This window comes from Geotrypetes seraphini, chromosome 6, assembly GCF_902459505.1.
Source record: "Geotrypetes seraphini chromosome 6, aGeoSer1.1, whole genome shotgun sequence".
Lineage (NCBI taxonomy): Eukaryota > Metazoa > Chordata > Amphibia > Gymnophiona > Dermophiidae > Geotrypetes > Geotrypetes seraphini.
This window is the reverse complement of record NC_047089.1, coordinates 221,278,081-221,401,375: the sequence shown is the minus strand read 5'-3', so window position 1 is coordinate 221,401,375 and position 123,295 is coordinate 221,278,081. Positions and strand designations below refer to the sequence as shown.

Genomic DNA, 123,295 nt, shown 5'->3' with positions numbered 1-123,295 from the left:
AAGGATCTAGTGATATTCCCCACCCCCTCCCAGTGCAGTGTAAATTCTTAACTAGCCCATGAAACGAAACCAGAGGCTGGAGGCGGTGACAGGGATGGTATTACTCACACAAATATTTTAAATGGAGGAAACTTTTGGGCTAACTTGCCACACAACCCTCCTGAAAGCTCTGCAAGCAGCTACCTTTTTCATACCTGACAGTTTTAACTACACCTACATTATCTTGCAGTGGGCTTTTCTTACAATTGCTTAGGCAGCACATGCTTCCATCTGCTTAGAAGACAAACTGACAGCAGAGGGCGATTCAACAGAAATCCTCTCTTTCAAATCTTTACTGTTATCCCCGAGCTGGCGGTAAGTTTTTTTCTGCAGTAAGGGCAGAGTTTACTTCTGCGCTGTTCTTTGAACATTGGGGTAGGATACAAGATGAGCTCATTGGGTATATTTACATGCAATCTGTGGCCATCTTTGGCGCAGGTATTATTTCCTATGCTAATGCCCTCTAACATTCTGCAAACTCTAACCCAGCCTATCACTATGTTTAGCATCCATTAATACAGCACTAATAGAAATCTCTCTTGAAACATTTCCAACAATAACATATAAAAGTGGAACTATAGATTCAGTAACACCTCATAGCAGTTTAATTCAGTAAGTTTCACTGATCTTGGTCTCATTTCTTTACTCTGCATTCAATGAAGAGTGACTATGCCCAGACTTCCTGTCAAACAGCCTGGACATTTTCTCATATTAGTTTTCCTGTTTTGTACATTCCCTGTAATAAAACTGAACTATTTTACAGTTAGTACAATGCTGTTCAATCATTTTGATTCTGCATTCAGTAGTCAGTTTCTTGTAGTAGATTTTTTGGGTTTTTTTTAAGATCTTTGTGTAAGATCTTCAGGTTTGATTTCTGTTTTGATGCCGAGTCAAATGTCCCACATCACTATTCTAGACAGAGAATCAGGCTTCCTTTAGTGTTCATGTTCCTCTTGGATGTTCTAGAAATTTTATTGGGATTTATTAACTGCCTTTATGAAGAGATTTACCCAAGGTGGTCTACAGCAGGTACAGTTTAGCTTAAAACTTACAATTTTGTTAACAGCATAACAATAGTAAAATGATAGCAATGTCAAGCAAATTTTTGGAACATATTCTGCCCTTGTAATCTATATTATAATGCTTGCTAGGTGTTGTGTTCTCGCACTTCTAAAAAGTTTAGTGCATGCTAATGGAATTAGAGTGTGCTAAATGCTATGAAGCCCAAAGGTATAGAATTGTCATTTTAGCATATAGCATGTGTTAATTCTATTAGCATATGCTAAGCTTTAGTAAAAGAGTTCCTATGTTTAGTTGTGTTTTGGAAAATCAAGGAAATGTATTGATATTGTACTGCCTGGTCTGGCTGCAGGAAAAATAAAAATGGCTTTCTAGGAATGTACTAGTGCAAAGCCAGACTGAGGAGAGGTCTTGGCTTGTTTTAATATTTTTCTGACCGATCCAAAATATAAATTGAACAAAAGTACTTTACAAAAATTCACAAAATATAAAATAAATTTCCTTATAAAATGGACTATGGGGTCCTTTTACTAGGCTGTGCTAAGCACTAGCAAATGCTTACAGCAGCTTAAAAGGATGTGATTGGGCATCCTGCAATAAGTCCCAAATGGGTGCACATCTATTTTCTTGGCCAAGGGGTGTGTGTGGGGGCAGAGTGTGGGTGTTTATGTACTAATCAATGAGTGTGCAGAAATATAGATGCACTAACTAGCACAAAACAGGTGGCAGAAAGGGCTCACACACTAAAGTGGATAGGACAATGGGTTTTCCAAAAGAAAAGACGATCAATGTGGTCATGCAAAGCATAAATTTTTATCTTCAGACAAGGTGGCAGCATATTCTCGGTGATTTCTTATAGATCCATTTGGGGTCAAGTGAATAAAATATTGGAAAATCCAGTGACATTGACATACGATACTGTGCTATTTGGCACGTTAATGAGGACTAAAAGCCAAATATTTTTTCATAATAACAAACTGCTCTTTATAATGACAGGGGTTGCCATACAACTTATTTTTAAAGAACTGGAAAAATTGGGATCAGTTAAATTAGACTTTCTGGTGGGAATCTCTATGCCACACTTTTAAAATGGAATGTATGATGGCCATACAACAGGGACATTATAGGAAATTTATGGATATTTGGGAACCATTGACAAAATTCTGTAAGGAATTATAATTGATATTATTTTTGGCCCTTTCAACATCCAGGGTGGGCGGGTGGAGGGGGAAATTGCACTATTATTTCAAATTGGGAAAGGTTATTGAAAGATTCTATGGCTTTGTATTTTCTTGTTAATTATTGGGGGGGAGGATTAAAATGATTGCTCATGTATGTCTGTAAGATGAATGTGCTTTTCTTGGTATTATATGTATATATATATATATATATATATATATATATATATGTGTTTTGCACTATTGTTGTTTGGAAAATCAATAAAGATTAAAAAAAAAAAAAAAAAGAGGAAGGAAAGAACATTTTATTTCTTTTCTCCCCTCTCCCTATGGAGACTGTATATCGACTGTTGCTTAGCCAGTTAACGGTTTTCCTTTAAAAATTGAGTTCTACCTAGCACAACATAATTTCTATTTATGTAGAAACCAACAGATTTTAAAAAGTGTTACTGGTGTCAGAGATATATTTCTATTACTGATCTGCATAGCTGGTGCATCCAGTGTTTGGGACCTGAGCACCAAGTGGATTCCTGCATCCGGTGGCTCTATCCTCCAAAAGCAATTTCTGAAAGTGCGGAAGATTCAACAGGAAAAATTGTTTGGTTCAACTATGCTAGATAGATCTTAGACATTGGCATCGACTTTGAATGTCGCATCCACAAAATTTGCTAAGAAACCTTCCATCTGCAAACCAGTGTTGCAGGCCTCTTCAGCATCGAGTCCCTCAATGCGAGCCAAACATCAGCATTGACGCTCACCTCAGTGCCAGAGTTGTCTCCTATGGGGCGTGCATCCTCTTTGAGGTCTCCCACCCCCAGACAAGCAGCAGTACCATTAATACTCGCTTAGCCTCAGGTATCAGTAGTCAATGAGTTTTTGCAAAGAAAGCTTGACAGTATGTTCAAGTTATTATTTGCACCACTCTCAGCACTGACCCCATCGATACCTGCAGAGCCTGAGTGTAGTTCGCATATGGCACAAGGTACTGTCTCAGAGCCAGCTTCCAAACGTCGCTGTTTCTCATCAACGTTCTCTAAGCCACCGTCGACATTTCTCTTCAGAATGTAGATCCACTGCCAGGAGTCATCGACATTCTCATTCAAAATGTCAACAATGTTCAAGTTCTTCAGAGCATCAAAATGTCAAGATTCTACATCGAAGCATCGACATGCGTCCAGTCATCAAGAATCTACTTGCATCAATGATCCAGATGCACAGGTTCTACATCGATACATCGTCGTTCAAAATGTAGGCATCGAGATTCACCGTTAATGAGGCATCATCATTCAAAGTCTAAGCATCAAGATTCTGCTTCGATGCATGGATGGTCGGTCATCTTCTATTAATCGGGAAAATTCTTTGAAGTGTCAACGTTCTTTATCTAACCATCAACAATCCCCATCTAAATGTTGACGTTCCCATACAAAATATTCATCTAAATACCGACGCTCTGGCTCCTCCATATCTTCAAATCGATACCATCGTCATAAAGATACCATGGATATGGATCAAGACTCAGATTTAATGTCAAACCAATCTGGTTTAAAATGGGACGGTAGTTATCAACTCCTGAATCATATGGTATTCCTTCCGAGCCCTCACCATTGCCATCTAGGAGATCTACCCCAGAAAGCTTGTCTTTCACTAAATACATAAGACAATTGGGGAAAGAACTTCCAGTAAAATTAGAAGCAGACTTGGAACCAAGAGCTGAGCTTTTAGAAGCTTTAGATTTTGATGAACCACCACAAGAACTTTTGAAGCTGCCTCTTCATCCATTATTAAAAGAATCCTTGTTATAAAATTGGGAGACTCCAATGACAGTAGTCATCACTCTTAGAAAGTTGGATTCTTTGTATAGAATTATTTCATGTCTAGGCTTTGATAAAGTACAACTTCAACATCAATCGTTGTTGGTAGAATCTACCCTAAAGAAAACATCTAGTGCTAGGGTCTATGCATCAGCTCCTCAAGATAGAACCATTGATAGATTTGGACATCGTTTAAATCAGAGCTCTATGTTGGCCAACAGGGTTTTAAATTATAATTTTTCATGTTCTTTTATTTAAAACAATTGGCAGACAAAGTTTTTGAGTTTGAACAATATATTCCACCAGCTCAATTATCAGATTTTAAACTTGTAGCACTTGCTCTAATACAAACAAGAAAATATTTGGCTCGCACCTCATTTGATGCCTTTGACCTAACATCTAGGGCTTCATCGATGGCTATAGCTATAAGACGCTTGGCTTGGTTGCAGCCTCCGATATGGATCTTAACCTTCAGGATTGTCTAGCAAACATTCCATGTGTTGGGAAAGAGCTATTTGGTGAAAAAGTAGAGTCTGCTACACAAAAATTAATCCTCTATGAGCAGAGCTGGAACACACTCAATAAAACCAAGAGACCTCAATTCAAAAAACCATCTAAGAAATCATCTTTTACCACTTATAAGAGAAGATATTCTGCTTCTTCAACATCAGAAACACAACCTCAAAAGAGGAAGAGACAACAAAAACCTCAAACGTCAACACACATCATCTCAAAAACCAGCAGAGTCTTGACATGTTTCTAGAGAGCACAGTCAAATTAACAACCTTAAAGCCTCTTCCTCTTCCCATTGGAGGTCTACCGGCATTTTTTCTACATTGGATTCTTATCACCACAGATATGTAGGTCTTAAAAATCATAAAGGAAGGTTATTCTCTTCATTTTATTTCTATCCCACCAAATTTCCCTCCAAGAGTGTCCTCTCTTACATCTCAACAGATGTCCCCTTCTTCTTCAGTAAATAGAAGCTTTACTTCAACTAAATGCCATAGAGGAAGTTCCTCATACCCAAAAAAAAAAAAAAAAATCTGGGTTTTTACTCAAGATATTTTCTAATTCCAAAGACGGGAGGTATACGTCTGATTCTCGACCTAACAAAATCTCAACAAATATCTTGTCAAAGAAAAGTTTTGAATGTTATTCCTAGCAATATTATATCCCCTTATAGATCAAAATGAATAGCTATGCTCTCTAGATCTCAAAGAAACTTATACTCACATTGCAATTCGTACAAAGTACAGAAAGTTTCGTAGATTCAGAATAGCTCATCAACATTACTAATACAAAGTTCTTCCTTTCGGCCTGGCATCATCTCCAAGAGTTTTCATAAAATACCTGATTCTAGTTGCTATGGCACTTCGTTCCTAGGGTCTTCAGTTATTTCCATACCTGGACGATTGGCTAATCAAAGCCATGTCTCCTCAAGCAGTTTGCGTGGCAACAAAAAAGAGCATAGATTTTCTTCAAGAACTGGGATTCAAGGTCAATTTTCCAAAGTCTCAATTAAACCCTTCTCAACATCTCCAATTTATAGGAGTAATTTTAGATACAAATCAACAGAGAGCTTATTTTCCTCAACAAAGACAAGACAATAAAGTTCAACTTTCTAGACAAGTGCTACTATGCAAACGCTTCTAGCCAGACAGATGATGCAACTCATGTGATTCCATTTGCTCATCTACATCTCAGGATACCACAGTGGTCTCAAGCCATCGATCCTCTAACAAAAAGATCAAAGTCACTTCAATTTTCAGTGGTGGATAAATCCAGACAATCTTTCCAAAGGCCTTTTGTTTCAGATTCCCCCACATCAAAAGGTTCTTACAACAGATGCATCCATGTATGCTTGGAGAGCTCACTTGGAAGGTCTCAAGATGCAAGGTCTTTGGAATTTTCAAGAGAAAAAGTTACACATCAATCTACTGGAATTAAAAGCCATTCAGAATGCACTTATTGCATTCCAGAGTATTTTGTCCAACAAAATTGTTCTAATCCATACAGACAATCAAGTATAATCATGTATTACATCAACAAACAGGGAGGTACTGGCTCCCTTCTACTTTGTCGAGACGCTCAATGCATCTGGAATTGGGCAATTCCTCGCAATATTTATCTGAAAGCTGTATATGTACAGGGAGATCAGAATGTGTTGGCAGACAAACTAAGCAGATTTTTTCACCCTCACAAATGGTCTCTAAACTCCAAAGTACTCCATCATATTTTCAAAGTATGGGGAACACCTCAAACAGACCTTTTTGCTTCTCCCCTTAATCACAAATTACCTCAATTTTGCTCCAGACAATATTCTCCGCAACATCTAGAAGATGCATTTCTATTAGACTGGATGAACAAATTCCTTTATGCGTTTCCACCAATCCCACTCATTCTAAAGACAGTGGTCAAACTCAAAACAGAAGTAGCCATGATGATCCTGATAGTTCCTCGGGGGCCGAGACAACCTTGATTCTCCCTTCTACTTCAGCTGTCTGTCAGGGATCCAATTCCAATACAGATATTTCCATCTCTGGTAACTCAAAGTCATGAGTTCATTCTGCATTCCAATCTACAGTCCCTATACTTGACAGCATGGTTCTTTTCGGTGTAGATTCATATGATTTTAATTTATCTGATGAAGTTCAGGCTATTATTGCTACATCCAGAAAACCTTCAACACAGCAATGCTATCAACAAAAGTGGTCAAGATTTTCTTCTTGGTGTTCTCTTCACCATCAAGAACCCATATCTGCTTCACTTCCTTCCATTTTGGATTATCTTCTCCATCTTTCCACATCTGATCTTAAAACAACTTCAGTCAGAGTACACCTCAGTGCTATTAGTGCTTTTAATACCCCTATTAACGGAAAACTTCTAGCAACTCAACCAATGGTTTCCAGATTTATGAAAGGACTGTTTAACTACAGACCTCCTTGTGAAGCCACCTTCAATCATTTGGGATCTGAATATTGTTCTTGTCAAATTAATGAAACCTCCATTTGAACCTTTAGTGTCTATTCATTTAAAGTTTCTTTCCTGAAAAGTTATTTTTTTTAATCGCTATTACTTCTACTCGTCAAGTCAGTTAAATTCAAGCATTCGTTTCTGACCCATGTTTCATCATGACAAAGTAGTCCTTCATACTCATCCTAAATTCCTTCCAAAAGTTGTTACGGCATTTCATCTTAATCAATCCATCGTACTTCCAATTTTCTTCCCAAAACTTCATTCACAGCAGCTCTGAAAACTTTGGACTGTAAACGTGCTCTGGCATATTATCTTCAAAGAACTAAACCACACAGAACTTCACCACAACTGTTTGTCTCCTTTGATCCTAATAGGCTTGGGCGTCCTTTTGACAAGAGAACAATTTCATTGTGGTTAGTGGCTTGCATTTCCTTCTGCTATACTCAGGCTGGGTTGCACCTTGGGGAACGTGTTACAGCTCACAAAGTTCAAGCAATGGCAACTTCAGTGGCTTTTCCTCATTCTACTATTGAGATTTGTAAAGCAGCTACTTGGTCCTCAATTCACACATTCACATCTCACTATTATCTAGAATCTTATTCCAGATGAGATGCTCATTTCGGCCAAGCAGTTTTACAGAATTTATTTTCTTCCTAATGGCCAACTCTCCCTCCATCTCATTATATTCAGCTAGGGAGTCCCACATGTGAGAATATGCTGCCTGCTTGTCTGAGGATAAAGCACAGTTACTTACCATAACAGGTGTTATCTGGAGACAGCAGTAAGATATTCTCACATCCATCCCAACCTCCCCTAGTTGGTTTCTTAGCTTGTTTATGGAACTGGGGTACCGTGAGGTCACGGGAGAGAAGGCACTTGCACATGCGTGGTAGTGGGCAGTTTAGAAGCTTTGGAGTTCTTAAGTGTTGTTGCACTATTAAGAACTCCAAAGCTTCTAAACTGCCCACTACCGCGCATGTGCGAGTGTCTTCTCTCCCGTGAGCTCACGGTACCCCAGTTCCGTAAACAAGCTAAGAAGCCAACCAGGGGAGGTTAGGAGGGATGTCGTTGCACTATTTACTGTCCGTGACACAGGCTCCGTGGGTGACTTCACCCTACATGTGAGAATATCTACCTGCTGTCTCCAGATAATACCTGTTACAATAAGTAACTATGCTATTCAGTCCATCCATAAAGGTGTAGACCCCCCTTTGTTGATGGATTGAATAAATTTATGCTTTGCATGATTGCATTGATAGTCTTTTCTTTTGGAATACCGATTGTTCTATCCCAATTTCAGTTTGATTTGTGTTGTTTTCATGGGATTGCCTTCTGGTGGACTCTCCTTCAGTTTGTTCTTCTTAACCTTTAGAACATGGCCATTAAATCAGAAAATGAAAAATTGGCCATTTTTAAGTAGCAAGACAAAGGGCCTTAGCATATGGGAAAACCCCATGTAACAGCATGCTAAGGCCACTTCTTACCACAACTCTGTAAAAACACTGCTATGTATAGATTTTACAACACTTTAATCTGTGTAAAAACTTTCATTTTTCTTCATCTTTTTATAATCATGTCAAGTGCTTGTGTTCTGACTAAAGAGTTTTACTTATTATTTTTTTATCTTTATATAGATGTGCTATAAATGCAATTATACAAGACTTTTTCTTGGCTAAATGTTGAGTCAGTAGGTCACAAACATGTGATAAAATTATAAGAAGGTTAAAGAAGAAAAATGTAAATTTATATAACAATTTTCTTTTATTGGTTTAAAATCTATCACTTTTTATATAGTAGCATAAGGCTACTAAGGTCTTTTTCAAAAGCAAACATTTTTTGGAAAATTTTGGGGGGGGAAAAAATCTAGAAAGTTTATACTGTTATATTTTTGAAGATTTTGGGGTGAGACACAGACTACTTGTATTTGCTCTGATCTGTTGCAATACAGCAGTGTTCCTTCACCCTGTCCTTGAGGCATACCTAATCTGTTAAGATAGATTTGCATATGGGAATCTCCAAGTATCAAGGCAGTTCTACTCACTCCTTGTGTAAGCTTAATTGTGTCCTCAGGGTTGCATCTTTGAAGAATCTGGCAAATATTCTACCTCAAACTGTGGTGAGGTGCTTACCATTATAAATGGGTATCTGAAAGCACACAATTGCTCTCAAGTATTTAACTTTTGTAGATGGGCTAAGATATGTGGCCGGGCATTTAATGCCCACAAGCAAAATGGGGTAATTTATATAACAACACTCAGGCTAGGGGCAAAGGGATAATTATTTTTTATTTTAAAATCTACAACAATAGAACAAAAAATATCCATTTGATGAGAAATAAAATGTAAAAATAAGTTTTATGATGGTGTAAAATTCACAGGAAAGAAACATACAACTAAGGAACTGTTGTTTTGCTGTACCTTCCTATCTTATCTTCCTCATAGCTGCAGCCCTCTGCTTCATACTTTAATTAGGAGCCTCCCCCCCACCCCACCCCTACCCACAACAGATAAAGCACTGCAAATGCTGTAACTGAGGGTCCCAGTCGCCTGGAGTGATTAATAGAAAGATACCAGAAGGACTTGGAAATAACAGTGTTTAATACCACTGTGAATACAGTCTGGCCTCCCTTGTAGAGGGGGACTGTTTAGGCACCAAACCACAGCAGCCACACCTCCCATATGGCTGCATGCTTCTTTCTGAAGGGTTAACCTTTTAAGGGTGGATACTAGATAAGTGGAAATTTAATTTCTCTAGGTGGCAGTTCTGACTACTGCTTCTTCCATCCACACTATCCCATCTGTGGTTTGGCCTCACTCACATGTAAAGTCCATTGCAGGTTTGCTCTGGGAACCTGTAGCAACAGCTCAGTTAGTAGACAACTCTTCCTTCTGTTCTAAGCAGCTATTAGTCTGAAAAAAATAAGCAAGGGAGAAACAGTTAGAGGGTAGCAGATTGTGCCCTTCTCATCTTACCAAGAAATGCAAGCAGGCTTCTTCTAGAACCTCACCTTCTCAATTATTTTCTGGATCTCCTGCTGCAGAGGGGTCAAACGTTTGCCATTCTCCTGCAGCTGCTTCTGGAAGTAGGATTTCTGCTTCTCAGCAGTTTTAACCTGTTGCTCCATCTCAGCTACTTGCTTCTGCATGCTCTGGAAGTCAGTAGTCATGGTCTTGTTAGTGGCTTCCACTGTAGCCACCCGGCCATGGGCTTCCACTGGCAGCGAAAAGAAAGGGAAAGAAATGAATATCAACTCATGATAAGAAAGCAAAGTTACCTACCTGTAACAGATGTTCGCAATAGAGAGCAAGACATTGGCAGTTGATAAGTGCCAGCTCAGATCTGCTCTTCAATAGCCCAGAACTCTAGAAGGTTTTCTAGGATGCTCATGCATTCCTTTCTAGTGTTACTCATTCCCCTCGGTTTACAGTAGACTGTTTCAACTGGTCAGAGAGAAAGGAAGGAGGATTGTGTAGTTGCCCTATCCTGCTGTTCCCTACAGAACCTCTGTTTCAGTTAGGCAACTTCAATTTCTCAGTTATCAAGCCAGTCAAAAATAAACTTTCAAACTAATAGTGCAAGGGTTCTAGCCATCTCTTCCAATCTGAATGACACTGTTGAAGCAGATTAAATGTCATTATAAATAAATATTAAATGATTATTCATGAAAAGCATATTAATGTGAGCAAGAAAACAGGAGCCTGAACCATAGTTACATGATACAGGGTTCCACATTAGGAGTCACAGCCCAGGAAAAAGATCTAGGTGTCACAATTGAGTACACATTGAAGCCCTCAGCTCAATGGCAAAGAAAGCAAATAGAATGTTAGGAATTATCAGGAAAGGAATGGAAAACAAAGATGAAAATGCTATAATGCCTTTATCACTCTACAGTGCATCTGCACCTTGAATACTGTGTGCAGTTTTGGTCGCCGCATCTAAAAAAAATAGCGGAATTAGAAAAGATACAAAGAAGGGTGTCGAAAATGATAAAAGGGATGGAATGATTTCACTATGAGGAAAGGCTAAAGTGGCTAGTGCTCTGCAGCCTGGAGAAGAGACGGCTCAGAGGAGATATGATAAAAGGTCTATAAAACACTGAGTGAAGTGGAAAGGGTAGGTGTGACCCACTTGTTTACTCTTTCCAAAAATACTAGGACTAGGGGGAATGCGATGAAACTACCAAGCAGACTTAAAACAAAACAGAGAAAATATTTCTTCACTCAGTGGGTAACTAAACTATGGAAGTCATCGTTAGAGAATGTAGTGAAAAGGATTAGCTTAGCAGGGTTTTTAAAAAGGTTTGGATAATTTCCTAAGAGAGAAGTCCATAGGTCATTATTAAAATGGCTTGGGGAAATCCACTGCTTTATTTCTTGGATAAACGGTATAAAATCTGGTTTGTTTGTTTTTTGTTTTTTTTGGGGGGGGGATCTTGCCAGGTACTTGTGACCTGGGTTGGCCACTGTTGGAAACAAGATACTGGGCTTGATGGACCTTCGGTCTGTCCCAGTATGGCAACTCTTATGTTCTTATGTAAAACCTGCAACAAGAGGTTTACTCTAAGTAGACCCCACTGATTAGACCTCTGTGTAAAGTTCTGAATTAACATCTACACTGAAATTTTGAATAGACATTCTGAGATAAAAATTGGCTCCCAAAGTGAACAGACCTAGTTAATAAGAAGCAAATAAAGGGCTTAAACTCTGCAGTATCACTTCTGGATGACTGATCCAGACAGTAGTGGTTTATAAATGTATGGGTGGAAGACTGTTGCAGTTCTGCAAATGTCAATAACAGAGGAAGAGTGAAGGTTGGCTAGGGTTGCCATCAGAGCTCACAGTTGGTGTGCTGTTATTTTTTTTTTTAGCAGATGAAGCTTGCCAGTTGGTAATAGAAGCCAATGCAGTCTGAATTCCAAGTAGAGAATGTTCTTTTCATGACTGGAAGGCCTGCACAGTGGTTGTCATGGCAGAAAGTGCTGTAATGGAGTCCAAACTGAAGGGCTCATAGGAGTTCTTCCTCTTCCCTTGCATGTTTACAGTTTATTTTAAAATTTGATATCGCATAGTCCAACGAGCAAGTCAAGACGGTTTACAAAAAACAAATAAAATATTAGAGAAGAAATGCACAAAAATGATGTTTGGTCTGACACACCAAAAAAACAACCTCAACATCCAACTTGCATAAATGCAAGCAAGTAGCCTTCCTGATTGGGTGCATTGGTACATCTCTGAACACATTATAGAAAAAATATGGGTTTTTAGGGCTGTTTTGAATTTTGCAAATGATTGTACCTTAAAGTTATCTGGAGGAAGATTATTCCAAAGCTTTGAAGCCAAAAAGTTGATTATTGAGTTGATTTGGGGCTAGGCAACACTAGGCAATTGGAATCTATAAATCTTAAAGCCCTTGTTGGGCTATAGGGAAGAGTCAAGGATTAGAGATAGACCCAATATTATTACTGAGAAGCATTACAAGCATAGATAGCCCAGTAGGACTATTGTAAGGTTATCAGCAATGCCCATATAAGGGTATGAAATGCAGAAAAGTGGCGAGAGAGGAAGACATTCGAACCGTCAAAACACTGTTTGAGTTGCAAGTCATTTAAAAATCTGACTGCAAGTGAAACTTTGAATTTTGATGGTTACTGACTGATTGATTCAAGAGAGCTGCGGCCTAAGTGTTGCCTTATTGAGACGATTTTTAGGCTCAGAAGATTTAACAACTCTTATTTACTTAGGACCAGGGATTTGGGATTTAAGAATTATCTGTGCACTTTATATTTATTATTCTCTATCCTGTTAGGGAGTTGATATTGGGGATGCATGCACTTTATGCTCATTGATTAATATGGTTAATGTATTTATATGATGGTATTTTAGTAATAATGTTGGTATGAGATATATATAAAACAATACAGAAAAGAAAAATTGTATATATACAAAAACAGGTTAAGATATTTAGTTTCATTATTCAGTGTATATACTTGATTCAGTTCTTTTGTCACCAGTCAAAGAAACAGATCAACTTTGAAATTGTTTGGAAAAGCCATATTGCCTCAGATCTTTTGACTCAAAGCTGACTAACCTTTCCTTGGAAATCAGTTATTAGAGAAACTCCAAAGAACTCCAGTAATGGAGATGATTTAGGAATAATGATGATAAATCCTAATCTATGGCATACAAGAGCCAACGGAGTCAAAAACATGGAGAATTTGCTGATACACTGCTGAGCCAGCCAGTAAAGTATGGAAAAAGCACATATCCTGGTTCAATGTTCTTCCCTGAACCTTCTGAATGGGCCACTCAGGTAATTTTACTGACCACACAACTAATTTAATAGGAAATTTTATAATACTGCACAGTACTCCTCCTGGCTACTCTTTCATGCTGCCCAACTAGCAAAAATATCTGTGGCGAACACTATGGTTCCTTGGAGATGAGTCACTGCCTGAACAATGCACTTAGGGGCTGATTCTGAAAGGAAAGCAGCCGGCGAGGGAGGAGATGGGACCTCTGGATGAGGGAGACAAGGAGTGGTGAGGTGGCTGACAAGACTAAACATGTTCTTCTTGTCGGTCTTTACAAGAGAAGACACATCCAACATGCCGGAACCGGAAAAAATCTTCAAGGGGGATCAAGAGGGAAAATTATCATGCATGGAGGTAAGCCCCATAGATGTACTCAAACAGATAGATAGATTAAAGACTGACAAATCTCCGGGCCCATACGGAATCCACCCGAGAATACTGAAAGAGCTCAGAGATGAAACAGCGGAGTTATTGCGGCAGATTTGTAACCTATCCTTGAAAACAGGGGTAATCCCGGAGGACTGGAGGATAGCGAATGTTACACCTATCTTCAAAAAAGGGTTGAGAGGCGACCCAGGGAACTACAGACCGGTGAGCTTAATCTCAGTTCCGGGGAAGATGGCCGAATCATTGATCAAGGAAAGTATCAATGCGCATATAGAAAAAAATAATCTGATGAGAACAAGCCAGCATGGTTTCTGTAAAGGGAAATCGTGCCAAATGAACCTATTGCATTTCTTTGAGGGGATAAGCGAACAATTGGACAAAGGTGACCCCATAGACATCGTATGACAGACAGATAGACAGACTAAAGAGCGACAAATCACCAGGCCCGGACGGCATCCACCCAAGGGTACTAAAAGAACTGAAAAACGAAATAGCAGAGACACTTCGCCAAATATGTAACCTCTCCCTAAAAACTGGGGAGATCCCAGAGGACTGGAAAATAGCAAATGTCACGCCCATCTTTAAGAAGGGATCAAGGGGTGACCCGGGAAACTACAGGCCTGTGAGCTTGACCTCGGTTCCTGGAAAGATGATGGAAGCAATGGTAAAGGACACAATCTGCGAACACATAGAAAACAATGGACAACTGAAGGCGAGCCAGCATGGCTTCTGCAAGGGAAGGTCGTGCCTCACGAACTTGCTGTACTTCTTTGAGGGAATAAACAGTCAGATGGATAAGGGTGAATCCATAGACATCATTTACCTTGACTTCCAAAAAGCCTTCGACAAGGTACCTCACGAACGGCTACTTAAAAAACTGTGGAACAACGGGGTGCAAGGGGATATCTACCGATGGATCAAACACTGGCTAGCGGGCAGGAAACAGAGGGTTGGAGTCAAGGGCCAATACTCAGATTGGCAATGGGTCACGAGCGGAGTTCCGCAGGGGTCGGTGCTGGGACCTCTACTATTCAATATATTTATTAACGATCTGGAGACGGGGACAAAATGTGAGGTTATCAAATTTGCTGATGACACCAAACTCTGCAGCAGGGTTAGAAACACGGAAGACTGCGAAGACCTACAAAGGGACCTAACGAGACTGGAAGACTGGGCAAAAAAGTGGCAAATGAGTTTTAACGTAGAGAAATGCAAGGTCATGCATGTAGGGAAAAAGAACCCGATGTTCAACTACAAAATGGGGGGAACACTGCTAGGGGTGAGTAACCTGGAAAGGGACCTGGGGGTGATGGTCGACTCATCACTGAAACCATCGGTGCAATGTGCGACAGCCTCAAAGAAAGCAAACAGAATGCTGGGCATCATCAAAAAGGGTATCACGACCCGGACGAAGGAAGTCATCATGCCGCTGTATCGCGCAATGGTGCGCCCGCACCTGGAGTACTGTGTTCAATACTGGTCGCCGTACCTCAAGAAGGACATGGCGGTACTCGAGGGAGTGCAGAGGAGGGCGACTAAGCTGATAAAAGGTATGGAAAATTTTCCATACGCTGACAGGTTAAAAATGCTGGGGATGTTCTCCCTGGAGAAGAGGAGACTTAGAGGGGACATGATAGAAACCTTCAAAATCCTTAGGGGCATAGAGAGAGTAAATAAGGACAGATTCTTCAAACTGAGAGGAGCCACAAGCACTAGGGGTCACTCGGAGAAATTGAAAGGGGACAGGTTTAGAACAAATGCTAGAAAATTCTTTTTTACACAGAGGGTGGTAGACACATGGAACGCGCTTCCGGAGGAAGTGATAGGCCAGAACTCTGTACAAGGATTCAAGAAGGGTTTGGATAGGTTCCTGGAGGATAAGGGGATAGAGGGGTACAGATAGAACTTGAGGTAGGTTATAGAAGTGGTCAGAAACCACTTCACAGGTCGCAGACCTGATGGGCCGCCGCGGGAGCGGACCGCTGGGCGAGATGGACCTCGGTCTGACCCAGTGGAGGCAACTTCTTATGTTCTTATGTATATCTGGATTTCCAAAAAGCCTTCGACAAGGTACCCCATGTGCGACTACTAAGGAAACTGTTGAGCCATGGGGTGGAAGGGGACATGCACAGATGGATCAAGAATTGGCTGGCAGACAGGAAACCGAGGGAAGGGGTAAAGGGACCCTACTCTGACTGGAAAGGGGTCACGAGTGGTGTCTCACAGGGGTCAGTGCTGGGACCGCTGCTGTTCAATATATTCATTAATGACCTAGAAACAGGGACGAAGTGCAAAGTTATAAAATTCGCAGATGACACAAAACTCTCCAGTAGGGTCAGAACTGTCGAGGAATGCAAAGAACTATAGAGACCTGAACAAACTGAGTGAGTGGGCAAAAAGATGGCAGATGAGCTTCAATGTAGAGAAATGTAAAGTTTTGCACATAGGGAAAAGGAACCCGATGTATAGCTATACGATGGGAGGGATGGTACTGGGGGAAGGCAACCTAGAAAAGGACTTGGGGGTATTGGTGGATAGAACAATAAAGTCGGCGGCACAATGTGCAGCGGCCTCAAAGAAAGCGAACAGAATGTTGGGCATTATCAAAAAAGGTATCACTACCAGAACGAAGGAAGTTATCCTGCCACTGTATTGGGCGATGGTGTGCCCGCATCTGGAGTACTGCGTCCAATACTGGTCGCCGTACCTTAAGAAGGATATGGCAATACTCGAGAGGGTCCAGAGAAGAGCAACAAGGATGACAAAGGGCATGGAAAACCTTTCATATGCTGGAAGGCTAGAGAAGCTGGGGCTCTTTTCCCTGGAAAAGCGGAGACTTAGAAGGGACATGATAGAGACTTATAAAATCATGAAAGGCATAGAGGGTGGAGAGGGACAGATTCTTCAGACTAATGGGGACAACAAAAACAAGAGGGCATTCAGAAAAGTTGAAAGGAGACAGATTCAAAACGAATGCTAGGAAGTTCTTCTTCACTCAGAGGGTGGTGGACACTTGGAATGCACTTCCAGAAGAGGTGATAGCACAGAGTACAATATTGGGTTTCAAAAAGGGATTGGATGACTTCCTGAAAGAAAAGGGGATTGAAGGGTATAGATAGAGGGTTACAGGATAATATGATTAGAGCAAGGATTTAGGTAAAGGATTTAGGTAAAGGATCACTTACAGGTCATGGACCTGGGGGGCCGCCACGGGAGCGGACTGCTGGGCACGATGGACCCCTGGTCTGACCCGGCAGAGGTGATGCTTATGTTCTTATGTTCTCAGCACACTGAGGTTGTGGGTTCAAATCCATGCTGCTCCTTGTGACCCTGGGCAAGTCACTTAATTCCCCCACTGCCCCAGGTACATTAGATAGATTGTGAGCCTGCCAGGACAGATAGGGAAAAATGCTTGAGTACATGAATAAATTCATGTAAACCGTTCTGAGCTCCCCTGGGAGAACGATATAGAAAATTGAATAAATAAATAAAAAAAATAAATAGGGAAGTTGTCCCATCCCTTTTATCATTTTCATTGCCTTTCTCTGTACCTTTTCTAATTCACTATATCTTTTTGAGATATGGCAACCAGAACTGCTCACAGTATTCGAGGTGCAGCCGTACCATAGAGCGATACAAGGGCATTATAAAATTTTCATTTTTGTTTTTCATTCCTTTCCTGATAATTCTTAACATTCAATTTGCTGCCGCACATTGAGCTGAGGGTTTCAACGTATCCTCAACAATAACACCTAGATCCTTTTCCTTGGCAGTGACTCCTAATATAGAACCCTGTTTCCCATATGCATCACTTTGCACTTGCTCATATTAAATGTCATCTGCCATTTTGATGCCTATTCTCCCAGTCCCACATGGTTCTCTTGCAATTTTTCACAATTCTCTTGCAATTTAACAACTTTGAACAACTTTATTTCACCAGCAAATTTAATTATCTCACTAGTTATTCCCCATCTCTAGATCATTAATAAATATGTTAAAATGCAGCAGTCCCAGCAAAGACCCCTGGAGAACACCACTATTTTCTCTTCTCCATTGAGAACATTGACCATTTAAACCTACTGTTTTCTGTCTTTCAACCAGTTCTTAATCCATAATAGGACATTACCTTCTATCTCATGACTTTCTAATTTCCTCAGAAGTCTTTCATGAGGTACTTTGTCAAATGCCTTTTGAAAATCCAAATACACAATATCATCCGGCTCATTATTATCCACATGTTCATTCACCCCTTCAAAGAAATGCAGTAGATTGGTGAGGCGAGATTTCCCTTGACTAAAATCCACGTTGGTTTTCTCTCATTTATCCATACTTATGTATATGTTCTGTCATTTTGCTCTTTATAATAGTTTCTACCAACTTGCCCAGCACAGATGTCAGACTTACTGGTCTATAATTTCCTGGATCACCTCTGGAACCCTTTTAAAAAATCAGCATCATGTTGGCCACCCTCCAGTCTTCGGGTACTATGCTGGATTTTAAAGAAAAAATTTTTTTTTTCTCTCTGCTAGAGTTTTATTTATTTATTTATTTTTAATTCTTTATTCATTTTTATAACTTACATCTAGTGCATCTAAAAGTAACACCATTTTGACTTAAATACATCACTTGAAACTACAATTCTTTAAATTACATAGAATTATCCCTTTCCTTCCCTCCCCTTCAATACCTCATAACGCATACACCATATAATAGAGTCCCCCCTCCCCAATCTTTCATTTAGAAATTACTAACAATAGCTCTGCAAGTTCATTTTTCAATTCTATCAGCACTCTGGGATGTATACCATCCAGTCCAAGCAATTTCCTACTGTTCAATTTGTCAAACTGACCCATTACATCAGAAGGGACATTTGTCAAGAAGGCCACCCCTGATTCCAGCTGTGATGCTCTTGGTAAGGCAGGCAGCTACTGTGGTCAGTCCAGGACCGAAAGCACCACACATTCCCTATAAACAGTTGCCTGCACTATGAGAGCTGAAGCCCCACACGCCTAAATGAGAAGCATCTCCACTTTGTGGTCATGAAGGTCTTTGAGGACCAAACTATCCTCCAGTGTGATGGGATTGTAAGCTGTTTGAAGCGGAGATCATCTTACATGTACATCTGGCAGAACTAAAGAAATCTTCATTCGAGTAATTACAAAAAAAAGCTAAATTATACAATTAAAAAAAAATTACTGCATTTATTATATAATACACAAATACAAAAAATAGTACAAAATTACTACATACAACACTCACAACATTCACACCACACACTCATTGCACAGCAATGTTCACGTATTGAAAGTTAGCCATAGTGCTGGGATTGCTGAAGTTTTGATTTACAGGCTTCTTCTCTTTTTGCTATTTGTGGGGAATAATCTGCCTTATATATTAATAATTGGCTGATTTACTTGTACAAAATTTTATATATTAATGATATTAAAGAGAAGCCCAAAGAACTATAATATAAGTAAAACCTAAGGATTCTGGACTGATCTGTTGGGATTAAAAAAAAAGTAGCAGACAAAATTTCTCCTTCTTTTGCGTCACCAACATATTAGTCCAGAAATTGTAGGATGCTTAAAAGCAGTCCTCAAATTGGGATGTAACAAGAAACTCCTGCTAGAAACATGGAAGTTCCAAAGGCTGCACCCTTTCTGGCCATGTCTAGAGTAAGTATGGACTGAAGACCATGTTGCCTATTGAGGGGGCATAGAATGGTGAAAGAAGATAAATTCAGGAGCAATCTATGGAAATACTTCTTTACAGATGCATGGAGTGGCTACCTAATAGAGATGATACAGGAAGAGTCCCATTGGACTGGAAAACAGCTCACGTCATTCCACTCCACAAAAAGGGATGCAGGACGGAGGCTGCAAATTACAGGCCAGTGAGTCTCACATCGATAGTGAGTAAAATTATGGAAACACTAATCAAACACAAATTAGATACGATCCTGAACGATGAGAATCTACGAGATCCCCATCAATATGGATTTACAAAGGGAAGGTCCTGCCAATCCAATCTGATCAGCTTCTCTGACTGGGAAACGAAAAAGCTGGATATGGGGGGAGTCCCTGTACATCGTGTACTTGGACTTCAATAAGGCTTCAGGTTATTGAGCAAGATGAGTTTGATGGGATTAGGAGAAACATTAACTGCATGGGTAAAAGACTGGCTCAGTGGTAGACTTCAGAGAGTGGTGGTGAATGGTACTCTCTCCGAAACGTCGGAAGTGATCAGTGGAGTACCGCAGGGCTCAGTCTTGGGTCCGATCCTATTCAATATCTTCGTAAGGGACCTGGCTCAGGGGCTTCAAGGGCAAATTACATTATTCGAAGATGACGCCAAACTATGCAACATAGTAGGCAAACGCACAATGCCCGACTGTATGACACAGGACCTACTCTTACTGGAACATTGGTCCTCAACTTGGCAACTAAGTTTTAATGCCAAAAAGTGTAAGGTCATACACCTCGGCAGCAGAAATCCATGCAGAACTTACACCCTAAATGGTGAGACCTTAGCAAGAACTGCAGCAGAACGGGACTTGGGAGTGATCATTAGTGAAGACTGCCAATCAAGTGGAGAAAGCTTCATCCAAGGCTAGACAAACGATGGGTTGTATCCAAAGAAGTTTCGTCAGCCAGAAGCCCGAAGTTATAATGACGTTGTACAGATCCATGGTGAGTCCTCATCTAGAATATTGTGTACAATTCTGGAGACAACATTATCAAAAAGATTTGCAGAGAATTGAGTCGGTTCAGCGAATGGCCACCAGGATGGTCTCAGGACTCAAGGATCTCCCGTATGAGGAACGGCTGGGTAAGTTGCAGTTATACTCACTCGAGGAACTTAGAGAGAGGGGAGACATGATTGAGACGTTCAAATATGTCACGTTCAAATATGTCACGTATTGAGGTAGAAGAGGATATCTTCTTTCTTAAAGGACCTACGGCGACAAGAGGACATACGTTGAAACTCAGGGGTGGAAGATTTCATGGTGACACCAGGAAGTATTTCTTCACCGAAAGGGTGGTTGATCATTGGAATAGTCTTCCACTACAGGTAATTGAGGCCAGCAGCGTGCTGGATTTTAAGAGAAAATGGGATAAGCATGTGGGATCACCTCAAGGAAGAAATTAGGGGGTGGGTCATTACAGTGGGCAGACTTGTTGGGCCATGGCCCTTTTCTGATGTCATCTTCTATGTTTCTATCTGAATTCTAGAAAGCATGGGACAAGCACATAGGATCTCTAAGGGAGAGGAAGGGATAGCAGATGGTATGGAAGGGCAGACTGGATAAGCCTCGTGGTCTCTATCCACCATTAGTTTCTATGTCTATATATTCGTGAGTGGAGTGAAATGAGCAAATATAAACTGATCGTTTACTTTCTCAAAAAGTACTACAACTAGGGAACCCACCATGAAGTTATTAAGAAGTATATTTGCAACTAATCATAAAAAATATTTTTTCACTCACTCAACAAATCTGAAATTTATTTGCTGGAGGAAATGATAAAAGCAGTTAAAAGTAGCTGTGTTTAAAAAAAAAAGTTTTGCAAAAAATTTATATAATGCCATAAGCTATTCTAAGGTAGATCTAGGGAAAGCCACTGGTTATCCCTAAGAGTAAATAACATGAAATCTAGCTAATTTCTGGGATCCTGCCATTTACTTGTGATTTGGATTGGCAACTGTTGGAAACAGCATGCTTAGCTAGATGAACCTTTGATCTGACCAATTGCCTAGTATGGCAAAATGAGTACAAGATTGTTTGGTATGTATGTCGATAGATTGTGAAATCAAGAATAGAGGAGAAAGAGCTGGATTTTCCAGGGAAGAGGTGCTATGTGTATTATGACAGGACATAGCAGTAGTAAGAAAAAAAGGAGAAATTTGAATTTACCTGTTAATTTCCTTTCCTTGAGTTCTGACAGACCAGTTGAAACAAGGGGTTATGTCACCCTGCCAGTAGATGGTGACAGAGAAAACCAGTATAGAGTTAATTTACTCTCTCTGTAAGGGACTGGTGTTGTCTTCAGTTCCTCAGTGTACTATATCAAAGCTAAGACTACTGAAAACAATTCTTATGTTTTGAGTTTCCAGTTCACCTCCAAAGCCAATCTTACTGCAGTCAAAATCATCAGCTCATGGTCACTATGCCAGAAATGAAAATGCCATACACCAAGGGAACAACTACCTTCAGAAAGGGCTATAACCTACTTACTTTTAGCTTTCTGAATCTGTCTGACTAAGAACCCTTGATTGACAAAGCTTTCCATGGGTGGGTTCTGGACTGGTCTGGGAGGACTCAAAAAAAGGAAATTAGAAAGAGAAATTAATGTCTTATTTACTCATTTTCTTTCCTTTAATCCATCCAGACTATCCCAGACATGTGTGTTTGCCTTCTCCTAAGAAAGAGAAACTTTTTAAAGATGCCTATGATGAATAGAGTAGACTTGGAACTCAATTTCAGTTATTCTACATGCCCTTTCATTTTTCCCTCCCCCAGGTTTTTTTCATAGAAACATTGTAATCCCACCCACCTCCCTTTGTATCATGTAAAGTTTCCCTTTTATCTGTATCATATTTTAACTGTATTTGTCAGATCCCCTTATTTTTTAATTGTTATGTAAACCGCTTAGGATGGTTAAGCGTTATATCAAGCTTAAATAAACTTGAACTTGAAATTTGATGTTCTGCATCCTCTATAAGCCCTGCCATGCCAGTCTTGGAAACAGATCTTGTGGTGTGAATGCTTTGATTAAGCAACACCGATTGTGATTTTACTAGCACGGTGAGACACTCCATGGTGAATTTCAGCAGATGTTGGGGACATTAGTGCTCTATATGTATTGGCATAGTGGGCAATCTTCTGTACCTTGAAGATGAATCACACCATGTGTGGGCTAAATTCCCAGCACCATGCAGAGGAACTTGAGAGCTACGAGTTACTGTATGGGAAGAGGCACTTGGGAGCTTTCAGCTAGTATTATTATGAGCAGCAGTAGCAACATTTCATGCTTTGTTTCAGAAAGTCATGATGAGAGTCGTGTTTTCAATTTTTTTTTTTTTTAATGAGCAAGAGGATTCAAAAGGAACTGATTTTACATCAGTGCAGAATCTTCTAAAAACTCCCTAAGCACAGAGCCCATATTGTGATAAGAAGACTTCTAATTGCACTTACCACACTGAGACATTGCACAAAGGGCCCAAACATCAGATACACCTATCATGAAAGCCTCAAAGGGATATTTTGTTAGGACAATTACTAATTAACAATTAACAAATTACTAGAAAATCATGTAGGACTCTCATATGACACCGTATTATTTGGTACTGCAATGAGAACTCAGAGTCCGATTTCAGTAAATAATAATAAGCTGCTATTAATATTGACAGGAGTCGCCATGCAACAAATCACTCAAAATTGGAAAGATTACACCAAATTAAATTATATGTTCTGGTGGAACTCTGTCTGTCATATTTACAAAATGGAAAAAGTATTAGCATTACAACATGGAAATTTTCATAATTTCAAAAAAATTTGGCAACCATTGACTAATTATTCTAATGATTAGACTTCTTAGCACAATTATAGTACTTATATAGGAATGGGGTGGGATTTGCATAAATATTAAAATCATTATTTGTAAAATGGGGAGGGAGTTATAACTTCTGATTATATATAATTTACAATATATACTGTTTATAAATTAAGTTGTATTAATGATAAATACAATGATATATAGTAATTAATTATATTACTTAAGAATCAATTATTGTAAAAATTGAAAATTTATAAATAAAATTAAAAAATAAAAAATAAAAAATTTCTGTACTTGTGAACAACACCCCTATCAGTTCAAGTTCAACAGAGTTAATGTTGAAGGTAATATTTTTTCTCTGTGCTTAAGAGACATTTTGGCAAGTAATTGTTACATTATTAAGTAACAGATAGACAGCAAATCAACCCTTAGTGCAGAGCAGACAAAACAGGCTAAGGAGAAAGAGCATCCATCAGGAAGGAATGCACAAGCATGTTCAGAAAACCATCTAGACTTTTCTGAGCTATTGAAGAGCAGATTTTGTCTAGTACCGTCACCTAATGATGTCACCTATGTTTAGTAGCCTTATCCAGTTTGCCAAGAGAAAATCATAATCCATGTAGAATCTCATCCTCCCAGGAAAGTTTTGCACAGACTCTAAGGCAGGGGTTCTTAACCTGGGGTCCTTGGATGGGTTTCAGGGGGGGGGGGTGTCTGTGAGGGTCAGATAAAAATTAACATTTTATAATCACTATACAACCCATTACTGTTGATTTCTCTTGCAGATAACAAGAGAGTAGATGTAGTATTAGTAATGGTAGTAAAAAGCGTAGTGGTAGATCTGTTTTAATATGCACAAGAGGATTGTATTCCATAATTATAATGAGTGGCCTTTTTTTTGCATAAAAAGGAGGGATTTTTTAGATTGCTTAAAGTTTAATAATACTTTGTGTATGTCATATATGTATGAGACAATAAAATCTCAATAAATAAAGTGCATTATATTCTTTGCATGCAAAGTTGTGTTTATGTGAATATTTCTGGGGAAGGGGGTCCATAGCTTTCATCAGATTCTTAAAGGGGTCCATGACTCAAAAAAGATTAAGAATTACTGCTCTAAGGGAAGAATCTAGTCCATCTCTCAAGGTGCGAGTGCAGGAGAAGAGGGCTTCCTTCCTATCCATCACTACTCCCTCTTCACACAGTGCTTCCTAGTGCTCACCTAGTTTGTTTTCCAGAGAATGGATCTTGTTCTCCAGCTGTAAACGTCCATTTTCTGTCTGCTCCATCTTCTCCAGCAGGTTCTTCACATTTATCAGTGTTCCATTATAGGGCAGCAGATCCTGCTGCTCTGCTAGTGCTTGTTGCATTGCTGGGACTGTAGGCCCCAGTGACGACGGCAGGAAAGAGAGGTTCCCTGCAGGAAAGAAACAAGAGTTAGATGCAGTATGGACACCATGGCAAGCAAAGCCAAATGTGCCACAGACATAGCCCCTGTTCAGCTTTGCCACCTACCGTATTTTCGCGGATATAACGCGCGCGTTATACGCGATTTTACCTACCGCGCATACCCCTCGCGCGTTATATGCCTGAGCGCGGTATAGAAAAGTTTTTAAACATAGTTCCCACCCCGCCCGACGCCCGATTCACCCCCCCAGCAGGACCGCTCGCACCCCCACCCCGAACGACCGCTCGCACGCGCTCCCACCCGCACCCGCATCCACGATCGGAGCAAGAGGGAGCCCAAGCCCTCTTGCCCGGCCGACTCCCCGACGTCCGATACATCCCCCCCCCCTCCCGAAGGACCGCCGACTTCCCGACAATATCGGGCCAGGAGGGAGCCCAAACCCTCCTGGCCACGGCGACCCCCTAACCCCACCCCGCACTACATTACGGGCAGGAGGGATCCCAGGCCCTCCTGCCCTCGACGCAAACCCCCTCCCCCCAACGACCGCCCCCCCCCCCAAGAACCTCCGCCCGTCCCCCAGCCGACCCGCGACCCCCCTGGCCGACCCCCACGACACCCCCACCCGCCTTCCCCGTACCTTTGTGTAGTTGGGCCAGAAGGGAGCCCAAACCCTCCTGGCCACGGCGACCCCCTAACCCCACCCCGCACTACATTACGGGCAGGAGGGATCCCAGGCCCTCCTGCCCTCGACGCAAACCCCCCTCCCTCCAACGACCGCCCCCCCCCAAGAACCTCCGACCGCCCCCCCAGCCGACCCGCGACCCCCCTGGCCGACCCCCACGACCCCCCCACCCCCCTTCCCCGTACCTTTGGAAGTTGGCCGGACAGACGGGAGCCAAACCCGCCTGTCCGGCAGGCAGCCAACGAAGGAATGAGGCCGGATTGGCCCATCCGTCCTAAAGCTCCGCCTACTGGTGGGGCCTAAGGCGCGTGGGCCAATCAGAATAGGCCCTGGAGCCTTAGGTCCCACCTGGGGGCGCGGCCTGAGACACATGGTCGGGTTTGGCCCATGTGCCTCAGGCCGCGCCCCCAGGTGGGACCTAAGGCTCCAGGGCCTATTCTGATTGGCCCACGCGCCTTAGGCCCCACCAGTAGGCGGAGCTTTAGGACGGATGGGCCAATCCGGCCTCATTCCTTCGTTGGCTGCCTGCCGGACAGGCGGGTTTGGCTCCCGTCTGTCCGGCCAACTTCCAAAGGTACGGGGAAGGGGGGTGGGGGGGTCGTGGGGGTCGGCCAGGGGGGTCGCGGGTCGGCTGGGGGACGGGCGGAGGTTCTTGGGGGGGGGGGCGGTCGTTGGGGGGAGGGGGTTTGCGTCGAGGGCAGGAGGGCCTGGGATCCCTCCTGCCCGTAATGTAGTGCGGGGTGGGGTTAGGGGGTCGCCGTGGCCAGGAGGGTTTGGGCTCCCTCCTGGCCCGATATTGTTGGGGAGTCGGCGGTCCTTCGGGGTGAGGGTGCGAGTGGTCCTGCCGGGGGGGATGTATCGGACGTCGGGGGGGGGGGCATCAGGCTTTCAGGATGGGGACAGACCTTCAAGGGGGGACAGGACTTCAAGGGGGGACAGTGCACGGAAAGTCAGGGGGGTGAACGGAGAGTCAGGACAGCGCACGGAAAGTCAGGGCAGTGCACGGAAGTCAGGGGGGGTGAACGGAGAGTCGGGACAGCGCACGGAAAGTCAGGGCGGGCGAAAGGAGCGTCGGGCATCATGCGCGTTATATGCCTGAGCGCGGTATAGAAAAGTTTTGGTACATATCATCGTGATTTCTGCGCGCTATACCCCTGTGCGCGTTTTACACAGGTGCGCGTTATATCCGCGAAAATACGGTAATTCATTCAGTCAGTGAATAGTCATGTTGGAAATCTGTCTATGATATCCACAGAGAATACACTGAATGACTCTCATGCTCATCATATTTCCCTTCAACCATAATCTGGGCCAGTCTGGTTTCTGTAAGATGGCTGAGTTCCTTTTCAAAAGGTACGTTTATCAGCATGGTGTTTTTAACACTATATCTTCATAGACTCGCAATATTGGTTTGTCACTTACATGTCTGGGACTCCTGATGCAGGCTATGTAGCTGAAACACGGTTCATGGTAAGTCCATGATTTACATGATTTGACACATGTTTTTATGATTGACAAAGACTACTACACGGATGGATTTTATGTCTGATTGCTAATAAAGTGGGTTTTGAAGACCAGGCACGCTCTTCTCTCTACTATTGGGCCTTGTGTTTAGTCACGCAGAGGTGATCATCTTCTTTTTGGTGGCCAGTTTCTTCTGTAAGATGGCTTCCACTGATGCAAAAACACAACTTTATATCTCTATCCTATCTTAGCTGAAAGTTCAGCTTATAGTTTATACTTGGGAGAGTGGCTATGTAACTCTTTGCAAGTCTCATATCTACTGAGGGCATTAAAACTGCATCAGCAGCAGGATTGAGACCAGATGAACGCTTGGCTCTGACTGCTCTGTACATCTGCTGTTCCTCCACTTCTTTGCACAGACAGCTCAATTGAACCCTCAGTTTTGTCATGTTGAAACCAGTGGCATCCCATGAACAAGGTGTGTTGAGTTTTATACACAGGGACTCAGATTATATCTTCTTGCTTATTTCTTTCTAAGCAGGAGTGACAGCAGAAGTTTGACTCTCCACCTACCACACAAGTTGTCCTCTTGAATTTGCTCACTGCTGGCAGTTTCTAAGTTTTCCTGATTGAACTGGAGAGTTCTGTAATAGCATACGAACCGTGGTACCACCTTATCCACCAAGATCTTCACCTGTGACCAAAACACACAGACTGAAAGAATACTTGTTGCATTGTCATGGGTTCAGATTTGTAGTTTGCTCACTTATTTGTTTACAAGGACTTCTAAACCTCCTTCCTTGCCTTATGAGATATCCAAAGTGGTGTATAAAACTACACAAAACATTACAAAATATATATAAAAATAAATCATAAGAAAGAAACACACACATACATAAAATAAAGTAAGTAGCCAAGCAAAACTTAAAAGACCAAAAGCATTACAAAAAAGGAATACAACCAACAATTTATTTCAGAAAAAGAGCCTTACTTGTACTTGAGGGATGTTACTTTAGTGTTGTTATGAATCCTTCATTGCCTGTAAACCAGTAACACCATAGATTCTCCCTATCACTACTTAGAGACAGCATCTTTAATCAGTGAGATTGGTGGCCTAATGGTTAGAGCTACAGCTGCTCCTTGTGACCCTGAGCAAGTCACTTAATTCTCCATTGCCTCAGGTACATTAGATAGAATGTGAGCCCATTGAGACAGATAGGAAAAAAAAAATGCTCAAGTACCTGAATGTAAACCACTAAGAACCTCCATTGTTAGGCGGTATATAAATAACTATTAATAATAATAATAATATAAAAGATTAGATATGTTCTGCGGACATAGTTATATCAGTATAGTATGATTAAATATAACTGGTTGCATAAATATCTGGTCATCTTTAACCTATCACATTTAGTGATGCTGGTTTAACCAGATTGCTCTTTAAATATCTAATTAACTTTAAAATGAATTCAAACACTGCTAACTATTGACTTAATTGCTTCTTAAACTTTTGCTGATAACTCCACAGCTGGTCAGCTTTTCAGGTTATCCACAACGATGAAACATGAATAAATTTGTCTATGTTCTCTCAGGGTTTCCGCAACTGGCACTGTGCTTGTTGCAGGTTTCCGGGTCTTGCTACGTCTTTGTCAGGTAGAAACCCGACAAAGACGCGATCCGGAAACCTGCAACAAAATTGTCCATGTTATGCAGTATTTGTTCCATCTTCCTTAGGCATATAGTTGCTCTTCAGTGTAGACATGCTTATTTTATACATGTTCATTGTGAATTTTCTGAAAATGTGACTGGTTGTGGGTCATCAGGGGAGTTTCAGAAGCCAGGATTGAACATTTGCATATTTAACTGCTGAACCATACAATTCCAATGGGGTTTTAGTACACTGTATGATGGCCACCCCACAGGATCAGCAAGTGCCATTGGAACTTGACTTGGATGGAAAAGGATAAAGGAAAGAAAAGGTATCAAGTGGAAAAGAAAGAGTTGTTGATTTTTCCTACAGCAAATTATCCATGAATCATCTGAACAGGATTTATGGGCTGTGTGGTACCTGCTCTGTAGAAAGATGCAGCCCCAGTGTAAGGAAGAGTTTTTCCAGGTCTCTTCTCTGAATGTAACCACAGAAGTTCAAGTCAAAGTATACAAAGCCAAGAAGAGCTTCCAAGGGGAGGACTGCGGTTGGTGAGGAATCTTTCTCCTGTAAAATAAGGATACTCATAAAGCATAGGTACAAACACTGCCATATAGGTTCATCTAGTGGATAAGATACTTCAGGGCTCAAAACACACAAACATGAAGATGATCTGATTCAAAGCAAAAACTTAACAGGAGAGCTCTCAAAACCAGCCCCCAACACCAATCACCCCTTGGGATCTTGCTAGGTACTTGGGATCTGGGTTGGCCACTGTTGGAAACAGGATACTGGGCTTGATAGACCTTCAGTCTGTCCCAGTATGGCAATTCTTATATTCTTATGAGTCAGAAAACTCACAGAAACTAACAAGTCATGGATTATATTGCACAAATGATGCTGTATCAAAAGGAACAAACTTACCATCTCATGATGAGAAGAAACCTCCATCTCTGATTGATTCGAACCATTTGACTTCAGCTCAGCATCTTCCAGTTTACAGCCTGTAAAAGAAACACAGGTTTTACCTGGATGGCATTATGAGAAGAGCTGGTATATCCTGACAGCACAGTATCTGTTTCATTATCCCTTCACATTTTAAAAAAAGATGTCAGTGACCAAAGCCCCAAGAACTTACCTACAATGGCAACACCCCAAGAGAAGAAAGCATAAATACAAGATAGCTAACAGATATGAGAGAGAGGGGATGCTATGAATTAAGTGACAAAATGTTCTGATTCTATTATTACATTTTGTTTCTGCTATCTTTAGAGGTTGAAAAGGAGAAATTAGGTTCTTACCTGCTAATTTTCTTTCTGTTAGCTTGTAGACTGGTAAAGTCCTTACAAATGGGACATACCAAAACAGTACCCATTAAGGGTGAGACCCTCGAAGGACTGACAACAGAACACGTTCACCAAATACCGCATCCCGACATGTGTGAACAACCACACGGTAGTGTCTGACAAAGGAATGCAGAGAAGACCAAACTGCAGCCTTGCAAATATCTACCGGAGGCACTCAGCTCAAGAAGCTGCCTGACCCCTAGTGGAATGAGCCTTGAGAAAGTCGGGAACAGACTTCTTCTTCAGAAGATAAGCGGAAGCAATAGTCTCCTTGATCCAGTGTGCAATCATAGCCTTAGAAGCGCCATCCCCCTTACGAGGACCCGTTAGAAGGACAAAGAGATGATCTGATTTCCTATCTCCTCTGACCTCTGTACATAAGAGTGAAGAACCCGACTGACATCCAACTTGCACAGCCGTCTCTGCTCAGAAGAGCCCTTCCTACAACCCAATACCGGGAGGACTACAGATTGATTGACATGAAAAGGAGAAACCACTTCTGGCAGAAAGGAAGGAACAGGCCTCAAGACAACTCCAAGAAGGGAGCCCTACAAGAGAAAGCCTGTAACTCAGAAACACATCTAGTTGAAGTAATGGCCACCAGTGTTCCCTCTAAGCGGGCGGGTGTTGTGAGCAAACTTTTTTCACCGTGAGCCAAAAATATCGGGCGCCAGCAAGTTATGAGCCAACTCGCCCGATTCTCCTCTCGCCGCCCTGCCATCTGCCGTACGCCTCTTCCGATCGTGCGCTGTGACGAGAAACGTGTGCGCTGCGATGTAATATTTTGTGCGCCAGCGCACGCCAGCGCAGCTTAGCGGGAACACTGGTTCAAATGGTTTTATTTATTTCCCCAAATTTATTTTTGTTATACGCATTGAAAATATTTGATATTGCGTTTAAATCAAAATCTCAATAAACTTGAAACGAGTGCCCGTGAGATTGTGGGAGGGTTAAATACTCAAAACTTAGAAGTTTTTGCTACGCCAGCTTTCTGGTATCTTTACATACAGTGGCGTACCTAGCATATGTAACATCCGGGGCCCATCATTTTTTGGCACCCCCCCCCCCCATCTGTAAGAAAAACATGATTTTTAGTAACAAACCACACGTCACACATGAGTACCTAGGAAAAGGCAGCATCTTACATATTGCAGTGAGCAGTACATCAATACACCCATTGTAAAACTAAACAAGCCAGACCAGCACAGATCAATCCTACACCATCAATCCTAACAGAAAACCATGTCTTTCGAACACACAGAACACAGAAAACACCTTCGCCTAGTAAGGAATATGTAATCACAAACTAACCCCTCCCTCTTTTACAAAACTGTAGTGTGGATTTTAGCTACGGAGGTAACAGCTCTGATGCTCATAAAATTCTGAGCATCAGAGCTGCTACCACCAAGGCTGGTGCTAAAAACGCTTCACAGTTTTGTAAAAGGGGGGATAAAATAAAAATACATAGACAAAGGTTAAATTGAACCAGCAAGAAGCTGGACTCTGCATACAATGCTTCACAGAAACAGTGACACATGTCTCCTAAAGCAATAAATAAATAGAAATTTTTTTCTACCTTTGTCTTCTGTGGTTTCTCCTTTCCTCATCTTCTTGTAACTCTCTTCCTTCCATTCACTGTCTGCCGTCTCTCTTCCCCTATATGGCATCTTCTCTCCTTCTATGCCCCTTCCAGAAACTGTATGCCTCCCCCTTCCATCTCTCCTTTCACCCCATTGGTCTGGCATCTCTCTCCTCGCCTTCCCTCTCCCACACCTCTCCTCATAGTCTGGTATCTCCCCTTCCCTGATTCTCTGGCATCTCTCTCCTTTCCTTTTCTTCCATCTTTCGTTCCCCCTCCATGCTCTCACATCTCCCCCTTCCTTTTCCCTTAGACTGGCATACCTTCCTCCTATGCTCCAAGCCCTGGCATCTCCTTTAATTCCCTCCCTCATCTTCCTTCTCCCTCCAGCTGGGTACCGCAACACTCTTCCCTGCAGCTCTGCACTTCCCCACAATTGCCATGCTTCGGTTCCTCTTCTTCCTTCCTTCCTCCCCCCCCCCCCGCGGGACCCTGCGGCACCATCAACTCTTACTCCCTCTAATGTCGGCCCTGCAGCTCCAGACTTCCTCGCACCTTCTCCCCTCCCCCTTTGGATCGCTATTATTTTAAATGTTATAGCCGCGGAGCTGTATCCATCAGTGGAGATGTCTAACCTCGGCCTGCCCCGGAACTCTTACTGCAGCAGCCGCCCGTCTAGGCAGGAACAGGAAGTCACTGTTGCAGTAAGAGTTCCGGGGCAGGCCGAGGTTAGACATCTCCACTGATGGATACAGCTCCGCGGCTATAACATTTAAAATAATAGCGATCCAAAGGGGGAGGGGAGAAGGTGCGAGGAAGTCTGGAGCTGCAGGGCCGACATTAGAGGGAGTAAGAGTTGATGGTGCCGCAGGGTCCCGCGGGGGGGGAGGGGGGGAGGAAGGAAGGAAGAAGAGGAACCGAAGCATGGCAATTGTGGGGAAGTGCAATCCCCCCAATGCGTCCCCTTACCTTACCTCCCCTTACCTTTGCGACGCGTGTGTGCGCTGTGAAGAGAAACTTTGCGCTGCGATGTAATATTTTGTGCGCGCGCGCAGGCCAGCGCACCTTAGCGGGAACACTGATGGCCACCAAGAAGACCACCTTAAGAGTAAGGTCCTTCAAAGAGCAGTCGCCCAACGGTTCAAAAGGAGGGCACACCAGAACGGACAGAACCAGATTCAGATCCCAAGATGGAACAGAGGGTAGTACGGGAGGCCTGAGCAACTTGGCCGCCCGCAAGAAGCGAATCACATCAGGAATGGCAGTCAAACGCTGACCTTTCAAGAACCCCTGAAAAGCTGACAAGGCCACAAGCTGAATCCGGAGAGAAGACCAAGCCAGTCCCCTATCCAGGCCATCCTTTAAGAATTCTAAGAGGTTAGGCAGGGAAGCGCGAAAATAGACTACCGTATTTTCACGCATATAACGCGCGCGTTATACGTGTTTTTACAAACCGTGCATAACCTTGCGCGGTATACGCGTGAGCGCGCTATATAAAAATGTTTTTTACATAGTTCCCCCTCCCCCGACGCACCCCCACCCCGAATGACCGCTCGCACGCACTCCCACCCGCACCCCCACCCTGAAGGACCGTTCGCACCCCCACAGCCTCCCGACCCCCCCCCCCATCATGTAGAAGCTCCTACCGGTGTCCTGCTGCTTCCTCTTGGCGGTCCCGGCCCTTCTGTGAGCCCTGCGCCTGCTGCTTCCTCTTCCGGCGGTTCGCCCTTTCTCTAACGTCAAGCCCTCTTACCCCGCCGACTCCCCGACACGATCGGGGCAAGAGGGAGCTCAAGCTCTCTTGCCCCAGTCAACCGCGGCACCCCGACACGATCGGGGCAAGAGGGAGCTCAAGCCCTCTTGCCCCTGCCAATGGCGGCACCCCCGACACGATCGGGGTAAGAGGGAGCTCAAGCCCTCTTGCCCCCCCCCAACACGATCGGGGCAAAAGGGAGCCCAAGCCCTCTTGCCCCGCCAACTCCCCAACACCCCGACAATATCGGGCCAGGAGGGAGCCCAAACCCTCCTGGCCATGGCGACCCCCTACCCCCACCCCACACTACATTACGGGCAGGAGGGATCCCAGGCCCTCCTGCCCTCGACGCAAACCCCCTCCCCCCAACGACCGCCCCCCCAAAGAACCTCCGACCGCACCCCCCAGCCGACCCACGATCCCCCTGGCCGACCCCCACGACACCCCCACCCTCCTTCCCCGTACCTTTGTGTAGTTGGCCGGACAGACAGGAGCCAAACCCGCCTGTCCGGCAGGCAGCCAACGACGGAATGAGGCCGGATTGGCCCATCCGTCCCAAAGCTCCGCCTACTGGTGGAGCCTAAGGCACCTGGGCCAATCAGAATAGGCCCGGGAGCATTAGGTCCCACCTGGGGGCGGAGCCTTGGGCACATGGTCGGGTTGGGTCCATGTGCCTCAGGCCCCGCCCCCAGGAGGGACCTAAGGCTCCCGGGCCTATTCTGATTTGCCCAGGCGCCTTAGGCCCCACCAATAGGCAGAGCTTTGGGACGGATGGGCCAATCCGGCCTCATTCCGTCGTTGGCTGCCTGCCGGACAGGCGGGTTTGGCTCCCGTCTGTCCGGCCAACTACACAAAGGTACGGGGAAGGGGGTGGGGGTGTCGTGGGGGTCGGCCAGGGGGGTCGCGGGTCGGCTGGGGGGGCGGTCGGAGGTTCTTTGGGGGGGGGCGGTCGTTGGGGGGAGGGGGGGTTGCGTCGAGGGCAGGAGGGCCTGGGATCCCTCCTGCCGTAATGTAGTGCGGGGTGAGGGTAGGGGTCGCCGTGGCCAGGAGGGTTTGGGCTCCCTCCTGGCCCGATATTGTCGGGGAGTTGGGGAGTCGGCGGGGCAAGAGGGCTTGGGCTCCCTTTTGCCCCGATCGTGTCGGGGGGCAAGAGGTCTTGAGCTCCCTCTTGCCCCGATCGTGTCGGGGGTGCCACGGTTGGCTGGGCAAGGGGTCTTGAGCTCCCTCTTGCCCCGATCGTGTCGGGGTGCCGCGGTTGGCTGGGGCAAGAGGGCTTGAGCTCCCTCTTGCCCTGATCATGTCGGGGAGTTGGGGAGTCAGCGGGGCAAGAGGGCTTGGACTCCCTTTTGCCCCGATCGTGTCGGGGGGGCATGAGGGCTTGAGCTCCCTCTTGCCCTGATCGTGTCGGGGGTGCCGCGGTTGGCTGGGGCAAGAGGGCTTGAGCTCCCTCTTGCCCCGATCGTGTCGGGGAGTCGGCGGGGCAAGAGGGATTGACGTTAGGGAAAGGGCGAACCGCTGGAAGAGGAAGCAGCGCAGGGCTCACGGAAGGGCCGGGACCGCCAAGAGAAAGCAGCAGGACACCGGTAGGAGCTTCTACATGATGGGGGGGGGGGTCGGGAGGCTGTGGGGGTGCGAGCGGTCCTTCAGGGTGGGGGTGCGGGTGGGAGTGCGTGCGAGCGGTCCTTCGGGGTGGGGGTGCGAGCGGTCCTGCGGGGGGGGGGGGGTGAATCGGACGTCGGGGGGGGGCATCAGGCTTTCAGGGTGGGGACAGGACTTCAAGGGGGAGAGGAGAGTCGGGGCGGGCGAAAGGAGAGTCGGGCAGCGTGCGCGGTATATAAAAATTTCTGTACATAAATTTGTGTTTTCCGCGCGCTATACCCGTGTGCGCGTTTTACACGGGTGCGCGTTATCTACGTGAAAATACGGTACTCCACGCACATCACACCACTCCTCAAATAGACGCGAAACCCTCACATAAGCCTGAGAGGTGGAAAGCCTCCGGGATCCCAAGAGCATTGAGATCACTTTATCTGAATATCCCTTCTTACCTAGGCGACCCCTTTCAAGAGCCAAGCCATAAGACAAAAGGGACCTGGATCGAACATTGGTATGGGACCCTGAGTTAGAAGGTCGTCCAAGAGAGGCAGAGGCCAATCCGGAGCCACCAGAACCACGAGGCCCAGATGGCGAATTATGTGGAGAATAACTCTGCCCACTAATGGCCATGGAGGGAACACATACAACAGCCCCTCCTTGGCCATGGTTGAACCAGAGCATCCAGGCCCTCGGCATGACCGTTTCTGCAATGACTGAAGAAGCAGGGTATTTTGACGTTGACACTTGTGGCCATCAGGTCCATGAGGGGCTGACTCCAAGACTGCACTATCAACTGAAAGGCCACGAGGCTTATGACACCGCTCTCCGGGATTTAGCACATGTCGACTTAGGAAGTCTGCCTGAACATTCTCCACTCCAGCTATGTGAGATGCTGAGATCTCTTGAAGGTGAAACTCCGCACAAATCATGAGCAGAGTCGCCTCCTGCACCACCAAAGTGCTCCTGGTGCCCCCCTGATGACTGACATAGGCCAGCGCCGTGGCATTGACCAACAGAACCCCGACTGACTTGCCCATCAGAAAGGACTGGAAGGCTAGCAACGCCAGACGGATGGCTCTGGTCTCCAAAACACTGATCAACCAAGAAGCCTCCTCCATGGACCAGGTGCCCTGAGCTGAGTGACCTAGACACTGAGCCCCCCAACCAAGAAGACGGTTCATAGACAAAACCGCCAAAGACAAAGGCGCGCGCCAACAACTGAGCGCAAGATGGAAGCGCGCGCAGAAGAAAAAGAGTGTTTTTAGGGGCTCCGACGGGGGGGTTTTGTTGGGCCCCCCCCCCCCCACTTTACTTAATACAGATCGCGGCGGCGTTGTGGGGGGTTTGGGGAGTTGAAACTACCCTCATTATACTGGAAACTTAATTGTTTCTCTGGTTTTTAGGGAAAAAGTGAAGTTTTCAGTAAAATGTGGGGGGTTACAACCCCCCAAGCCCCCCACAATGCAGCACGATCTGTATAAAGTAAAGTGGGGGGGGGGTTTCCCCCCAAACCCCCCGTCGGAACCCTTTAAAACAATCATTTTCTTCGGTGCGCACCTCCACGTTGCGCTCAGTTGTCTGCGCGCGTCTTTGTCCCGGCGCGCTTTTGACCTAACACCAAGAAGACTGGCATCCGTGAGCAGCACCATCCACTCCGGCTGATCCAGACTCACCCCTTGTACAAAATGGAGGGGTCTGAATCCACCAGTGAAGACTGCCCCGAGCTATGTCCAGAAGCGGAACAGGGTGATCCAGACTGTGCCTCTGAGGCGACCACCTCCAAAGAAGAGCATACTGAAGAGGACGCATGTGGGCCCGCGACCACCTCACTACATCGAGGCCGCCATCAACTCCAAGACTTGGAGGAAATCCTGCACCTGAGGACACCATAAGCAGGCGAATTTGAGATTGCAATTTGCTCACCCTGACCTCCAGAAGGAATACCTTCCCTAAGGAGGTGTTGAACAGGACCCCCAAGATATTCCAGGCGCCTAGACGGAGACAACCGGCTCTTTGCAAGGTTGACTATCCATCCCAGTGACTGTAGAAACTCCACCACCCGAGCCATGACCCGGGTGCTCTCCTGGAATGACTTGGCTTGAATCAACCAGTCGTCCAGATAAGGATGAACAAGAATGCTCTCTTTGCGCAATGCCGCCTCGATGGAGCCGTGGCCAGACCAAAGGGAAGTGCACAGAATTGATATTGTTGCCCCAAGATCGCAAAGCGCAGGAAATAATGATGGGAGGCCCGAATAGGAATGTGTAAGTAGGCCTCGATCAGATCGAGAGAGGTCAGAAACTCCCCCGGCTGAACCGCCAGAATCATAGACCGCAGAGTTTCCATGCAGAAGGAAGGCACGTGAAGAGCCCTGTTGACCCCCTTCAAATCTAGGATGGGTCGAAAGGTCCCTTCTTTGTTTGTCACCACAAAGTAAATCGAGTACCAACCTGTGTCCCACTCCAGCAGGGGAACTGGAACCACCTTGTGAAGATCCAAAAATCTCTGAAGGGTCTGGCGAAAGGCCTGCTGCTTCCACGCCACCTGCGAGGGAGAAGCGAGAAAACGGTCTGGCGAGGACCGGGCAAACTCCACAGCATAGCCGTCCCGGATCACTTCCAGAACCCACTGATCGGAAGTGATGTCTGCCCACTGTGGATAAAAGTCTCTCAACAGGGCGTCCAAGATGGGCGCTGGCAAGGAGTCATTGTGCAGGATGGGCAGCAGGGGACCTGGTGGGTGCGCTACCCGAACCCCAGCGGGCCCCATGAAAGGACCGAATGCGCTGGAAGAACCTGACTCTTTAGAGCCCAGGAGACTGAAAAGAAGCAGCCCCTCAACCAGAGCGGAAATGGCAGAAATCACGCCAATGCCTACAAGCAGCACCGCCTCGAGTCAGCGGCCTAGGCCTATCCTCAGGCAAACGAGGCACTTTAGAATCAGAGTCTGAACCAACTTGTCCAGGTCCTCACCAAACAAGAAAGATCCTTTAAAAGGAAACTTCGTCAACTTAGCTTTGGACACCGATTTCGCCAAGCGCAAAGCCACAAGGTACGACGTGCTGCCACTCCTAAGGCCAGAGACTTGGCAGAAGCTTGCAAGAAGTCATACATAGCATCCAAGAGATAAGAAGCACCCAATTCAATTTTGGCAACTTCTTGCCTTAGCAAGTCACAATTCTCAGATTTATCATCAAGTACATGCTAAGCCCAACGAAAACACGCCCGAGCCACCAGCCTGCCACACATAGCCGCCTGGACCGACAGAGCTGTCACATCAAAACTCTGTTTAAGGAGGGACTCCAACTTACGCTCCTCCGGGTCCTTCAAGGCCGCACGCCCTCAACAGGCATGGTATGCCGCTTAGAGATGGCCAAGACCACTGCACCCACTACAGGCAACTTCAGAGTATCCTTATCCCCTTCCGGAATGGGATGCATGCGGGCCATGGGGTGCGCAAAGCAAAAAGGGGCTTCCGGCTCCTGCCACTGTGCGAGCATGATGTTCCGAATATCCTGATGCATAGGAAAAGAGTGGGAAGAAGAGTGAATCCCCTTAAGCAAGGGGTCCACCATACGCGGGGGCTCCGACACGGGGTCCTCAAAGTGCAAAACCAAGGAGACCTGAAGGAGTAACTCATGGAGCTCTTCCTGCTGAAAAATGTGCACCACAGATGCATCTTCGCCAGATGGGGGGTGCTTGAACCCCTCGCCAGTGGAATCTGGCCCCCCAAGAGGATCCTGGAATTCTCCCCAAGGGTCCAGGTCCTCAATCACCTTGAGCTCCTCTGGGAAAAAATCCTCATCCCAGAAGACCCTCGGGCATTTGGATGAGAGTAGTAGAGGGGGCAAAACCGCCGCTGTGTGAGGAAGACGGCAAGGGTAACCCCCCCCTCCCCCTCTGGAGTAGACACGGAACCTCCTGCCGCCAGCACATAAGCTTTACAAAGTGCTAACATAAATTCAGGGGGAAAGACCCCCGGCGGCCCCAAGGGACACCCTGCCCCAGCATGGGACCCTGACATACCTTGCCCCTGTATTTCCAGAACAGGGGGAAGGTTACCTGAGGTAACTGAAATGAATGAGGAGGTTCCCGCCGAAATTGGACCTGAACCCGCCAAAATCGGAGCTCCTGTGGCCTGTCGTGTCTGAAAAGCCTGGGATTTTCCTGACACTGAGGCCAAGGAACCGACCGACACGAAAAGGGAATCCCCAGCCGAACCGGTGGTAAGGGAATCCTGTGCTCCCTGACCGTCGGCGGCGGCGGCGGCTGGGTAACCCCCCCCCCCCCCCCGTGTAGGCGTCGGGGGAAGCCCAGGCTTCCCCACGATCCGAAGCCGTACCGCGAGGCACATTTGGCGGGGTGCCCTGGCCGCCGACATCCACTGCCAACGAGGCTTCCCCACCATTCCGGCCTGCACAACGCTTGCAGGCCAGCCACGAGTACCTTGCGCCTGGAGCACTTTTTCCTTTTAAAAGAGCTCATTGTGCTGAAAACCGCCCTAGCTGTAAAGAAAGTGCTGGTTAGTTGAGAAAAAACACAGAAAAAAAGGCAGTTTTAAAGGGAAATGAGACCTTTAGACCATCACGCCTCAGGATTTTTTTTGTTATTTATGTTTACTTAGTCAGAACATACTCCACGGCTCTCAATGCTGGAGGGCTGACAAACCAGGAGGCCAGGAAGCCTGCTGAGGCCCACTACAAAAATATGGAGAGGTGGAGGAAGGTGGGGGGAGAGACCCAACACGAGACCCGCCAGGTTTAACACCTCCGAGGTCGGACGGATCCCCAAACAGAATCCACCCAAGCTCTATCCGGCACAAAAAGGGGAACCAGGAGTCCACAAACAAAGTTCCAACAGTGCTAAGAGGGGAGCTGAAAAGCCTTACCACCTGCTACTGGAGACTGAGGAAAACTGGAGTAGCAACAGGGGCATGCTATATGATATGCAAGTTTGATCTCAGTCTCCACATGCTGGTAGCAGTGAGGCATACACTTCCCCCTCCCCATTCGCGGTTTCGGCAATCGCGATTTCACATATTTGCGGTTTTTGGGGGAGGGGGAAAAAAAAGAAAAAAACCCCACAGTTTAGCCTTCCCCCCGGCGTCCCGGCCTTACCTGGTGGTCTAGCGGGCTTTCGGGGCAGGAGCGATCTTCCTACACTCCTGCCCTGTGGAGATCACCAATAGGAAATGGCTGTGGGGAGTTCCCGTCGTAGTCTCGAGAGACTACGGGAACTCACGGCAGCTATTTCCTATTGGCAATCTGCATGGGGCAGGAGCATAGGAAGATCGCTCCTGCCCCGAAAGCCCATTAGACCACCAGGTAAGGCTGGGATGCCGGGGGGAAGGCAGGAGGGAGGCGGGGGTGGGTCAGAGCCGGACCAGAAGATATTCACGGTATTTCACCATTCGCGGTCCGGCTCTGCCCCTATCCCCCGCGAATCCGGAGGGAGAAGTGTATTACCCATTCGTAAGGACTATACCAGTCTACCAAGCGATACAGAATGACTCTTTTTAACTATTTAATCCTCGAGAGGAAAAGTGTGCAAAACACTTTATACTTAATAATAGCTGCTTTAGCTACCCTCTGGTAAAATGCACATACCAAATTCATCCTGCTCTTCTTCTTCTTCTTCTTCTTCTCCTAACTGTAAGACATCATCATCTAGGCTCAGCATGCAGAGCTCATCAGCAGAGTCTGTAGTGGAGACTTTCTCTCTGGCTGGGGCTTCCTTCTTGGAAACTACACTGCTTTTGTCCGTCTTCGGCACGGAAGACTCCTTGCTCTCCACTGTCTCTGGCTAAGAGAAGAAGAAAGCATAAGACACTGCCCAGCACAACTTACATATCAGCTGTAAGGTAATGTTGGCCACATTTACTTATTCAAAACTTGCATCATTTTTTCAGCATGATAAGGACTTTTCATGGGTGCAAAACTATTACAGCTGCTATGTAATGTTTACCTACAATCACTCTCCATGTTTTTGCTTTTTTGTTTTGTTGGGTTTTTATTTTTTTGGGGGGGAGGGTTAAGTAATAAACTCCATTTTTAGGAGGATTGTAACAAAACACTGCAGAAGACAAATAAAATACCCACATTGACTAGCAACGTGCCTGAACAATAAACTATTCATGCATACCTTATATGTTCTTTAATAAAACTGTGGTAGTTGTGTTAGTCCATTTGAAAAATAAAGATTTATAGGCAATACCTTTCTACATACATTTGGTGTGGGGGGGTTAATTTTATAAAGGTTTATCCAGCAGAAAAGAAGAAATTGTGTCTTACCTGATAATTTTCTTTCCTTTAGTCCTCCCAGACCTGTCCAGAACCTGTGGTTTATGCCGGTAAACCAGCAGGTGGAGACAGACTAAAGACTGGTAAGCTCTGCCCTATAAAGGCACTGTGCAGCCTTAGGTCTTCAAATGACAAAGCAATGGAGAGGAGAATTTGCTTTATCTGTCATGTATAGCCAAGATGAATATAACTATACGAAGAGAGATGTGACATATATAAAACCCATAAGAATATATAACAAAAACAAGTAATGTGTGCCTAAACTCTTATGGCCACTAAATGTTTTTGGGAGGGTTTCTGCACTGATCTGGTAGAACTAAAGGAAAGAAAATTATCAGCTAAGACATCATTTCTCTTTCCTAGCATACCTTAGTGCAGTGATTCCCAACCCTGTCCTGGAGGAACACCAGGCCAATCGGGTTTTCAGGCTAGCCCTAATGAATATGCATGAGAGAGATTTGCATATGATGGAAGTGATAGGAATGCAAATTTGCTTCATGCATATTCATTAGGGCTAGCCTGAAAACCCAATTGGCCTGGTGTTCCTCCAGGACAGGGTTGGGAACCACTGCCTTAGTGGACCAGTCCAGAACATGTGGGATGTAGCAAAGCAATCCATAAGAGGTGTGGGAATCAAAATTCCCCACTTGAAGGCATCTGGCTCAATTCCATTCTTCACCCATATATATGCAGAAGAAAATTTTAAAACATTACAAGCAGGACTCCTATTTTTTCTCAGAACACTGAAAAAGCCAGCACAACTACTCTTGCTGAAGACAACCTAAGCTTAGCTCTAAGAAAGGGCTGCAATCATCCTCTCAATGGCTGGTTCCTTTCCTGCCTATTGGCTTAGATTAAAGATTCAAGTTTCATGAACCATGAAAACAAAAGAAGTTTTCCTGTTTTAAAAGTACTTCCAAAGATGATCAACAGCAGCCCTGTAAGCAGTAACTTAATGATAATGATCAAATTTCTAAAGGAAACAAAATAGAAGAATGAGAAGTTTGAAATGAATCATGGAGTTGCTCTAGGTACAGAAAGGAAGTTATTCTCTTAAAAACTCCCACCTTTGCCCAACTTAGACAATGAGGAAATTGCTACTAGGAGGCTGTACGAGGGAGGAATCTTGAAATTACATTCCCAAGTAGATCTTCCCAAAGACAATTGCTTACAGCAGTAGTCTCCAACCTTTTTCATGTAAAGGGCCGCACTGTGAATATGAGAAAGCTCCAAGGACCACCAAAACACTTCAAGCTTACACATACTACTAATCTGTAAACTGCCTTGACTTGCTTGTTCAAATTGGGAATTAAACATTTAAAATCAATACTAATATTGATTCTATAAGACTTCAAGGCTATGTTTTAAAAACTCAGTTTAATTAGATTGTCAGCTATAACAAATTCCATAAATTAGATGCCCGAGTAATACACTTAAAGAGATTGTTTGCAGTCACTATATCAAATGGGTAAAACAACAAAACTTACCTGAAGCAGGTGTTCTCTGAGGACAGCAAGCATATGTTCTCACATGTGGGTAACGTCATCCACGGAACACAGTACAGACACTACCAAGTGTTCTGTCACTTTAATTTTTTGGCAGTGTCAATACCACGCGCATTCTAATGCCTTCCTGCCAGATGACAGCTTGTGGGACCATCAGTTCAGTAAAAAAGCTAAGAAGCTAACTAGGGGAGGTGGGTGGGTTACGAGAATATATGCCTGCTATCCTCGGAGAACACCTGCTACAGGTAAGTATCTTTGCTTTTTCCAAGGACAAGTAAGCATTATATTCTCAAATGTGGAACTTCCAAGCTGCCAGGATCATGGCTCTGGATGAGCCTAGTGAAACCCAAGTGAGTTTGAGGGAAAGTTGGTGGTCAGGAAGTAAAAGGATTCTGCAGAATTGCTTGTCCAAACCCTTTCTTCAGGAGTTTTGCTCCAAATAGTCGTGAGAAGTAAAGGTGTGGATTAAGGACCAAGTGGCCACTTTGCAAATGTCCTCAATGGATGTAGCTCAATATTAAATGGCAATAGTCTTCAAATCCAGATGTTCATATAACTTCTCTCAATAAGTACTGGATTTGTAAAGTGTTAATATATTTTTTTTAGTTCAAAAAGACGCCTCAGCCCCACCTCTCCACCACTGTAATAATTTTATACTGTGGGAAGTTTGTTGTGGCACTTCATCAATGGCTGTCAATTTGATTTCTTTTATGTTCATTTAGTTTTTCATTTTGTGCTGTTAATAAATATATTTCTTTTGCAATAAATACGTGTAAAAAGCTGTTCAATACTTATCTCAGCCAAACCCGGGAGTCAGACCCGACATGTTTCGCACGAGAAGGTGCTTTATCAAGGGTCTCCCAAGGCTGCCGCTGTCAATTTGCTCACAATTCAGTTGGAGTCGGATGACAGCGGCAGCCTTGGGAGACCCTTGATAAAGCACCTTCTCGTGCGAAACATGTCGGGTCTGACTCCCGGGTTTGGCTGAGATAAGTATTGAACAGCTTTTTACACGTATTTATTGCAAAAGAAATATATTTATTAACAGCACAAAATGAAAAACTAAATGAACATAAAAGAAATCAAATTGACAGCCAATGATGAAGTGCCACAACAAACTTCCCACAGTATAAAATTATTACAGTGGTGAAGAGGTGAAGCTCAATGGATGTAGAGCAGAAATGAGCTAACGAAGCAGCCATAGCTCGGACATTGTGAGCTGTTACATGGCCCTGCAGTGTCAGCCCAGCCTGAGTATATGTGAAGGAGATACAGTCCGTCAGCCAAGTGGAGATGGCTCTCTTGGAAAAAGGAATTCCTAATCTGTTAAGGTCAAAAGCCACAAATAACTATGAATTGGTTGAGGTGAAATTACGAGACGACCTTGGGTAGGAATTTTGGATGAATGAAGTACTACTCTGTCATGGTAGAATCTTGTATAAGGAGGATCTGATACAGTATGAAGATGTAAAGGCATTGAGGAAAACAACTTTCCAAATGAGAAGTATGAAAGATCTCTCCCCTAGCTATGGTAAGTTTTGAGCTTACTGGACCCTACTCCTAGAGCCCCTCCCTTCACTCTGTCAGTTTTTTCTTCAGCCGCTCCTAAAAGGTCACAGCTCTCTCCTCTCTTCCTTACACACAGAAAAAAAAAAGAAGACGAAGGGAAACAGCAGAAACCTCCATAGCTTAGACTAGGGGTGCCCACATTTTTTGGGCTTGCAAGCTACTTTTAAAATGACCAAGTAAAAATGATCTACCACCAATAAAATTTTTTTTAAAAAACAAAGCACACTGTACGCAGAGAAAATATTAATTATCATTTATATTCCGGGGTTTTTTTCAAAGAGGTCAAGGAAGATGACTCTTTGGCAGGGTTCCCCAAAGTCCCTCCTTGAGGGCCGAATCCAGTCGGGTTTTCAGGATTTCCCCAATGAATATGCATGAGATCTATGTGCATGCATTGTTTTCAATGCATATTCATTGGGGAAATCCTGAAAACCCGACTGGATTCAGCCCTCAAGGAGGGACTTTGGGGACCCCTGCTCTATGCAATGTCACCTCAGTAACAACTATACAAAAATAGACAAATATATCCCCTCCCTTTTTACTAAACCGCGATAGCAGTTTTTAGCACAGGGAGCTACACTGAATGCTCCATGCGCTCTCGACACTCATAGGCTGCCTGCGCTAAAAAACGCTATTGCGGTTTCGTAAAAGGGGGCCATAGTGCAAAATATAGACAGCAGATATAAATTCTCAAACGGACACATTTTGACCACTAAATTGAAAATAAAATCATTTTTCTTCCCTTTGTTGTCTGGTGATTTCATGAGTCTCTGGTTGCACTTTCTTGTTCTGACTGTGCATCCAATCTTTCTTCCCTTCTTTCAGCCTACTGTATGCTTCCTCTCCTCCAAACCTCATTCCCTCCCCAACTTTTTTTTCTTCTCTCCCTGCCCCCTCCCCTTTCTTTCTTTCTCCCTGCCCCCCTTTCTTTCTCTTTCCATGCCCCCTTTCTTTCTCCCTGTCCCCCCTTTTTTCTTTCTGTTTCCCTTCTTTCTTTCTTTCTCCCTGCCCTCCCCCAAGCCACTGCTGCCACTATCGGGGGAACAGGACCCCAAGCCACCGCTGCCCCAAGAATCTCGGAGAGAAGCGGGAGCCAGAAGGCCTTGAGTATGTGAGGGGGCGATGCCGGGTCACCTGGAGGGGGGGCAGTGTTAGTGGGCGAGGGGGCCATTCCAGTTCGCGGGGGGGGGGGGGGAGATGTGGAAGCGCACCAGTGGCCTCAGGGATGGGAGGTCTTTTGGGGATGGGGTGAGGTGGGGTGGAGCAGCGCCAGTGGGGGAACTTTCTATGGGGAAACTCGCTTTGATATACAAGTAACTTGGTTTACGAGCATGCTTCTGGAACGAATTATGCTCGTAAACCAAGGTTCCACTGTATTTCCAGTTTGTAATGCCTTGTGAATGTGTGAATAGAACTTCATGTTGCCCCTTTATCATACAGGATGTGTCATAAAGGAACAATATGAATATTAGTGAGAGGGACTGGCCTGATTAGTAAAACGAAAGGGCCTCATCCATGCCATGGCTGGCACACTGACCTCTTCCTCAGGTTTTGCCTGTTCCTGTAATTCTTCCTCCTTTTCCACCTCTGCTTTCTTTTCATCTGTCTCTGCTTTCTTTTCATCTGTCTCTGCTTTCTTTTCATCTGTCTCTGCTTTCTTTTCATCTGTCTCTGCTTTCTTTTCATCTGTCTCTGCTGTTGTTGCGGCCTCTTGCTCCTTGGGGAGACTCAACAGACCTTTGTAAATTTTATAACCAAAATCTCGCTGCAACATCTCTTGAAAGAATTCCATCAGCACAGCAACCTAAAGGCAATAAGAGGAGAAGTCCATAATTGAAGTGTTCCACAGCTCAAAGGGAAAACTTTCTCAGGCAGAGAGCATCTGAGGGCCCTTATCTCAAGGTCAGCAAATCCTTTTGCAGAAGGACCTGTGAAAGGGAAAGAATTTGGGATTTGGCTCATATTTGTTTCAGTAATAGCTCAAGGCAAATTAGTTACATTTTGGTATCATAGGTTTGTACTTTTTTTTTTGCATATTTATTAGTATTTATAGACCGCTGTTCGATATATCATCATAGCAGTTTACATAGTACTAAACAAAGTACTAAACAAAAGAAAGGAACTCCATTATGAGGAAATAAAGGGTTAAAGTGAATAACCGAAGAACATAAGCAGCAACAATGGAATTTTAACCTGATTTCCCTCGTTCTCAACCCAGTGTTCTAACAATTAAGCTACTCCTCCACTCCATGGAGAACATTACCTCAAATGAGGGCTTCTCTTTCTGTCTCCTGTACTCCAACGTGGAATAAAGGGACATAAGGGTACAGAGGAAGCCTTGTTGTGGGCGAACAGAAATTGAGGGATAGCCACTGGTAGTTACAGTCTCCTCCTCCACGGTTTCAACTTCTTGCTGAAAATTAATAAAAACCAAAGCTAGCTTTTTGTTTCAGAATTTTTGCCACATTATTGTAATAAACTGCAGTTATGTTATCAAAATAAAAGACTATGTGAAGACTGACTGGTTAGATGCTGGCATACAATATGCATTTCAAGAAACTCATGTGGACATAAAAAGATGATAACATGCTTCTGTTTATGAAAAGCCAAAGACAAATACCCTGTTTTCTTGTTACCACTCCCACTAATAGTATGCACTGGAACATGCTGACACACTCTAGGTTTTCTTGCCTTCTCTTTATTCTACATCTTTATCCCATTCTCTGCTATCAAACAGCTTCTTAGGGGTATGAAAGGATAAGGCTACATATTAATTTCTTTCAAATAATTCATTATTGTTAGTCTGCTAAAGTGGATGCATTAGCATTCATTTATAAATAAGGATGCTTGGGTGATCATTTGTATGCTTATTACATACTTATTGTATACTTCTTACATTTTATTAATTTTCAAAATAAGAATGGTAAGGAGAAATTAGGTTCTTACCTGCTAATTTTCTTTCTTTTAGTCTCTCTAGACTGGCACAGCTCACTGATGGGTAATAGCTCACCATGACCAGCAGGTGGAGATCGAGACACAAACTTTTGGCTGTAGTACAAATGGGCTTTGCAATCCCAAGTACAATCAGTCTGCCGAATAGTCAAGCAGAACTAATAATTGTGAATTATAACAGCAACAACACTCCCCAGAGGAGTAACAACTTACAGAGAAATACTGTTGAAAATTGAATAGGATAAGAGCCTTCAGAAATGTCCCCGCAGCTCGCCAGCTATGCCATACAAACCAAAGGCTGCTGTTCTTCTAATCTCCCCTAACATATCCCCCCAAAAACCCAACTACAGGACCCACAGAAAAAAAGCAACACTCTTCACACAAATCTCAAAAAGAAAACAGATAGACAGGGCGGGGACTGTGCCGGTCTGGAGAGGCTAAAAAAGAAAATTAGCAGGTAAGAACCTAATTTCTCCTTCTTTATTCGTCTCTCCAGACCGGCACAGCTCACTGATGGGATGTACCAAAGGAGTACCCATCATGGGTGGGACCCCTGAAGGGCCGCCATAAGCACAGGCTGCCAAAAAAAAACATCCCAACGCACCTGAACATTGTCACGGTAGTGCCATACAAAGGAATGGAGAGAAGACTAAACAACCACTTTACAGATATCTACCGGAGGCAACAAGGAAGACTCAGCCCAAGAAGCTGCCTGCCCCTGAGTAAAATGAGCTTTGAGGAATTCCGGAACAGACTTCTTTTGCAGAAGATACGCTGAAGCGATAGTCTCCTTAATCCAGGGCGCAATGATAGCCTTGGAAGCACCTTCCCCTCTATGAGGATAAGCGAGGAGGACAAACAGATGATCACTGAACATAAGATCACCGAACATAAGAGCGAAGGACCCTACAAACATCCAAACTGCACAACTTTCTCTGCTCCAAAGAGTTCTCCCAACTACCCAAGACCGGGAGGGCCATGGACTGGTTGACATGCAAAGGCAAAACTACCTTCAGCAGAAAAGAAGGAACTAGCGGCAGCACAGTGTGCGCCCTAGAAAACTCCAGGAAGGGAGGCCTACAAGAGAAAGCCTGCAGCTCAGAAATGTGTCTCGCAGAAGTAATGGCCACCAAGAAGGTCCTTCAACTTGCAGGAGCCCAGAGGCTCAAAAGGAGGGCACATGAGCACGGAAAGTACCAGATTGAGATCCCAAGCTAGAACCGAAGGCCGCACTGGAGGCCAGAGCAATTTAGCTGCCCTCGAAAAACAAATCACATACAGAGAAGAGGTCAAACGTCAGCCATGCAGCAAACTGCGAAACGTAGACAAAGCCGCAAGCTGAACCCGGAGGGAAGACCAGGCAAGGCCCTTGTCTAAGCTAGCCTACAAGAGCTCCAAGATATGCGGCAACGCAGCACGAACGGGAACCACGCCATGTGCGGAACACCACTCTTCAAAGATACGGCAAATTCACACATAAGCACGAGAGGTGGAAAGTCTCCAGGACCCCAAGAGAGAGGAGATCACTTTATCTGAATAACCTTTCTTACCTAGATCGAACATTGGAATGAGGTCCTGCATTAGAAGGTCAGGCAAGAGGGGCAGTGCCACGAGAAAATGAACCAGATCTGGTACTACGGATGCCTGGGCCAGTCCGTAGCCACCAGGATCACGCAACCACGGTGCTAATTAAGGTGAAAAGGACTCTGCCCACCATTGACCACGGGGGAAACACATACAGGAAGCCCTCCGACGGCCAAGGCACCACCAGAGCATCCAGCCACTTGGCCTGAAGATTTCTGCACCAACTGAAGAACCGTGGCATTTTGGCGTTGACACTCGTGGCCATCAGGTCCATGACCAGCCCGCCCCAGGCCTGCACAATCAACCCAAAGCAGCGGGATCAAGACACCTTCACCAGGATCCAACACGTAATGACTGAGGAAGTCTGCCTGGATATTCTCCGCTCCCACAATGTGGGAAGCCTAGATGTCTAGAAGATGAGCCTCTGCCCAGGCCATAAGCAGAGCCACCTCCTGCGCCACCAGACTCCTCCTGGTTCCCCCCTGACGACTGACATAAGCCACCGCCGTGGCATTGTCCGAGAGAACCCGAACTGACTTTCCTGTCAGCAACGTCTGTATTTTGTAGGAAAGTCACTACATTTACAAAATATATATAATGGTAAACATGAATTTCAATTCACTGTTAATCAATTTGCATATCCAATAGAACTCTGCTCAGAGACATGAAGGCTAAATTCTCCGCCTCACCAACCAATCATTGCAGTGTTCAATGCAAAGTTGCTCCAGATTACATATCTATTTGTTGTTACATTGCTAGCTGCGACAGCTATACCAAAACTTCTTTCAACTTATTTTAGTAATGCAAAGATGTTAGAACTTAGCTTTGAATAAACTTTAAGAAGAAACAAGTATCGAGCGGCAAGCTTTATCCGCATTTGAATTTAATGTTTAGTGGTGAGTACCTTCCTTTGGACTGAGCCATCTATATTCTTTAGAAACTGAAGTTAGAGTTAGTTTTAAGATGTTTGTAGAATTAAATTTAATGGTTTTAATATACAATCCGTTCTTTGTTCTAGACACTTCACCTCCGGTTCTAAACTGTAATTATCGGTTCCCTGACGCAGTACCGAAACGTAGCACGTCGGAACCAGCCAATCAACTGAGACACTGAGTTCCCCAGTCGAGGAGACTGGTATCTGTGAGAAGCACTGTCCACTGAGGTTGATCCCGACTCACTCCTTGCACCAGATTGGAAGACTGTAGCCACCAATGGAGACTGCGATGAACTAACCCCCAAAGAGGAACAGGAGAATCCAGAGCTTGCGTCTGAGGCGACCACTGCTAAAGAACATACTGAAGCGGCCGCTTGTGAGCCCAAGCCCACCAAAACACGTTCAGGGAGGCCACCATTGACCCCAAGACCTGGAGAAAATGTTGCACGAGGACACAAGGAAGCCATCAGAAGGAAATCTGCAACTGCAACTTGTCCACTCGGGTCTCTGGAAGGGAGACTTTCCACAAGCCAGTGTTGAAGAGAACCCCGAGGTACTCCAGGTGCTGAGATGGAGTCAACCTGCTCTTGGACAGGGTTGACCACCCATCCCAGCGACTGCAGAACTCCACAACCCAAGCCTTAACCCGGGAACTCTCCTGAAAAGACTTTGCTCAGATCAACCAGTCGTCCAGATAGGGATGAACCAGAATGCCCTCTTTGTTCAAGGATGCCGCCACAACCACCATAATTTTGGTGAACGTCCACAAAGCCATGCAGAACAAAGGGAAGCGCACAAAACTGATAGTGCATTCCAAAGATCGCAAAGCGAAGGAACTGCTGTTGGGAAGCCCAAATCAGAACATGCAGGTAGGCCTCCGTCAGATCAAGAGAAGTCAGGAATTCCCCTAGCTGAACTGCCAAAATAATAGATCTCAGGGTCTCTATACAAAAAGACAGAGCCCGGAGTGCCCTGTTGACTCCCTTCAGATCCAAGATGGGTCATAAAGACCCCTCTTTCTTGGGCACCATGAAATAAGTGGAATACCTGCCAATGTGAAACTCCCAAGGAGGCACTGGGACTACAGCTTTAAGGTCGAGCAACCGCTGTAAGGTCTGATGAAAAGTCCGCTTCTTCCAAGTGGCCTGACAAGAAGAGAGGAAATGATCCAACAAGGACCTAGCAAACTCCAGAGCATAAGCGATCCAAATCACCTCCAGGACCCACTGATCTATCGTGATTGAGGCCCACCCCTAGTAAAACTCCCGCAACCGGCCATCCACTGGTACCAGTGGAAGGGCCCACAAGGAGTCATTGCACTGGACGGGCAGCAGAGTGGCTGCCGGAGGAGTCCGTCCTCCCTGGCAGGCCCTCCTGAAAGGACTGCATGCGCTGAAAGAGACCTGATGGAAGGAAAAGAAGCTGCCCCTCAACTAAGGTGGTAACGGCGAAATCACGCAAATGCCCCCGAGCAACTCCCCCCCTCGCAGGCGGGTTAGCATGGTCCTCAGGAAGACAGGGCACCTTAGAGTCAGTCAAGGTCTGAACAAACTTATCCAGATTCTCGCCAAACAAGAAAGACCACCGAAAAGAAAATTTTGTAAGCTTATCCTTAGACGCCTCATCTGCCAACCACAGGAGCCACAGGATATGACAAGCGGCCACACCAAGTACCAATCCCAAGTAGACTCCCGGTCAAGAACACGCTGGACCACCGAAAACAAGCCCGAGCCACCAGACTGCCACTCATCACCGCCTGGTCCGCCAGGGAAGCCACATCAAAACTCTATTTAAGAAGAGACTCAAAGAACACCAAAGGGAGTGCCACCATGTGGTTAGGAAAGCCAAAAGAGAATATGAGGAGAGACTGGCGGGGGAAGCAACAAACTTCAAATCGTTCTTCAGATATGTGAAGGGGAAGCAACCGGCAAGGGAAGAAGTGGGGCCATTGGATGATGGAGACAAAAAAGGAGTGGTAAAGGAGGAAAAAGAGATAGCTGACAGGTTAAATAAGTTCTTCACGTCAGTCTTCACGAGGGAGGACACATCCAATATTCCGGAACCGGAGGACATCGTAAATGGGGATCGGGATGAAAAGCTGGTCCAAATAGAGGTAAGCCAAGAGGATGTCCTCAGGCAGATAGACAGACTAAAGAGCGACAAATCGCCAGGTCCGGACGGCATTCACCCAAGGGTACTCAAGGAACTAAGGAACGAAATAGCAAAGCCACTTCGCCAAATATGTAACCTATCCTTAAAAACTGGAGAGATCCCGGAGGATTGGAAAATTGCAAATGTCACGCCCATCTTCAAGAAGGGTTCAAGGGGGGACCCGGGAAACTACAGGCCGGTGAGCTTGACCTCGGTCCCGGGAAAGATGATGGAAGCACTGATTAAGGACAGTATCTGTGAACACATAGAAAACAATGGACAGCTAAAGTTGAGCCAGCACGACTTCTGCAAGGGTAGGTCATGCCTCACAAACTTATTGTACTTCTTTGAGGGGGTAAACAGCCAGGTGGATAAAGGGGAATCCATTGACATCATTTATCTTGACTTTCAAAAAGCCTTCGACAAGGTACCGCACGAAAGACTGCTTAAAAAGCTGTGGAAACACGGGGTGCAAGGGGAGGTCCACCGATGGATCAAAAACTGGCTGGCAGACAGGAAACAGAGGGTTGGAGTAAAGGGCCATTACTCAGACTGGCATTGGGTCACAAGCGGAGTTCCGCAGGGGTCGGTGCTGGGACCGCTCCTGTTCAATATATTTATTAATGACCTGGAGGCAGGAACAAATTGCGAAGTTATTAAATTTGCGGATGACACCAAACTCTACCGCAGGGTTGAAACCATGGAAGACTGCGAAGATCTGCAAAGGGACCTAACGACGCTAGAAGAATGGGCCAAAAAATGGCAAATGAACTTTAACGTAGGGAAATGCAAGGTCATGCATGTAGGGAAAAAGAACCCGATGTTCAGCTACAAAATGGGGGGATCACTGCTAGGGGTAAGTAACCTTGAAAGAGACCTGGGAGTGATGGTAGACACATCTTTGAAGGCGTCGGCACAGTGCGCCACAGCCTCAAGAAAAGCAAACAAAATGTTGGGTATCATTAAGAAGGGTATCACGACCAGGACAAAGGAGGTCATCCTGCCACTGTATCGTGCAATGGTGCGACCGCATCTGGAGTACTGTGTCCAGTACTGGTCGCCGTACCTCAAGAAGGACATGGCGGTACTTGAGGGAGTCCAGAGAAGAGCAACTAAACTGATAAGGGGTATGGAAAACCTCTCATATACTGACAGACTGAAAAAGCTGGGGCTGTTCTCCCTGGAAAAGCGGAGACTTAGAGGAGACATGATAGAAACCTTCAAGATCCTGAAGGGTATAGAAAAGGTAGACAGGAACAGATTTTTCAGATTATGGGGAACCACAAGTACAAGGGGGCACTCGGAGAAATTAAAAGGGGACAGGTTTAGGACAAATGCCAGAAAGTTCTTTTTCACCCAGAGGGTGGTGGATACATGGAACGCGCTTCCGGAGGCTGTAATAGGCCGGAGCACGTTACAAGGCTTCAAAGAAGGTTTGGATAGGTTCCTAGAGGATAAAGGAATTGAGGGGTACAGATAGGAGTAGCAGTAGGTTATAGGGATAGTCTGGGACCATTGCTCAGGCAATGGGCCTGATGGGCCACCACGGGAGCGGACCGCTGGGCGAGATGGACCTCTGGTCCGCCTCAGCGGAGGCAACTTCTTATGTTCTATGATCCTCACTGTCCCGCAAAACCAAGCCGCTCTCAACTGGCACCATATATCGAAACGCGATGGCTGAGACCACCGCATCTACAACAGATGACTTCAAGGTATCCCTGTCTCCCTCCAAGATAGGATACAAGCGAGCCATAGACCGCGCAAAACGAAAAGGCGTTTCCTCCGCTTTCCATTGCTTGAGCATAATATCCTGATGCATAGGAAAAGAGCTTTAGGCCAAGAGGATCCACCAAAACATGGGGTTCACCACACGTGGGGGCTCCTGTGCGTACTCCTCGAAATGCAAAACCGATGAAACCTGAAGAGTAAGCTCCCGGAGCTCTTCATGCTGAAAAATGTGCACCATCTATGCATCCTTGTTAGCTGACAGCTCTGTAAAACACCTGCCAATGACCTCCGTCTCCCTCAAGAGGATCTTGGGGGTCCACCAAGGGATCCCTGTCCTCATCAGGGCCTCCCCAAACAAAAAAATCATTGTCCCATGAGACCCTCAGCCGGTTGGATGAAGGGGGACTGGGTCAGAACCGGTACTGAGGGGGGTGGACGCAGAGGGTGAAAGACCCCCCCGAAAAAATCAAGACCCAAGGGGAGGAAACAGGATCCCTGGCCGCCTGAAGATAAGCCCTGTACAAGGCTAATACAAAATCAGGGGGGGTAGGACCCCCAGCGGCACAGCAGGACTCACTGTCAAAGCAGGAGACCCAGCAGAAACCTGTCCCTGTCTCTCCAATACAGGGGAAAGATCACCTGAGGCTGCAGACAACATGGAGGAGCTTCCTGCCAAAACCAGCACAAAACTTCCCCCAAGGCCTGCAGTGGCAAAGAGGCCTGAACTACCCTAGCCGCTAAAGCAGGCAAGCCGGCGGCATCGGTAAGAGTCCCCACCACTTTTGGTGGAAAGGGAGACCTTATTTCCCTGACCATCGGCGGCTGGGGGAAGCCTGGGCTTCCACCCTGCCTGCTGCCGACACGCGAAGCACTTGCAAAGGGGAACCCTGCTTGTCAGTATCCAAAGCCGAGGATTCCCCTTCGCTGCGGCTACCACACCGCGAACACAGACCACCCACATCGACCTCACAGCAGGAACACAATGAGCACTTTTTCCCTTCAAAAGTGCTCACTGCGAAAACTACTACAAAGTTGAAAACAAACATGATGGTTAGCAATTAAATGCTATTAACCTCAATTGAAGGTTTCCCTTCAGACCGGCACTGCCTCAGGACTTTTTTTCTTCAATATAACTTTAATTTATTTGTGAACAGACCCCACTGGCTCTCAAAGCTATATGCCTTGCTGATATCGGTGGCAAGGCTTACAGTTGAGGCACCTCTACAGAAAAAAATTTTGGGGAGGGGGAAATGGGGAGGGGGGAGGAACTCAACCTGTCGAGTGTGGCACCCCCGAGGTTGGACGGACTCCCAAAAGGGTCCCCCAAGCTCAATCCAGCACGAGACAGGGACCAGAAGGCCTCAAAACAAAATCCAATAGCCCTACACTAACTCAGTGAAGACTGCATAGGCTTACCACCTCCATCTGGCTGGAGACTGAGAGCAGACTGATTGTACTTGGGACTACACATCCTACTTGTATTACAGCCTAAAGTTTGTGTCTCAGTCTCCACCTGCTGGTCATGGTGACCTATTACTCATCAGTGAGCTGTGCCGGTCTGGAGAGACGATTAAAGAAAAGGAGATTAAACAAATTCCAGGAATGCAAGGGAGGTGTAACCCTCCCAGAATGTTCTCCACAGACCCAGCCTACCTGATCTAGAGCCACTGCCTAATTCTCTGTAGATTAGTAGGAGTAATGTGTTAAGTAGTCTTTTGACATCCCCTGCACTAATATCCGATTCCTACCTTTTCTGCTTCTGCTTCTGCTTCCTCCTCCTTTGGCACTGGTGATGAAGAGGAGGGAGGAGATTCTTCCTCCTTGTTAAGAGTTTTCTGTTGGCAGAGGGCCTCCCATTCCACAAGAGAGGGCATACAGGTCCACAAGTCTGGTAGAAACACCACCACCTTTGTCACTTGCTGCGATGTCCCATGGCACACATATCGAAATTCAGCAAAACGGTACCTGACATGGTAGTGCAAAGGTAAACTTAAGACTATCCTATGTTCAAGACAATATGTTGCCAGAGTCAACCCTCTTTGCTAAAAGCAGACTAGATGTCCCTGCACGCACTTCTCTAGGCACACTAGGTCTATCATGGCTCAGGTATCTAGGGTTCTGGCTCTGCATACTTGTCCATGTCCTGTCCCAACTTGCCCCCATGGCTTTGGAGATCCCCTTGATCTGTTAATATTCTTCCCAACCCATTTGCCTCTTTGTCACCAACCCTCTATTTTCTTCTTCCCCTGTACAATTAAATTATCAGAATTTGGCTATGTTTAAACAAAGTTTAGTTACCATGGTGACAATAAAGACAACCTAAAAATAGAGGTTGGAATCAGCTGAAATAAAATGAAAAATAATTCAGCTGATATCGCTTCTATAAGGTTAAATGTTCTCCCTCTAAAGAGCTACATACTTTCTTGACTCTAAAACCTGTCCATAACAGGCCTGATTGCAGGGCTCAATATTCAAATATTCTGGGACTCCAAAGCAATGGGTGGGGGAGAAAGCAAGGGCTACTGAGTAATGCATAGAGATAGCAGGGTCTGCTGAGCAAAGGATGAAGGGGAAGCAAGAGCTGCTGAGAAAAGGAGGGAGGGGTAAAGTAGTGGCTTCCACACAAGAGGTGGAGAGAGCAGGAGTCTCCAAGCAACGGCAGGGGAGCAGTAACATAGTAGGTTATCCTTGCATGCACTTCCCTGGGCACATTCTTCATCCTTCCTTGTTCTTACTGCACTAAGATCTCCCAGCTATCCAGACTACCATCAGTAGGAGTCTGCTTCCTAGCCTTTTTAATGTAAGCTGAGGACTGCAGCCAAACTATCCTAGGCTAAGCAATATATCATCTATTCCCAGGGCTGATCCATCCATTAGACAAGACTAGGCAATTGCCTAGATCAGCCAGCGAAGAAAAGCAACAGTTAAAGCAAAATAGATCCTCACACCCACACAAACACAGCATCTCTGTTACCTTTTACTTGTACTAAGAGTAGGCCGTTTTCAAATAGTTCACAATATACTTGCACTTGAGGGAGCAGGTTGAATAATCTCCAAATACACAATGAAATCCTGCTATTAATAACTTGTCAGTTTGGGGGATCTCTTAACTTTTATAATAAGATTTTTGGCCTGAAGCAAAAATCCTCAGTGCTAATCGCTACTCAAAATTAGGAGCTACAACAAAACCATCATCAGTTTCCAAAGCTTCTACTGATCGAATTTCCAACAAATGTGGAGCAAAAAGAACTAGGTTGAAAAAACTTCCACTCAAAATTACTTGATCAGAGATCTACTAAATGAAGTAATTGTAAATTTTATATCAGTGTCTCCTTATATCAGACTCTCAACAAACTTCAGCTCTCTTAGGCATCAAAAGTATTCATATAAATTCAAAAATAAAACACTTATCTTGATTAATTCAGTATCAAAATGAGGTTGGAGCTGGTGTTCTTCAAATTACAGCTGACAAGGTCCCTTGTTTCACTTTCTGCTGTGTCAGGGCTATGCTACACCGAACTTGCCAACACAAAATGGTGACCTATATTGGTGTCTCCCAAAAAACTAGCATCAATTCAGTAATTTTACTCTGTGGGAGAATGTTTAGCATCAAAGTAGTACCTGAAGATTGGATGGTGGCCAATGTTATTCCGATTTTTAAAAAGGGTTCCAGGTAAGATCTGGGAAATTACAGACCTGACTTCAGTGCCAGGATAGTGGAATAATAGTGGAAACAATTATAAAAAATAAAATTGTGAAACACATAGACAAAATAATTTATAGCCTCTTTTACAAAGCTGTGCGGCACTGCTCGGAAGCCCTTTAAATCTCTATGGGCTTCGGGGCCGTTAGCGCAGCGCAGCCACTAGCACACCTTTGTAAAAGAGGTCATCAATGGGACAGAGTCAGTATGGGTTCAACTGAGGGTGATCTTGCCTCACCAATTTGCTTGACTTATTTGAAAGTGTGAATAAACATGTGGATAAAGGTGAGCCGGTAGATGTACTGTATCTAGATTTTCAGAAAGCTTTTCACAAAGTTCCTCATGAGAAGCTCCTGAGGTAATTAAAGAGTCATAGGATAGGTGGCAAAGTTCAGTTGTGGATTAAGAATTGGTTATCGGTTATATTATAGTCTGAAACAAGCCTCCTACTTTGGTGAAACAAGCGTCCTACTGATGTATCAAAATGGACTCATAAGAACATAAGAAATGCCTCCACTGGGTCAGACCAGAGGTCCATCGTGCCCAGCAGTCCGCTCACGCGGTGGCCCAACAGGTCTAGGACCTGTGCAGTAGCCCTCTATCTATACCCCTCTATCCCTTTTTCCAGTAGGAAATTGTCCAATCCTTTCTTGAACCCCTGCACCGTACTCTGCCCTATTACACCCTCTGGAAGCGCATTCCAGATGTCCACAACACGCTGGGTAAAGAAAAACTTCCTAGCATTCGTTTTAAATCTGTCCACTTTCAGCTTTTCCGAATGCCCTCTTGTTCTTTTATGTTCTGAAAGTTTGAAGAATCTGTCCCTCTCTACTCTCTCTATGCCCTTCATGATCTTGTAGGTTTCTATCATGTCCCCTCTAAGTCTCCGCTTTTCCAGGGAGAAGAGCCCCAGTCTCTCCAATCTTTCAGTGTAAGTAAGAAGAAGAACAGATAAAATCATTTCTTTAGGTGCTTCTTTTCAATTAAGATTTCCCTGCAAATGCTTTATTCTGTATCAAGATAATAAGTATGTGCTTTATGAGCCAGAAGAGCTTTGTTTTTTTCTGGAAGGGAAAGGGATTTCGTTTACACCTTAGGAAAAGCTAGAGTAATTACAAGTCGAAGTTGATTGCTCTATTTCCTTTGTATTAATCTCTTAACCTGGAAGAGTTTCTTTCTTGCCTCTCTCCTTAAAGCTTGAGGACTGTAATTAAATGATATTAGTTTAGATTTAAATTCCATTTGATTAGATTTAATTAGATTCCATTGTTTAGATTTAAATTCTAATTGATAATTGGTTATAATGTTTTCTTTAATTTCAGTTAAAAATAAAGCTTTGTATTTCATTAAAAACTGAATAAATAAAAAAAGAATTGGTTATCAGAAAGAAAACAGAGGGTAGGGTTAAATGACCATTTCTTGCAATGGAGGAGAGTAAATATTGGAGTACTGCAGGAATCTGTACTGGTACTGGTGCTATTTAACTTATTTATAAATGATCTCAAAATTGAAACAAGAGAACTGGACAATCAGCGATTTACAAAATACAAATAGTAAAAGTACAACATATTTCTCAAGGATAGTCAGTATAGAATTATTAGATTTAGTATGACTTCTGTTTAGGAAATAAATCTGTCAAACAATGCAGTCTTAATTTCTTTCCAAAATGTGCCATAGGTCAACCTGACTCCATTGATGTACAGTGGTACCTCGGTTTACGAGTGCACCGGTTTGCGAGTGTTTTGCAAGACGAGCAAAACATTTGCAAAATCGGTGCCTCGGAAACCGAGCATGGCTAACCGGCCCCCCCCCCGCCACAATCCGATTCCCCCGACACGATTGGGCACTCCCCCGCCACGATCCGACCCCCCCCCCCCCGACACAATTGGGCACCCCCCCCCCGCCGCTTCTTACCCTCATCTGGGCACTCTTGAAAATCGGCTTTCTCCTCTGCTGGGCCTTGAGCATCTGAGCATGCTCAAGGCCTGCGAGTTCACGTTCTGAACGTGAACGTGAATTCGCAGGCCTTGAGCATGCTCAGATGCTCAAGGCCCAGCAGAGGAGGAGGCCGATTTTCAAGAGTGCCCAGATGAGGGTAAGAAGCGGCGGGGGGTGCCCAATTGTGTCGGGGGGATGTCAGATCGTGTTGGGGGGGTGCCCAATCGTGGCGGGGGGGGGGGGCGGATCGTGGCGGGGGGGGGGGGTGCCGGTTCAAGGCAGGGGGGGGTGCCGGATCGCAGGGGGGGGTGCCTGTTCACGGGGGGGGCCTTTGAGGGGAACAATGCCGGTTCTCGGGGGGGGGGGGGGAACGCATCAAAGCGAGTTTCCATTATTTCCTATGGGGAAACTCGCTTTGATAAACGAGAATTTTGGATTACAAGCATGCTCCTGGAACGGATTATGCTCGTAATCCAAGGTACCACTGTAATTGCCTAACCAAGACTGCTGTTTACTTGCTTGAAACATGAATGTTCTATCCAAAAAGGGCCTGTATTTACAACCAGTGATCCTTGGGTAGGCAAATAAATTACAATTTCTGGTTATCCTAGTAGGGCTATATAGTGTGAAATGAGATAAGATAGGTAGGGGCTATTCCCTAAACTGATTTAAAGCAGATACAAGAAAACTTCAAGTTTCAAGTTTTATTAAACATTTGATGGATCGCCTATTAGTATTACTAAGCGATGTACATTTTCAAATAAGAAAACAAAGATATCAATGTTCTAACAATAATAAAATAAAAATAATACATACTTGAAATGGAAGGAAAAAATTAAAAAAGTTACATTCTTGGGTTAAGAAAAAAGGGTAAGTACAAAAGGTAAGGGGTTGTGAGGCCAAAGCACAATTAAAGAAAGTGTCCTTGAAATAGTTGTTAGTTAAATGCATCATGAAATAAATAAGTTTTAAAAAAATTTTTAAATGTTACAAGGTCTTTTTCTATTCTAATGAACTAAGGAAGGGCATTCCACCATAGTGGTCCCATTACTGTGAACATGTCCGATTTCCTAGTCCCTATAATTTTCAAAGACGGGACGGATAGTAAATTTAAATTTGATGAACGAAGTGTACGTTGAGCGTTGTGTGGAATGAGTGATCTGGAGATAAATTGTGGTTCGTTGGATGATAAAGTTTTAAAAATGAGAAGCATTATTTTATACGTTATCCTGTGGCTAATTGGTAGCCAATGAGCGTCTTTAAATAGTGGAGAGACGTGATCGTATTTTTTCGCGTTGTAAATTAGTTTTATGGCTGTGTTCTGAATTAACTGCAATCTTCTTTTTTCTTTCTGTGTAATATTTAATAATAATGCATTGCAGTAGTCAATTTTTGATATTACTAAGGAGTGGATAAGAATTTTTATTGAAGTTAAACTAAGAAATTTGGCAATTGAACGGATCTGACGTAATTTGAAGAAGCAGTTTTTAACGATAAGAGAAATGTGTTCATGATAAATTAATTGGTCGTCAAGTATTACGCCGAGAATTTTGACTGAGGATACCAGATTAAGTGAAATATTATTAAGAGTAAATGGTTTTGAGAGTATTGTGTTTTTTTTCCAGTTAAATATCATCAATTTGGTCTTACTGATATTTAACGATAATTTATTTGAAGTGAGCCAGTTTTGAATTTGTTCTAATTTTTGGTTGATCACTGTGATTTCAGTGTTATTTTCTGGATCCAAGGGATGAATGAGTTGAATGTCGTCGGCGTATGAATATGGAATGAAGCCTATGGACTGACATAGTTCTAATAGTGGTGAAAGAAATATATTAAACAGTAGAGGAGACAGTATGGAACCTTGGGGTATTCCAAATGATGATGAATATGGCGTAGATTCTTCATTATTAAATCTGACTACAGAAGTGCGTTTGGAAAAATACGAAGTAAACCAAGCTAGAACTCTCTCGTTTATGCCTATTTCTTCTAGCCTGTTTAAAAGCAAGTCGTGATCGATAGTGTCAAAGGCTGCAGATATATCCAGAGAAAAGAGAATTACAGATTTGTGGTGATCTAGAAAATATTGAATATTTGAAGTTAAGCCTATTAATGAATATTCTGTATTATGGAATTTTCTAAATCCTGTTTGATTAGGATGAAGTACATTTGTGTGTTCGATAAAATCGGAAAGTTGGTTGAAGATCAATTTTTCTGTAAGTTTCGCTATGAACGGTATGTTGGCTATTGGACGGTAGTTGGTAACTTCGTTTATGCCAATTTTTTGATTTTTAATGATAGGAGTAATAAGTGCCGTCTTCCATAGGGATGGAACTGTAGCAGTAAGTAAACTTTTTTGTATAAGCAATTGTATGAACTTAAACATTATTCTTAACTTAAACATTATTCGTGCTTCCATTGGTAACCAGTGCAGTAGTCTATAGTAGGGGCTAACATAATCACTTTTCTTCAGTCCAAATATTAAACGGATAGCCGTATTCTGTACTATTCTTAATTTTCTCACAGTTTTTTTAGGTACACCCAAGTAAATGATATAACCAATGACTGTACCAACGATAAAACCAATGACTGTACCAATAATCTAAAAGATAAAGGGTCAAAATATTTTCTGATGGTCTTTAATTTCCACAGTGCAAAAAAGCACTTCTTCGCCACTAAGTTTGTGTGTTCAACCATGGATAAATGGGTATCTAGTGTGACTCCTAATATTTTTAGTTTTAGAAATCGGATAATCATGACCATTTAGGTGTAACGATGTTTTAGTAATTTTATCCTTTGGGCTTGCTAAGAAAAATTTTGTCTTTTCTGTATTTAATTTCAATTTAAAATTGATTGTCCATTGTTCAATTTCAGTCATAATATAAGAAATGTGCTCTAAAATTTCATTGGTTATGCTATTCAAAGGAATTAAAATAGAAATATCAGCATATATATAGTATTTAAGATTTAACTTTTGTAATAAATGTCCTAAGGACGAGATGTAAATATTGAATAAAGTGGGTAATAACGGTGAACCTTGAGGTACTCCTGAAGGGTTTTTCCAGGAACTAGAGTATTTCCCATCACCAACCACTTAATATGATCTTTTTATTAGAAAATCCTGAAAGCAGTTCCAGATTCTTCCCAAAAGCTCCACTGCATCTAAGCAATGTAGCATTATTTCATGGTCAACCAGATCAAAAGCACTGCTAAAATCTAGTTGCAAGATCAGAGCACTGGTACCTTTACTAAAAAGATAGCAGTTTTTAGCGCGGGAAGCTGCGCTGAATGGCCCACACTGCTCCCGACGCTCAAAGGAACTAAATGAGCGTCGGGAGCAGCACAGTTCCCCACACTAAAAACTGCTATCACAGTTTGATAGAAGAGGGCTTAAGAATGTTATAATGCCTCTGTATCACTCCATGGTGCAACCTCACCTAGAGTATTAGGTTCAATTCTGGTTGCCTTATCTCAAGAAAGATATTGTGGAACTAGAAAAGGTTCAAAGAAGAGTGACCAAGCTGATAAAGGGGATGGAACTCCTCATATGAGGAAAGACTAAAAAGGTTAGGGCTCTTCAGTTTGGAAACGAGACAGCTGAGGGGAGATATGATTGAAGTCTACAAAATCCTAAGTGGTGTAGAACGGGTACAAGTGGATTGATTTTTTTTACTCAAGTCAAAAATTACAAAGGCTAGGGGACACTTAATGAAGTTACAGGGAAATACTTTTAAAACCAATAAGAAGAAATATTTTTTCACTCAAGCTCTGGAACGAGTTACCAGAGGTTGTGGTAAGAGCGGATAGCGTAGCTAGTTTTAAGAAAGGTTTGGACAATTTCCTGGAGGAAAAGTCCATAATCTGTTATTGAGACAGACATGAGGTTAGCCACTGCTTGCCCTGGATTGGTAGCATGGAATGTTGCTACTCTTTGGGTTTTTGCCAGGTACTAGTGACCTGGATTGGCCTCTGTGAGGATGGGCTGCTGGGCTAGATGGACCCTTGGTCTAAACCAGTAAGGCTTATGTTCAAGTCAAAAATCTTATAAAAGTTCAGAGATACCCTGAACTGACATTATAAATAGCAGGATTTGGTTATGTTACACCTCGAGATGGTCATAACCAGTCTGATTTCTATTACATCAAGACTCTGTGTCCCAATCCATCTCTGCCATAGTCAGCCCCTTCAAATCAGTGACTTTGTAATCAAGTATCTGTATATAAACTCCATAAGCTCAACACCTTCCCTCTTACTTGTTACTGTTTAATTTTTTACCACGTTGTTTTATCAGCTCTCTGTTATTCACTCTTACTTGCTATTTCTCCAGGACTAACCCTTACCATCTCAGCCCAAATCTAGTTTAAAATATTTTTTTTTTATAAATCTTTATTCATTTTTGCATCTTACAACAAGTGTATCAATAAATGACATTTGAAACTGAATACAACACTTTAATTTCTATCATATTCAACATTAAATCATAAAATGTAACTCCCTCCCTCCCATCACCTATGCAATCATATATATCATATAAAATTTTCTTTCCTATTGATCTAACATTTATTTTTTTTTTTTAAATTATTTATTCGTTTTCAAATTGAACAGCAGGTGCACAAAAGAATATATTATATAAATTATTTCACAATAGCACATTAATATCTACCACATAAAAATCTAGTGATGCAATAACCCCCCCCCCCAACCACCCTTTCTTTATTACATTTATCACATTGCTAATCTAGTTTAAAATTTAAAAAACAGCTGAGGCCAGCACACTCACCAGTTAGTGCAACGACTCAGATCTATTCCGGTCAGAGCCTTAGTGCAGCGGATAGCTGTTTGGATCAACACCAAGGGATCCTGCTCAGGGTCTAATCCATCCAGGGAGGGAGACCAATCTCCTCCAATGGTAATAACTTCTTCGCCTTTCTTTCCTAGCAAGAACTAATTAAGGAAAATCTCAGGAATAAAAGCATTTCAAGCAGCTAAGAATTAAATGAAAACATATGCTAGGAGACCACAAACTTCTATTAAATAAAAGAGTGTAGAGTGTTTCTGAAATAGCGGAGTTGTTTACCTGTAATGAGGGTTCTCAGTAGTTAGCAGAAAACTACCATATATTGACAGCAGAAATGGTTCCTGGCATGCAGGTGCTCTCCCCTAGCCCAGAGAAACCTTTCAGAGGATTCCTTGAGCAAATATACATATCCTACAACTCTACTGGATGTCCGTGTCAAATTGTCCATTGCAACTTCCTGGGTAACTGACCCAACCTCTTGTAATGTAATCTGACCTTGAACTGAATAGATACAGGCGGAATAGAAAACCCATTAAACATAACATATACAGGAGTTCCTGCACTGAAAGGTACTCGCCCTTACTCCTCAGTCTGTACAATAGCTGCCAACTCCATGAAAAAGGAGAAGGTAGGGTAGGTATATCTGTATTCTTCTGCTGTCTATGGGGAACTCTTGTTACTGATATGGAACTCCACTTTCTCCACTGGCAAACAAGGGGATTGCAGGCACAGTGTAGGATGAATACAAAGCTAAGGAATAAGGATCACCTTATTTTCTGCAGTGGATTGACCAAGAGAAAAAACAAAGAGTAATTGGTAGAAAGAAACTAGGTGAATAGTTTGTAAAGAACAGTTTGTCCAAAGGTAATGTTCATTAGGGAGGTTGACTCCAAGCATTAATGCTTACTAACATGTGTAAAGAGGACCAATTTGCTTCATTTCTTTGAAGGTATGGATGAACGTGGATATAGGTGAGCCGGTTGATATAGTGCATTTAGATTTTCAGAAAGCTATTGACAATGCTCCTTAAGAGGGACTCCTGAGAAAATTAAAGAGTCAAGAGATAGGAGGCAATGTTCTGTTGTGGATTAGGAATTGATTACTGGACAGAGAACTGGGTAAGGTTTAATAACCATTTTACTCCTGATTGACATGGAAGGCAGAAACTACCTTCGGAAGAAAGGAAGGTACTGTGTGCAAAGAAACACGTAACCCCCATAAAACAGAGAAAGGGTTCCCTACATGAGAGGGCCTATAATTCTGAGATCCTTCTCGCCAAGACTATGGTAATCAAAAATACTTTCTTAACCGTAAGGTCCAGCAGGAAAGCTTCTGTAAGAGGCTCATGTGAAGCACGGGACAGGCCCTTTAGAACCACATTGAGGTCCCAAGACAGAAACGGTCTGCACAAGAGAGTCTCAATCTGAACCCCCCCCCCCCCCTCAAAACCCAAGAGACGTCTGGGTGAGACACCAGAGACTGCAAGCCTCTCTGAGCCAAAAAGAATGAGATACCGGCTATCTGCACTTTAAGAGCTGAAACCACAAGGCTCTTTTCAAGACCAGTTTGCAGGAATACAAGGATCACCAGAATGGAAGCCCTCTCAGGCTCCACCTGCTCTTTGGTGCACCATAACTGGAAGGTTTTCCAGGTCTTAGCATAAGCCACAACTGTTGCAGGATTCTTTGCTCTAAGGAGAGTGGTAACCACAATCTCCGAGTAACCCTTCCGAATCAGGGCCGTGCACTCAAAAGCCATACCATAAGACCAAAGCGTTCCGGATTCTCCATGGGAACCAGGCCTTGACTGAGGAGCCCTGGCACCTATCTCTCTGCAGATACCCCACATCTGCATACCGAAGTCTGCAGGATCAGTCCAGAGCAACCAGGATCACCAGCCCCTAATGGTTTGCTATCCTGCGGATGATATGACCCACCAGACATAGAGGAGCTGCTCTACAGACCAGGGCTGAACTCAGGCGTCTAGCTCTGTGCTTCCCCACTCGTCTCTCTTCGACTGTAGAAGTAAACTGCCTTCACATTCTTAGCTGTAGCCATGAGATCCATGTCTGGTTTGCCCCACATCTAAATAATAAGGGAAACGCCTTCTGGAACCGAGACCATTCCCCCGATCCAGAGTCTACCTGCTGAGAAAGTCAGCCTAGACGTTCTCTACTCCTGCCACGTGGGCAGCAGAGAGAGCTTGCAGGTGAAGTTCTGCCCACTACAATAACATCTGGTGCCTCTCTGTGTGTTCATATAAGCCACTGCAGTGGCATTGTTTGAAAACTGAAAATGTCATTGAACTATTTTCTGTGGTCGAGGAAAATGGGATTATGAAGGTACGCCTCCTTCAGATCTAGAAAGGCTAGGAATTCCCCTGGAGCCACCGCCACAATGATGGACCTAACCATCGCCATGAGCAAGCGCAGTACTCTCAGCGCCACATTTATGGACTTTAGGTCCAGGATTAGTCTCCAATGTTTGATGCCTTTCATGGGCACTATGAAGTATATGGAGGATCTGCCAGAGCCCAATTCTTCTCCGGAAACTGGCTCTATAGCTTAAATGTCCAACAACCTTTGCACCGTCACTCAAACCCTGATCTCCTTTTCCAGCCGTCTGGTTGGAGAGTTGATAAACAGATCTGAAAGAGGGTGATAAAACTCAATCTTTTGGCCCTCTCGAATAAGATCTAGAACCCAGCAATCTGAGGAAATTTGCTCCCATTTCCTCCAGAATGTTGACAGTCTCACACCGATGTACAGGAGAGTGGCAGCTAACTTGATGTCACTGTGGTTTCTTGGAGGTTATGCTGACGTGAGTCCCTGAGGGTTGCTGGCATCTAGAGTTGCTAAATCGTTGTTTGGACACCTAATAAGAGCTCTGAGCAGAGGAACCTGAAGAGAATTGGCGGGAACATCATGAAGGATGAAAACTGCCTCTGCCTCCCCCAGCAGTTCTGCTATCGGGCAGAGATTTGGGGCAGCAATCTACCATGCTGGCCATAAGGTCATCAAGGCCTTCACCAAAGAGCAAATGTCCTTTGAAGGGCAGTCTGCTTAAGGTGGCTTTGGAGGCTGAATCACCTGCCCACTGTCTGATTCAGAGATACAGTGGGCAGAAACTGCATACACCGACAGCTTGCTCATGACTAATGATGTCATATAGAGCATCTACCACATAATCCACCCCCTCCAGCACCAGCTGAGGGGCAGCCATCCTCCTCCTTGGCCAAACTTTGCCATAACCTTGTATGGCAAGCATGTGCCACAAACAAGGCTGCCGCTGCCGCTTTGATCCCTAAAGCTAGCGTTTCAAATTGCCTCTCAAGAACCACATTCACCTTGTGACCTTGCATATCCTTTAACATCACTCCTCCCTCACTAAGGAGGGAAGTATATTTAGTTACTTGAGCCACAGTGGAATCCACCTTCGGCTGACTAAATACCTGCTGAAATTCCGGAGCCATAGGGTAAAGTTCAGTATCAGCAACATGATGTCCAGATGTGAGCAAAAAAAGTTGTTTGGGCATTTGTGCCACTTATGACTGTGCATAGTGAGGAGGTTGGCTGCTGAGGCTCCAACTTCAACTCCCTGAGTGCATCCTTAATGACATGTGGGATGGTAGCTGACTTGAACATTCACTGCACCGACAGATTTTCTCTCTGGTCGAGAGTAACGATCACCTCTTGAATCCCGGTCCCTGAAAGAGAACCAGAATCCTCCAGGAAGAAGGCTGATCCCTGGGACAATAAAGACATGGAGTTCGATCTCCAATCTTCCCAATACTGCTCTGCTTGGTTACACAGGCTGGGAGCTGGCCTGCTGCACAGCAGAGAGACCTCCTGAAGAGGCATCTCTTCCCAGTCTGATACTGGCATACCCCCAGATAGCACAGTGCATCCTGGGCCCATTAAATAAGCTTTCCAGAGAAGATTTACAATTTCTGGAGTAAATCCTTGGAAAGGAGGCCCCCCAAGGATCCATACAGGACCTCAGATTGGCTTCTCTTGGGCTCCACAGTGTCCATGCACTTGCATTTCATGTCTTCACTATTTGAGAACTCCGGGAACTCTACCACCCAGCCCCCCTGCAGTTCCCCAGCCCTAGAGGACTCAGAGGAAAATGTCTGAGTACCTGAATAAATTAACCGTTCTGAGCTCCCTGGGAGAACGGCATAGAAAATTAAACAAATAAATAAATAAAAGCATAAGACTCCCACCCCTCCCTCAAGTGCCCCGTGGCACATGGTATATGGACGCTCCTCAGTCAACCATCCAGAACAAAACTGACATGATATAGGGGTAGAACAGCCTGAGGAGTCCATTCCAGTCAAGTTTGAGCCAAATCAAAGGGTTCTGAGGCAGTTGGAAGCTTTAGAAAAAAAAGGTTTAAAATCCAAGATGGCCACATCCAGAAAAATCACACCAAAAATGGCCCGTGATGGCGCCTCTGAAAGTTTAAAAAAAAAAAAAAAATTCAGGGAAATGGGTTTTGGAGGTGGGGGCCCTATCTCTCTCCCCAGAAACCCTTGAATTAAACTTTTTCAATGCTTCCCCCACCCCCATTTTTCCCATAGGGAATAATGGGTTGTTCTCACAGTGCTGCTGCTACCTGTGCCAGTTTTGTTTCAGCCTGACTGAAATGGAGAGAACTCTGCCTTAGCGTTAAGACTGGAAACTAACTCTAATCATTTTAAAACTAACCTTAAAACCTTTCTCTTTAAGGATGCTTTTGAGATTTAGAGAAATGGATCACCTAAGTCTTCCCCTTCTCCATATCGTTCTTCCAATTACCTTTTCAATTTTTTATTTTATAAATTGTAAACCCTCCCCTTTTTTCCTCTTGTGCCATGTCATGACAATTTAAATTCACATATATATGTCCTTTCCTTGTTTTTAATTATTTTTGTTTTTTTTATAATTGTTTTATATTGTAAACTGCTTTGGTGTTAAAGCGGTTTATCAAATCATAAGAAACTTGAACAGGTCCTAGCTGTTTCTTCTGCACCTGCAGTGAGTTCTGTGCTGCCGCTGAGGGTTTTCTGCCCTGAGTTTGTTTTAGCCATGTACAAGGCTTATTTGCAGGTGGCTGAGGGTCCTTCTCTCCGCCCCCCTGCTCCTTACTTGCCCCCCCCTCACTGCCACGCATGTGCGCTGCTTCCCTTCCCCCGTACCTCTGTAACATTCCATGTTCAAGCAGCAACCCCGGATCTGCTGTCATGCCAGCGTCAGCTCTTCCTCTGATGTCACTTCCTGGATCTGTGCCTAGGAATTGACGTCAGAGGAAGAGCTGGCGCAACAGCTTAGGGCTATGCTGCTTGCGCCAGAAATATTACAGAGGTATTGGGAAGGGAGTTGGCGTGTGCATTGCAGGAGGGGATGAGGCAGGGGCACTACCAAGTCAGGTACCTCTCATCCTCGCTACACAAATGTATATACAGGAGTCTGTATATTAGGTAATCAAATCCATGCTCGCAAACCACTTGCAGAAGGGTGTCAATCACATCTTTCAGCTCCTCTTCCTTCACCAGTGGAATATAACTCCCTCTCCAGTTTTTCCTTCTGCAAGCGAACCAAGAAGAGGTGTTCTGATTGGTTCCGTTTGGTTTTTATTATTTTCAGGTCTTTTTACTCCATTTGTGGGAGGCTTTGGTGCCAGAGAACCCATATTTGGGGCTACTCTATCTGGGAGAGAACACAGACTCTATGAGGGTGGATTGCAGCTTCCAGAGCAAACCCCATGTGTACCTGATGAGCCAGCCTGCTTTGTATTACTTTGAGGCACTGGGTCTGTTCCCCTGGGAGCCTGCTTGCCTCCTGATTGTTTAGAAGCTTGAGTGTAGGCTGTGGGGGCCCCAGTGTGGACAGGTATGGACCAATAGAAAGGGGTGGCAAGCATCTTGCGAAGAGGAGACATATACTAAATGGCCTGACCCTCTTTTCCAGAGCAACTCCCTGCTGTGCTGTACACTGCACACTTGTGAAACATGTTTAGTGCTTTCCTCTAGGTGCTGTGTTTTGATTCATACTTCTCTCAACTGTCTGCTGATTTCTGGGCAGCCTTGGAGAAGAAAGAGAAAGGGGATCCTGCCTCAGCAAGAACAGGCTGTTGGAGCTTTTGGCTGGGTACCATGATGGTGGACCTCTAATAAACCTGTGGTTTTAGTTCTCTCTCTTGTGGGTGCTAAAGCAAGGCCCTTTGGGAAGGTTCTGATATCTGTACTGCCTTTTTTAGTCCCCTTTGATGCCTTAAAGAGACAAAAGCACCAGTATTGTTTCTTTTCATGGAGCCTCTTTTGCTGTAAAACCTTTCTGGGTTTATATTTAGTTTTTTGGAATGGGATAGGGTGGACTAAATTAAATAGCAAAGAGAGAGTGTCTCCCAGCATAGAACTCCCATGTATGTTCAGGAAAGCCTCCCAAAGACATCTCTAGGCTAAGGGAGAGCATTTGCATACCAAAAGCCATCAGTGATGACATTATATATTCCTACTGCTTGTCAACACAGAATCCAGTAACAACGTGACACATGAAGAGGCAAATATGGAAACATTACTGGTTATAGTGTTCACATACAAACAAGAGCAAACATTAAATATTCATATACATCATAATCTTCAGTGTGTCCACCTCCAACCTCATCCCCCATAACATCACAGTTAACCAGAAGATTCTTTCTTCAGGATTTCTCCCTCCCTAACAGTATCCTTGGCTCCAAAACTCCAGAGATAATGACCCTCAATAGAATGCTCAGATGCACACTGAGTTCTTTTAAGCCTCACCCCTACCAAAATGTTCCCAGACACTACAGGCTCTGTCATGGAATTCTCAACCATTATTTTCATCTAGTCCTACATCATACTCCTCACTCCTGGACACAGGATCTCCAAAGATAATATCCCTCCTCCCTCTAATCTTCCTGACTCCACAGATTTCTATCTAACCCCTAAATAGTATTCAACACTGGCTCTACAGAATCCTTCCCTCCCCAGTATCCTTACACAGTGCTCTCTCTAATGTTGGTTTGGCATCCCCTCCCCCCTCAGGGCCAATAAAGGATCTCACCTTGATCTGCTTGCTTGGATGTTCTAGGTTCTCATTCCATCCCTCAGGATCCTCAATGTATGCTAAACAGTTCCGATAAAAGTCATCCAGACCTGGAGAGGTGATTAACAGGACCTGAAAAAAGAAGTCATAAACATATAGTTATCTCTCTTTCTGTATATATATACAGTGGAACCTTGGTTTGCTAGCATAATTCGTTACAGAAGCATTCTCGTAAACCAAAGTGCTCGTATATCAAAGCAACTCTAGGAATGAATGGAAACGTGGGCGATTCGTTCCACATCCCCAAAAGACCCCTCTCCACGAGGCCACTGGCACGCTTCCACCTCAACCCCGGGAACCGGCTTCGCCCACCCCACCTCACCCCCGAGAATCGGCATTGCCCCCCCCCCCCGCCCACCCAAACCCTTACCGCGATCGGGCACTGGCATGCAGCACCAACCCACATGACGTGCTGGTGCCGAAAGAGTCTGCCAGTGATCTCTGCTGGGCCTTGAGCATCTGTACATGCTCAAGGCCTTCTGGCTCCCGCTCTCTCCGAGATTCTGAGATTCTCGGAGAAACTGAAGGCCTTGAGCATGCACAGATGCTCAAGGCCCAGCAGAGATCACCGGTTGGCGGCAGGCTCTTTCAGCACTGGCACATCCTGTGGGTTGGTGCTGTGTGCCGGTGCCCGATCGCGGTAAGGGTTTGGGCGGGCGGACAGGCGATGCCGGTTCTCAGGGATGGAGGCTTGCATATCGAGTCAACCCTCGGTTTGCGAGGCAAGATTTGCGAGAATGTTTTGCTTGTCTTGCAAAACACTTGCAAACCGTGTTACTCACAAACCGAGGTTTGACTGTGTACATATATATATATATATATATATATACAGTGGTGCCTCACACAACGAACTTAATTCGTTCCAGGAGCAAGTTTGTTAAGCGAAAAGTTCGTTATGTGAAACGCGTTTTCCCATAACAATACATGTTAAAAAAAATTATTCGTTCTGCAGCATAAAATATGCTAAGATGACATAAAAAAAGATAAATTTGTCAAAATGGTGAAAATGGTGGTCTTGCTGAGGCCAAACTCTTTGACGAGGTCACACTGTTTTACCCCACATTCACTCCTTCTAATTATTTCCCGTTTCATTTCAACAGAAATCACCTTCCTGCTTTTTTTAGAAGCCATGATATATAAAAAATATTGAGTTTATCTTCAAAGGACGACTGCCGTGATACGTGCGTGTGTGCATGATTTAATTCGTAATGAAGAACGATTGCCGCGATACGTGCTTAAGTTAAGCGCAGTGACTAACGACTGCCTGCAGTGCCTGCGCGGAAGGATGCAATACATCGGCAGCGATCGTGGAAGCTCGGGCAACTTCGTTGTGTGAAACGAAGTTCGTTGTATGAATCATGACATGAAGTTCGTTGTGTGCAGGCATTCTTTATGCGAGGCACCACTGTATATATATATATATATATATATATATACACACACACACATACACACACACTGTATCTTACACAGCATAGGCTCATTGTACTGCACTTCCATAATATGACTAAGTTATGACTATTGAGCACAGTTACTTACCATAACAGGTGTTATCCAGGGACAGCAGGCAGATATTCTTAACGTATGGGTGACGTCACCGACGGAGCCCCGGTACGGACCTTTTTAACTAGAAAGTTCTAGTTGGCCGCACCGCGCATGCGCGAGTGCCTTCCCGCCCAACGGAGGAGTGCGTGGTCCCCAGTTAAGATAAGCTAGCTAAGAAGCCAACCCGGGGAGGAGGGTGGGACGTAAGAATATCTGCCTGCTGTCCCTGGATAACACCTGTTACGGTAAGTAACTGTGCTTTATCCCAGGACAAGCAGGCAGCATATTCTTAACGTATGGGTGACCTCCAAGCTAACAGAGAGGGAGGAGGGATGGTTGGCCATTAGGAAAATAAATTTTGTAACACAGATTGGCCGAAGAGTCCATCCCGTCTGGAGAAGGCATCCAGACAGTAGTGAGTAGTGAACGTGTGAACTGAGGACCAAGTGGCAGCCTTGCAGATTTCCTCGATAGGTGTGGAGCAGAGGAAAGCCACAGAAGCAGCCATAGCTCTGACTCTGTGGGCCGTGACAGCACCTTCCAGTGAGAGACCGGCCCGAGCATAACAGAACACAATGCAGGCAGCAAGCCAGTTGGAAAGCGTCCGTTTAGAGACAGGACGACCTAGACGGTTAGAATCGAAGGTCAGAAAGAGCTGAGGAGACGAGCGGTGAGCCCTGGTACGATCCAGGTAGTATGCAAGGGCACACTTACAATCCAGCGAGTGTAACGCCTGTTCCCCAGGATGGGAATGGGGCTTAGGGAAGAAAACAGGCAATACAATGGACTGGTTGAGGTGGAAGTCCGAGACCACCTTAGGCAGAAATTTAGGATGGGTACGCAGAACCACCTTGTCATGGTGAAAAACAGTGAAAGGTGGGTCGGCAACCAGTGCATGCAGCTCACTAACCCTCCTAGCAGAGGTGATGGCAATGAGAAAAAGCACCTTCCATGTAAGAAATTTGAGTGAAGTTGTGGCAAGAGGCTCAAATGGAGGTTTCATGAGGGCTGAGAGAACCACATTCAGTTCCCAGACGACTGGAGGAGGCTTCAGAGGTGGTTTGACATTGAAGAGGCCTCTCATGAACCGGGAAACCAGGGGATGAGCCGTAAGAGGTTTTCCGAGGATAGGCTCATGAAACGCAGTGATGGCACTGAGGTGGACTCTGATTGAGGTCGACTTGAGGCCAGCGTCGGAGAGAGCAAATAGTCCAGTACAGTTTCCACCGCCAGTGAGGTGGGATTATGATGATGAAGGAGACACCAAGAGGAGAACCGGGTCCACTTCTGATGGTAACATTGGAGGGTGGCCGGTTTCCTGGAAGCATCCAAAATACGACGGACGGGCTGAGACAGATTCTCTGGAGAGGTCAGCCCGAGAGAAACCAAGCTGTCAGGTGGAGCGAGGACAGATTGGGATGTAGTAGAGACTGATGCTGCTGTGTAAGTAGAGTAGGAAACACAGGAAGAGGAATGGGCTCCCTGGAGTTGAGCTGAAGCAGGAGGGAGAACCAGTGTTGGCGAGGCCACCGAGGGGCGATGAGGATCATGGTGGCTCTGTCCCTGCGGAGTTTGAAGAGCGTCCGCAACATCAGAGGTAGGGGAGGAAAGGCATAGAGGAACCGATCCGTCCAGTCGAGCAGGAATGCATCCGGGGCCAGACGATGAGAAGAGAAGAGTCTGGAACAGAACTGGGGCAGCTGATGGTTGTGAGGAGCTGCAAAGAGGTCCACTTGAGGAGTGCCCCAGAGAGCAAAGATGGAGTGGAGTGTGGGAGGATCCAGGGTCCACTTGTGAGGAAGAGACTGTGGGCCGTGGCCCAGGTCCAGATGCGGATGGCCTCCTGACAGAGGAGGGGAGATCCGGTGCCGCCTTGCTTGTTTATGTAGTACATGGCGACTTGGTTGTCTGTGCACAGGAGAAGAGCCTGAGGGTAGAGAAGGTGCTGGAAGGCCTTGAGAGCATAGAACATGGCCCTGAGTTTGAGGAAGTTGATGTGATGTTGACGCTCCTGAGGGGTCCAGAGTCCCTGGGTGCGAAGATCTCCCAGGTGAGCGCCCCATGCATAGGGGGAGGCATCTGTGGTTATGATCATGGAGTGAGAGGGTAGATGAAAGAGTAGACCCCTGGAAAGATTGGAGGAGTTCAACCACCATTGAAGAGATTGCCGAAGAGACGATGTCACAGAGATGGGATGAGAAAGAGGATCGGTGGTCTGTGACCATTGGTTGGCTAGAGTCCACTGAAGTGTCCTGAGGTGGAGTCGCGCCAGAGGAAGTACATGGACCGTCGAGGCCATGTGGCCCAGGAGGATCATCATCTGCCGAGCTGGAATGGAGTGATGAAGGAGCACCTGACGGCAGAGGTGGAGCAGAGTTCGATGGCGGTCGGAGGGGAGAAATGCCCTCATTAGAGTGGTGTCGAGAACTGCTCCAATGAACTGAAGTCGCTGTGTGGGAAGCAGATGCGATTTGGGGTAGTTGATCTCGAAACCCAAGAGATGGAGGAACGAGATGGTGTGATGAGTGGCTTGAAGTACAAGCGGAGACGTAGGTGCTTTCACCAGCCAATCGTCCAAGTAGGGGAACACCTGAAGGTCGTGAGACCTGAGGAAGGCCGCCACCACAATAAGGCACTTGGTGAACACTCTGGGCGATGATGCGAGGCCAAAGGGTAGCACTTTGTACTGATAGTGATGGTGCTGTATCTGGAACCGTAGGTAGCGACGTGAAGTCGGATGGATTGGAATGTGAGTGTAGGCCTCCTTGAGGTCTAGGGAGCATAGCCAGTCGTGGTGGGAGAGAAGAGGGTAAAGCGTGGCTAGGGAGAGCATTCTGAACTTCTCTTTGACTAGACACTTGTTGAGGTCCCTGAGATCGAGGATGGGACGAAGGTCTCCTGTTTTTTTTTTTTTTTTTTTGGGGACCAGGAAGTAGCGGGAGTAGAATCCCTGACCCCTTTGGTCCGGAGGTACCTCTTCGATGGCATTGAGGAGAAGGAGGGATTGGACCTCCCTCAGGAGGAGGGGGGTTTGGGAGGAGTGAGAAGCAGACTCTACGGGAGGATGGTCTGGTGGAAGAGTCTGGAAGTTGAGAGAGTAGCCGTGGCGAATGATGTTGAGGACCCACTGGTCCAAAGTGATGACCTCCCAACGGCTGAGGAAAAGCTGAAGACGTCCTCCGATAGGTTGAGGGAGAGGCAGCGATGGTGGGAGAATGGCTATGCTCTGGAGAAAAGAGTCAAAAGGGTTGAGACAGCTTAAATGAAGGAGGAGGTTTGGCAGGTTGAGTCTGTGGGCGATCCTGAGTCTGATGTTGGTGGCGAGGACGGCGAGACTGTTGTTGAGGCGGATTGAGAGGTCTGGCCGAGAACCTACGCTGGTAAGAAGACTGTTGTCTGTAGGGACGAGCAGGTGGAGTTTTCTTTTTAGGTTTGATCAGAGTGTCCCACCTGGTCTCATGTGCTGAGAGTTTCTGGGTTGTTGAGTCCAGGGACTCTCCGAAGAGTTCATCGCCCAGACAAGGTGCGTTAGCCAGGCGGTCCTGGTGGTTAATGTCTAGGTAAGAGACTCTCAGCCATGCCAAACGGCGCATGGCCACCGCCATGGCAGAGGCGCGAGAGGTCAGCTCAAATGAGTCGTAGATGGAGCGAACCATAAATTTCCTGAGTTGGAGGAGGCTGGAAATTTGTTGCTGGAACAGAGGGACCTTACGTTCAGGAAGATATTTCTGTAAGGAGGAGAGCTGTTGCACCAGATACTTCATGTAGAAGGAGAAGTGGAAGGTGTAGTTGTTGGCTCTATTGGCTAGCATGGAATTTTGGAAAAGGCGCTTACCAAATTTATCCATGGTTTTTCCCTCTCTGCCAGGAGGGGTGGAGGCATATACACTGGAACCCTGAGATTTTTTCAAAGTAGATTCCACCAGGAGGGACTCGTGGGGCAATTGAGGTTTGTCAAACCCTGGGATTGGGATAACCCGGTACAAGCTATCCAATTTACGAGGGGCTCCAGGAACAGTGAGGGGAGTCTCCCAGTTCTTATAGAAAGTTTCCCGTAAGATGTCGTGGACGGGCAACTTTAGAAATTCCTTGGGAGGTTGCTCAAAGTCTAGGGCATCGAGGAAAGCCTGAGACTTCTTAGAGTCGGACTCTAAGGGGATGGAAAGAGCTGCTAACATTTCCCTAAGGAATTTAGAGAAAGAGGATTGCTCTGGTTTGGAGGCGGTGTCGGTCATGGAGGGTTCTTCGTCAGTTGACGAAGCGTCCTCTTCGGTACCGTGAGGGGAGTCGTCCCACAAGTCTGGGTCCCTAACGTCGGGGTGCGTACGTTTGGACATCGGCGTGGAGGGCTCGGCATGGCGGGTCTTTGAGAGAGATTTGCCTGAGCGCACCGAAGCGGTACCGGGTGAGGAAGACCGATGTCGTTCCTGGGACCGGACAGGGTCGGCAGTAGCACGGGTATGCACCGTAGGTGTTTCGGCCAAGAGCACCGGCATGGAGGTATTAGTCGGTACCGAGGGGGTCGACACCGATGGGACAGTGCGAGGCTCGGACCGGTCCTGTACCGGAAGGTGCGGTGCCAGCAACGCCGGCAACAGTTGTTGGAGTTGTTGTTGCAGCTGCTCCTGTAACTGTGTTTGGAGTATGGCTGCGATGCGGTCATCCAGGGGAGGCACCGGTACCGCTTTTTTCTTCTTCGGTACCATAGGTGCCGCTCTACGCTCCGGCGATGAGGAGGCCGATGATGAGGCACTCACCGAGATCGGAGCAGAGCGTTTGCGGGGCCGGTGCGGCGCCGGAATGGCCGGTGTCGTGCCGGAATGGCCAGTATCGTAACCGTGGCAGGAGGGCGCTCGAGGGAAGTGGAAGGCTTCTTAGCCGGCTTACCTGGGCCCAACGACCCCGAGGAAGGGTCCGGTGGTGTCGACGTCGTCGGTGCCGAATTTTGGGGTGCCGTCGACATCGCGGCAGGTTCCATGGCAGATCCGGTACCAAACAAAAGATTTTGCTGGATCTGCCTATTTTTCAAAGTGCGCTTTTTAAGCGTAGCACAGCGGGTGCAGGTGTCAGCCCGATGCTCTGGACCCAGGCACTGGAGGCACCAATTGTGCGTGTCTGTGAGAGAGATCGGGCGTGCACACCGCTGGCACTTCTTAAAACCCGGTTGAGGGGGCATGAAGGGAAACATGGCCTCCGCAAAATCAAAGCCGGAGGCCTGTATGGTGACAACAGGCCCCGCCGGGGCCGGCTCGAAAAAATAAAGAAAACTTGACGAGTTTTTTTTTTTTTTTTTTTTAAGGAAAAATAAAGTAATCCAAAGGGAAAAAAGGAAGAAATTCGGAAAAAATACGCGAGCCGGAAGGCAAACTAATGATTTCAACGGCCGTTGAAAAACATGCGACTTCTTCGCTCCGCGGAAACGAAGAAACTGGGGACCACACACTCCTCCGTCGGGCGGGAAGGCACTCGCGCATGCGCGGTGCGGCCAACTAGAACTTTCTAGTTAAAAAGGTCCGTACCGGGGCTCCGTCGGTGACGTCACCCATACGTTAAGAATATGCTGCCTGCTTGTCCTGGGATAATAACAGTGCCTAACACATTAATACTAAACCAAAAACCATACAATGAAGCAAAGTAAAAAGCAAAACAACCGGAGGATGTGTGTGAATCAATTCCAACTAAACAATCCAAACCCCCCAGCCTGACCACCATAATTCCATACTCCTCTAATATCAATGGCAAAAAGGGGCCATACTGAAAGCAAATTCCCTATCCTCTTCCACAACATTCATGTCAGCTTGGCAAATCACATTTCCCCAGTCTTCAAATACTACTTTGTCACACTTGGACCATCTTTCTTTTTTCAATTCCTTGCCAAAGGAAAGAAAAAGGTAAAGAACTCCATTTCTAATATCTTACCCTTGCAAAATGATGTTAGTACTTAAGTCAGAATATACTGAGATCTTCCATTTCTGAAGAAGAAGAGGTTACCTCTGAAAGCTAATCATAAACTACATTTAGTCCAATAGGTATTTTTTTTTTCCTTTATGCATTTGTTTTATTTCTACATATTACCTTGAAGAGTGGACTAACACAGCCACCACACCATTTCACTTAAAAGTCCATGTGCTTGGTTTTCTGGGCCTCTCTAACCATGTGATCCTTTCTTTTCCTGGCACACAATCATTTCCTAGGCCCTAGCTTAGGCCGCTTTTTATGATGAGCAAACTCAGTTTCATAGCTAGATTCTGATATGATTGAGGAGAAACAAGTATCCAACAGACCCTTTATATAATTCCCAGACATCTAGCAACTGCACTTTTTCAGGATTGCCAAGATTCTCAGACTGGACTTATTGTTGCATTCTCCATTTTATGTATCTAGTTCACCATTTCCCCTTATCATCTCTTGGAACATCCTCTAAAATCTCCACTCTCTCTTCCATCTCGGTTCGTCAATTAATCATTCCAGCAAACTTCTCAAATCTCTCAGGTACTCTTGCCATGATTTCAGTTTTTAAACCCAGAATCTCCAAAAGCAAAATATGCCTGCTCTGTGTGCTCCCCACTTACCGACTTTGATGCCACTATGTTATTCGGGCTAACCTTGGCATGGAAAGGGGAACAGCATTTGCTTTGCCTTTTCTGCACTTGCAATTCTTTAATTGACTTGGCAACTTTTGTTTCTACAGATTTTAGCATCCTGCTCTGGCAGGACATGAGAAAGCAGCACTTCAACTCCATTTTAAAAATACAGCCACCACAGAGTTCAGTGACCATACTCCTGCTTATATACCTAATGTTTGGCAGGTATAAACATAAGAATAGCTTACTGGGTCAGACCAATAGTCCATCAAGCCCAGTAGCCCTTTCTCACGGTGGCCAATCCAGGGCCCTAGTACCTGGCCAAAACCCAAGGAGTAGAAACATTCCATGCTACCGATCCATGGCAAGCAATGGCTTCCCCCATGTCTTTCTCAATAACAGCCTATGGACTTTTCCTCCAGGAAATTGGCAATCAACCACTTTGCAGTTCAGCTCCTGCATTCATGCTTCTGTTTATGCTGCCTCATTGCTTGGATGGAAGGATGGACTTCACACAAGAGCCCCATTTAGCCACAGGGGCCTCAAGAGCAAGCCTGTAGACACATTTCAAGAAAGAGAACATGTGCAGAAACTCAACTGGCATAGCAAACATGAAGATAAACCAAGAAAGGGAAAGTGCAGGTACACTCAACAGTGGCAGTTAGTGAGCTAGAAGACAGGCACGTCCAGTCATGAAGGAGTTTCTCACCTTTGCACTGAAGGAAGTGTCAGTGTCTGAGGGATTCAGTTCTGCAGTTTCTGCATCCCCAGCTTCAGCTTCCCCTTCTTCACCCTCACAGATCTGAATGCGGCATGGATACTTAAGCGTCAGAGGCTGGATCAGTGGAAATGTGTCCAAATAGCAAAGTCGTACATCAAAGAAATCTTTGGGTATCTGGATATTGCGATAGCGTCTCAGAATTTCAATGGGGTCACAATATGGGCTGAAACCAGCAAGAAGAGTAGCTGTAAAAATGTGCTAAAAACAATGGAAAGCCTAACCCTACCTCCTGAATTATCATCTCATTTATTATGGTCACCATTCCTGAATTATGAAGAAAATCATGTAATTGCCCTTAAACTTGCTTCATTAGCTCATGCATGCCTTTTTAATCTTGGTCCTCTCTCTCTCTAGAGGCCTGAGGACGCAAGTCACTCTTCATTTCTGGAGCTCCTGATCTGTTAGTGCCCATGAGTGGGCTATATACTGCCATTGCATTTTAATCTAATCTTTGATTTTTTATACCGACTCATCCCAACAGGAGGGCTCGACTCTGTTAACAAAATATTAATAAAATTATACCGATTAGAACAGAAACTATGAGCTCCTTTTACTAAGCCATGTTAGGGCTTTAACGCACGGAATAGCCCACGCTACATTGCCCCGCGAGCTGGCATTAGTTCTAGAAGTATAGCGCACGGTAATTTCCTGCGTGCGCTAAAAACGCTAGCGCACCTTAGTAAAAGGAGCCCTATATCTTTTAGGCCAGAATTTTATCTTTTATGATCGATTACTGATTAATAATCCCCATCCTCCTCTATCATCTGATTTTCAGCTCCCTCCAACTATCCAAAAATCTGGTCAAATGTAACTATACTGACATCTATGTAACTGTACTGTCTTCCACTAGTTTAATATTTCAATAAAAGCATAATTTAAAGGAAGAGGATACAAATAGGAAATCAGGACAGGATACTGGGAAAGTTACAGGAGGGTAAGAAGACCATGACTCTCATCAGTGAATAGGATGAAGATGGTATGGACACAAACATGATGGGGGGATGAGGAACAGAACAGGATTCTCATTTCGAGATGAAGAGTGGCACATAAAATAAGGACAGGAGGGCAAATGTATTGGGAGACAAGGATCATTTTTTCAAACAGTGTACATACCTGTTCAAGGAATGGCGTGCAATGGACACTTTGTAGAGTGGGCGCTCATGCCGAGGTTTCTTCACAGCTCCCTGCTGTACCACCACCTTCTGCTTCCGCTTCTTGGAGTCATAATCTGTTCCTCTCTGAGAGTCATCTCTGCAAACAGAACAGCCTCAGTTGCACAGATTGCATTTATCAAAATATAATGGGAATCAGAAATTAAGAATTTTCTGTGTGACATACATGAAACAATTATAAATACTCATACAATATGTACATATATATATTTGCTCAATGCAGCACTTAGTGAAACAAATTCATGCTTTCTTTAATTCAGATACAATTCCTGTCTCCACCATCTCCACTTGGAAGATGTTCCATGCATCCACCATCTTTGTCTGTAAAGAATTACTTCCTTAGATTACCCCCAAATCTATCCCTTTTCTTTTCACCTTCATCCTATGCACTTTCATTCCAGGACTTCCTTTAGTTGAAAGAGACTCACTACCTATGCAATTATATCACAAAGGTGTTTAAATGTCTTTATCATATCTCCCTTCTCTTGCCTTTCTTCCAAAGTATACATATTTAGAACATCAAATCTGTCCCTATATATTATATAGAAACGTGATGGCAGATAAAGGCCAAATGACCCATCTAGTCTGCCCATCCGCAGTAACCATTATCTCTTTCTCTCTCCGAGAGATCCCACGTGCCTATCCCAGGCCCTTTTGAATTCAGACACAGTCTCTGTCTCCACCACCTTTTCTGGGAGACTATTCCATGCATCTACACACACCACCCTTTCTGTAAAAAAGTATTTCCTTAGATTACTCCGGAGCCTATCACCTCTTAACATCATCCTATGCCCTCTCATTGCAGAGTTTCCTTTCAAATTAAAGACTCGACTCATGCGCATTTACATTACGTAGGTATTTCAATGTCTCTATCATATCTCCCCACTCCCGCCTTTCCTCCAAAGTATACAGATTGAGATCTTTAAGTCTGTCCCATATGCCTTATGATGAGACCACATACCATTTTAGTAGCCTTCCTCTGGACCGAGTCCATCCTTTTTATATCTTTTTGAAAATGCAGTCTCCAGAATTGTACACAATATTCTAAATGAGGTCTCACCAAAGTCTTATACAGCGGCATCAATACCTCCTTTTTCCTACTAGTCATACCTCTCCCTATGCAACCTAGCATCCTTCCAGCTTTCGCCATCACCTTTTCAACCTGTTTGGCCACCTTAAGATCATCACATCCAATCACACCAAAGTCCCACTCTTCTGTTGTGCACATAAGCTCTTCACTCCCTAATCTGTATCGTTCCCTTAGGTTTTTGCAGCCCAAATGCATGACCTTGCACTTCTTAGCATTAAATTTTAGCTGCCAAATTTCAGACCATTCTTCAAGCTTCGCCAGGTCTTTCTTCATGTTATTCACACCAACCGGCATGTCTACTCTATGACAAAGATCATTTTAGTAGCCACCCTCTGGACTGACTTATTCCTTTTCTATCTTTTTAAAAGGTAAGTTCTCCAGAACTATACACAATATTCAAAATGAGATGTCGGAGACTTATATTGAGGCACTCTCACATCCTTTTCCTGCTGGTCATTCCTCTCTTTATGCACCCTAGTAGGCACTGGCATTGTCAAAATGCTGTGGGAGAACTTTGCTCCTCCACCATTGCATTTATTGCTACAATCACTGCTGCCTCCTTTATAAAGCTAATGCAAATCTGAGGCATGTTAGAGACTTGACTTTTAAATTTCAAGCACTATTTTGAAGCATGTTACATTTTTGTTTTCAAGTTATGATTGATTGCAGAACTATGTGCAACGATTAAATCAGTCACACCATACTCGTGTATAATGAGCATAATATATATGGGAAAATTAGGTCTTACCTCGATAATCTTCTTTCTAGTAGAAAGGTACAGTAAGCTTGACAAGTGAGGGGTTTTCCCCTTCACCCACAAGATTTGCGGAAGGCATCATCTACATTTTTCAACTCTGCCTCCTTGTGTCACTGGGAATTCCCTCAGTTCCTCAATTCGTACCAAAGCAATGGATAATCCCTAAGAAGAAGAAAGAACAAGGAGGTTGTGGAGAACTCCCTAACAATTCAAGTCTTTTCTGCTCTGCAACAAGATTAATAAAATGAATAGATACATATCATAAACACAGGTGGAACCAAACACGACACCTACCTGAGTTCAACCAGCACTAAAATTTATGCAGCTCCTATAGCCTCTCCCAAAGGTTTCGCAATAGTACTAATGGATAACTCATGGTTATAAAAAAAAAAAACAAACCCACATAGTAATACAGTAAATGACGATAAACAAATGAATGGTTCATCTAGTCTGCCCAACAGTTACATGCCCACATCCACTCTGTAAAACTTTGTAAAATGCACATTGTCCTCTGTAATTACCCCACCTGAGCACTCTGTAAAGATGCACATTCTTGTCCAGTTTGTCTGTCGACTAGATTGTAAGCTCTTTTAAGCAGGGACTGTTTCTTCTATGTGTATGTTCAGTAGCACTACAAAAATGATAAGTTGTAGTAGTACCAGCCCTTGTTATTCAACTAATATCATTCATTTTCCAATTGGAGAGCCACTGTGTTCATCCCATACTTTTTTGAATTCCATCACCATTTTCCTCTCCACAACCTCCCTTGGGATGGCACTCAAGGCAACAACCACCTTCTCTGTGAAAAAGAATTTCCTAATATTACTACTATATTTACTACCTCACAACCTAAATTTATTCCTAAATCTATTTTAATACCTTCCAAGTATTTAAACGTCTTTATCATATCACCCTTATCCCTCCTCTCCACTAGAGTATACATATTCAGGTCTTCCAGTTTCTTTTTGTACATCTTTTGGCTCAAACCCCTTACCATTTCATCGCCTTCCTCTGAACCGATTCAAGTCTTCTAATATCCTTCTCTAGATACAGCCTCCAAAACTGAACACAATACTCCAAGTAGAGCCTCACCAACAACCTGTACAGGGCATCAACACCTCCTACTAGTTACACCTCTCTCTATACAGCCAGCATCCTTCTGGCTATAGCCACCACCTTGTCACACTGTTTCTTCACCTTCAGATCCTCAGACACTATCACCCCAAGATCCTTCTCCCCCATCCATGCATATCAGCCTCTCACCTCTTAGTACATACAGCTCCCTTGGATTTCTACTCCCCAAATGCATCACTCTGCACTTCTTTGCATTGAATTTTAGTTCCCAGACATTAGAACATTCTTCAAACTTTTGCAGAACCTTTTTCACGTTTTCCACTCCCTCTGGGGTGTCTACTCTGTTAGAAATCTTGGTATCATCTGCAAAAAGGCAATTTTGCTTTCAAACCCTTCAGCAATATTGCTCACAAACAGAACTGGCCCCAGGATACAAACATGTCACAAACAGGACCGGCCCCAGCAATGTTAATCACAAACAGGACCGGACCCAGCACCAGCACCAATCCTTGAGACATTCCACTACTCACCTTTTCTTCCTTCAAGCAAAATCCATTAACCACCACCCTCTGGCATCTGTCCGTCAAACAGCTTGTAATCCAACTCACCATTTTAAGGCCTTAATTTCAGTTCATTAAGTTTATTCAAGAGCTTCCTATGAGAAACCATGTCAAAGGCTTTGATGAAATTTAAGTAAATTACATCTAGAGCATGCCCTCGATCCAATTCTCTGGTCACCCAGTCAAAGAATTCAATCAGATTCATTTGGCACGATTTAGCTTTAGTAAAACCATGCTGACTCGGATCTTGTAACCCATTAGATTCTAGGAAGTTCACTATCCTTTCCTTCATCAATGCTTCCATTATTTTTCCAATAACCGAAGTAAGGCCTGTAGTTTCCCACTTCATCTCTGAAACCACTTTTGTGAAGAGAGACCATATTCACTCTTCTCCAGTCCCATGGAACCTCTCCTGTCTACAAAAATTTATTGAACAAATCTTTAAGAGGATCCGCCAGAACCTCTCTGAGCTTCAATATCCTGGGATGGATCCCATCCGGTCCTATGGCTTTGTCCATCTTCAGTTTTTCAAACTGTTCAAAACACTTTCTTCCGTGAACAGTGTGGTATCCATTCCATTCTTATTTATAACTTTGCCAGCTAATAGCGATCCTTTGCCAGTCTTTTTTACCATGAACACAGAACTGAAGTATTTGTTTAGTGCATCTGCTTTTTCCTCATAGCTTTCCACATAACAATTCTCAGCATCTTTTAGTCTCTCAATTCCATTTCTAGTTGTCCTCCTTTCTAATATACCTGAAAAAGTCTAGTCTCCTCTTTTTACATCTCTAGCCTTTTTTCTTCCATCAACTGTATTTCTCTCTTCACTTCTTTGAATTTTACCTGATATTCTTTTCTGTGTTCCTCTTTGTGTCAGTGCCACTCCCGCATCTCCTCACATGCCCCAAGGAACATGGATGCTTCTCAGCCAGCCAGCCCAAAACTCCATGATATAGGGATAGAAAGGCCTGGGGAGCCCATAAAAATTGTTATAAAAAATGAGATGTTTTGAAGCTTTTAAAATAAAATTGGGAAATTCAAGATGGCCGCCATAGCAGTGTTTTGGTGCCAGAAAACAGCCCAGATGAGCTGTTAATAAAATTTTAAAAAGGGTTTTTTGGAGGAGGGGGACCCTACAGGAAGCCCCCGAGACCCACAAAAGTCCAGTTTCTGAACACCCAGAAGTCTCCCATAGACAGTAATAGACTGTACTCAAAGAACTGCTTGGTGCTGTGCCTGCATCAGCTCACACTGCAGCTGGATAATGGAGAAGATTTCTGCCTCATACAAGTCTCTAGGATTCTTCAACCACTTGTCTCTTTGGGCTGCCTTTTAGACAGACTCTGAGAGCCTGAAACCCTCATCCCCACTAGTTCCCTCACATGTCTTCGGTGGGGGGGGGGGGGGTAACGCAGCCAGGACCCGCTAATAATCCTCTAGATCAACATGGGGTCAATCAGCCTGTGCTCAAGTGCCTGAAAAATCAGGGACAAGCTGAGCTCCCAGGGGAACACGCTCCAAGCTACCTAAGAATTAAAGAAAGTCGGCTAGGTAAGTGCCCTGCAAAAGGGTTGTGTGGCGCAGTGGTTGAAGCTACAGCCTCAGCACCCTGGGGTTATGGGTTCAAACCCCGCACTGCTCCTTGTGACCCTGGGCAAATCACTTAATCCTCCATAGATTGTGAGCCCACATATAAGGGAAATGCTTGAGTACCTAATTGTAAAACCGCTTAGATAACCTTGATAGGCGGTATATAAAATCCTAATAAACTTGAAACTCTGATCCAGAGACCTATCTTCTCCCAGGCAGAACTGTCCCAGGAATCCTGGGAACCTCTGTAGCACCAAGAAGCCTCAAAAGTTGGATAAAAACATGAAAATAATAATAATAAAGATGCAGAGCAAATGAAAAGACATCTTCTCTTCCTGCTTGCTAAAAGAAAAACTGAGGCATTGCCTAGTTACATAAGGAGGTGGATTTGAAAAATGTAGACGATGCCTTCTCCAAACCTCATGGGTGAAGGGAAGAAATCCAATTATCAAGCCTACTGTTCCCTTTGCACTAGAAATACATATTGGACGACTATTATAATTGTTTAATGTGTGACACACTGCAGATTCTTATTTTTTCATAAATCACATTCACCCATATTCCTTTAACACAGAAACATGATGGCAGATAAAGGCCAAATGACCCATCTAGTCTGCCCATCCACAATAACCATTATCTCTTCCTATCTCTAAGAGATCCCATATCATAGAAACATGACAGCAGATAAAGACCAAATGGCCATCTATAACCCTCCTTTACTCCCACCCCAAACCCTTGACAACTTCACTCAGCCCTCAAACTCTTAAATCCTCCCCCCCCCCCGTTCATCTTTTAACCCTACAATTCTATCATTCACACTGCCCTAACACTGAACTCCCCTGCTTGGCATTCACCACCTAAACTAGGGGTGGGTACCCTCAGTCCACCAGGGCCTCAAACCAGTATGGTTTTCATGATTTCCCCAATAAATATGCATGATAGCTCTTTAAACCTCTCCATATTGCCTCCTCTGAATCTCATTCACAGTTTCAATGTCTTAGCCCAAGGTCAATTTTGGCAACAGGTGGAAGGCTCCTGAGGAAGGGGTGCTTGCCCGAAACTAGGCATAGTAGAGCCTGAAGAGATTGTTTCCATAGTTGGGATTTACCTGAGCGTCTCCTCAACAAAAGATCAGACACTGAAAAAACTTTAAGATGAACTATGGGGCACCTTTTGAGCTAAGTACTACTTTTTGATTGATGCTTATTGGAGATATACATATATTTAAATATTCACTCGAGAGCACTTTTGTGGTAATTTTACTACACACACACGTGTATACCTATGATGGTGTGGGCGTGGCTTGGAAAATAGCCTGTCGATTGATTCAAGGCTGGACTTCAGCCTTGTGCAGGCGTCTTTATAGCTTAACAATCACACTGAGGGATATACAACACTATTTAAATTAAGTAGTTCATTTGCTACATATTTTATAGTTTATATCTCCCATTTTCTTCAACCTTCTTCAGGTACATATAGAGGGTTGTTCCTCTGAATCTCAGGCACTGAACCTCCTCACACCCTCCACTCTCATACACATAAACCTGGATTTTCTTGCCATACACACACACTCCAGCTGCACATACTATAACAGGACATGTTTATCCACTTCTACCCTAGCTAAGATAATATTCAAGCAACTTTCTCTAAATTAGTTCCCTTACTTTCTATCTATTTGCTCCATCTTTGCTTACACCTTATACTGTCTATTAAAATGTTTTATCGCATATAGTGTTGCTATTGTAATGTAGAATACTATGTGTAGTGACTCACTGCTTTAAACAAAAAAATGGTGAAGAACCTCTTGTATGTGATACACAACACCCAATATTAGGTTCACCATTTTTATGTAGAATACTATGCCATACTTTGTATTGTAATTTGAATATTTTTACTGCTGTACTTGTCTGTTGCTTATGACTAACTTATTCTTGCCTTGAGTGAATTCCTTTAAAAAGGAGGCAAATAAATGCTAATAAATAAATATTTTACCCAACATTACAGTACCCTCACTTGTACCTCAGCAAGCCCCTTCTTATACCTCTCTCTTATTCCAACACATATATACACACACTCACAGATGTACATACAACTCATGGCTGTAACTTGCAAAAGAAACTAGTAGTTCTCACCTCCTACCAGATATTCTCTGGTTAGTGAACCTCCCGTGATGGCCCAGCAAGCTCGCATGAGAGACTGTTGGGAAAAGGCTGACTGCTACAAAAGAACAGAAAATCAACAAATTAAATTACTTTCCTTATGTACCACACTGATGCTGATAGTTCTAACAAAACAGTATCTCCTATTGAAATCCCTTCATATCTTGGGAAACAGTATCCTCTTTACCCCATGCTGAAGGGCAGGGCCAGCACTGGAAACTGGAGTGAATCAGAACCATTATCTTGACCTGGCATGTCACAGGGGCACAAAACTGCCAATAGGCTTTGAGGCCCTTTCAAGTTTCTATACTCGACTCCGGCATGTCTAACACTACCCGGGGACAGGAGGGGGGGTCCCTTGCTGGGCAACAAGGATTCTTATCCCAGGAATCCCTTCTGTTCCATGGTGAGAGGATACTATCTCTGAAGTCCTCTCTGTCTCAAGCTAAGGTAAAGGAGATGCTATCCCAGAATTCTCTCCCATGTTGGTAACAACTGCTTTCCCATGAATCCCCTATGCCTCATGTTCAGCAGTGACCGCTATCCCAGGAATCCATTCTGCCCTTTGTTGGATGGCGATTGCTATCCTAGGATCTTCTATCATAGGTTGTATGGTGACTGCTATTCCAGGAACTCCCTGTCCCATGTTGGCTAGTGACCACTATTTTAGAAATCCCTTCTGTCCCATGCTACAAAAGGTACTATTCCAGTCCCCTCTATGCTATGCCAAGGGTAGGAGGGTGCTAGTCCAGTCTCCTCTCCCAGGGTAGAGCTCTGGCTCCAGTGCCCTCCAGGTTATCCACAGTTTTGTTCTCATTAAATGAAGTTTAATTAGCTTTTGTTTTAAATCTGTTGCCTCACAGTACTTTTATAAGACACAGGGGGCTATGTACTAAGCAGTTGGTTCTGGTTCAAAGGGAATTAACTATTCCCTATTTAACTCTTCACCTGGGTGTGTTACAACAAAGAAACAAGTATGAGCCCCTTCACTAAAGAGCTTACAGTGTAACTGAGGTAAAATAGCTAAAGTATCCAAGATCACAAGTAGTGTCAGCAGCAAAAACATCTGAACCCATTGCTCTAACCACTAGGCTATTTCCACTCCTTAGAGCTCAATTATCATCAAGCACACTTATATCAAATGTAAACAAGTCTGAATGAATATCAAAGCATAAATCATACTCTTATCTCTTTTAAAGAACCCCTTTCATTCCTGGGAGCCCTCTAACATCAGTACACAGACGGCCCCAGCGAGAAGGCCGCGAAGCAGCCTGTGAGTGCTGCTGGCCCGACGCTCCTCTGAAGCAAGGTATTTATGGTTGCGGTCGGCGAGGATTGGTTGGGAGGGAAGGATGGAGGGTCAGCGGGAGTTTGGCGGTGGGAAGCACAGCTGCCTATGACTAGGGCTTATTTTGAGGGGGTAGGGCTTATATTAAGACCTATCCTGAAAATCATGCTAGGTCTTATTTTCGGGGAAACATGGAAGGTCAGGGACGGACCTTAACTACAAGAAAAACTAAGCAGACTAGCTAACAGGTACCCCAACGGGATCAGCCTGTCAGCTACAGATTGAAGTCTGTGAATTCTCAAGCAGGCAGAGCTTCAAATTCATTTCAAATGTGAAAATACCCGCGAAAGAGTCGAAATTACGTTGAATTAAAATAATAAAATGGGGAGAGCAGAATCTACAAAGCTGCACTCATGCATGCAGAAGAAAAGACTGCTAGAGGGCTCTAAACTAGCCTGTAAAGTACACTAGAGGCAGAGTGAAAAACCTGAAATGGATTTCTTCTGCAGATCATGTGAGAAGTGAAAAATAACCCTATGGTCTAGAACAGGGGTGCCCACACTTTTTGGGCTTGCAAGCTACTTTTAAAATGACCAAATCAAAATGATCTACCAACAATAAAAACTTTTAAAAAACACAAAGCACACTGAAAGGCAGAGAAAATGTTAATTATCATTCATATTCTGGGGTTTTTTCAAAGAGGTCAAGGCAGATGACTCTAAGCAATGGCACCTCAGTAACAACCATACAAAAACAGACAAATAAACCCCTTCCCTTTTTACTAAACTGCGATAGCACTTTTTAGCGCAGGGAGCTAAGCTGAATGCCCCGCGCTGCTCTCGATGTTCAAAGGCGGTTTAGTATAAGGGAGCCATAGTTCAAAATATAGACAGCAGATATAAATTCTCAAAACGGACACAATTTTATCACTAAATTGAAAATAAAATCATTTTTCCTACCTTTGTTATCTGGTGATTTCATAAGTCTCTGGTTGCACTTTCTTCTTCTTACTGTGCATCCAATATTTATTCCCTTCTTTCAGCCTCCTGTATGCTTCCTCTCCTCCAGACCTCATTCTCTCCCCCAACTTTTTCTTTCTTTCTCCCTGCCCCCTTCTTTCTTTCTTTCTCTCTCTCTCCATGCCCCCTTTGTTTCCCTTCTTTCTTTGTCTCCCTGCCTGCCCTCTTTCTTTCTTTCTCTCTGCCCTCACCCAAGCCACTAAATTTGCCGCCGCCATCGGAGAACAGGCCCCCAAGCCACCGCCACCCCAAGCTCTCCTTGCAGAAGTGTCGCGCTGACCAGCATTCCACTCCCCGACATCAATTCTGACGTCGGAGACGAAGTTCTGGGCCAACCAGGCAGCGATTGGCTGGCCCAGAACTTCCTCTCCGACGTCAGAATTGACATCGGGGAGAGGAATGCTGATCAGTCCGACGCTTCTGCAGGGAGAGCTTGGGGTGGCAGTGGGGGACGTCGGGGAGAGGAAGGCTGATCAGCCCGGTAGATAGGGACGGCAACACTAGTCTATCATGGAGCCCGGGATGGGTTCCGAGATTGACTCATGTTGCCTTCCCAATCTACCGGTCAATCGTGATTGACTTATTGGGCAACTCTGGTCTAGAATGTCTCACCTATTACACTGGAAAAGAATAACATATAATACAGATATATATATATATACAATATACTTAAGAGTTGTAACATAGTAAATGACAGTCCATCCAGTCTGCCCATTAGTTATTCTCTTGTCTCTTTGATATTTCTGGGCCACAGACTAAAGTCCACCTGCTATTGTCCTAGGTTCCAACTGCTGAAGTTGCCATCTAAGCCCACACCAGCCTATCCAACCATCTCACTGTTTGTATTCAAAGTACATGTTCACTTTAACAGAGACAAGACTCCTTGACTTCTGCAGAGCATCAGAAAGGCTGTACGATCTTCAGCAAGCCCTCAAACACAATAGTTCATATACAGACAACACTACAGGCTCTCACTTCAGATTCTAAAACAGTGGTTCTCAACCAGTGTGTCCTCAAGAGACGAGGTGTGTCATAAAAAATTTGGTGTAGACAGCAAACCTTCAAGTCCCTTACAAAACATGAATGCCTGCAAGCTGGGAAGACCAACAATCTTGAGTCAGATTCTTAAAATTCCCATAATTGGTCCTTACTCCTGTTTCTCCATAAACCCCCTGTAATAACTTCTACCTCCAGCCCCAACTGAAAATGTTTCAGGTCTGCTGTCCATACATTCTGTTTGTTATTTAGTTTATGAGTAGCATACTTCCAGGCTTTTATATTGCTTAGCTGTGAATTTAGAGCTCAATGTCTTTCATAAATGAACTTTGTCATGTGTGTCACAACAGAAGAAAGGTTGAGAACCACTGCTCTGAGGATAGAGCAAGAATAATAATAATAATAATAACAGTTTATATACCGCAATACCATGAAGTTCTATGCGGTTTACAGAAGATTAAGCAAAGGTAACAAATTGAATTGAATGTGGCACAGTGGTTAAAGCTATAGCCTCAGGACTCCGAGGTTGTGGGTTCAAACCTACACTGGTCCCTGTGATCCTGGGCAAGTCACTTAATCCCCCCATTACCCCAGGTACATTAGATAGATTGTGCGCCTACCAGGATAGACAGGGAAAAATGCTTGAGTACCTGAATAAATTCATGTAAACCATTCTGAGCTCCCCTGGGAGAACGGTATAGAAAATTGAATGAATAAATAAATAATCAGGAAATAATCTTCCTTCTACCAAACCTAATGCCTCTTACACACAGAGAAAATAGAAGCCGAGGCTGTCTCATACATCACATGGAAGCCACCAGGCATAGACTAACCAGTGGGACAACAGAGCAGTGCCCAAGAGGTCCATAACAGTAGTGGGCCCACTCTTTCCTAGCTTCAATCTAGTTTAATTGCTTTTCATGGGTGATTAGAGGATCTAAGACCCTTATTTCCAGGGGGCCCAGATCACTGTCAAGTCTGCCCCTGGAAGATGCCCCTGGAAGGTGCAGAATCTATCACTCTAACACATTCTTTCTCCTAAGTTCACTCAGTTATACGACTCAAGAGAAAAAACAAATAAATAAATTCCTAATACTATAAGAAATGGAATATAAATTAACCTTATATTTGTATATATGCCATTTTGATATTGAATATCAAGCTTCCATGGGAATATACAAGTGCAAGGTAACACTGAAGAGTTCTATGATCACTTATGGTGGGGCATTGGTTAGTTTAATAAGGCTCCTTCATTCTTTAGGGATTCCTTCTAGCTTAGAATAAAGAAAAATAATTCCCTTTTAGAAAGCAAGGAGACCTCCTGATCAAAGGGCTCCTTTCCAAGCAGTCTGCTTAGGTGGGAGGGATATGGCAGAGCCTGCAGGCAGCTTGGAACTACTCTCCATTGGGTAAGTGAATTGTCATTATTATTTCACACAAATATAAAACTAAGCTCCATTCTCCACCAGCTTGTTCTCATGTGGTCTCTTGCAGCCTGCCTTCAGACTGCCCAAAATTGGTTATAGATAAAAGGCTCTTTCCCAAATAATTTCCTGAGAATCTGGTCTGTGCTAAGTCAGTCTGGACACTTAGTTACCACTTCCTCCAGAGCTGATAGCCAGTATGGGCCATGCCATTCACAGAAAACTACTGAGGATGATGCAATTCATTTATCTAAGTCAGGGGTAGGGAACTCCGGTCCTCGAGAGCCGTATTCCAATCGGATTTTTAGGATTTCCCCAATGAATGCATGAGATCTATTTGCATGCACTGCTTTCAATGCATATTCATTGGGGAAATCCTGAAAACCCGACTGGAATACGGCTTTTGAAGACTGGAGTTCCCTACCCCTGATCTAAGTGTAAATGCCAAAAGTACAGGATGGAGAGCCACTATCCAGAGTCTAATAACCCAAGAAGTGCAGTCTCAAGGAGAATCCTTTCATCATATCAACAGTGTAGGAGTAGTAATAATTTATTACACATACCAGTCTTTCAAAGCAAATTTGTTGGGTGATTGTTATTAGGATCAGATCTACTGATTTTTCTTGGTAACGTATACAAACAAATGAGGAAACACATGGAGTCAAAAGAACATTACAGGCACTGAGCAGATTAAGAACAAAAAAATAGCCTTACTGGGTCCATCAAGCCCAGTAGTCCGTTCTCAGAGTGGCATCCAGTTCACTAGTACCTGGCCAAATCCCAAAGAGTAGCAACATTCCATGCTACCGATCCAGGGCAAGTAGCATGTCTTAATAACAGACTATGAACTTTTCCTCCAGGAATTTGTCCAAACCTTTCTTAAAACTAGCTACACTATTTGCTTTTACCACAATCTCTTACAGTGAGCAAAACCTTTCCCGATTTCTCAGCAGGGAAGGACAAGGTAGTAGTAACTGATTTGCATTTAGACTTTCATCTTGTAGAATGAGAATCAGATTAACTACGTCTTTATTTGGACTGCTCTTGTTGGGTTGTTGGTTCTAAGAATGTATCATATCATGAAAAGTTTGGTCAATTCATATAGTACAGATGTACACTCACGGTAAAAAAAACCAAAAAAAAACCACACTTTTATAGCACCCAACCCTTAGTTTGGGTGCATCCATGTGTGCAAATGTGGAATATCTTCCTATAAAAAAAACGCAGGGCTTAATTTCTAAAACACAGCTCTACCACAATTTTTGAGGCTCCAGAGCAGCAGGGATGTTGTGCTCCAGAAAGCCTACAAGGAAGAGAATGGGTTGGGTTAAGTTCGAGTAGAGAAAAGAACAGACAGGCTCCCTAAACCAGCCCCTCTTCACATTGCACTGTAAATGGGTTCTCATCTTAAAAGAATGAAATCTGTAAGAAAGCCTTCACAGTTGTTCATCAACAGACTTTTGTGTGTGTATGCTTATGTTCGTTATCGATAGGCATTCCTGTCCAGAATTTGGGCATTCATGTCATACTTTATAGAAACTTTATTGTAAACCACTTTGATCTATTGTGAAAGGCAGTAAAGTCCTGAATAAACTACTAAACTACTATTGCTTCTGACTCTGGCCTTTCCACCCCTTCTCCAACACCACAGTTCTACTCTTTTGTTCTCAAATTAAACCCTGGAAAAAAACTTATAAACACCTTTGCACAGCTGTCTTCTGAAAATAGTACAGATGTAGATGTGTAAATTTACCGCCCTAGCTGTCTTCAGGCATTTACCTGACCCCCTCTAAAGTTGCCTCTGCAGGGGGAAGTGTCCTTCTCCCACACCACAGTGTCCACTCCCACACCATGGGAGGACATTCTGCCCCCCGTGATGCTGTATCATTTGGCCAGTCCCATGTAGTGATGTGGCTATGAAGGGAAGACTACTGGAGTATATTTCTAGTGGCAGAATGCCTCCTCATACACCAGTGGTTCTGAACCCAGTCCTTGGGGCATACCTAGCCAGTTAGTTTTTCAGGATACCCATAAGGAATACGTATGATATACAATGGAGATGGTGCATGCAACTGTAGCTCAGGCATATTCATGGTGGAAATCCTGAAAACCTGGCTGGTTAGGTATGCCAGAGAACTGGCTTGAGAACTCTTGCCCAAACAGTTCCTTAATCTGCCTGTTGAGAAGATAGCCCCAGATGCAAACATCCTTGCAAGGCCCTTTATACAAAGTAGTATGGGTGTAATAGTAGATGGTTCTACTAAGATGTGTACACTGAAAGTAGTATAGCACAGTTACTTACCGTAACAGGTGTTATCCAGGGACAGCAGGCAGATATTCTTGACTGATGGGTGACGGCACCGACGGAGCCCCGGTACGGACAATTTTAGAGTGATCTCACTCTAAGAACTTTTAGAAAGTTCTAGCTCGGCCGCACCGCGCACGCGCGAGTGCCTTCCCGCCCGACAGAGGCGCGCGGTCCCTCAGTTAGTATAAGCCAGCTAAGAAGCCAACCCGGGGAGGTGGGTGGGACGCAAGAATATCTGCCTGCTGTCCCTGGATAACACCTGTTACGGTAAGTAACTGTGCTTTATCCCAGGACAAGCAGGCAGCTATTCTTGACTGATGGGTGACCTCCAAGCTAACAAAAAGAGGGATGGAGGGAAGGTTGGCCATTAGGAAAACAAATTTTGCAAAACAGATTGGCCGAAGTGACCATCCCTTCTGGAGAATGTATCCAGACAATAATGAGATGTAAAAGTGTGAACTGAGGACCAAGTAGCAGCCTTGCAGATTTCCTCAATAGGAGTGGAACGGAGGAAAGCTACAGATGCTGCCATTGCTCTGACTTTATGGGCTGTGACAGAACCTTCCAGTGTCAGTCCGGTCTGAGCATAACAGAATGAAATGCACGCTGCAAGCCAATTAGACAACGTACGTTTAGAAACAGGACGTCCCAATTTATTCGGATCAAAGGACAGAAAGAGTTGGGGAACTGATCTGTGGGGTTTCGTACGCTCCAGATAGTAAGCAAGAGCCCTTTTACAATCCAAAGTATGCAGAGCTTGTTCCCCAGAATGAGAATGAGGTTTTGGAAAGAAAACAGGTAAAACAATGGATTGGTTGAGATGAAATTCAGAAACAACCTTGGGGAGAAACTTTGGATGTGTACGCAGAACCACCTTGTCATGGTGAAAAACCGTAAAAGGTGGATCTGCAACCAGTGCATGAAGCTCACTGACCCTCCTGGCAGAGGTAATGGCAATAAGAAAAAGTACCTTCCAAGTGAGAAATTTGAAAGGAGAGGTAGCTAAAGGTTCAAATGGAGGTTTCATTAAAGCGGAAAGAACCACATTGAGATCCCAGATAACCGGAGGGGCTTTAAGAGGTGGTTTCACATTGAAAAGCCCACGCATGAACCTGGATACCAGGGGATGAGCTGAAAGAAGTTTTCCATGGACTGGCTCATGAAAAGCTGCAATGGCACTGAGGTGGACCCTGATGGAAGAGGACTTCAGGCCAGAATCAGACAAAGAAAGAAGATAATCCAACAACGTCTCCACCGCTAGGGAAGTGGGATCAAGATGATGAAGAAGACACCAGGAAGAAAACCTCGTCCACTTTTGATGGTAACATTGTAGAGTGGCTGGTTTCCTGGAGGCATCCAGAATGGAACGAACGGGCTGAGACAAAAGAGTATCAGTCGAGTTCAGCCCGAGAGATACCAAGCCATCAGGTGTAGAGACTGGAGGTTGGGATGCAGAAGGGTTCCCTGCTGTTGCGTAAGCAGAGAAGGAAACAGAGGAAGAAGAAAAGGTTCCCTGGAACTGAGTTGAAGTAGAAGGGAGAACCAATGTTGCCTGGGCCACCTCGGAGCAATCAGAATCATGGTGGCTCGTTCCCTCTTGAGCTTGAACAAGGTTCTCAACATGAGAGGTAGAGGAGGGAAGGCGTACAGGAACAGATTCGACCAGTCGAGGAGAAAAGCATCTGCTGTGAGACGGTGTGGAGAGTAAAGTCTTGAGCAGAAACGGGGCAGCTGGTGATTGTGAGGAGCTGCAAAGAGGTCTATCTGAGGAGTGCCCCATTGAGTGAAGATAGACTGTAGAGTTACAGGGTCGAGTGTCCACTCGTGAGGCTGGAGAATTCTGCTGAGTTTGTCCGCTAATGAATTCTGTTTCCCCTGAATGTAAATAGCTTTCAGGAAGAGATGATGGTCTATGGCCCAATTCCAGATCTTCTGGGCTTCCTGGCATAAAAGGCGAGAGCCTGTCCCACCCTGTTTGTTGATGTAGTACATCGCAACCTGATTGTCTGTGCACAACAGAAGGACCTGAGGAAAGAGAAGGTGTTGAAAGGCCTTGAGGGCGTAAAACATCGCTCTGAGTTCCAGGAAATTGATTTGATGCTTCTTTTCCTGGGCTGACCAAAGACCCTGAGTCTGGAACTCGTTCAAGTGAGCTCCCCATGCGTACAGAGAGGCGTCGGTGGTGATGACTAGTTGATGAGGAGGCTGATGGAACAGAAGACCTCTGGATAGATTTGAGGATACCAACCACCATTGCAGAGACTGACGAAGAGATGATGTCACAGATATGTGTCGTGAGCAAGAGTCCGACGCTTGGGACCACTGGGTCGCAAGGGTCCATTGAGGAGTGCGCAGGTGAAGACGGGCATGAGGTGTGACATGAACTGTGGATGCCATGTGTCCCAAGAGCACCATCATTTGTCTTGCTGAGATGGACGGCAGAGGAAGTACCTGGTGACATAGAGACTGAAGGGTCTGAAGCCGATTGGATGGCAGGAAAGCTCTCATGAGGAGTGTGTCTAGGATCGCTCCAATGAATTGAAGTCTCTGAGTGGGAATGATATGAGATTTGGGTAGATTGATCTCGAATCCCAGAAGTTGCAGAAACTGGATGGTTTGGTTGGTGGCCCGAAGGACCGCTTGGGCAGAAGTGTCTTTGATCAACCAATCGTCCAGGTAAGGAAATACCTGCAGGTGGTGAGAGCGCAGAAAAGCCGCCACCACAATGAGACATTTGGTGAATACCCTTGGAGATGAGGCAAGACCGAAGGGCAGCACCTTGTACTGGTAATGACAATGATTGATCATGAATCGGAGATATGGTCTTGAGGTTACATTGATCGGTATGTGAGTGTAAGCCTCTTTGAGATCGAGGGAGCATAGCCAGTCGTTTTGATTTAGAAGGGGATAAAGTATGGCTAAAGAAAGCATCTTGAATTTTTCTTTTACTAGATGAATGTTGAGATCGCGAAGGTCCAGGATGGGTCTGAGATCTCCTGTCTTTTTGGGAACTAGAAAGTAACGGGAGTAGAATCCCTGCCCCTTTTGATCTAGAGGAACTTCCTCTATAGCGTTCAGAAGGAGGAGGGATTGGACCTCCTGAATAAGGAGGGCTGATTGAGGACTGTTCAAAGCAGACTCTTTTGGCAGGCTTTGAGGTGGGAGAGTCTGAAAGTTGAGAGAGTAGCCGTGGCGGATGATGTTGAGGACCCATTGGTCCGAAGTGATTACTTCCCACCGGCTGAAGAACAGAGAAAGTCGACCTCCTATTGGTTGAGGCAGGAGAACAGGAACAGGGATACTGGCTATACTGCGGAGAATGAAGTCAAAAGGGCTGTGACTTCTGCTGAGGAGGTTGTTTCGCAGGTTGCTGCTGTTGCTGCTGTCGGGGAGGCTGACGTTGCTGTTGCCTCTGACGTCGAGGTTGTTGAGCAGTGGTAGGCAATGGACGGGCTGTGAAACGGCGTTGATAAGCCGATTGCTGCCTGTATGGTCTTGGTGGAGGAGGCTTCTTTTTATTCTTGAGCAGGGTATCCCAGCGCGTCTCATGAGCCGAGAGCTTTTGGGTGGTAGAGTCCATGGAATCCCCAAAGAGCTCATCCCCTAGGCATGGGGCGTTGGCTAACCGATCTTGATGGTTAACATCAAGCTCGGATACCCGAAGCCAGGCCAAACGGCGCATAGCCACCGACATAGCTGTCGCTCTGGATGTAAGTTCAAAGGTGTCATATATGGACCTAACCATAAACTTACGAAGTTGGAATAGAGACGACAAGCAGGAGTGAAAAGATGGATGTTTTCTTGAAGGAAGATACTTCTCGAAGGAAGCCATGGTGGTAAGGAGATGCTTTAAATAAAAAGAAAAATGAAAAGCATAATTACTAGCTCTATTCGCTAACATAGCGTGTTGGTAGAGCCTCTTACCGAATTTATCCATGGCCCTTCCTTCTCTGCCAGGAGGGACAGATGCATATACACTGGCTCCTGAAGTCTTTTTAAGGGTGGATTCGACAAATAAGGATTCGTGTGGAAGTTGAGGCTTGTCGAACCCAGGAATGGGAATTACCTTGTATAGAGAATCCAGTTTACGTGGGGCCCCTGGAACAGTTAAAGGAGTCTCTAAATTTTTATAGAAAGTTTCCCTCAAGATGTCATGAAGGGGAAGCTTCAAAAATTCCTTTGGAGGCTGATCAAAATCAAGGGCATCCAAAAAAGCTTTAGACTTTTTGGATTCAGCCTCCAAAGGAATGGACAAAGACTCACACATCTCTTTCAAGAAATTGGAGAAAGAGGAAGTGGTCTGTTTGGAGGATGGGTCAGGGAGAGCCGAATCCTCCTCCTCTGAGGAACATTCTCCTTCAGAAAGAAAGGGTTCCTCTGAGTCCCCCCACAGATCAGGGTCTCTGACATGGGAAGAATGGTCCCGAGACTCAGGTGTCGATGTTTGCATGTGTCGGGTTTTGCGTACCGACTTACCCGACCTCATCGATACCGAGTCAGGCGATGTTATCGGTCGCACCGGTGCCGAAGTCTGTACCGATTGATGGTGAGCTGTCGGCTCCGGTGCAAGGACTGGCATCGATACCGATGAAGTTAGGTTTTTTTTTTTTTTTTTTCAAAATAAAAGAAAGGTTAAAGAAATCAAACGTTTACGCGAGCGGGAAGGCAAGTTAAGAAAAAATTTCAACAGCCGTTGAAAACGCGTCTTCTTAGCTCCGCGGAAACTAAGAAACTGAGGGACCGCGCGCCTCTGTCGGGCGGGAAGGCACTCGCGCGTGCGCGGTGCGGCCGAGCTAGAACTTTCTAAAAGTTCTTAGAGTGAGATCACTCTAAAATTGTCCGTACCGGGGCTCCGTCGGTGCCGTCACCCATCAGTCAAGAATAGCTGCCTGCTTGTCCTGGGATAAGAGTGTAATAGCAGATGACTCTATACTGTTCTATATGCTGAAAGTAGTATGGATGTAGAAGCAGATGCCTCTACACAGCTCTATATATCGAGTACAGTACAAGTGTAGCAACTTCACACTCTGTATACTAAATGTAATATACATGGAAAAGGAAATATCCCTGCTTCACCTCAGCATTTTTTATACTGTAATGGCAACACTGCATAGCCTGAATCCCTTTAAGAATCTTATGGTCTGCCATCTTTCTCGCCTCTCTTCTCCTCTACCTTTTCTTCCCTTCCTTGTCTGGCTTCTTCCTTCTCCCCCCACCCTGATTTGGTAGTTTTCTCGCTTATCCCTCCCAACCAGAAGCAGCATTTCTCTCCACACCCTACCCAGCCACAGCTTCGGATCTTTGGGTCACTTGCAGCTTAAACAAACTGCTTTCAGGAGACACTGCAGCAGAAGGAAAGCTTCTGGGTCTCAAAGGTAGGACGTTTAAGCTGCTGGAAGCCCAAAGATTGTAAGCTGCAGCTTGGGGAAGGGGGATAAGTTTTCTGCTGGGGGAAGGGATGTGGGGTGCTAGACTGGCAGCGTGTTTCCATCTTCCTCCACGGTAGCCCACACAGCTTGGGAAACACTGGTCTAATGGTTAGAGGAATGGGCTGAGAGCCAGGGAAGCAAAGGTTCAAATCCTATTACTGCTCCTTGTGATCTTGGGCAAGTCACTTATCTCTCCATTGTCTCAGATAGAAATGAATGTTAAGCCCTCTGGGGGCAGGAAAATATCTACTATACCTGAATGTAAATCACCTTGAGCTACAACTGACAAAGGCATGAGCCAACTCCCAAATCCCTTCCCTATACTGGCTCATATAATGTCTCTGTCTGGGGGCCTTTTTACACCTACAAAGATTTATGTTACCCAGATCTAGTTCATCTAATGATGGCAAAACTAGAGCTGGAAAGGTTAACTGAAGAAAAACAATTACAGGTTAAAATTCAAAAATGTTTTTTGACTAATTTGGGGAACTATCCAATCTTCCCCACTTAAAATACCTTTCATTTGTTCATCTATACTGATCAGTTAAGTCTTAAGCAGGTAAATTAGAAAGTACATAAAATGTATCCAGACAGAATAAAAAAATATAAAGGTAGCGCTGGGGCATTCCCAGAGTGCATGCTCTTCCACTTCCACTTTGGCCATTTAGTTTTCATATTTAGTGCCGACTGGTTAAAGCTACCTGGTAAATCTGGTTGGTCAAACAGCAGGCATAGCTACCTACAACAAGTATTTAGCCCATGTAGATGTGACCTGCATATCCAGATTGTCAACTAGAGATTTAGCTGTCCACTTCTATTTCCGAATTGGCTGCTTTCTAAATATAAACATCCTAATAGCCTCTCTTGTAAAATCCTGAAAAGGGTCTACTAATGAGGTATAATTAGCTTGTATGGGGATTGTTTTCCTACTGGAAAGTATCAGTTTTAGGATTTGATGAAAAAGTCTTAGCAGGAAGGTCAAATTACAAAGAGCAGCCAACTTGGATATTAGACGACCAATACATTGGTGAAACCATTATTTGCATCACCTCCATTCCTCTAGTTTTTGCAGAACAAGGGAATGGTACCAAGCTTTATTCCAGTTTTCAAGTTGATCAAGAGGAGACTGAGAGGGGACATGATCAAAACATTCAAGATACTGAAGGGAATAGACTTAGTAGATAAAGACAGACTGTTCACACTCTCCAAGGTTAGGGAGAACGAGAGGGCACTCTCTAAAGTTGAAAGGGGATAGATTCTGTACAAATGTAAGGAAGTTCTTCTTAACCCAGAGAGTGGTGGAAAACTTTAACGCTCTTCCGGAGTCTGTTATAAGGGAAAACACCCTCCAGGGATTCAAGACAAGGTTAGACAAGTTCCTGCTGAACCAGAACGAACGCAGGTAGGGCTGGTCTCAGTTAGCTCACTGGTCTTTGACCTGGGTGCTGCCGTGTGAGCGGATTGCTGGGCGCGATGGACCACTGGTCTGACCCAGCAAAGGCAATTCTTATGTTCTTATGCTACTTTTCTGTGTCAATTTCATTTTTTGTCTAGTTTGTTTAGTCTCACTGTCTGTTGCCTTGCTAAGAAGGGTTTTGCTAATATTGCTGTATACATTGCTATCTTTACTACTGTCACCTCGACCTTTGCTAGGGGAGGGCATCATGAGTATCCTGCATACATATGCCACCCCCACCTTCTGATGTCAGGTCAAAAGCGCGCCGGGACAAAGGCGCGCCCAGACAATTGAGCGCAGTGCGGAGGCGCGCGCCGCTCAAAATTACTGTTTTTAGGGCTCCAACGGGGAGCGTGGGGGGGGAACCCCCCCACACTTTACTTAATAGACATCGCGCCGCGTTGGGGGGGCGTTGGGGGGTTGTAACCCCCCACATTTTACTGAAAACTTCACTTTTTCCCTGTTTTTAGGGAAAAAGTTAAGTTTACAACCCCCCAAACCCCCCATAACGCCAGCACGATGTCTATTAAGTAAAGTGGGGGGGTTCCCCAACAAAAACCCCCGTCGGAGCCCCTAAAAACTGTAATTTTGAGCGGCGCGCGCCTCCGCGTTGCGCTCAATTGTCCGGGCGCGCCTTTGTCTTTCGCACCGTTGTCTATGAACCCCACCTTCTAGTTTAAATGCCTAGAAGCATATTGCCTGAATTTCTCAGCAAGGATTCTTTTACTTGTCATCGTAAGATGCAGCACATCATTACAATATAGTTTCTTGTTTTTCTATGTATTTCCTCATCCTCCTATATACCTAAAGCCTTCTTGACGACACCAGGCTTTCCCAAAATCCCAAAGAAAAGGAATCGCTGATATGAGACCCAAATGGGAATATGAAGATAGCCCTCCATGAGGTCGAGAGAAGTCAGAAATTCCCTAGGCTGTACTACTAAGATCACGGACTTCAGGGTCTCCATGCAAAAAGAAGCAACCTGGAGCGCCCTGTTCACACCTTTCAGATCCAGAATCGGATGAAAAGACCCCTCTTTCTTGTGCACCACAAAGTAAATGGAGTGACTCCTGTTGCAAATTTCTGAAGGAGGCAAAGCAACTACTGCCTTGAGCTCTATCAACCACTGAAGTGTCTGACAAAACACCCGTTTCTTCCAAGAGGCTTGACAAGGGGAAGAGAGAAAAAGATCTGGCAAGAGCCGGTCAAACTCGAGAGCATATCAGTCTCGAACTGCCTCCAAGAGCCACTGATCCGTCATGATCTTGGTCCACCCCCAGTAAAATTCCCTTAAGCAGGTGCCCACCTTAGCCAGGGAAAGGACCCGAGCACCATCATTGGGCAGGTCAAGCAGTGGAGGAGAGGGAGAAGGAGTCCCCGGTCTTACCAGCAAGCACTCCGAAAGGAAAAAAAACCCCAGGAGGAAAACCCCCGCCTAAGATGACCTCGCCCAGACTCCCTCTAGCAGACTGGTGAGGTTTGTCCTCTAGTAACCGGAGCACCTTGGAGTCCTCCGAATTCTGAACCAGTTTATCTAATTCTTCCCCAAAGAGAAAAGAACATGTAAAGGGAAACTTACTCAGCTTGGATTTGGAGGCCGCATCTGCCAGCCGACCAACCACTGAGCCATAAAGTATGTCTAGTAGCCACAGACATAGCCAAAGCACATAACAAGTCATACATGGCGTCTGAAAGATAAGAAGAGCCCAATTCAGTTTTATCCACCTCCTGATCTACCACCAACCGGTCATTAGATTCTCTATCCAATATATGCTTGGCCCAGCAGAAACAGGCTCTGGCTTCCAGACCACTACAAATTGCTGCCTGGACCGCCAGAACTGCCACATCAAAACTCTGCTTAAGAAGAGACTCCATCTTCCAGTACTGGGGGTCCCTCAAGGCCGAACCCCCTTCCACCAGAACAGTATACCTCCTGGCAAAGGTCGAAACCGGAGACCAAAAAGAATCCTTATCAGGCTCAGGAATAGGATAAAGCTGAGAGATACGAAAAGAGGCATCCAGAGTCTTCCACTGAGCATGCACTAAATCCCAGATATCCTGATGCTTGGGAAAGGAACGGGAAGCCATCCGAATCCCCTTAAGAGGATCCACCACCTCTTTGGTGTCCTGCTCAAAACAGAAGACAGAGGACACCTGAAGAATAAGCTCTTAGAGCTCTTCTTGATGAAAAATGTGCACCACAGATGAATCCTCCCCTGTGTGTGGCTCAGACAGCCAGCCACCCGTATCATCTGCACCCCTTAGAGTCCTGAAGATCCCCAGAGAGACCCAAGTTCTCATTAGGGGACAAAACATCGTCCTCCCACAAAATACACAATCACTTAGGTGAGGGCATAGGATGTGCTGGCACCGACACAGAAGACAAACCCCCCTCCCCCCGGACAATGAGATAGGGCCACCGAGGAGGAGATAGGGCCACCAGTCACGTGCATACAATACGCCTTGTACATGGCAAGAACAAAATACGGTAATAAACCCACGGGCAGGACAGAATCACGCTCTCCAGCAGAGGAAGAGGCCTGCAAGATCTGTTCCTGCCTCTCCAATCTAGGTGGGAGTTCCTGAGAAGACTCAGGCAAAGTGGCAGAGTTTCCTAAAAAAGAAGGAAAGTCTATTGAAAAAGGCATCCCTGAAGCCGAGGGCACTGAAGAGGCCTGAAAAAGCAAAGCCGCGGGAAGAGAATCCCCAGAAAGGCTTGACGAACTGGTAAGGGAAGCCCAGTCTCCCCCCCCCCCCCAACACACACACACACCAGCAGCCATGACAGCTATGGAATCTCCAGCACTGTCGGCGGTTAGAAAACCTCAGGGCTCCCCATCGCCCATGGCCAACGCATCCTTTGAAGCTGCTGGGGAAACCCTTGAGCCGGCTGGCTCCAAAGCAAGCGAGGGTTCCTTTGCGGAAGCAAACAAAAACAACAAAGGCCAACTGCATTAAACCCTCGGCAGGAACACACTGAGCACTTCTTCGGCTTGTGAGAAATGCTCACTGTGAACCCAAAGCAAGCTGAATGGAAGAAAAAATATGAAAGAACACAGTCCCTGCAAACCAGTACAGAAAGAAAAGCACTGTCTCTGGTCTTTTTTTTTTTTTTTTTAAATAAAACTTTAGATTAAAAGGAGCAGGTCCCACAGGTACTCCAAACTGTAGTCTGCCTTTCCTTGGCAAGGCGTACAGTTGAGGTTCCTCGAAAGAAAAAGTGAGGAGGTGGGGGAAATGGAGGGAGGGACTCAACCACCCAAGTGTGACACCCCCGAGGTGGTAATGGCTCCGTAGGACCCCAGCTCAGTCCAACCAAACAATAAGGGTAGATCCTCGGGGGAGGGTATGGTGAGATTCTAGTACTCTATACTGCTGAGCTGGTTGCCTTGTTTCAAAGAGTCATGTTACAACTGTGTTGGTTCTTTGTGTTGCATAAAGCGTTTTGGACCCCTGTTCGTTTACAAAAATTAGATAGCTCTAAGTCCAATAAATGCTGGCACTGTAATCTGGAACCAGGGACATTAGATTGTCTACTTTATTACTGTCCCTATATCAAGTTATTTTGGAATTCAATTTGGACTCAAGTAAATTCTTTATTGGAAAACTATGTTGCGCTTTCCTATGATACTGTTTTATTTGGAATGGCTATGAGGAAAAAGAGTCAAATATCGTCACATAACAACAAACTTTTATTAATTATGACAGGGGTTGCCATTGAACATATTACCAATAATTGGAAAAATTACAAAAATCTTAATTACACTTTCTGGTGGAATTCGTTATACCGTATTTTTAAGATGGAAAGAGCATTAGCGTTGCAAAAAGGGAATTATAATAACTTTGCAAAGATTTGGGGGCCATTGGAAAAGTATTGTGATGAATAGGCATCAACTCTTTTCTTTTCTTTTTTAGATTTATCTAGCACACTCAAGGGGGAGGGTGGATTTGGGGTGAAATTTAAAAAGCTATGTTTATAATATAATACATAATATAATATAATGTGTTCTGGTTGAGAATTTGTTGAAGGGTGGGTGGGTGGGGATTTTTATACTATTAGATTTTATGTGTTAGATATTACAGTGCTATATTGGAATTCATTTATGATACATTTTTGTGCACTTGTTATTTGATTTAAAAATGAATAAAGATATTATTAAAAAAAACAACTGTGTTGTGATGTACTTGTATCTCTCTGTTGGTTCAGAAAAAAATTTTCAATAAAGAATTAAAAAAAAGAAAATAGGGGCAGATTAAAAGGCCACTGCCTAACCTTTCTAACAGACTGTCAAGGCCTAAAAGAAGACTGCACAACCTTACCAGCTCCACCTGCTGATGATTGAGAACAGACTGATTCTATGAGAGACTGCACAGCCCACTTGTACCGTAAGAATTCAGTGTGTTCTCATTCTCCACCTACTGGTAGAAGAGCATAAACACATCTGTCTGTGCCGGTCTGGAGGACCGATAAAGAATAAGACATTACCTCCTATCCCATGACTTTCTAATTTCCTCAGAAGTCTTTCATGAGGTACTCTGTCAAATGCCTTTTGAAAATCCAAATACACAATGTCAACCTGCTCACCTTTATCCACGTGTTCATTCACCCCTTCAAAGAAATGCAGTAGATTGGTGAGACAAGATTTCTCTTGACTAAATCCAGGTGAAAAAAAGGTGTTTCATTCACATGTTTTATCCATGCCAAAAAATGCTGCCAAGTTTTTTTATTTTTCATTTTTTAATTAGCATGCACTCTTGTATTAATTTATGGAGCAAGCAAGTGTTTTGCTTAGCTACAACAGACATTTTTATTTAAACGCCTTTTTCATCTGGTAATTTTATGTGGCCAGCACTTTTAAGACTAGTTGCACTAAGTATACATCTCTTTTGGCTTGTCCAGATAGTATGTGTAGAGTAATTTATTTTGATTGTGGCAAATGGGATGTTATTGTTTTTTATTTTTCAAAATAAATAAGGTCTCTTGTGTGATATACCTGAACATGCTTACAGTTAATCGTGCATTATGTTAGTTTTTAGCCACCAGCTATAGCATTACTTTAGTTTCCAGTGCTACAGGAATAGAAGGCTGCTTCTTAGTACTTACGTTTCTGAGGAAACAGAGGAGGGATTCGATGAGGCTGAAATAGTAGCTGGGGTTTGGCTCCCAGAATCCCTTGTTTCTGCCCCAGAGGAGCCATATGCAGGAGAGATGGAGTCGGAGACTTCAAAAGCGGCTGGAAAAAAAACAAACCCTGAGTTTATAAGAGTTGTAGTACTAAGCACCATCAGACTTAAATATCTTTAAAAAAAAAGATCACAAGCCTATTGCTGTGCAAGGCAATTTAGCTGGGATCCAGCCAATAAAAGGTCAAGCCTTGATGCTCTGCCATCCGTAAAGGTAAGATCATTTTCTGCTTTCAACAAAGTAGGCTCTGCAGGCTCCAGCAGTACAGAGTCTTTTTCAACAATGCAGGTACATTATCACCCCATCCCCCTCCCCACCTTAAAAAAAATTAATTCTATCCTCAGTACTATACTTCAACTAATATCCCTCTCTCCCCAGTATGTCCCTTAATCCTATACCTCTTAAACAGCCTCTCAATGTTTCCCCTAGTATGATACTCCAACACCTCTCCTTACATGGCCTCCCAATGGAGATGGTAGAGATGATAAATGTATGTGAATTCAAGAAAGTTTGGGACAAGTACATTGGATCTCTAAAGGAGAGGAAGATGGTATAGATAGGTAGACTAGATAGAAAAATGAAAGGCAAATATAAAGACCCTATGGCCTATGTTTCTATATCCTCAAAACTCACATCTGCAGGTACTGCACTTTAAATGATCCCACTCAGTACATCCCCTAGCTTTGCACCCAACTGTTCCCCTCAGCTCATCTCCAATGCCTTAACCAAATATCCTCATCAATGTTACCCCAGTACCATACCTGACTGGACAGTGCCTGGACCTTCACAGCATTCCATGGAACCGATTGATTACTGGGGTTATAGACAGCCTTAACCAACACCTTCTCTCCAACCTGCGGGATGCGACCCTTCACAACACTAAAGAAATGGAAACAGGGAGAGTGGCAGCAAGAAATCCAAACAGTAAGTGAGATAAAGAGAAAATATTTTTTTAAGTAAGAGGGAGAGAAAGTGTGAGACAATAGGGATAGAGAACAATAGAGCTAACAATAGAGTTCATAGTAACAAACACATAATCAGTTGCAGCCAAGACACATGGCACAACTCACAGGGCTCACATACAGTCTTCATAGGAGACCTTGCCAGTATCTGCAGAGACTTAAATAAAGCAGCACAAAACAAAGTTTTGACAGGGACTGTTAAAGGCTCCCTGTGATCACAGTGCTGGAACTTTGAGAAAGCCCTCACATCTTACTATGCAACTCTCATACCACTGGTGGCCTATGGTTTTCTGGGTCCCCCCAACCCCAGTGCTGGAAACCAAAGCATAAGCAAACCACACTCTCCAGCCTTACCTGAGCTGGAAGAAGACATCATCATCCACTACTCCAAAGTAGTCCTGAAGCTTAGTGACAATCCCAGTAAAGACTCTGTGTTTTTCCTCCATCTGCAAAGGAAGCCAGGGTTAATACAGCATAGTGACATCACAGGTATGTTTCTCACAATGACACAAAACCCTAAAATAAGGATGGCTCCTCCCTGCAATTATTAAACATCTGATGCCTTGAGATAGTCACTGGACAGTATAATGTACCATCTCAGTATCTTGTACACATTTCCATGGGCAGCTCCTTGCCTGACAGTTGTTTGACTATAAAAACATCTCTAACACTACAGTTATTTTGAGCATTAAAATAGTCAAAAGTCTCTCCTATCACTGAGCAACAAATACCCATCTACTGTAGGTACATTATGGGTCTCACTCCCAGAGCTATGCTTATCTCTTGCTCATCCGTGTCTCTCCTATTGCCTATGTGCATTCCCGTGTCCAATTTTTCTCCACCAATGCCTGTACCCCTACTACCTAAGCCATTCAATATCTAGAGAAAGAATGCTAGAACAGCAGGTACCTGTAGGTGCAGCATGCTCTGAGGAAGCTCAGCTGAAAGTGGGTTAATGTATGCTGGAGGAGGTCCAAGCAAGGAGGTCGACGAGTTCCCTACAAAAGCAGAATTAGATTTCACTTCCAGAAAAGGACATGTAATTAAGCTTTGGAATTTGTTGCCAGAGAATGGGGAAAGGAATTAGCATAGCAGGGTTCAAAAAAGATTTGGGTATCTTGTCTAGTAAATAAGGCTTTACATGCTAATGCTCCAACAATTAACATCTCTTTTGTATGTTCCACCTAATTTTATAGCTACACGGAGTAACTGTAGTTTTAAACTTCAGTTTCCAACTGTTTTAAGAGTAATTAGGAAGAGTCAACTGGTACGATCATTTTCTTATCAGGCTATTCAGACGTGAAGAAGTCTTCCGTTAGAAATAAGAATCTTAGATGCAGATATTATTTTTTGTAAAGACTTAAAGGCCTACTTTTAAAAAAATTTTACTCTTGATTTTTAAAATGTTACTCTCCATAATTTAGGGCTTCTCTTGTTATAATCCACTCTGAATCTTAATTGAAAAGCAACAGAATATAAAATTACTGATTATATTAATAAAAATCTATTAACCATTATTATGTTGGGCATTCTCATCAATGCTGTAGCACTCTTACCATTGCTAACTTCATATAAGTACAGTGTACAGACTAACTGTACTGACTGTGCTGAAGTTGCTTGAGAGGATATAATCAGAGCTTTACTGTATATGTTCCTGGTGTGTAAATCCTCTTAAATCAACTTGAACAAATTAAAGAGAAGAGATACGGCGGGAGGAGCGCAATTGAGACTAGGGAGTGATAAAAAATAAATAGTAGTGATACAGGTCACATCATTTTTAGTCTAAAACTGCCCTTGACTTATACACAAATATAAACAGTATTCCCACGATAAGCAGCAGGAAATCTCCTTTTTGGGATCACCAAATACTTGTGCTCTGGATTGACCACAGTTAGAAACAGGATACTGAGCTTAAAGGAAATATGTGAGCAATTATGTCCTACTTACCCCTGTGGAATTCTGGAAAAAAAAAAGAAAAAAAAAATCTGTGTAAAATGTCTTGAAAATTAAGCACACTATCTTAAAATTCAGAATAGCTTATTTGCAGTATTTTACCACAGAATTCCTCCATCATAAGGCCTGAAATCCCCTCCTACCTTTTCCCTCATAAGTTCTCTCTCTTTCTCTCTCTCTCTCTCCAACTGCCAGCAAGCCCCCAATTTTTTCAAGGTTTGCTGAACAGAGATTGTGTGCATCTATCAAAGAAGGGAAGAAGTGTCTTCAGCAGCAGACTGGCTAACCTACTGAAGATGTCTTTAAACCAGAATTGTTGGGGCTGGGTGATCAAAGCCCCCAGGAAAGTATAAACCCTCAAGAAAGTAACTCATTGAATACCTCTACACACATAGGGAAAAGGGGCAATGTCTGGAAAGCAGTATATACTAATGCCCTTAATATGGGAAATAAAGGGAAAGGGAATGAGACTTGTATACTGCTTTTTTGTGGTTACATTACATTAGTGTCATCTATTCCACCAATACCTTTCAGTTCTAGGCGGATTACAAAATAATTGGTCTGGGCATACCCAGTGAGATTACAAGATAGACAGTTAGAAGTTGGGGTCCAGGATTATATTGAGAAGGTTATTTGACTTGACAAATTTCCTGAATAACCTGTTTTTAATTCTCTCCTGAAAGTTTTGTAGTTGGACGTTATGATCAGGTTGGAGATGTGGTGGTTACACATTCAAAACGATTTACACATATACGGGTATTTAAGATTCTGGATCTAGAGGCTGTGATGCTAGAGGCTGATTTGTATTTAGTGGCAATCACAAAGAACCATGAGTGGGATATAGTATACTGGGCTATAATCTGTTCAGAAAAGACAGGGTAGAAAGTAAAAGAGGGGGATTTTTATTATATGCTAAAGATCATAAAGCAACCCAATTGATTGAGGGACCTAAAGGATAAGGAAGGGGCACTATGGGTCAATCTGGAAAGAGGGAATGGAAAATGTATTTACATTGGTGTGATATACAGGCCTCCTCCAAGGAGAGAAGTGAATAGAAATTTAATTGAACACATTCAACATATAGCTGTAAAAGGACTAACAGGTGATTTTTATATGCCAGATGTTGATTGGGGTATCCCTATTGTGGGATCTCCTAGAAGTAGGGAGCTCCTGTATTCTCTACAAGAACTGTTCCAGCAGTTGGGAATGGAATCAGGATGGGTCCATGAAGGACTTAGTATTTACAAATGGGGAAGCAATCACCGGATAGTGTGGTTTAATATTAAGACAGGTGTGGAGAAGGCTCTTTCAAAAGCGAAGATTCTAGACTTTTTAAAAAAACTAACTTTATTCAGATAGGGGATTACGTTAAAGAGTTGTTGTCTGGATGGGATCATCTACAAGAAGCAGGAAAGCAGTGGACTAAACTCAAAGGTGCGTGACTGAGTGTTTCTGTTTGGGGGGCTTTTCCTCCCTTTTTCTTTTAAAACTGGAAAACGGTGAACTGGAGGTTTGCCCTTCTTTGTTCTTTGCTACTAGTTTGGTGTTTGGTTTGATGAGGACTGGTATGGGGGGGGGACTGTGGGGCTTAGCCTCCGCCCCGTTATGGCCGCTTTGACTCTATTTTAGTATCTCCATCTACCATTTGTGCCATGTTGGCCTGAGTTGTATGTTCATCTTATTTTCTGTCTAATAAAATTTATTTCAAACAAACAAAAAAAAAACATTTTGTAAAGAAAATAAGTAGAAGTAAGAGGAAAAAAAGGCTACTTTAGATCTCAAAAGTAGAAGTTGAAAAAGGATAGCTTTCATAAACTACAAAAGATCACAGAAAGAGGAAGACAGGCAAAATTATCTGGAAAAGTTAAGAGAAGCTAGTAAAGAAGTCAAGAAAGCAAAGATGCAAATGGAAGAAAAAATAGTCAACAGTAAAAAACAGGGGACAAGCCATTTCTTAGATATGTTAGTGATGAGGAAGTGCAAGAGAGGCATTGTATGAGTAAGACTCAAAAGTGAAAGGGAGGAATATGTAGAAGCTAATCAAGATAAGGCTGAATTTCTTAACAAATATTTCTGTTGTGTTCACAGTTGAAGAGCCAAGAGCAGATCTGCAGAAGACATACACAAATAAGAATGGAAGTGTGGTAGACCCTGAACAATTTTCAAAGGAAAACAAAGCAATGGGGTCAGATGGCATACATCCGGGGGTACTGAAGGAACTTAGGGAAGTTATGACAGCTGCTCTGCCTGACCTTTTCAATGGTTCTCTAGAGTCATGAACAGTACCAGAGGACTGGATAAGGATGAATGTGGTCTCTCTCCATAAAAGTGGAAGTAAGGAAGAGGTAGGGAATTACAGGCCAGTAAGTTTGACTTCTGTGGCAAGTAAATTAATAGAAACATTTTTAAAACAGAAAATAGTGATGTTTCTGGAATCCAGTGGATTAAAGGACCCAAGACAACATGGATTCACTAGAGACAGGTATTGTCAGACAAATCTGATCAATTTCTTTGACTGGGTGACCAGAGAATTGGATAAAAGAAAAGCACTAGATGTGGTATATTTAGATTTTAGCAAAGCCTTTGACACTATTCCACACAGGGTTCCAATAAATAAACCAAGTATTTATGTTTATTATTATTTGTTATACCGCATCACCATATTGCAGACCTCAGCGGTTTACATTCTAAATTATATCAAATACCAACCTCAGCGTTTTACATTCTGAATTATATTAAATAATAATTATAATAATGAGAACTTTGTACAAATAAGAGAAAAAAAGAGCAGACAATCTTGAGTTCAAATTGAGTGCCTGCAGTATGGACCCCAAACTGATGAACTGGGTAATGAACTGGTTGAGTGAAAGGCAACAGACGGTGGTAGTGAATTGACATCGCTCTGAGGAAAGGGATGTTGCCAGTAGTGTGCCTCAAGTTTGGTTCTTGGGCCTGTTCTTTTTAATATTTTTGTAAGCTGTCTGATAAGATTCGCCTCTTTGCAGACAATACCAAAATCTGCAATAGAGTAGATACCCCTGATGGTGTGGATAACATGAGGAAGGACCTAGCGAAGCTTGAGGAATGATCCAAAATTTGGCAGCTCAGATTTAATGCTAAGAAATGGAAGGTCATGCATTTCAGTTGCAAAAATCAGAGGAAATGACGAACTTTTGTGCACAAAAGAGGAGCGAGACTTGGGTGTAATAGTATACGATGACCTTAAGGTGGCCAAACTGGTTAAAAAGATGACAGCAAAAGCTAGAGGAGTGCTTAGGAGCATAGGGAGAGGAATGGCCAGTAGGGAAAAGGAGATATAAGACTCTGGTGAGACCTCATTTAGAATATTGTGTACAATACATAGGATGGAGTCAGTCCAGCGGAAGGCTACTAAAATGGTCAATGGTATTCATCTTAAGGTGAACAGAGACAGACAAAGATCTCAATATGTATAGAAACATAGAAATAGACGGCAGATAAGGGCCACGGCCCATCAAGTCTGCCCACTCCAGTGACCCTCCCTATCTATCTTTGCAGATAGATCCCACATGTCTATCCCATCTGGCCTTAAAATCCGGCACACTGCTGGCCTCAATAACCTGAAGTGGAAGACTACTTCAGGTTATTGAGGCCTTTGGAGAAAAGGTGGGAGAGGGGAGATATGCATGAGGTGAGTCTTTTTCAATTGAAATGAAATTCTGGCATAGGATGAAGGTGAAAAGAGATAGATTCAGAAGTAATCTCAGAAAATACTTTTTCACGGAAAAGGTAGTGAATGATTGGAACAGACTCCTGTTTGAAGTGATGGAGACAAAAAATGTATTAGAATTCAAGAAAGCTTGGGACAAGTATGTTGGATCTCTAAGGGAGAGGAGGGGATAGTAGATGGCATGGTTAGGCAGAATAGATAGGCCATATGGTCTTTACCTGCCTTCGTTTTTCTATGTAACCTCGTATCACATACCTATAATTTGGGTTCCTTTTCCCAACATGCATCACTTTGCACTTGCTCATTAAATATTATCTGCCATTGGGATGTCCAGTCGCCCAATTTTTTAAGGTTCTCTTGCAACTTTTCACAATCCTTTTATGAGTTAACAACTATGAATACATTTGTGTCATCAGCCAATTACCTCACTTGTTATTCCCATCTCTATATCATTTATATATTAAAGTGCAGCGGTCCCATACTGTTAGTAAACAACCTCTATAACCATATTATAATTTTTAATACTAAACTTTGCTTCATATAAAATGAAAACAATTTATACACACCCCACCCAGAAAAGCATCACAAATATTTAAAATCGTATGTGATGGGAACACAGACCTGTCAGGGCCCTCATGACCTGCCCTGGACTGGCTCTCCGACGATTCTGACGTTTGAACTGCGACATCTGTGACCGATGGTGTCTGGAAAGTGAAGACAAACAAGGTGCAGGAATGAAGAAGACATCAGCGTGGGGATAGAAAGAACGTGTAAAAGGAAAACTGCATCACGAGTCACATGTATCTAACAAAACACCCACGTTATTTTAACTGTATTTTAGAATCTGGGTTGTCACACCCTCTAGCAGTGTCTTGGGATCTGAAGTGCCCGTCCCCACACACTATCATGGCATCTGGGGCATCATTCCCCTCCCCCAACCCCGTGGTTCAAAATGTAGGGGGTAACGCTTTCCTTCCATTTTCTCGCCTCCGAATCTCATGTCTAAGGCTATCATGCTGCTTCCCTTCCTTGTCTCGGGATCTGAAACAGTGCCCCTTCGCTCCTCTCCTAGACCCACCAAATGAAAATCTCAGACCCAGAACAAGCGGAACCGGAGACCGCGCTCCCTGACACAAAGGCAAACGGAAGTGGGAGCATTTGCTCCGGAACTACACGAGATTAGACGTACCATAGAGAAAGGGGCATATAGAGAGTAATTCTGAAAAGCCGAAAGTAGCTAAGCCAACCTGTAGCACAGAAAAGTGTAATGTTCCCAGTTGGACGGGTTTCCCGTCAAATTAGGCTACTTTTGAAAACCCTCTGCAGGATTATTATAATTTTGGGGGGGTTACGGGCGCGGTTTGGGAGTTACTTCCTTTGCAGTGTGTATTGATTTTGGGCGGCATTTACTATTCAACCAATGAGCAATCCAAGCCTCGGTTTGGTTTTCCGGCCGGATCTCTATGCATTGCTAGCCTTCCTCTGGTGCTCTAATAGCCTCGTTTCAGTGATTCCAAGCTGCGTTCTAGTCCTCCAACGGCCTGCTCCTTGGTGGGTTCCAAGCCTCGCTCTAACGTGACAACCTATTTGCTTTGGGGTGACAGATCTTTCGTTTTTCGTTACATCAGAGGCGTCGTTCGAAGGCTAGAGAACAAGGTGTTAGGATAAACTGTTCTGTACGAAAGATACCGATTCTAGTTCAAGACATCTCAAGAGTACAGAAGGGTGGATATTTTTCTTGGTATATAGATTTGTTTTATGGATGAATTTTTAATTGGTTTTAATACATAAATACAGAATATGCAATGGAAAGTGCAAGGTTGGACTTTTTCTTTTAACTCATTTTATTAAGTTTTGAAAATATAAGTATAATCGGAGATAAACAATACATCCCAACAATAGGAATGTTGTATCAATATCAAAATTAAAGTTTCTCAAACAGAATTTCAAATCTAGGCAATAGTTAGAAACAGTTATAGCATATGTAAAAGTAAGGTTGCCAGCTGGTCCATATTTGCCTGATATGTTTGATCCAATCCTATGGTTACCCCATTGCATGTAGGGATTTGTAGTTTCAATTTCACTGTTGCAGTTCCTAAGAAATGCAAGACTACAAGTACCTGCATACAATCCTAGGCCCTCTCCCTTCATATTGGGCATGTTTTCTCCATCTCCCCTTTGATACAGGTTTTCCTCTTCCACATACTCTCCCCTTCTTCACCATGGGTCCTTTTGGAGTGCTCCTCTTCTGACCCCTGTCCTTCCAGTCTTGGGGAATGTATTTTTGGTACACTCCTGCCTACCTGATTCAGAATAAGGGGAGAGAAGTCCAGACTCAGATTCAGAAACATGAGGGCAGATAAAAGCCCATCTGGTCTGCCCATCTGAAGTAACCATTATCTCTTTCTCTCTGTAAGAGAACCCACGTTACTATCCCATGCTCTCTTGAATTCAGACACAGTCTCCATCTCCATCACCTCTTCTGGGAGACTCTTCCTCATATCTACTACCCTTTCTATAAAAAAGTATTTCCTTAGATTACTCCTGAGCCTATCACCTCAACTTCATCCTATGCTTTCTCATTCCAGAGCTTCCTTTCAAATGAAAGAGACTCAACTCATGCACATTTACGCCATGTAGGTATTTAAACATCTCTATCATTTCTCCCCTCTCCTGCATTTCCTCCAAAGTATACATATTGAGATCTTTGAGTATGTCCCTATGTCCCCATACGCCTTATGACAAAGGCCACACACCATTTTAGTAGCCTTCCTCTGGACTGACTCCATCCTTTTTATAACCTTTTTGAAGGTGTGGTCTCCAGAATTGTACACAACAGTCTTATACAGGGGCATCAATACATCCTTTTTCTACTGGCCCTATGAACCCTAGCATCCTTCTAGCTTTCGCCATCATCTTTTCAACCTGTTTGGCCACTTTAAGATCATCATATACAATCCATATCCAAGTCCCTCTCTTCTGTCATGCACATAAGTTCTTCACCCCCTAAACTCTACCATTCCCTTGGGTTTTTGCAGCCCAAATGAATGACCTTGCATTTCTTAGCATTAAAACTTAGCTGCCAAATTTCAGACCATTCTTCAAGCTTCAACAGGTCTTTCTTCATGTTATTCACACCATCTGGGGTGTCCACTCTATTGAAGATCTGGGTTTCATCCACAAAAAAGCAAATCTTACCTGACAGCCCTTCAGAAATATCATTCACAAAAATGTTAAAAAAGAGCAGGCCCAAGAACAGAACCTTGAGGCACACCCCTGCTAACATCCCTTTCCTCAAAGCGATCTCCATTGACCACTACCCTCTGTAGCCTTCTACTCAAACAGTTCCTGACCCAGCCCATCACTTTGGGACTCATCCCAAGGGCACATGAATGACCCAGAGTTCTGAGTTGTTCAAGTTCAAGACACAGAACACAAATATAGAAATCTGCCTTGCTTTGTTTCATCTTGCTCCATATCCATTGTGACAACCCTTCATACCCTCACCCTGGACCCACTGTGCCACAGACACCAGAGGGGAGACAGTAGATGAGGAATGATATTTACACCTGTCTCCCTTACAACCATATCTCCTATGCAATACTCGGGAGGGCCCTGAAGGCCATCACCACTTCTCTTTCCTATGCCTCTCTCCAGCTGTCATACTGCTTTTCTTGCTCCCAACTCAACCTCTCTTTCTTCTCTCATTCCCCAATCTCCCACTCTCTAAACCAATTTCTCCCCAAAAAATCACCTCCTCCCTCCCTCTCCAATCCTAGCTGGTCTGTATATACTGTGTTTCCCCGAAAATAAGCCCTAGCATGATTTTTAAAGGGGCTCCTAATACTGTATAAGCCTTAACCCCAAAATAAGCCCTAATTAAGATTGACCCCCGAAGCCCTTTCAACACTCCATCCCTGACACTAATGCTGCCCGATTCGCTGGCGGCAGCACTTTCTCCCCCCCCCCCCAATGTCCAGCATCTTTCCTCACCTCTCACCCATCCCCTTGTGCAGCATCTTTCTATCCCTCTCACCTATCTCCCTGTGCAGCAGAACCCCGCCAACCCTCCACTCCGAGGCCTCCAAAACCAGCAGTGTTCTGAACAGGCTGCTTTGTGGCCTTCCCCCTGCCGCGTCACTGATGATTTCAGAGGTACGTCAGTCTCACGGTGGGAGGGTCGGCGGGGTTCTGCACAGAGGGATGGGAGGGAGGGATAGAAAGATGCTGCACAAGGGGATGGGTGAGAGGGGAGGAAAGATGCTGCACACGTGGAGGGAGAAAGGAAGGAGGAAGGGAGAGATGATTGTTGTACATGAAAAAATAAGACATCCCCGAAAATAAGTCCTAGTGTGTTTTGTTTTTTTAATCATCATTTATTTATATTTCAACAAATAAAATTATTGAACAACATAAGAGCCTTATCATTTTACAAATCAGGAAAATTATAAACTATTCCAAACATTATGTCTGTTTTAAAAATAAAATTTTTTAAGACTCTCTAACAGTCCTCAATCGGGAGAGACAATTTCACATATCAGAGGGAATGATATTTAAACAAACATTTCTGATTTAAAAAATCATCCTCAATTATAATTGGACCAGTTCAATTAGATCACCTGGTACTCTTCATTACCACCCCCTTTCCTTCTAAAAAAAATAGTAATTGAGAGGGTTCTTAAAACATATAGAAATTTTGATCTAAATAGATCAAACATTTACAGGGATACCACAATTGGGAATTTTGCCCCCAATGATTTCACATCTTTCATTTCCAGGAACCTTTTTCTTCTTGTTTGCGTAGTTCTTGAAACATCTGGAAATATTGAAATTTTTCTTTCCAAAAAAGAAACTTCTCCATGCCTAAAGAAAAATGGGCGGAGTGTTTCCTTATCCTGCTGAAATAACAATGTTACAAGAAGCATAGCGCACATTATTACATCTTCTTGAGAATTTTCTAATATATTTTATGCAGAGGTGGAAGTCCTTCGTCTGAATACTTAAATACTACTTTCAGGAGCTTATAGAATATTTCTTTAGGTGACATTATCAATGCTGAGTTGCCGTACAGCGAGAGATTAGAGAAACTGGGCCTCTTCTCCCTTGAAAAGAGGAGACTGAGGGGACAGCAATGTTACTTACCGTAACAGTTGTTATCCAGGGACAGCAGGCAGCTATTCTCACTAGTGGGTGATGTCATCAGACAGAGCCCCGGTACGGACGTCTCACAAGCACGTGTTGCTTGTAGAAACTTAAAGTTTCTAGATGCCCGCACCGCGCATGCGCCGGTGCCTTCCTACCCGGAGATCCGGGCGTGTCTCCTCAGTTCAGGTAGCTAGCCTGAGAAGCCAACCCAGGGGAGGTGGGTGGGACGTGAGAATAGCTGCCTGCTGTCCCTGGATAACAACTGTTACGGTAAGTAACATTGCTTTATCCCAGGACAAGCAGGCAGGTATTCTCACTAGTGGGTGACCTCCAAGCTAACCTCAGTGGGATGGAGGGGGAGTTGGCGACATAAGAGAATAAATTTTTCAATACTGTTTGGCCAAACTGTCCATCCCGTCTGGAGAGGGTATCCAGACAATAATGTGAGGTGAATGTGTGAACCGAGGACCAGGTGGCAGCCTTGCAAATTTCCTCGATTGGTGTTGATCTGAGGAATGCTACTGAGGCTGCCATTGCTCTGACCTTATGGGCTGTAACCTTACAAGGAAGTGATAATCCAGCCTGGGCATAGCAGAAAGAGATACAAGCCGCCATCCAATTAGAGATGGTGCGTTTTGATACGGGTCTTCCCAACTTGTTAGGGTCGAAGGAGACAAAAAGTTGAGGAGTGGTTCTGTGTGGCTTGGTGCGATCCAGGTAGAAAGCCAAGGCACGTTTACAGTCTAGAGTGTGAAGGGCCGATTCTCCGTGGTGAGAATGAGGCTTAGGGAAGAATACTGGAAGTACAATGGATTGGTTGAGATGAAATTCGGAGACCACCTTAGGCAGGAATTTCGGGTGAGTGCGGAGGACCACCTTGTCATGGTGGAATACTGTGAATGGTGGGTCCGCCATCAATGCCTGGAGTTCGCTGACTCTGCGAGCGGACGTAAGGGCTACAAGGAAAAGCACTTTCCAGGTGAGATACTTCAGAGGGGCCCTGTTGAGTGGTTCAAACGGGGGCTTCATAAGGTGGGAAAGGACTACATTGAGGTCCCAAACTACTGGGGGTGGTTTGAGAGGAGGGTTAACATGGAAGAGTCCTTTCATAAATCTGGCGACCACCGGATGGGCCGAGAGGGGTTTCCCTTGTAGAGGCTGGTGGAACGCCGCAATAGCGCTCAGGTGGACTCGTATGGATGTGGACTTGAGCCCAGATTGAGATAGGTGTAGGAGATAGTCCAGCACGGAGGATAAGGAAGCTCGTTGAGGTTCCTTTGACTTAGAAACGCACCATGAGGAGAATCTGGTCCATTTCTGGGAGTAGCATTGTCGAGTGGCAGGCTTCCTGGAAGCTTCCAAGACCTCCCTCACTTCTTGTGAGAATTGGTGAGGGGTTACGTTGAGAGGAACCAAGCTGTCAGGTGGAGAGACTGCAGGTTGGGATGAAGTAGTGATCCTTGATGTTGAGTAAGTAGTGAAGGAAACACTGGAAGTGGTACTGGTTCCCTGCTGCTGAGTTGAAGTAGGAGGGAGAACCAAGGTTGTCTGGGCCACCGAGGAGCTATTAGAATCATGGTGGCCCGTTCGAGTTTCAGCTTGACCAGAGTCTTCTGGATCAGCGGGAATGGTGGGAACGCATATAGAAATCGTTTCCCCCAGTTCAGTAGAAAGGCATCTGCCTCGAGGCGATGAGGAGTGTAGATCCTGGAGCAAAACTGAGGCAGTTTGGCGTTGTGGGGAGCCGCGAAGAGGTCTATCTGAGGCGTCCCCCATTGCGTGAAGATTTGGTGAAGGGGGTTGGAATGGAGAGTCCATTCGTGCGGTTGTAGCAGACGGCTTAGTTTGTCTGCTAAGACGTTGTTCTCCCCCTGGATGTATACTGCTCTGAGTAGGGCGTTGTGGCGTACCGCCCAGTCCCAGACTCGTAGAGCTTCCTGGCAAAGGAGGGCCGAGCCCGTGCCTCCTTGCTTGTTGATATAATACATGGCGGCCTGATTGTCTGTGCGAATGAGGATTACCATGTCGTGGAGTAGATGTTGGAAAGCTTGGAGCGCATTGAAGATGGCTCTGAGTTCCAATAGATTGATTTGGTGTAGTCTTTCCGCACTGGTCCAGAATCCTTGGGTGCGGAGACCCTCCAGGTGGGCCCCCCATGCGTAATTCGACGAGTCGGTTGTGAGAACTTTCTGATGGGGGGGAGAGTGCATCAGCAAACCTCTGGATAGATTCGAAGAGGTCATCCACCAAAGTAGAGACTGCCGAAGAGCAGGTGTAACTACGATGCGTTTGGATAGTGGATCGGATGTCTGATTCCACTGTGATGCCAGGGTCCACTGGGGGATCCTGAGGTGGAGTCTGGCAAAGGGTGTCACGTGTACTGTGGAGGCCATATGGCCCAGGAGCACCATCAGTTGTCTCGCCGGTAGGGTTTGGCGAGTAGCCACCGACTGGCAGAGATGAAGAAGAGACTCCATGCGTTGCCGGGGCAGGAATGCTCGGAGTCGGGTGGTGTCCAGGACCGCTCCGATGAAGGGGAGGGACTGGGTGGGTTGTAGATGAGACTTGGAGAAGTTGATCTCGAAGCCCAAATTCTGGAGGAAGTAGGTTGTAGCCAAGGCCGCCGAAGTGACCTCTGGGGCTGACGGGGCCTTGATGAGCCAGTCGTCGAGGTATGGAAACACCTGTAGACCCCTGTCCCGGAGTGCTGCGGCCACTACCACCAGGCACTTTGTGAAGACTCTGGGGGACGAAGATAGGCCGAATGGTAGCACTCGATACTGTAGGTGCAGATTTCCCACCCGAAATCTGAGGAACTTTCGGGAGGCCGGGTGAATGGGGATGTGAGTGTAGGCCTCCTTGAGATCCAGGGAGCATAACCAGTCGTTCTGCTCGAGGAGGGGGTATAGAGAAGCCAAAGTCAACATGCGAAACTTCTCTTTGACCAGGAACTTGTTGAGGACCCGAAGGTCTAAAATGGGTCGCAGATCGCCCGTTTTCTTCGGGACGAGGAAGTACCGGGAGTAAAACCCTCGGTTCAATTGGTCTGACGGGACCGGCTCGACCGCCCGAAGCTGAAGTAAGGTTTGGACTTCCTGAAGAAGAAGGGCGGTCTGCGTCGAGCTTGAAGGATACTCTCTTGGAGGATGGTCCGGGGGGACCCGGTGGAATTGAAGAGAGTATCCTTCTCTTATGATGGAGAGGACCCATAGGTCCGTGGTTATGGCCTCCCATCGGTGGTAAAAAAGATGGAGGCGGCCCCCTATGGGAGAGGCCGAGGTTATGCTCCCGGGAGGGGCGTCAAAAGGGCTGGGGAGCCTTAGGTACAGCCGGTGGCTGAAGTTTTTGCTGAGACTTCTGGGGAGGTTGTCTCTTCGCAGGCTGTCTCGCAGCAGGCGTTTGTCTGGGCATGTAACGCCGCTGGTAAATCAGGGGTGGCCTGGAAGGTCGAGACTGTTGAGGTTTGGGTTTGGGCCGTAGGATGGATTGAAAGGATTTTTCATGATCCGACAGCTTTTTGGTAACAGTTTCGATAGACTCATCGAACAGGTCAGCTCCAGCACATGGTACGTTGGCGAGTCTGTCCTGTAGGTTGGGATCCATATCGATAGTACGGAGCCATGCCAGGCGACGCATAGCTACCGCGCTTGCGGCGGCGCGTGCCGAGAGTTCGAATGCATCGAAGGAGGATTGCATCAGCTGGAGGCGTAATTGGGAGAGGGAGGCTACCACTTCCTCGAACTCGAATCGAGCTTGGTTGTCTATGAACGGAGTGAACTTGCGGAATACCGGCAAGAAGAACTCCAGATAGGAAGAGAAAAAGAAGTTGTAGTTTAGCACCCGTGACGCCATCATGGAGTTTTGGTAGAATTTTCTACCAAATTTGTCCATCGTTCTCCCCTCTCGGCCCGGCGGTACAGAGGCGTATACCTGGGAGGGATGAGAGCGTTTAAGGGAGGACTCGACCAGTAGGGATTGGTGGGAGAGTTGGGGGCCCTCGAACCCTTTATGGTGCACGATGCGGTATCGAGCATCGAGTTTGCTGGGGATCGCCGGTATGGAGTACGGCGTTTCGAAGCACTGC

The 123,295-nt window shown here is 44.5% G+C and overlaps 1 protein-coding gene across 3 annotated transcripts; it reads right to left on the bottom strand.

Moving 5' to 3' along the window:
* Nucleotides 1-9,294: 9,294 nt before the first annotated feature.
* Nucleotides 9,295-115,447, bottom strand: CCAR2 (cell cycle and apoptosis regulator 2). 3 transcript variants are annotated; one of them, XM_033949856.1, is made up of 22 exons: nt 115,314-115,447; nt 114,688-114,770; nt 110,352-110,363; nt 109,314-109,402; nt 108,759-108,850; nt 108,204-108,321; nt 107,362-107,491; nt 88,311-88,395; nt 81,049-81,186; nt 79,864-80,098; nt 70,984-71,097; nt 63,897-64,060; nt 55,224-55,440; nt 46,390-46,539; nt 45,664-45,930; nt 40,360-40,555; nt 29,405-29,484; nt 28,901-29,047; nt 27,406-27,526; nt 24,501-24,695; nt 10,035-10,240; nt 9,295-9,936 (listed from the first exon to the last, which is right to left on the bottom strand). In XM_033949856.1, exons 2-22 carry the CDS (start codon nt 114,752-114,754, stop codon nt 9,892-9,894), a joined length of 2,868 nt encoding a protein of 955 aa, XP_033805747.1. In that variant the 5' UTR covers nt 114,755-114,770; nt 115,314-115,447; the 3' UTR covers nt 9,295-9,891. The 3 variants fall into 3 exon arrangements, with proteins under 3 accessions (XP_033805747.1, XP_033805748.1, XP_033805746.1); XM_033949857.1 differs by lacking the exon at nt 115,314-115,447 and adding an exon at nt 115,256-115,301; XM_033949855.1 differs by lacking the exon at nt 115,314-115,447 and adding an exon at nt 115,145-115,240.
* Between the last annotated feature and the right edge of the window lie 7,848 nt (nt 115,448-123,295).

What these genes read in the sequence shown, in the direction of transcription:
- CCAR2 (XM_033949856.1), bottom strand. Translation starts at nt 114,754, where the DNA reads ATGTCGCAGTTCAAACGTCAGAATCGTCGGAGAGCCAGTCCAGGGCAG. An exon ending in CAGAGAATATCTGGTAGGAG is followed by an intron (nt 81,187 to 88,310) that starts GTGAGAACTACT and finishes TTCTGTTTGCAG; the next exon opens with AGATGACTCTCAGAGAGGAA. An exon ending in ACACTTCCTTCAGTGCAAAG is followed by an intron (nt 71,098 to 79,863) that starts GTGAGAAACTCC and finishes TTCTTTTTTCAG; the next exon opens with GTCCTGTTAATCACCTCTCC.